The sequence below is a fragment of the Loxodonta africana genome, chromosome 16 (assembly GCF_030014295.1).
Source record: "Loxodonta africana isolate mLoxAfr1 chromosome 16, mLoxAfr1.hap2, whole genome shotgun sequence".
Lineage (NCBI taxonomy): Eukaryota > Metazoa > Chordata > Mammalia > Proboscidea > Elephantidae > Loxodonta > Loxodonta africana.
Genome location: NC_087357.1, coordinates 68,223,415 through 68,354,689, shown reverse-complemented (window position 1 = coordinate 68,354,689; position 131,275 = coordinate 68,223,415). Strand labels below are relative to the sequence as shown.

Genomic DNA, 131,275 nt, shown 5'->3' with positions numbered 1-131,275 from the left:
TGGGTCTCCTGTGTGGAAGGTGAGAATTCTACCAAGAATCCCATTTTTTTTTTTTTTTAAGAATTTTAGTTTTGATCTACATTTTTCTCCCATTCTGTCTGGGACCATCTATTGTGTCCCTGGTCAGAACAGTTGGCAGTGGTAGCTGGGCACTATCTAGTTCCTCCGGTCTCAGGATAGATGAGGCTGTGGTTCGTGTGGGCTATTAGTCCTGTAGAGTAGTTTCTTATTTGAGTCTTTCTTCCCCAAGTTGTCTTTTTTGCAATAGAACAGTCTTTCTCAAGGTGGGAGCTATATTCTTGGTGGTAATGGAGCACTGATGTGAGAGCATTATTCCCTTAAATTTTTTTTTTTAAGTAATAAATGCGTACTATACGTTTTTTATGGGACAGAACTGCTCTATATGGTTTCCTAAGCTAGAATCTTTATGGGAGCAGATCACCAGGTCTTTTCTCCCACAGAGATGCTTGTGGGTTCAAATTGCAGACCTTTTGGTTAGTGGTCAAGCTGCTTAATCATTGTGCCACATGTATATATACGCTGTTGTTGGTTGCCATTGAGCAGATTCCGACCAATGGTGACCTCTTGTGATACAGAGTAGACCTGCTCCATAGGGTTTTCTTGGCTGTAATCTTTTTTCTTTTTTTCAAAAAATTTTTTTTATTATTTTGAATAGAGGACACTGGTGTGTCTTTACTGTCTCCCAATACTTGCTAGACTGCTTTTGTAACAAAGAGAGCTGGCCTCAAATACAGTCTTTAGCAGATTTGCTAGAATTTAATAATTGTTTCATTCTCATTATAGTTATTTTAAGGTTACTTTTTATTTATGGCAAATGATACTCCTTTCCATTTGTGGTAATGATATAAAGTTTCCTTTTAAAAATAAATGTTTTCCAGTGAAAACATGAGTCAATTTAAAGGAAAAAAGGAGTAAATAGTAGTATGATGTGCTGGTAAACAAGCTCTCCAAACAAAACGGTACTGGTTTGTAGTGTTTGTTGATCTCCATGGTGTAAATTTTCCCACCGTGGCCTATTTCAAGCAACCAAGGTGATGTCGCTAAGTGGAGAGTTGGGAAAAGACATGCAGGTTCAGCTTGTGGAGCCATTACAATCACTGCAACTCACCGCTGGGTGGGGCTCGGAGTCAGCAAAAATCAGGAAGGTAGTATGGCAATGGCTAAAACTTGAGAAACACTTTATTACTGTTGTTTGGTGCCATCCAGCTGGTTCTGACTCATAGAAACTCTACGTACAACAGAATGAAAACACTGCCTGCTCCTGTGCCATCCTCACAAACGTTATTATGCTCGAACTCATTGTTGCAGCCACTGTGGCAATCCATCTTGTTGAGGGTCTTCCTCTTTTTCACCAGCCCTCTACTTTACCAAGCATGACGTCCTTCTCCAGGGACTGATCCCTCCTGATATGTGAGATGTGGTCTCGCCATCCCTGCTTGTAAAGAGCATTCTGGTTGTACTTCTTCCAAGACAAATTTGTTCGTTCTTTTGGCAGTCCATGGTATGTTCAATATTCTTAGCCAACACCACACTTCAAAGATGTCAATTCTTCCTTTGTCTTCCTTACTCATTGTCCAGCTTTTGTGTGCATATGAGGTGATTGAAAACACCATGGCTTGGGTCAGGCGCACCTTAGTCTTCAAGGTGACATCTCTGCTTTTTAACACTTTAAAGAGGTCTTTTGCAGCAGATTTGCCCAATGCCATGTGTCATTTGATTTCTCCCCTTTTTTTAATTTTCCTTGTGCTTTAAGTGAAAGTTCACAAATCAAGTCGGTCTCTCATACAAAAATTTATATACACTTTGCTGTATACTCCTAGTTGCTCTCCCCCAATGAGACAGCACACTCCTTCTCTCCACTCTCTATTTTCATGTCCATCTGGCCAGCTCCTGACCCCGTCAGCTCTCTCATCTCCTCTCCAGACAGGAGCTGTCCACATAGTCTCATGTGTCTACTTGATCCAAGAAGCTCATCCCTCACCAGTATCATTTTCCACCCCATAGTCCAGTCTAATCCCTGTCTGAAGAGTTGGCTTTGAAAATGGTTCCTGTCTTGTGCTAACAGAAGGTCTGGGGACCATGACCTCCGGGGTCTTTCTAGTCTGTTTTTACAAGAATTTGAGGTCTGCATCCCACTGCTCTCCTGCTCCCTCAGGGGTTCTCTGTTGTGTTCCCTGTTAGGGCAGCCATAGGTTGTGACCAGGCATCATCTAGTTCTTCTGGTCTCAGGCTGATGTAGTCTCTGGTTTATGTGGACTTTTCTGTCTCTTGGGCTCATAATTACCTTTCGACTTTGGTGTTCTTCATTCTCCTTTGCTCCAGATGGGGTGAGACCAATTGATGCATCTTAGATGGCCGCTTGCTAGAGTTTAAGACCCCAGACACCACTCTCCAAAGTGGGTTGCAGAATGTTTTCTTAATAGATTTTATTACACAAATTGACCTAGATGTCCCCTGAAACCATGGCCCCCATACCCGCGGCCCTGTTACGCTGGCCTTTGAAGCGTTCAGTTTATTCAGGAAACTTCTTTGCTTTTGGTTTAGTCCAGTTGTGGTGACCTCTCCTATATTGTGTGTTGTCTTTCCCTTCACCTAAAATAGTTCTTATCTACTATCTAGTCAGTGAACACCCCTCTCCCTATCTCCCTCCTCACTCTCATAACCATGAAAGAATATTTTCTTCTCTGTTTATACTATTTCTCCAGTTCTTACAATAGTGGTCTCATACAATATTTGTCCTTTTGCAACTGACTAATTTCACTCAGCATAACGCCTTCCAGATTCCTCCATGTTATGAAATGTTTCAGGGATTCATCACTGTTCCTTATCGATGTGTAGTATTCCCTTGTGTGAATATACCATAATTTATTTATCCATTTATCCAATGATGGGCACTTTGGTTGCTTCCATCTTTTTGCTATTGTAAGCAGTACTGCAGTGAACATGGGTGTGCATATATCTGTTCGTGTAAAAGCTCTTATTTCTCTAGGATATATTCCAAGGAGTGGGATTGCTGGATCGTATAGTAGTTCTATTTCTAGCTTTTTAAGGAAGCGCCAAAAAGATTTCCAAAGCGGTTATACCATTTTACATACACCAGCAGTGTATAAGTGTTCCCGTCTCTCCACAATGTCTCCAACGTTTATTATTTTGTGTTTTTTCTTATTGTAGTTTTGATTTGCATTTCTCTAATGGCTAACGATCGTGAGCATTTCCTTGTGTATCTGTTAGCTACCTGAATGTCTTCTTTAGTGAATTGCCTGTTCAGATCCTTTACTCATTTTTTAATTGGGTTATTTGTCTCTTTGTAGTTGCGTTTTTGCAGTATCATGTAGATTTTAGAGATTAGATGCTGATTGCAAATGTCATAGCTAAAAACTTTTTCCCAGTCTGTAGGTAATCTTTTTACTCTTTTGGTGAAGTCTTTGGATGAGCATAGGTGTTTGATTTTTAGGAGCTCCCAATTATCTAGTTTCTCTTCTGGTGTTTGTGCATTGTTAGCAATGTTTTATACACCGTTTATGCCATGTATTAGCGCTCCTAGCGTTGTCCCTATTTTTCTTCCATGATCTTTATCGTTTTAGATTTGATATTTAGGTCTTTGATCCATTTTTGAGTTAGTTTTTGTGCATGCTGCGAGGTATGGGTCTTGTTTCATTTTTTTGCAGTTGGATATCCAGTTATGCCAGCATCATTTGTTAAAGGGACTGTCTTTTCCCCATTTAACTGACTTTGGGCCTTTGTCAAATGTCAGCTGCTCATATGTGGATTGATTTATGTCTGGATTCTCAGTTCTGTTCCATTGGTCCATGTATCTGTTGTTGTACCAGTACCAGGCTGTTTTGACTACTGTGGTGGTAAAATAGTTTCTAAAATCGGGTAGAGTGAGGCCTCCCACTTTGTTCTTCTGTTCAGTAATGCTGTACTTATCTGGGGCCTCTTTCCCTTCCATATGAAGTTGGTGATTTGTTTCTCCATCTCATTAAAAAATGTTGTTGGAATTTGGATCCGAATTGCATTGTACCTGTAGATCGCTTTTGGTAGAACAGAAAGTCTTCCTATCCATGAGCAAGGTATGTTTTTCCACTTAACATAGGTCTCTTTTGGTTTCTTGGAGTAGTATCTTGTAGTTTTCTTTGTATAGGTCTTTTACATCTCTGGTAAGATTTATTGCTAAGCATTTTATCTTCTTGGGGGCTCCTGTAAATGGTATTGATTTGGTGATTTCCTCTTCAATGTTCTTTTTATTGGTGTAGAGGAATCCAACTGATTTTTGTATGTTTATCCTGTATCTTGATACTCTGCTGAACTCTTCTATTAGTTTCAGTAGTTTTCTTGAGGATCCTTAAGGGTTTTCTGTGTATACGATCATGTCATCTGCAAATGGAGATACTTTTACTTATTCCTTACCAATCTGGATGCCCTTTATTTCTTTATTGAGCCTAATTGCTCTGGCTAGGACCTCCAACACAATGTTGAATAAGAGTGGTGATAAAGGGCATCCTTGTGTGGTCCCCGATCTCAAGGTTGATGCTTTCAGACTCTATCCATTTAGGATGATGTTGGCTGTTGGCTTTGTATAATTGCCCTTTAGTATGTTGAGGAATTTTCCTTCTATTCCTATTTTGCTGAGAGTTTTTATCATGAGTGGGTGTTGAACTTTGTCAAATGCCTTTTCTGTATCAATTGATAGGATCATGTGGTTCTGTCTTTTGTTTTATTTATGTGATGGATCGCACTAATTGTTTTTCTAATGTTGAACCATCCCTGCATACCTGGTATGAATCCCACTTGGTCATGGAGAATTTTTTTTTTGATATGTTGTTGAATTCTATTGGCTAGAGTTTTGTTGAGGATCATTGCATCTAGGTTCATGAGGGATATAGGTCTATAATTTTCTTTTTTTTTGTGGTGTCTTTACCTGGTTTTGGTATCAGGGATACGCTGGCTTCATAGAATGAGTCTGGGAGTATTCCATCCTTTTCTATGCTCTGAAATACTTTTAGTAGCAGTGGTGTGAACTCTTCTCTGAATGTTTGGTAGAACTGCAGTGAAGCCATCCAGGCCAGGTTTTTTTTTTTGTTGGGAGTTTTTGATTACCTTTTCAATGTCTTCTTTTGTTATGGGTTTATTTAGTTGTTCTACCTCTGTTTGTTTTAGTTGAGGTAGGTAGTATGTTTCTAGAAATTCATCCATTTCTTCTAGGATTTAAAATTTGTTAGAGTACAATTTTTCATAGTAATCTGATATGATTCTTTTAATTTCACTTGTGTCTGTTGTGATACTGCCCATCTCATTTCTTATCTGGGTTATTTGCTTCCTCTCCTGTTTTTCTTTTGTCAGTTTGGCTAATGGTTTATCAATTTTGTTAATTTTTTCAAAGAACCAGCTTTTGGTCTTGTTAACTCTTTCAATTGTTATTCTGTTCTCTATTTCATTTAATCCTGCTCTTATTTTTATTATTTGCTTTCTTTTGGTGCCTAAGTGTTTCTTTTCTTGCTCTCTTTCTATTTGTTCAAGTTGTAGGGATAATTCTTTGATTTTGGCCCTTTCTTTTTTTTTATATGTGTGCATTTATTGATATAAATTGACCCCGAGCACTGCTTTCGCTGTGTCCCAAAGGTTCTGATGGGAAGTGTTTTCATTCTTATTGGATTCTATGAATTTCCTTGTTCCATCCTTAATGTCTTCTATAACCCAGCCATTTCCAAGCAGGGTATTGTTCAGTTTCCAAGTGTTTGATTTCTTTTCCATACTTTTTCTATTGTTGATTTCTACTTTTATGGCCTTACGGTCAGAGAAGATGCTTTGCAATATTTTGATGTTTTGGATTCTGCTAAGTCTTGCTTTATGACCTAATATGTGGTCTATTCTAGAGAATGTTCCATGTGCATTAGAAAAGAAAATATACTTGGCTGCTGTTGGGTGGAGTGTTCTGTATACGTCTATGAGGTCAAGTTGGTTGATTGTGGTGTTTAGATCTTCTGTGTTTTTTACTGAGCTTCTTTCTGGATGTCCTGTCCTTCACCGGGAGTGGTATGTTGAAGTCTCCTACTATAATTGTGACGCTGTCTATCTCACTTTTCAATGCTGGTAGAGTTTGTTTTATATATCTTGCAGCCCTGTCATTGGGTGCATAAATATTTAATATGCTTATATCCTTCTGGTATATTGTTCCTTTAATCATTATATAGTGTCCTTCCTTATCCTTTGTGGTGGATGTAACTTTAAAGTCTATTTTGTCAGAGATTAATATTGCCACTCCTGCTCTTTTTTGATTGTTGTTTGCTTGATATTTTTTTTTTCCCTATCCTTTGAGTTTTCGTTTGTTTGTGTCTCTAAGTCTAAGGTATGTCTCTTGTAGGCAGCATATAGATGGAATGTGTTCTTGTATCCATTCTGCCACTTTCTGTCTCTTTATTGGTGCATTTAGTCCATTTACATTCAGCATAATTATGGATAGGTATGAGTTTTTTTTTTTATGAGTTTAGTGCTGTCACTTTGATGCCTTTTTTTGTGTGTCGTTGACAGTTTCTTTTTCCCACTTAATTTTTTGTGCGGAGTAGTTTATATATTGTCTTTTCCTCTTATTCGTTTTTTAATTGATTTTGTTTTTGCTGAGTCTCTATTTTTTTCTTGTATTTTATTTTAACAAGTAGGATTGTTAGTCTCTTTTGTGCTTACCTTAATATTTACCCCTATTTTTCTAAATTTGAACCTAACTTTTATTTCTTTATATTGCCTTGTCTTCCTCACCATATGGAAGATCTATGACTACATTTCTTAGTTCCTCTTTATTGTTTTAATGCTGCCTTCTTTTACATATTGACATTGCTGTCTCCGTTTTGAGTATTTTTAATACCTTGATTTATTTTTGTGACTTCCCTATCTGAGTTGACATCTGGTTGCTCTGTCCTGTGTTCTAGTCTTGGGTTGATATCTGATATTATTGATTTTCTAACCAAAGAGTTTGCTTTACCATTTCTTGTAGTTTTGGTTTGGTTTTTATGAATTCTGTAAAGTTTTGTTTATCTGGAAATGTCCTAATTTCGCCTTCATATTTAAGAGACAGTTTTGCTGGATATATGATTCTTGGCTTGCAATTTTCTTCCCTCAGTGCTTTATATAAGTCATCCCATTGCCTTCTTGAATGCATGGCTTCTGCTGAGTAGTCCGAGCTTATTCTTATTGACTCTTCTTCGTAGGTGGCTTTTCGGTTATCCCTACCCGCTCCTAAAATTCTCTCTTTATCTTTGGTTTTGGCAAGCTTGGTTATAACATGTCTTGGTGACTTTCTTTCAAGATCTATGTTATGTGGAGTTCAATGAGTATCTTGGATAGGTATCTTCTCATCTTTCACGACATCAGGGAAGTTTTCCGCCAGCAAATCTTCAACAATTCTCTCTGTATTTTCTGTTATCCCTCCCTGTTCTGGTACTCCAAACACTCATACATTATTTCTCTTGACAGAGTGCCACATGATTGTTAGGGTTTCTTCATTTAAAAAAAATTATTTTATCAGATTTTTCTTCAAATGTATTCATGCCAAGTTCTTCAGTTTCACTAATCCTGCCTTCCACATCCATGATTCTGCTCCTCTGACTTTCTATTGTGTTGTCTAATTCTGTAATTTTATTGTTAATCTTCTGAATTTCTGATTGCTGTCTCTTTATGGATTCTTGCAGCTTATTAAATTTTTCATTATGTTCTTGAATAACCTATTCAATTTCTTCAACTGCTTTATCTGTGTGTTCCTTGCCTTGTTCTGCGTATTGCCTGATCTCCTTCCTGATCTTGTTCCTGATGTCTTGAATAGTTCTGTATATTAATCTTTTGTATTCTGCATCTGGTAATTCCAGGAAGGCACCTTCATCCAGAAGATCCCTGGATTCTTTGTTTTGAGAGCTTGTTGAAGTGATCATGATCTGTTTCTTTATGTGATTGACATTGACTGTTCTCTCTGAGCCCTTTATAAGTTATTGTATTTGTTAATTTTATGTTTGCTTACTGTATCCTAACTTCTTGCTTTGTTTTGTTATGCCCAAATAAGTTGCTTGAGTGAGCTAACTTGATTATTTTCACCTTTGAAGCTCTAATGTCCTGTCACCAGATGGCTAGAGATGTTATCATGTATATGAGCCTAGGAGTCTGTTCACTTTTCTTATATGGATTCAGCTCAGGTGTCCAGGTATTTAGTCATCTAGTGTGTGGTACAGGCACTGTCCTACAGTCTTAGAGGGGCAGGGGTGATTGATGTAGGTACAGGTATCTGGTTGCAGCAGAGGGTCATGCTCTGAACAAGGCAGGGGGTTGACAACTGTTCCCCAAGTGTCTGTGAGGAAAGTGCATCCCTGTTCCCTACAGCACACAGGTGGGTGGGTTCTGCAGATGGACCACAGGCACTGAATGCTTTTGGTTGTAAAGACTGGGAGGTACCAATTATCCTTGGATAACTGTTGCGGGTGGCTGGGTGACCTGAGTGGAACCACCAGTCCTTAGGCCCCTGATGTCGGTAGGTGAGGACTCTGCTTAATAGACAATGCGGTGTCAAACATCAAACACCCACCTCTCCACTGCACAGCTGAAACAGTTGCAGTCTGCTGACAAGGGCCTATGTTCCTAAAATAGGCCCACACAGGTCCATGCCAGGGGGGAGAGGTATTCAAAATCCACTGACCGTTTATGCCTAGACAGGAGCCTCTTCTGTCCTGAGCTCCGCAGGTTAGTGGAGCTGGCAGATTATCTTTTCCCCTAATTGTGAATTTATTCCTTCTCCAAGGCTAGGAGAATGGCTCAGGATGCTAAGCAGAACCTATCTCAGGCCCAGAGAAATCGACAGCCACTGAACCCAGCTTAGGGCCTGGGGGCACGGTAAAATATACGTTAACAGCTTTTGCCAAAAGCACTGTTCTTCTCTGGTTTTGGTGGTGTGTGTAGGCTGTGCAGGTGACTGTTTCTCCCTGAGGAAACTGCGGTCGAACATTACCACCGGCCCACTGCAGTCACTCCCAGGAATGGTGCCTGAGGGTTCCCAGCAATTCAGGTCTGGCAACTGGTTGCTGCTTCTGAATCGTCTCTCCCTCCCCCTGCTGCTCGGTCTATTTTCTAACTTTGCCTTTGATGTTCAGGGTTCCTAGTTTGTCATAAATATAGTCGTTTCACTTGTTTTTTCAGGTCTTTGTCATAAGAGGTATCATCAGAAGCATCTGACTACTCGGCCATCTTGGCCCTGCCTCCTCATTTGATTTCTTGATTGCTGCTTCCATGGGTGTTGATTGTGGATCCAAGTAAAATGAAATCCTTGACAAATGGAATCTTCTTTCCATTTATCATGATGTTGCTTATTGGTTCAGTTGTGAGGATTTTTGTGTTCTTTATGTTGAGGTGTAATCCATACTGAAGGCTGTGGTCTTTGATCTTCATCAGTAAGTGCTTCGAGTCCTCTTCACTTTCAAGTAAGGTTGTGTCATCTGCATAATGCAGGTTGTCAATGATTCTTCCTCCAATCCTGATGCCCTATTCTTCTTCACATAGTCCAGCTTCTTGGATTATGTGTTCAGCATGTAGATTGAATAAGTATGGTGAAAGGATACAACGCTGATGCACACTTTCCCTGACTTTGAACCACACAGTGTCCCCTGGTTCTGTTGAATGACTGCCTCTTAATCTATGTACAGGTTCTTCAAAATGTTATCCATAATTTGTTATGATCCACATGGCCTAATGCAATGTTGATAAAACACAGGTAAACATCTTTCTGGTATTCTCTGCTTTCAGCCAGGATCTGTCTGACATCAGCAATGATATTCCTCATTCCATGTCCTCTTCTGAATCCAGCTTGAATTTCTGGAAGTTACCAGTTGATATACTGCTGCAGCTGCTTTTGAATGGTCTTCAGCAAAATTTTACTTGCATGTGATGTTAACAATATTGTTTGATAATTTTCACATTCAGTGGGATCAACATTCTTGGGAATTGGCATAAATACGGATCTTTTCCAGTTTGCCAGGTAGTTGTCTTCCCAATTTCTCAGCATAGCCAAGTGAGTACTTCCAATGTCACATTGGTTTGTTGAAACATCTGAAGTGGTAGTCCATCAATTCCTGGAGCCTTGTTTTTTGCCAATGCCCTCAGTGCAGCTTGAACTTTTTCCTTCAGTACCATCGGTTCCTGATCATATGCTACCTCTTAAAATGACTGAATGTCAATTAGTTCTTTTTGGTATGGTGACTCTGTGTATTCCTTCCATCTTTTAATGCTTCCTACTTCTTAAAAATATTTTCCCTGTAGAACCCTCCAATATTGCAACTCGAGGCTTCGATTTTTTTCTCCAGTTCTTTCAGCTTGAGAAATGCTGAGCTTGTTCTTCCGTTTTCTTTTTCTACCTCCAGGTCTTTGCACATGCCATTATGATACTTTACTTTGTCTTCTCGAGCTGCCCTTTGAAATCTTCTATTCAGCTCTTTTACTTCATCATTTTTTCCTTTCGCTTTAGCTGCTCGATGTTCAAGAGCAAGTTTCAGAGTTTCTTCTGACATCCATTTTGGCCTTTTCTTTCCTTCCTGTCTTTTTAATTACCTCTTGGTTTCTTCATGTATGATGTCTTTGATGTCATCCCACAACTCATCTGGCCTTCAGACATTAGCATTCAACGTGTCAAATCTGTTCTTGAGATGGTCTCTAAATTCAGGTAGTATATTCTCAAGGTTGTACTTTGCCTGTCGTGGAGTTGTTCTAATTTTCTTCAGTTTCAACTTGAACTTGCACATGAGCAATTGATGGTCTGTTCCATGGTCGGCCTCTGGCCTTGTTCTGACTGATGATATTGAGCTTTTCCATCGTCTCTTTCCACAGATGTATTTGATGTGAATCCTGTGTATTCCTTCTGGTGAGGTCCACATGCATAGATGCCATTTATGTTAGTGAAAAAAGGTATTTGCAATGAAGTAGTCATTGGTGTTGCAAAATTCTATCATGTGATGTCCAATATCATTTCTATCACTAAGGCCATATCTTCCAATTACCAATCCTTCTTCTTTGTCTCCAATTTTCACATGCCAATTACTAGCAATTATCAATGCATCTGGATTGCATGTTTGATCAATTTCAGACTGCAGAAGGTGGTAAAAATCTTCAGTTTCTTCATCTTTGGCCCTAGTGGCTAATGGGTAAATTTGAATAATAGTCGTATTAACTGGTCTTCTATGTAGGCAAATTAATATTATCCTATCACTGACTGTGTTGTACTTCAGGAGAGATCTTGAAATGTTCTTTTTGATGAAGAGTGCAATGCCATTCCTCTTCAATTTGTCATTCTTGACATATTTGACCATATGACTGTCTGATTCAAAATGTCCAGTACCAGTCCGTTTCAGCTCACTAATGCTATTTTATTTTTTTAATGCGTAGGATATTGATGTTTACGCATTCCATTTCATTTTTGATGATTCCCAATTTTCCTATGTTCATACTTTGTACATAACACACTCTGATTATTAATGGATATTTGTAGCTATTTCTTCTCATTTTGAATCATGCCACTTCAGGAAATGAAGGTCCGGAAAGCTTGACTCCATCCATGTCATCAAGGTCGACTCTAGATTGAGGAGGCTGCTCTTCCCCAGTTGTATTTTGAGCGCCTTCCAACCTGAGGGGCCCCTCTTCCAGCACTATATCAGACAATGTTCCATTGCTATTCATAAGATTTTCACTGGCTAATTCTTTTCAGAAATAGACCATCTGACTCTTTTTCCTAGTATGTCTTAGTCTGGAAGCTCAGCTGAAACCTGTCCTCCATGGCACTTAACCCTGCTGGCACTTGAATACTGGTGGCATAGCTTCCAGCATCACAGCAAAACACAACCCCCACAGTAGGACAAAGTGACAGACATGTGGGGGGTTATTATATTCACATTTTAAAATCATAGACTTTAATTTTTAGAGCAGCTTTATGTTTATAGAAAAATTGTGCAGAAAATACAGAGTTCTCATATGCCGCTTCTACCCTTTGCACAGTGGTTTTCCTATTAACTTCTTGCATTCCTATGGTATATTTGTTAAAACTGATGACCGCATATTGATGCATTATTAACTAAAGCCCATTATTTACATTAGAGTTCACTCTTTGTGTTGTACAGTCCTATGGGTTTTGAGAAATGCATAATGTCATGTGTCTACCATTACAGTATCATACAGAATAGCTTTATTACCCCTTCAAATGCTCCACGCTCCACCTATTCACCCTTTCTTTCCTCTCAAACCCCTGGCAACTGCTCATCTTTTTATTATTATTTTTTATTGTGCTTTAAGTGAAAGTCTACATTTTAAGTTAGTTTCTCATACAAAAATGTATACACATTATTTTGTGATCCTAGTTGCTGTCTCTATAATGTGACAGCGCACTCCTGCTTCCTACCCCAGATTTCCTGTGTCCATTCACCCAGCTCCTGTCCCTTTTTGCCTTTTCATCTCGCCTCTGGACAGGAGCTGCCCAGCTAGTCGCATGCAGCTATTTGAGCTAAGAAGCGCTCCCTTCGCAAGTATCATTTTATGTCTTATAGTCCGGCCTAATCTTTGTGTGAACAGTTGGCTTTGGGAATAGCAACCACTCATCTTTTTATTGTCTCTATAGTTTTGTCTTTTTCTGAATGTCATGTAGTTAGAATCATACTGTATGGAATCAGAGTATGTAGCTTTTCCAGACTGGCTTCTTTCACTTAGTAATATGAATTTAACACTCCTCCATGTCTTTTTTGTAATTTGATTGCTCATGTCTTTTTTTTAATCACTGAATAATACTCCATTGTATGGATGTATGACAGTTTATCTGCTCACGTATTGAAGGGCATCTTGGTTGCTCATTCACTTTTTGTTTGAATCTTATTTCCCACATTAGAGTGCAAGTGCCTTGAGAGTACTTACTGCTTCTTGCTTATCTTTGTAAATCCTGCAGTACCTGGCAGGGGTTTCATGGTGGACACACTTCACCAGGCAGAACCTTCTGGAAGAGGAACTGGGTGAACTGCTTTTCTGCCTTAGGATGGTAGTGACTTGGAGTGACCTGAGTTCCTGGCTATTGGTGACTCAGCTCCAGGCAGGTGTGGCCCCAGGAAGGAGTAGGATGATGCATGGGTGCCTGGCTCACGCATGTCGCATGTTGGGTGTAACTTCAATTTTGTTTCCATTCGAATGTACTTTTCACTCAAGAGGTGTGAGATGAGGACAAATACGAGTAGAGTGGGAAAGGAGAGGTTTAAGGCCTTGAGACAGCTTCTGGAAATTCTTTGATGGGAAGTGGTCCCCATTAGGGCTTTCAGTCATAGGAGTTGGACTGCTGGCTGTCTAGAGAACAGTGTTGCTTCCACAAACGCCCTAAGCATTTGTTCTGTTCAGTGAGGGGCAGGCCCTCCAGAAACAGTCAGATAATATTTGTCATTGCACAAGAGGTTTCCCATTTGACAGTTAGCCCACAAGGCTTTCAAGCCATCAACAGGGACTATCTCTAAGCCCTGACAGATACCCAAGTCTCTTTATGTTCAAAGGTTAAGGTGGAGTGGTTTCCAACTCACATGGCCAGGCTTGGGCCCAGTCTCTAAGGGGCTCAGGCCTCCGAAGATGCTCTGGGTCTCTTCAGAGGAGTCTGTTTGAGACCAGCCGAGCTTCTCCACCGAGGAGTTTCAGTGGGGCTTCTCTCTGCACTGCCCCACCTTCCTGATCCCCTTATTTTTTTTTTATTGAAACTGCAGGTGCTGATGGATGGTTATAGAGTCCAGTGGTGGGGGATAAAATGTCTCCAACTGAATCCATTGAATGAAGTCTGTAAACATTATGACTGAAAGTCTTAGCACTGTTGATAAATATTTACTGAGTACCACTATGTGCTAGGTATCATGGGAATATTTATTGAGGGCTGTGGTAGATTACAAAGCTAGTGCCAGTTCTCACCCTTCTCTGTTCCTTGCAATGTGATTTTGCTGCTCCTTTCTTAGGCAATGGAGTCTATTTCCCCACCTATTGAATGTGTGCTGGCCTGGGACTTGGTTTGGTCAACACAATTGCAGAAGTGACATAATGCATTTTAAGCCTAGGCTTTGAGAGATCTTGCGTGATTCCACTCTTGCTCTTGGAATACTGCAGCTTCATGTGAACAAATCTGGACTAGCTTGCTGGAGGCCCAGTTGCCCCCCATTGCCTCAATTGACAGCTAGTCACCCCCCAGAAGGAGAGGCTCCTGGCTGCCTGACAACTGACTGCCAATGCAATGGAGTCCAGCTGAGACCAGAAGAGCTGCCCAGCTAAGCCCAGCCTAAATTGCTTAACCATAAAATCATGAGCTAAATAAATGGTTGTTGTTTTAAGCCACTAGGTTTTGGGGTGGCTTGTTATGCAGCAAAAGCTAACTGATACAAGTACTTACCATGTGCCAGGCTCAGGTAAGTGAAACCAGGTAGAGAAGACTTAAACAGGGATGGTATAATACTGGGTATAAAGCAAACACAGTGGGAATGGAGGAGGTGGCATTTGAGCTGGGGAGGGGTCTTGTCCATGCGGGGTCTAGAATGAAATTTCAGGGAGGGGACTGAGTGAGGTAAGTCAGGAATGTTGGGAAATCAGGGCGGTGTCAGTATTTACTGAGTCCTTACTATGTGCACAGAAGCATTGTGGGGTCTATCTCAGGGCTGCGTATCACCTAGTTGTGGAGAGAAGACGTCCACGTGTGGAAGTTGGCCATAAATGTAAGGCTGGTTTTAAGTCAGAAGTGGCAGCATCTGCTTTATTCAGAGTAAAAAGCATCTCAGCCTAGGCAAAACAGGACTCCATCCATTTATTATTCATATTTGGTACCTGGTATATACGTGGCAGGTAAGGGTGGTGATGAGGGATTAGGTTGGGGTGAGGTCCCCAGAGTCTTCCTGAGAAGGTACAAGGGGTCAGAAAACATGGCTGCTCAGGTGTCCACTTAACTGGTAACACCTTTAGGGCAGGGGTTGTGTCATAGATTGAATTGTGTCCTGCAAAGATATGTGATCGATTTAGCTAGGCCATGATTCTCAGTATTGTGTGATTATCTACCATTGCCTTTTTTTTTTTAAATAATTTTATTGTGCTTTAAGTTTACAATTCAGTCTCTTCACACAAAAACTTATGTACACCTTGCCACATACTCCCAATTACTCTCCCCCATTGAGACAGCCCGCTCATTCCCTCCACTCTCTTTTCGTGTCCATTTTGCTAGCTTCTAACCCCTCTACCTTCTCATCTCCCCTCCAGGCAGGAGATGCCAACATAGTCTCAAGTGTCCACCTGATCCAAGAAGCTCACTCCTCACTAGCGTCCCTCTCTAACCCACTGTCCACTCCAATCCATGTCCGAAGAATTGGCTTTGGGAATGGTTCCTGTCCTGGGCCAACAGAAGGTCTGGGGGCCACGACCACCAGGGTCCCTCTAGCCTCAGTCAGACCATTACATCTGATCTTTTTATGAGAATTTGGGGTCTGTATCCCATTGCTCTCCTGCTCCCTCAGGGGTTCTCTGTGTTCCCTGTCAGGGCAGTCATCAGTTGTAGCCAGGCACCATCTAGTTCTTCTGGTCTTGGGATGATGTAGTCTCTGGTTCATGTAGCCCTTTCTGTCTCTTGGGCTCGTGATTACCTTGTGTCCTTGGTGTTCATTCTCCTTTGAGCCAGGTGGGTTGAGACTCATTGATGCATCTTAGATGGCTGCTTGCTAGCATTTAAGACCCCAGACGCCACTCTTCAAAGTGGGATGCAGAATGTTTTCTTAATGGATTTTATTATGCCAATTGACTTAGATATCCCCTGAAACCATACCATTGTCTTCTGATGTGATTTTCCTGTGTGTTGTAAATCCTATCTCTATGACATTAATGAGATGGGATGATTAGTGGCTGTTGTGTTAATGAGGCAGGACTCAATCTACAAGACTAGATTGTCTTAAGCCAATTTCTTTTGAGCATAAGAGAGAAGTAAGCAGAGAGACAGGGGTACCTCATACGGCTAAGAAAGCAGTGCCAGGAGTGGGTCCTTTGGACCGGAGGTTCCTGCTCAGAGAAGCTCCTAGACCAAGGGAAGACTGATGACGAGGCCCTTCCTCTAGAGTCGACAGAGAGAGAAAGCCTTTCCCTGGAGCTAATGACCTGAATTTGGACTTCTAACCTACCAGACTGTGAGAGAATAATCTTCTCTTTGTTAAATCCATCCATTTGTAGTATTTCTGTTACAGCAGCACTAGATAACTAAGACAGGCTGTGTCTGATTCATCTTGGTATGCCCCAAGATGTAGGGCTTTGGGCATAAGGCACTCAGTTTTGAAGGAATAACTTTGGAGACAATTCTCACTCCTATTCACCTGTCAAGGCCTACGGGAATGTGTGCTCCTCACCTGACTGCCCCAAACCCCAGAGGTGGCATTAAATGTTCTTTCGTTAGGATTCCCACTGCATTTAACACCGACTTCTGTTTATTGGTGCATTTGACACATGCTCCAACATCATGGTCAGTGGTCGAGGTGGAGGCCGCATTCTCCTTTGTCTTCCCCATGTTGTTGTTAGGTGCTGTCTAGTCAGCTCTGACTCATGGTAACCCCACATACAACAGAATAGAATGTTGCCCAGTCCTGTGCCACCTTCATAATCCTTGGTATATTCAAGCCCATTGTTGCAGCCAGTGTGTATTTTGAGTAACTTTCAACCTAGGGGGCTCATCTTCCAGCACTATATCGGAAAATATTCTGTTGTGATCCACAGGATTTTCATTGGATGATTTTTGGAAGTAAATCACCAGGTTTTTCTTCCTAGTCTGTCTTAGTTTAGCGGCTCTGCTGAAAACCTGTCCCCCAGGGGTCACCCTGATGATATTTGAAATATCAGAGGCATAGCTTCCAGCATTACAGCCATACATAAGCCACCACAGTATCACAAACTGACAGATGATGGTGGTCTTCCGTATCCAAACCCAAACCCTTTGGGAGTCAATTCCGTCTTATTGTGACCCTATCGACAGAGTACGGTTTCCAAGTCTGTAATATTTATGGAAGCAGACTGCCCCATGGGATGGTTGGTGGGCTCAAACCACTGACCTTTTGGTTAGCTGCCACGCTCTTTAACCACTGTGTCCCTTGCCTCCAGTGGTCTTCCCCATGTTGTTATGTGCCATACAGTCAGTTCTGACTCACAGTGACTTTATAGAACCGAGTAGAACTGTCCCATAGGGGTTCCAAGGAGCAGCTGGTGGATTCGAACTGCCGACCTTTTGTTTCGCCCAGAGTGCCCAGTAAAGGGTAGATGGTGAGCCTTCCATAAGCAAGGCCTGCTGAGCAGCTAGCTACCTTTCCCTGAGTCAGTCTATCATGGCCAAGTGCTGTGTTAAGCATTTCACAGATGAATCCTCACAAGGACCCTGTGAAGTAGTTATTTAGATATTTTAATTCCTATTTTACAGCTGAGAACATTAGGCTTCAGTGAGGTGAAGTACCTTAGTGGAGCCAGAATTATTTTCTCTAAAAACATGAATGGACTCCTGAAGGCATCCACGTGAGTTTCCTATCCCTCATCTTCAAGTTTTTCAAAGTACTCCTGATCCGGCTAATTCAACTCCATTTCCTCAAGGAAAACAAACCTGGAGCCTCAGTCCTACGGGTCCTAGAATCTGCTGCTTGTTCCGGGCTGCACTCCCCGGCTTCCCCAAGGGCTTTCTCTCCAGAAGCCGCACACAAAGCGGACCGCGCTTCCGCACGAGAGCGCGCCGACCGCCTTTCCGCGCGCGCCGCTGCAGGGCGAGGGGGTGAGGACTTGCCCGCGCTGATTGGTTGCGCGCGGCCAGGGGCCTCCACTTGCTCCCGCCCCGGCGCCTATCCTAGCGCGGCGATTGGTCAAGCTGTCGTGCGCGCGGCGCGCAGAGACCGCATCCCCGCGCGCCCCTCCCCGCCGGCAGGAGCTCCCGAGTGTTGCATGGGGCGCCGGCGGCTGCCGAGGAGGGGTGACTGCGCCGTGCAGGGCGCTAGGAGGCATTGTCGCCGTAAGTGGAGCAGAAAGCGGCCGGAACTGGGCCACACGCTTCGTGCCCCGCAAAGGAAACGTAGTCTGAGGCTAAGCGTCTGAGGGCTGGGGGAAGAGGGAGAGCAGTGTCCCTGTTTTTTGCAACGCACCTTCCCCCTCCCCCAGGTCGTCCCTTGGAAAAACAGCGGTGCATCAGCTGCGGCTTCTGCAGTGCCCGGGGCCGGGCAGCGCACGGGCTCTCGCCTGACTGTGGCTGGACCCTAGATGGCTCAGGGGAGTGGGTGCAGCGGTACCAGGGAAGAGGAAGCCGGGGAAGCGCTCCCGGTCGGGCCTCCATTCCCTGCGGAGGCGCCCTTGCTGGGAGAGGCTGCTGTGTGTTTCGTTCTCAAAGCAGCATTTTCGGGGTTTGCTTCCGCTCTGGGGAGCTGCAGAAGCCTGCCTGTGAGCCTGCCTCTCGGCCTCCGACGCCTTTTCCTGCGCCCCTGGCAGCGCGGGGGTGCCAGGCCCTCTGGGCTCACCGCCTTCTGTCCCCTGCCTGCTTTCTGATCCCCGGTCCCCGCCTGCTAGGCGAGCGGAGGGCCGACGACGAGGAGCCATTGGCTGCGGGCTCCAGGGGGTGGGGTAGGCGGGTGAGGCGGCACCCTAGAGCGTGGGGCATTGGGACCCCGGCCTGGCCACCGCACAGAGCCCTGGGGATCATGCGCAGTGCTCCCCGGAACCCCATGGCGCAGAAGCAAGGTGCCAGTCAGCCCCGCTCACAACCTCAGGGGGCTTTTTTCCTTGAGGCGGGAAAGTGGGTCAACTCTCCTCTGGCCTCGAGTGGGCTTTTGGGGCTACGTGGGTCGGATCCGTTCCTCCACCCCTCACCTCCTCACAACTCCCCCGCTTGGGGTGGTTCGGAGGACCAGCTAGAGGCAGCGGTAGGGGGAGCTTGCACACATGGCTCCGAAAGCTAGGGTTGCCGGTCTGCGTGGCTGCCAGGCTCTAAAGTTCCCGAATGACCACACCAGTAACTAAATATAGGAGCAGCTGGTGCGGACGGGGTGTCGCAGCAGCTCCTTTGCACAGACAAGGTAGAGTTCTTGCTGGTAAGGGTCAGATGGTGGCGGGGGGCGGTCATCAGGCTTTTAGCAAAAATCATTCCTCCTCCCAGGCTTGTATCCAGGTGAAATCAGGTTATGGGGATGGGAGGGCAGCATTGCCAGCTCCTATAAAACAGGGCGGTTTTTTTTTTCTGGCATTCAGTTTACTATATCCTAACTTCCTGTCTGAACCTAATTCACCTATGGGTAATGCCTTAGTGTGGGAGGCACTTAATGGTTTGCAAAGTTCTTTCTCAAAAGTTACGTGTCATTTACTTCTCACAACAACCCAAAGAGGAAGGTGGTCTTTCCATTTTACAAATGGAGCTGCTCCCAGCATTGTAATTTATCAAAAACACCGGTTGGATTAGGCTGCTTTTCTCAAAAACTTTCCGTAGCTCCCTGCAGAGAAACAGAGGACAGAGTTGTAAGAGGTCATCCACCTCCATAATCTGGGAACAGGTTGGCTGCTTGTCCACCTCTCTCCTGTATCTCTTTGGGCACCTGCTACTCAGACCCCTTCTGTGTTCCTTCTGCCCCCGCAATGCCGTGCACTTTCATGGCTGAGCGTTAGGTCACATGCTCCTTGCACCTGGCATTGGGCCCTCGTGGCATCCGGCTCACTCTGCCTCTTGTCAGTGAGTCTCTCTTACCCAGCGGTAAGCTCATTCCGGTCAGTACCCTTTACTCCTCCCAGCGTGGTCCCTAGAGAAGATGCCCAGGAGATGTTTGTTGGATTTAAACACTTCGTGGGAGCACTATCTGTACGCTGCTGAGGAACGGGGAGTTGGGGATGTGTGGAGGGGGACGTGTTGCAGGGGAAGCAGTAATGTGAATATGAGCAGAGCTTAGGCCCTGTGTCAAAGGGTCCTCAGGATTTGGAGTGCTTTCCTTGGAATTTTCTAAGTGCTTGGACTGGCTGGAGCCAACAGTACTATCAGGTTGGGGTGCCCCAGTGCTGGGCCAGATCTGAATGGGCTGGCAGTTCCTGTTTCTCCCCTTTGGGACCTCTCAACTCTCTGCTACCACCACATCTGCATATGAGGTTGACCAGATGCCCTGACAGGCCCAGCACTTGGGCCTATAGTATTGTCCCAGGGCCCCACAGCTGGGTTTTGGTTCCAGAAGGGCTGCCTTGTGAACTGATTGCTCCCACTGGTTGATGTGATATTTCTTTCCGGGGATTGCATGAGATTGGGCCAGCAGATGGTATTGACACACTGATTTTGGGTGATTGAAATTGTTTATATAGACCAGGGCCACTCAGACTAAGGGATGGCCCTGTTTAGCAAGCTTTGCATCAATCAGAGGTGGGTCCATAGCTCTGTCTCTTATATGTGACTCAGCCAATTTTCTGTCTTTCTTAGAAACAAAGAGAACAGAAGAACAGCTTCGTTTCTTTTTTCCTTTCCCCTGTTCTCTCTTGGCTCTGTTACATGCTAAATAAATTCTTAACTATTTTTGCCACACAGGCCCGGCCCCAGGGGTGAAAGGAGCAGTCAGTGAAGTTGAACAACCTTGTAGGGGCCCTTTTGGCATCCCAGAAACCGCTCCAGTCTCCTGTCTTCCCAAGTTTGCACTTCCCTCGGTTCTGGGGCCCCTTATCCCACCTTGGAGTCCCTGGGTGGTGCAAAGCTTAATGCATTTGACTGTTAACCAAAAGGTTGGAGATTTGAGTCCACCCAGAGGTGCCTTGAAAGAAAGACCTGGCTATCTGCTCCCAAAAAATCGGCCATTGAAAACTCTAGAGCACAGTTCTACTCTGACGCACGTGGGCTGCAACAAGTTGGAATTGACTGGACAACAACTGGTTTGGGGTCCCCCCCCATCATGGGACTTATACTACATGTGGCCCAGCCTCCCTCCCGTCTCACAGCCCTGCCTGTGCCAAAGGATGACAGGCTTTGTCATCTGACCTGGGAGAGGAACTGTCAGTTGGACTTTATAAAGGTATTCTCCATTGAAGGAAGTAGTTTGAGGTGAAGTGAGGGTGGGTTCCCAGCCAGTTGGTAAAGGCTGCAATTTTGGGCAGGAGAAACCTCTTCGGGGTTCTAGGGCACATCTGTGCTGTACCCAGGGCACCCTCTGGTATGCCAGGGGCCTGCCTCTTAGTGACTTTCTGACACCCAGACTTTACTGATTGCTCCTGTTCCTGGTCCTGTGTCCAATCTGTGACCCACACCGTTTTGAGCAGGGTGAGGTTTTGAATTTGGCCCTTGTGGCGCAGTGGTTAAGCATTCAGTTGCTAAGCAAAAGGTCAGCAGTTTGAATCTACCAGCTGCTCCTTAGAAACCCGATGGAGCAGTTCTACTCTGTCTTATAAGGTTGCTGTGAGTCAGAATCCACTGGATGGCAATGGGTTTGGTTTTGTTTTTTCTCCATGGTCCACCTGGTGGCAGCTAGTAGAATTGCAGGCATGGTGCCTGATTGAAAGTACCCTCATCATCCTAGAAAATGCCATGAGGATTAGCATGGACCCTGAGCAGCATCAAGATTTATCTTCCCTTCCCCCTCTGCTGTGAGGCTGTGTTGTCTCAGTGGTATTCTTCAGAAAGCCGTTCCTCATCAGAATATCACAATTAGCTCACAATTAGAGCTATTTCCTGTATTTCCTTCCTCTTCATTCTTCTGCCCTAATGAGGCTCACAAATGTTTATGATTGTTGGTGATGAATACTGGAGATGGAGAAAGGATGGAGTATGGTACTATAGGAAGAGTCTTAGCCTGGGTCCTTTGTTTCCATCTAGCTGATTCATCTTGCCCCTTGGGTTCTCAGTTTTTCAGTCCACTAACTGAGCAACGTCGCTCTGATTCTGGCTGAGGGAGATGATCTCAAAGGTAACATGGTAAAGTTGTTGGGTCCAGTTTGCCACAGTCCTCACCACTCCTACACTGCCTGTCTTACCCAGGTTGCCCATCTCGCGTCTTTAGGCATTTGAATTTATGATCCTCCTCATTTAGAGAGTGTCTCAGATTTGTTGTGAGAGGCAGTTGACCTGTATTTGGATAAATGGTGGCTATTTATCGTCATCATCGGGGCATACTAATTGAGCATCCGCTTTGTGCTGGGTATGTGGAACCGCTCCCTGCCCCAAGTTGCCCACAGGCCAAAGGAAGAAACATGTATGTACATTTTTTCTAAAAAGCTCATAAACCACCCAAGTGGTTTGTGCTAAGACATTAAGTACTGTTGGAGCTTAGAGGGAGGAGAGAGCAGTGAGGGCTGGGGCAATCGGGGAAGCCTTCCTGAAGGTGGAGAGCTGCTAGAAATTCTACTCATTCCTCACAGATGAGTTGCGTTGAGTTGTTTGTCCAGAGTCACACAGCTGTTGAAGTGATTTAGATGCTGGTGTTGTGTCCACATGTGCACTGTTTTACCTTCTCCATTAGCATTTATTGAGTACCTCAGGGACCTGGGCTCTGGGTTAGACAGGCATGTCCCTTTTTGTTCAGTCCTCATATGAAACCACGAAGATGGGTATGACACCATCTCCTATTCAGTTTAACAAACTGGGGCTCCGAGTGGTTAAGAAACTCCCCCAGGACTTCTCAGTTAGTAAATGGCAGAGCTGGGGATTAGGCCTGTCTCCAAAAAACAGTCTTTTCCCACTGCGTTGTGTGTCTTAAACCATCACCGTCAGCTTCCTTGGTGAAACACACAAACGCTGAACACACCACTAATTCTCCCCTAGCAGGTGGGTGGGCCTGGCCCTGCTTGTCCAGTTGAATACATGGGGCCTTCTTGGTGCTTGTTAGCAGCTCTGAGCACCGCCCTCACCCTTTGACTAGCCAGTGAGACTGTGGGAGCTCTGGGCCATCCATAATGCTGGAGGTGGGGTGGGGGTGGGGAAGGCAAAGAAGGGCACTGACTGGGGAGCTGTCCTTGGTCATTTTCTCTCTGTGGGTGACTTTTGTAAAAAAAATGAACACTGGATATGGAGCTGGGCTCACCTGATGTTGTTAGTTGCCATCGAGTCATTTGTAACTCATGGTGACCCCATGTGTGCAGAGAAGAACCGCGCCATAGGGTTTTCAAGGCTGTGAACTTTCAGAAGCAGATCACCAGGCCTGTCTTTCGAGGTGCTGCTGAGTAGGTTTGAACCATCAACCTTCTGATTACTAGTTGAGCACTTAACCATTTGCTCCACCCAGGGACTCCAGGCTGACCTGGTTTTTGCTACTTATTCACTTTGACCTTGACCAGGACACTTAGCCTCTCTCTATGCCTCAGTTTCCTTCTCTGTTATAAATATGGAGTTGGGGATCTTTCTAGGGTCTCTTAGGGCTCTAATACCTTATAAATCCGTTTGTCCTCAGCCTTCTTTGAGCCTCTTCTCCTCTAGTGATCCGTTTTCCCTTCTTCATTTCCGTAACTCCCTCCCCCTCCAGTCCACCTCTCCTCTCCCTTGGAGTCTTGCAGTTATACTCAGTTGATAATCAGGCCTGGAGGATGACACTGTAACCCCCCTTCCATAGTTACAGGTGAGAAGGGAATTCTTAGAGCCTGACAGACAGTGAGCTCCAACCGGGCAGGGCTACAGTCTGGTCACTTTTGTGTTCCCACTTCCTGATACACAGAAGAGCTGGATAGATGATTGGGGGGAGCTGGAGGAGTTGTCCTAGAGGGCCCTGAACAGGGTGCCTGCTCAGTGGTGTGGGTGGGGGACAAGTGTCTTTCTCTGGCAGTTAGCTGTGCTCTACCTCCTGCTACTGCTCCACCCTTTGAGTGAGTCACAGGCCAGCACACACCTGAGCCCTCACTGGCTACCTGTCCAGGCCAGGCCCCAACTGGTGAGGTCACACATGTCCATCCTTCCAGGAATCCTGTAGGGCCCGATTGTCCCCACCTCTGACAGGCAGACCGCCCGCTCCCAAGGCCACCCTGGATGTGGCCTGGGCTCTGGGCCCCACAGGAGGAGGTGAGCAGCTTGGGCCCCTCCTGGCAGCCTGGATCCCCCAAAAGGAGGACATGTAGGGATGGACACATGGGTGGGTCCTCTCTGGCTGGCGAGAGATTCATGGCCCTGCGTCTTCCCCAGGCACAGGCCCCCTTGTGAGCAGCAGCCCAGCCAGGGAGCTGGCGGCAGGACACCCTCGTCTGCATGCTGAGGAAGATGGGGGAGGCCGCGGCCAGAGTTGCGCGGAAGGTCAATGAGACGGTGGAGAGCAGCTCCGACACCTTGGGTGAGTGAGGCCAGGGCTGTGCCAACTGTGGGCGCCCTGGTAGCGGTTTGTGCAATCAGTTTAGAAATGAAATAGGAAGAGAAAATGAAAAGAATTGTCAGCATGCACCCCTCCGTCATCACAAGGAAAGAGTTTTGTGGAATTTGTGTTGCAATTATGTTTAGTTTAAGGAGCCCTGGTGGCACAAAACGGCTGAGCACTCAGCTGCTAACTGAAAGGTTGGCGGTTTGAACCCACCTAGCTGCTCTGCAGGAGAAAGACCTGGCAGTCTGCTTCCATAAAGCTTAGAGCCAAGAAAACCCTATGGGAGTTACTATGAATCGGTATGACTCAGTGGCACCTAACAGCAACAGTATTTAGCTTGTATATACCGAGTTCCAACGTAAGATATACTTCTTATTATGGGTCATGGTCAAAAAGGTTAGAAAAATGTTGAGTGAGGCAGTTCTGCCTGCCTGGGGCCTGTCTGCTTGCCCTTGGACTGAACTGTTGATGACTCTGTGGGTGGGTGGGTGTACACCCTTGAGCCAGGTGACAATAAGGAGATGGCGCTTGCTGAGTGCCACTGTGCTGCGTCCCTCTTGAACGTTATCTTATTTTATCTTTACCACCTTCCTGGGATGAATGATATCTACCAGGTACGATTAGCCTGGGTCTTCAGATAAGGACGACATGGCAAAGGGGGCTTCTCTGAGATCACTGAGCCAGGAAGCCCCTTTGCACTCCACAGATTGGCTTGAACTGTGGCTTAGGTATTTTTTGCTTTGAATTGTTCGTAGCATTTTAGCTGGTGCAGTGAACCCAAAATGCCAGACATTTCAACAAGGATCTTCCTTAACTGGATTCAGCAGATACTCATTGACTACTGCCATGTATAAGGGCATATAGAGCAGTTACCCCGTGTGTGTGTGTGTGTGTGTGTGTGTGCGCGCGCCACTGGAACGTGTGTGCCTCGACACAACCACAGACATGCTGTGGGGACCCAGAGGAGGGAGCACAGTCCTGCCTTGGGGATGACTGTGCAGATGGAATGGGTGGGATTTGAGTTCAGCCTTTGGCACAGGGAGAGGAATTTGACAGACAGGTAAGTGTGTTGGCGGGGGGGTGGGGGGGAGCGGTTGTCTACCTGCCTGTCTCATGAAGGAGCATTTCTGTGGAGGTCATTGCTTAAGCACAGACCCAGAGACTGGAAAACAGAGTGTTTCTGTGAGTAGTCACTTGTTAGTTTTGTCTGGAATGTGGGCTCCTGAGGTAGGGGGTGGTGGCCCAAGAAGTGGAGGGACACTCACCCTTCATGAAGAGCTTGGTCATCACCTCTCTCAGAATGTTTTCAGTCTCACCCCACCCTTCCTTTGCTGTCTTCCTCCTGGTAGCTCTCATTCAGGGCCTGGCATGGTGCCAGGCACTTTGTAAGCTCTCGGAGGTATTTGCTGGAAGGTGGGAGAGGCATGTCCTCTATCAGCAAACTAACTTGAAAGTTGTTTATTTTGGAGGAAAGTCTCTGGAGAGAGCATTAAGTTTGTGAGCTGGTGGCTGTAGCTCCTCAGTAAAGGAATTCTGGGGTCCTACACCCATCACTTTTGTGGTTGTCCTCACTCTAGCATTCAAGGCTCTCTACCACTAACTTGGGTTACGTGGACCTGACTTTCAGTCCCCACTCTGCTACCTGCTAGCCTGGTACCTTAGCAGGTTTCTTACCCTCTCTGAGCCTTGATTTCTTAATCTATAAAATGGGGATGGTGATTGAGCTGTCTTGTCAGGGAGGTTGGGGGTAATTGTAATGCTGTAATGTGCTTGGCCTCTAGTGAGCTCAGTGAATGGCAGCTATTATTTTTAATTTTTCTCATCCCCAAGGGCTGGGGGTGGAGCCTAAGTCCAACTTCCCTAGCCCCCATACCTCCTCCTGGTGTCAGCCAGCCAGCTCTCGGCTGAGTCTGCTTCACATTGCCTTCAAATGGGGTGGAGGGGCTACTGGTTCAGTGCAAATCAGCAAATCTCTGGAGTGAATCCCCTAAACCAGTTGCCATTGAGTTGATTCCAACTCATAGTGACCCCATGTGTGTCAGAATAGAACTGCGCCTCCATAGGGTTTTCATTGGCTGTAATCTTACGGATGTAGATCGCCAGCCCTTTCTTCCATGGCACTTCTGGGTGGATTTGAACCACCAACCTTTCAGTTAAGTAGCTGAGCACAAACTGTTTGTACCACCCAGGAAATCAGTGAATCCCCTGCCCCTACCTTAAAACAGTTGGGGGAGATGGACATATCTGCACCTCGATCTCACCCAGATGTGTGAAGTGCTGTAGGGGCTGGAGGCAGCGGAGAAGGGAGAGGTGAACTCTGACCATGGGTGAGGTGCTGTGCAGAGCAGATTCCAGGAGGCAACATTGGGGGGACGGCTAGCAGAGGCCACCACAGAGATGTGACTGCAGCATGGGGTGGTGATGAGAGATGGTGTCCAGCTGGTGGAGAGCCTTGAGGGCTGAGCTGAGGAATCTGGACTTCAAAGTCCGTGGCCCAGGCATTGCAAACCCTGATGCTTCTGCAGGCCTGGGAGGTGTTCCTGTGACCTGAAGCATGGACACCCTGCCACGGGGTGGAGGTAGCACATGCTCCCCTGCACTCCCCAGGGGATGTGCCTACCTCGGAACCCACCTTGGTGCCTGGGATTGGGACTCCAGCTGTCTGACACAGAGCCGGGCCTGTCTCCCCACCGTGCCACCCTGGGGTGTAGGCGTGGGTGGTTGGTGATTATGAGGTCATCAGCATGGCATCAGATCAGTCACAGAGCTGGGTAAACCCGTTTGCCATGGGTGGTCTTGGCCAAAGCTGTGACTTTCATGTGGAGGTGACTGGTTCTTTAAAGTTAAGTTAAAACTATAGGGGGGACGTTTTAACCTCTTAGCAAACTCTATATACAGCAAGATATCAATTAGGTCCCTGAGTGGTGCAAGTGGTTTGCGATCATCTGCTAGCCTAAGGGTTGGTTGGTGGTTGGAACCAATTATATTAAATATGTGTGTATACCTGTAGAAAAAGTTGGAAGGAAATAAAACGAGATGCAAATGAGAGTTAGAAGTCAGCTTGTTCTAAGAGAAATGAGCTGCATATCCTCTGTGGTGGCCTCTACCGCCCGTTCCCCCACTGCTGCCTCCTGGAATCTGCTCTCCACAGCACGTCGCCCACGAAGCTGCCGACTCCCTTGGTCAGAATTCACCTCTCCCTGCTCCGCTACCTTCGGCCCCCGCAGCACTTCACACATCTGGGTGAGACTGGCTAAAGAGCAAGCAAAGTCTCCGACCAGGCCACCGTGAGCGCCTGCAATCCTAGTCCTTGGGAAAGTGGAGCCAATCAGTCTCAGTGCGAGAGGCCTGGGCTCTAAATGGTCAGCATGCATTGGGCACCTGCTGTGTGCAGAGTGGGGAGGGGACTCCCAGGCATGTGTGTAGTAGAGTACTGCACCAGAGACCAGCCTCCCCACCCATGAGACAGTCAGAGAGCAGTGACTGACACATGGGATCCATGCTAAGCTGTGTTGTGAAGATCACAGGTTGTTATAATTCAGAGGTGGGAGATGGTGCTGGCTATGGAAGTAGTCCAGGAAGTATTCCTGGAGGAGGTGGGAATTGAACTGGGTCTTGAAACATAGGTGAAGTAACTCAATATGGTTCTCATTTAAATAGCAAACAATCTGAAGCTTTGTTGTTGTTAGGTGCCTTTGAGTCCGTTCCGACTCCTAGCGACCCTATGCACAACAGAACGAAACACTGCCCAGTCCTGCGCCATCCTTACAATTGCTGTTACGCTTGAGCTCATTGTTGCTGCCACTGTGTCAATCCACCTCGTTGAGGGTATTCCTCTTTTCTGCTGACCCTGTACTCTGCCAAGCATGATGTCCTTCTCCAGGGACTGATCCCTCCTGACAACATGTCTAAAGTATGTAAGACGCAGTCACGTCATCCTTGCTTCTAAGAAGCATTCTGGTTGTACTTCTTCTAAGACAGATTTGTTCGTTCTTTTGGCAGTCTTTGCTATATTCAATATTCTTCGCCAACACCACAATTCAAAGGCGTCAGTTCTTCTTCGCTCTTCCTTATTCATTGTCCAGCTTTCACATGCGTATGATGCAATTGAAAATACCATGGCTTGGGTCAGGCGCACCTTAGTCCTCAAGGTGACATCTTTGCTCTTCAACACTTTGAAGAGGTCCTTTGCAGCACATTTACACAATGCAGTACGTCTCTTGATTTCTTGACTGCTGCCTCCATGAATGTTGATTGTGGATCCAAGTAAAATGAAATTCTTGACAACTTCAATCTTTTCTCCGTTTATGATGATGTTGCTCGTTGGTCCAGTTGTGAGGATTTTTTTTTTTCTTTATGTTGAGGTGCAATCCATACTGCAGGCTGTGGTCTTTGATCTTCATTAGTAGGTGCTTCAAGTCCTTTTCACTTTCAGCAAGCAAGGTTGTGTCATCTGCATAATGCAGGTTGTTAAAGAGTCTTCCTTCAATCCTTATGCCCCCTTCTTCTTCATATAGTCCAGCTTCTCGGATTATTTGCCTAGCATACAGATTGAATAGGTATGGTGAAAGGATACAACCCTGACACACACCTTTCCTGACTTTAATCCAATCAGTATCCCCTTGTTCTGTCTGAACAACTGCCTCTTGATCTATGTAAAGATTCCTCATGAGCACAATTAAGTGTTCTGGAATTCCCATTCTTCGCAGTGTTATCCATAGTTTGTTATGATCCACACAGTCGAATGCCTTTACATAGTCAATAAAACACAGGTAAACATCCTTCTGGTATTCTCTGCTTTCAGCCGGGATCCACCTGACATCACCAGTGATATCCCTGGTTCCATGTCCTCTTCTGAAACCGGCCTGAATTTCTGGCAGTTCCCTGTCGATATACTGCTGCAGCCATTTTTGAATGATCTTAGCAAAATTTTGCTTGTGTGTGATATTAATGATATTGTTCTATAATTTCCACATTCAGTTGGATCACCTGTCTTGGGAATAGGCATAAATAATGGATCTCTTCCAGTCAGCTGGCCAGGAAGCTGTCTTCCATATTTCTTGGCATAGACGAGTGAGCACCTCCAGCTCTGCATCAGTTTGTTGAAACATCTGAACTGATATTCCATCAATTCCTGGAGCCTTGTTTTTTGCCAATGCCTCCAGTGCAGCTTGGACTTCTTCCTTCAGTACCATCGGTTCCTGATCATACGCTACCTCTTGCAATGGTTGAACATTGACTAATTCTTTTTGGTGTAATGACCCTGTGTATTCTTTCCATCTGCTTTTGATGCTTCCCGTGTCACCTAATATTTCCCCTGTAGAATCCTTCACTATTGCAACTCAAGGCTTGAATTTTTTCTTCTGTTCTTTCAGCTCGAGAAACGCTGAGCATGTTCTTTTGGTGTTCCGTCTCCAGCTCTTTGCACATGTCATTCTAATACTTTGTCTTCTCGAGCAGCCCTTTGAAATCTTCTGTTCAGTTCTTTTACTCCATCAATTCTTCCTTTGCTTTAGCTGCTTGACATTCGAGAGCAAGTTTCAGAGTCTCCTCTGACGTCCATCTTGGTCTTTTCTTTCCTGTCTTTTCAGTGACCTCTTGCTTTCTTCATATATGACGTCCTTGATGTCATTCCACAACTCGTCTGGACTCCGGTCACTAGTGTTCAATGGGTCAAATCTATTCTTCAGATGGTCTCTAAATTCAGGAGGGATATACTCAAGGTCATATTTTGGCTGTCGTGGGCTTGCTCTGATTTTCTTCAGTTTCAGCTTGAACTTGGATATGAACAATTGATGGTCTGTTCCACAGTCGGCCCCTGGCCTTGTTCTGACTGATGATATTGAGCTTTTCCATCGTCTCTTTCCACAGATGTAGTCAATTTGATTTCTGTGTGTTCCATCTGGCGAGGTTCATGTGTATAAAAAAAAAAAAACCCACTGCAGTCAAGTGGATTCCGACTCATAGCGACCCCATAGAACGGGTAGAACTGCCCCATAGAGTTTCCAAGGAGTGCCTGGCGGATTTGAACTGCTGACCTCTTGGTTAGCAGCCGTAGCACTTAACCACTAAGCCATCTGGGTTTCTGTCCATGTGTATAGTCGCCGTTTATGTTGGTGAAAGAAGGTATTTGCAGTGAAGAAGTCGTTGGTCTTGCAAAAAATCTTATCATTCAATCTCCGGCATTGTTTCTGTCACCAAGGCCATATTTTCCAACTACTGATCCTTCTTCTTTGTTTCCAAACTTGTGCATTCCAATCACCAGTAATTATCAATGCATCTTGATTGCATGTTCCGTCAATTTCAGACTGCAGCAGCTGATAAAAATCTTGTATTTCTTCATCTTTGGCCCTAGTGGTTGGTGCGTAAGTTTGAATAATAGTCGTACTAACTGGTCTTCCTTGTAGGCGTATGGATATTATCCTATCACTGACAACGTACTTCAGGATGGGTCTTGAAATGTTCTTTTTGACAATGAATGCAACACCATTCCTCTTCAAGTTGTCATAGTAGACTATATGATTGTCTGATTCAAAATGGCCAATACCAGTCCATTTCAGCTCACTAATGCCTAGGATAGGTGAAGTAACTCAATATGGTTCTCATTTAAATAGCAAACAATCTGAAGCACCACCAGAAATTTGCCTGAATGGTGTTTCAGCTATACAATGCAGATTTATGTAGTCGTTAACAGTGGTGCATAAAATCCCATTGCATGCCTGAATGAAGACTAGCAGATTCCCGTGTATGATGTGATTTGGAGAAACAAACAAACAAACAAAAAACCAAGGATCCCAAACTATATATACAGTAAGATAACATTTAGGTCCCAGGGTGGGACAAGTGGTTTGCAATCAGCATTTGGGATTTTACATTTTCTAAATGTAAAAAAAAATAAAATAAAATAACATAAATTTTTTTTTTTTTAATGTGGTAAACATGTTATAATTAGAGAAATCTGTAAGAATAGATTTTAGATTCCGCTATAGAAGGCGGAAATAAAGCGCATTTCCTAACAGTCTAGAGTTTCAGGAGCAGCTCATCCTCTAAGCCCCGCCCCTGGGAGTGGTCGGGGCTCCCCTGGCTTCTCTCCTACTGCTGGGTCCCCGCCCTGTCTGTCCCAGTGTGCGCAGGCCCCGTGGCTTGGCTGCTGCGGAGCTACAGGTGTCTGCAGAGTGGGCAGTCCCCTGCAGAGACGGGCTGGGAAGAGCTCAGTTACTGGCTCCCTCTCACCTTACCCAGGGAGTTAGCTTTGCACAGGTGTTGCTCACATGTGTCCAGGTGTTCCTGAGCGTACCGGAGGCGGAGCTGGGCTTTCTCCTGCTGTAACCTGAGCTTTGGATCGTAGCCCTTCTTGCCGCTCCAGGCCTCTTCATACCTGGAGAAGCAGGTACCTCTCCACCTGGCCCTGGTCTGCCCCTCAGCTTTCCTCCCAGCCCCCACCTTCCTCAGGATCATTTCTGGACTCCTCCAACATGCTTCCAAAGAGTCGAGAACACTCTGCACCCGGTATGATACTTAGCCTGCCTGAAGCAGGCTGTCCTCCCTGACCACTTGCTGACTCTCTTTGCAAAGCCTCTTGCCCGTCTGGGCTTCCCTGGGGCCTTGTACCCTGGGGGGGCCTCTGTCTGACCTCAGTTTTCCCTCCTGGCCGCAGAGGCTGCCCTGGACCCCGCTCCTCTCCACAAGGAGAGGCTTCCAGGTCTGCTGTGACTTTAGAAATGGTCATTACTGCAGAGGAGTGGGGTCGAGAAAGGCCTGAGAGAGCAGGGAATGGAGGGCACAGCTGGTTGGGTTGGAGACGTTGGCAAAGATCGGAAGAAGGGAGGACCAACATGGGCCAGGAAGGCAGGGGCCCAGGATTTATCTGGAGCCTGCTGGGGGTCAGGCCGCTGTGCTGGGCATGTCACATTTGATACCTCTTTCAGCTCTGTCTGAAGTCTTGTGTACCTCCTGACCCAAGAGTCTTGTCTGTTCATTTCTAGGAAATTCCAAGCTATTAGCTCTTGGCATATTGCCCTCCCCCATCCCACAAGCCTCCCTTGCCTAGAATTCCTCTTGGGACTTCCCCTTCTGTGCTTCTGTAGCTCTTTTTTTTTTTTAATTGTGCTTTTAGGTGAAGACTTACAGAGCAAATTAGCTTCTACACAAATTGTTCCGTGACATAGATTGCACTTCCTGAAATGTGTCTGTGTTCTTCCCATTAACACCTTCAGCTCCCCATTTCTGTTCCTCCGGTTTTCCTGCCCCTTCCTGCCTTCTCATCTGCTTTGGGCAGATGTCCTTTTAATCTCATATAGATGATTGTTCCAAGGAACACTTTCCTCACAGGTGTTATTGTTTATTTTATAGGTCTGTTTATGATTTGGCTAAAAGGTGGTATCTGGGAATGGCTTTAGTTCCAAGCTAGAAAGGCGTCTCAGGGCTCCAGTCTCAGTGGTTCCTCTGGTCTCCCTCGAACTAGTAAATCTGGTCATTTTTATGAATTTCAATTTTGTTCTATATTTTTTTCCTCTGTAACTCTTTCATATTTTCCTTTTCTTTTTTTCCCTGTGCTACTGAAACCCAAACCCGTTGCCATCAAGCCAATTCCGACTCATAATGACCCTGTAGGACAGAGTAGAACTGCCCCATAGGGTTTCAGAGGCTGTCATCTTTATGGAAGCAGATTGCCACATCTTTCTCCCGTGGAGCAGCTGGTGGGTTCAAACTGTCGACCTTTCAGTTCGCATCTGAGCACTTTACGCATTGTGCCACCAGGGCCCCTGTCTGTGCTACAGTCTGAGAAATTTCCTTAGGTCTGCCTTCCATTTCGCTGTTCGTGTCTTTATTTGGGCTTAAGCCACTGTATAGTTCATCTGTTGGGTTTTTAATTTTTAAGACAGTATTTTTTATTTTTAAAAGTTCTACCGATTTGGAAACCCTGGTGGTGTAGTGGTTAAGTGCTACGGCTGCTAACCAAAGGGTCGGCAGTTCAAATCCGCCAGGCGCTCCTTGGAAACTCTATGGGTCGCTGTGAGTCGGAATCGACTCGATGGCACTGGGTTTGGTTTGGTTTGGTTCTACCAATTTAAAAAAAAATTGATTTAGAAGAGTAATGGGGTGTTCCTTTCTCGTGTTTTCAGCTCTTCTGTTTCCTTAATCATTTGACTAGCTCTGTCAGCTCTACTGCTGCGTCTGTAACAGGCGATCCTTAGGGGCCCAGGTCTGCTGTTCCTGCTGACTCTTCCTCACAGCCAACTGCTCAGGGCGCGTGTTGTAGTTTTGGACCCCGCACTGCTATCTGGTGGAGCCTTACCTGCATCATGCAGGATTGAGGGGTGTGTCCTCCGGGGCGGGGGTTGTTTGCTTCTGTCAGATGCCTGTGTGTGACCAGCCTGGAAGCACGGCTTCTATTGATTTCTCAGTCCCTGGGGGGGTTTCTGGATCTTAAGGGAACTGAATGTTAAAACCCTAAACCCCATTGAAGAAAGGCCTGCCTTTGATTTCAGAATCTCAGGGGAGACCTTTTTTTTTTTAAATCCATTACCTAGGCCAAGAAAAAAAAAAAAAAAAAAACTTTCTGATTATTAAACATTCTTGGGACTTCCCCTTCTGTGCTTTTTTTACTAGTTTACCCTTTCACTTGCTTTCGGGTCTTGGCTTCGGTTTTCCGCTTAATCAGACCCAAGGCAGTCTTTCCAGTCCCCTTTAAAACTGAGCACCTGGTTACCAAGACTGTCCTACTGGCCCAGGGCAGTGACGCATCAACACCTGCCCACCAATCAGTCTTCTAAATTCCTGTTTTTGGCTCCTGGGGTTCACTGTTATTAAGTGCTCAGAAACCCTGGTGGCCCAGTGGTTAAATGCTACAGCCGCTACCCAAGAGGTCGGCAGTTCGAATCCGCCATGCACTCCTTGGAAACTCTATGGGCAGTTCTACTCTGTCCTGTAGGGTCGCTATGAGTTGGAATTGACTCGACGGCAGTGGGTTTGGTTTTTTTTTTTTTTTTTTTTTTACAGGTATTGACTAATTTAACCCTCACAGCAGCCCTGACAGAGGTGACGTTAATATCCCCATTTTGCAGATGAAGAAACTGAGACACACAACATTATTTTTATCTGTTTCTAAGTGTTTTGTAGCAGGATTTAGAGAAGCTTGTTTCCTCTGGGAAACCCTGGTGGCATACATAGTGGTTAAGAGCTACAGCTCTTAAAGGTCGGGAGTTTGAACCCACCAGGCGCTCTTTGGAAACCCTATCGGGAAGCTCTACTCTGCCCTATAGGGTTGCTATGAGTACAAATCGACTTCATGGCAATCGGTTTGGTTTGACTTTGGGGTGTTTCCTCTGCCATGTTGCCAACCACAGCCACCACTTGTCTGTCGGTAGAGGCTTGTGTGTTGCCGTGTTGCTGAATGGGTTTCAGTGGAGTTTCCAGACTAAGGTGGACTAGGAGGAAGGGCCTGGTGGTCCAGTTCCAAAAAATCAGCCCGTGAAAACCCTGTGGATCACAATGGTCTGATCCTGTTGTGCGTGGCCTTGCCGTGATCTGGGGGCCAACTGGCCGGCAGCTGGTAACAATAATGATATCTGCCTGGCCGTTGTTAGGACATCTCAGGTGGTAAGGAGAAGTGGAGGCAGCCCCGTGGAGTGCTTCCATGGGGCGAATGACCTTCCGTCAGCTCCCTCTCTCCTGCAGCGTTTCCTAAAGTGTAAGTCTTATGTCACCTGCGTCAGGATCTGCTGAGTGCTGGTTAAAAATGCATATTCATGGGCCCTACTTCAGAACTTTGAAAGAGGATCTCTGTGCTGGTGGCCTGGGGATCTGCATTTTAATTGGTTTTCCGGATGATTCTTCTATGCCTGGAACTTTTTATTGGTTTGTTTGTTTAATTGAGAGATAATTTACATAAATAAATTAATCTTCTAGGTGTAGAGTTCTGTGATTTTGACAAATGCATACAGTCATGTAACCACTTCCACAACAAGATTCAGAGCACTTCCATCATCTCCAAAAATACCCTTGTGTCCCTTAGTAGCTCAAATCCTCCCCATTCCCAGCACCTGGGATCCACTGATCTAGCCGCCTTTTCTAGAATATCAGTGAAATGGAATCATATGGTCTGTAACCTCTTGAGCCTGACTTTCACATTAGCGTAATGTAATTGCGATTCATCCATGTTTTGTGTAAATCAGTAGTTTGTTCCTTTGTATTGCTGATTTTTAAATAATATTATTGTATTCCATTGTAGTGATGTTCCGCGATTTGTTTACCCATTCACCTGTTAAGGGACATTTGAATTGTTTCTACTTTTTGCATATTATAAATAAAACCTGTAAACATTCACTTGCAGGTTTTTGTGTGAATGTAAGTTTTCATTTCTCTTGGGTAACTACATGGGAATAGAATTGCTGGCTTGTATAGTTAAGTGTGTGTTTAACCTGCAGAATCTGCCAAACTGTTTTCCAGAGTGGTTGAGAGTTCCAGTTCTGCCACATACCTGCCAACACTTGGCATGGTTTTTCATTTTATACATTCTAATCCCGTCTGGGCTTACTGGTATCTCATTATGGTTTTAATTTAATTTAATTTAATATTTCCCTGATGAACTGATATTCTACATCTTTTTATGTATTTATTTGCCACCTATATATCTTCTTTGGTAAAAATGTCTATTCAGATCTTTTGCCCATTTTAAAGATTTTTGTTTTTTTTATTATTATTAAGCTTTGAGGGTTCTTTACATATTCTGGATGCAAGTCCTTTATCAGATAAGTGTTTTGCTCGTATTTTTCCCAGCCTGTGCCTTGTCTTTTCATTCTGTTAAGTGTCTTTTTTTAAATTGTGCTTTAGATGAAGGTTTACAGAACAAATTAGTTTCTCTTTAAACAATTAATACACATATTGTTTTGTGACATTCGTTGCCAACCCCACAATATGTCAACCCTCTGCTCTTCTCGACCTTGGGTTCCCTATTACCAGCTTTCCCGTCCCCTCCTGTCTTTTCGTCCTTGCACCTGGGCTGGCGTGCCCGTTTAGTCTCGCTTTGTTTTATGGGCCTGTCTAATCTTTGGCTGAAGGGTGAGCCTCAGGAGTGACTTCAGTACTGGGTTAAAAGTGTGTCTGGGGACCATACTCTTGGGGTTTCTCCAGTCTCTGTCAGACCAGGTAAGTCTGGTCTTTTTTTGTGTGTTAGAATTTTGTTCTACATTTTTCTCCAGCTGTGTCTGGGACCTCTGTTGTGATCCCTGTCAGAGCAGTCGGTGGTAGCCGGGCACCATCTAGTTGTGCTGGACTCAGTCTGGTGGAGGCTTTGATAATTTTAAGTGTCTTTTGAGGAGCAGGAATTTTTATCATTTTTTTTCTTTTATAGATGGTGTTTTTGGTATTGTATCTAAGAAATCTTTGCCTAACCCAAGGTCACAAAGATTTCCTCCTATCAGAATCGTCTGGGCACTGGTTAAAAATGTAAATTCATGGGCCCTACTCCAGAGCTTGGAAAGTAAAATCTCTGTGGCGGGCCTGGTGATCCGCACTGTAACATGACCCCTGTTTGATCCTTGAATTGTGAGAATCACTGTTTACAATTTGGAACTTCCTTCTGGTGGCTTCTGAAGTGTGTGTCTGTGTGTAGGTGTGTGTGTGAGAGAGAGAAGGAGTATGTGTTTCCCTAGGGTGCTGAGCAGCCTGGGAGTGGGAGACCATTCCAGGCTAGCAAGAGGCGGCCTGTGTGCCCTCTGCTCCTTCCTCCTTCCCTTCAAGCGCTTGTCTCCTTCTCTCCTTACCAGTAGATGGCGACCTGTCACCGGCCCACCAGGTGAAAGGAAGCAGAATCCCCAGACTTGTCAAGGCTGTTGCTACGTGTGAGCTCCCCAGAGCCTGGCAGGGGACTCACTCCCTGCCCAGCTCATTTCCTGCACTTACGTTCCTGTTCCTGTCTGACCCCCCCATGGACCTGATTTTGTGGCCCCTGTCTTGAGCAAAAAGGATTTGCCTGGTACTCAGGAAACAGTCAGTGTATACTCGCCAAATCAGAACTGTTGTCTTGCTTCAGAAACTGCCCAGGCTCCTTTTTCAGCAAACGCGTATTGAACGCCTATTGTGTGTGCCCCACCTGGAGGAACCAAGTGCCCCAGGAGTGCCCAGTCAGTGGGGGAGACAAATGCACGCACGCACACACACACACTCTTTCTCTCATATAAAGACACACACACACACTCATGCTTTCTCACATACACACACACTCACACTCTTGCACACACATTCTCACACATACCACACTCACACATGCACACATACACACTGAGGGAGAGGAGCAGCAGCTGCCAGGGGCCTTGGTGGAAGCAGCTTTTCTGACTTGATGGGGAGTGGTCTTGGCCTTAGGAGAGGCTTGTCTGCCTGCAGTTAGTGGCCTGAGCCGAGGAGGCTGGCACTTAGTGGGGAGCGTGTTTTGCTGTGATGTTTCCTGGCCTGAGGAGCCCTGAGGGTCAGCCAAGCACAGCCTGGTGTGGAGGATGGAATGAGGCTTTCATGGGCAGCCCTCAGACGAGCCCGCAGATGATCCAGGGCTGCCTGTCTGTACACTGTTAGGGTTTCTGCCACGCTCAGCTCCTGCCATCCATAGCTCCTGCCGTCCTCAGCCCCTGCCATCCTCAGCTCTTATCATCCTCAGCCCCTGCCATCCTCAGCCCCTGCCATCCTCAGTCCCTGCCATCCTCAGCCCCTACCATCCTCAGCCCTTGTCGTCCTCAGCCCTTGTCGTCCTCAGCCCCTGCCGTCCTCAGCCCCTGCCATCCTCAGCTCCTCTCATCCTCAGCCCCTGCCATCCTCAGCCCCTGCCATCCCCAGCCCCTGCCATCCTCAGCCCCTGCCATCCTCAGCCCCTGCCATCCCCAGCCCCTGCCATCCTCAGCCCCTGCCATCCTCAGCTCCTCTCATCCTCAGCCCCTGCCATCCTCAGCTCCTCTCATCCTCAGCCCCTGCTGTCCTCAGCCCCTGCCATCCTCAGTCCCTGCCATCCTCAGTCCCTGCCATCCTCAGCTCCTCTCGTCCTCAGCTCCTGCCATCCTCAGCCCCTGCCATCCCCAGCCCCTGCCATCCTCAGCCCCTGCCGTCCTCAGTCCCTGCCATCCTCAGCCCCTGCCATCCTCAGCTCCTATCATCCTCAGCCCCTGCTGTCCTCAGCCCCTGCCATCCTCAGCTCCTATCATCAGCCCCTGCCATCCTCAGCCCCTGCCGTCCTCAGCTCCTATCATCCTCAGCTCCTGCCGTCCTCAGCCCCTGCCATCCTCAGCCCCTGCCATCCTCAGCCCCTGCCATCCTCAGCCCCTACCATCCTCAGCTCCTGCCTCTCACCTGGGGAAGCAGACTGGGAGTTTGCCAGCAGAGGCGCAGGATAGAAATACCTTTTGTTCAGCCCCTTTCTGCTGTCAGAGGGGACTGGTTTCCCTTGGGAGGAGGCACCCTTTCCCAATTCTGCTTCCTACATTGCATGATGTAAAGGGGTGACTAGAAGCCTTCTGCAAAATTCCATCTCCAGAGGTGGTCTTTCTGGATTGGAGGTCCTGGAAGGCTAAGCACTGGCCGTTCTTTATCTTCTCCCCTACACCCCTTAGCAGAGCGCTTTTCTGTCTCATGGGCTTGGAATTCGTTTGAAATGAAGGCTTTATATCACTAGACCAGAGTTTCTCAACCTTGGCAATATTGACATTTTGGGCTGTTTTTTTCCTTGTTTGGGGGGCTGCCCTGTGCTTATAGGATGTTTGATGGCATCCCTGGCCTCTACCTGCTAGTTGCCAGTAGCAACTCGCCCACCAGTCGTGACAATGAAATGTGTCTCCAGACCTTGGCAGACGCCCCCTGCGATGGGGGCCGAATCACTGGTTTGAGAGCCACCGCTCTAGGAGATCAGTCCCTAAGTGTCGAGTCCAGTGTGGTCAGGCCAGCTCTGCCAGGCCAGGGCTGGAGCCCTGCTGAGTGTGATCTGTGAGCTGAGGAGAAGATGCGAGCTGTGTTTTGTAGGAAAGACTCTGACTCAGAAATCCAGAAGCTGGGGTTCTGGGACTGTTTCTTGTTTGTAAAATGAGGGGTTCAACTTGGACCTTTAATTCTGTCTGTGTTAAACCCCGCAGTGGCTTCCTATTGCATAGAGAGTAAAACCCAAGCTCGTGCCACAAAACTGCAGATGCTGACTTCTGCCGCGCTTTGAGCCACTCACAGCTTTGCGGTTGCATCCCAGAGAGCCTGGCCTCCTTTCAGTGTCTTGAACCGCCAAGCCCTTTCAGCCTCAGGGCCTTGCGTATGCTGTTCGCCCTTGCCTGCATGCTCTTCCCTGTTTGTCATGTGGCTGGTGACTGGGTCCTTCTCATATCTTAAGTCTCAGCCTAACGTTTCTTCCTTCCTTCCTAAGAGGTTCTTGCTCAATCTTGTTCTGAAAAAAAAAAAGAAGTCTGTGAAAATTAATTTATGGACAGAAAAGTACATAAAACAATACACTCATAGTTCAGCTATTAGTTGTAAAATAAATGCTCACGTAACTATCATCCAGGTCAAAATATAGAATAGTACCGGAGTCCCTAGAAGCCTCCCCAACTCCCAGAAGTAACCACTATCCTAACTGTTGTGATAAGCTTTTCCCTGCTTTTCTTGACAGTTTCCCCACCCGTGCACTCACCGCTAAACAGCACAGCTTAATCTGCTATGTTTTTACAATTTATATGCATGGGTTCATAATATCTACATCTTTTACTTTATTTATTCCTCAGCAGTATGACTGTGAGAATCCTCCGTGTTGTTGCTTGTCGCTGGAATTTACTCATTTTCATTGCTGTATAATATTCCATTGCATGGATATACCACCACTTGTTGATCCATGTCCCTGTGCACAGATAGATGGGGCTGTTACAGGCACTGCTGCCATGAACATTGGTGTGTGTGTCCCTGGTGTACATGTGTGTGTGCTTCTCGAAGGATATTCATAGGGATGGAGGTACTGGGACCCAGTTCCCTGAGCCTCGGGATTTCTGGCCCTCAGGTTTTGGAGAGCGCGGGCTATGGGGGATCAGGAGGTGTGCGCCTGGCAGGGCGGGCCGCACAGAGAGGGTGGTGTAGGTGAGACGCTGGCAGAGTGCTGTGTGAGGGTGTTATTCAGAGATAAGTAACCAGCTTGGAAAGGAAAATCAGTAAAGCTTTCAGAGAGCTGGACGGCTTTTGTGGCGGCAAATTACCACTGGGTGAAAGCCTGTGGTGCAGAAATGCAGGGCCTGGGGCTGGGGAGCCCTTCTTGTTTCAGAGGCGAGTGATTAGTGCCAGCCCTCATCCTAGGGTGTCTGTGGAGCTCTGGCCACTTTGGAACTGGCCCCAAGAGCAGCTGTTGCAGGAGACCTGGACAGCGTGTGCCCAGAGTGCTCCTTAGGCCCTCGTCCCTTGCAGATGGGTGGGAACGAGCATACTGTTCAGGTAGGCGAGGCGGGGGCTGGTTGGGGGTTTCCGGCAAAGCTTTTAGACTGTGCCATGGTCTGGCATTGCCTCTCTGTCCAGGTCAGTGTGAGGTCAGTGGGGGTCTGTCTGGGTCCCACAACCTCACGAACAGGAGGGGCTGTGGAGGGAAAGAGAGCAGCTTACTATTGGAAGGCAGGTTTCAGATGGGAGAGAGAAAATTTGCTCCATGGCTCCAACCCTGGCATTTGGATAGGGAGGAATACTTTTAAAAATATATACATTTAATTTAAAAACAATAGGTAGTACACTTGCCTACCACACAAACCAAAAGGCATAGAATGATACACAGTGACTGGCAGGCATCCTCCATCCTGTCCTCTCACCTCCGGTCCCTTCCTCCCTGGAAACCTCTGATGTCTTTGTTAGACTGGGTTGCTCTAGAATTGCTAGGGATGAGTGAGGATGGTTCACTGGTGTCCTGAGGCTTTTCAAGTGTATAACAATGGTGACAGAGGACCCAGAGCATTACAGATATTGCTTGGATCTCTCTCTCTAGGGGTTTTCTGAGACCCTTTCTCTTAGTTATCTAGTGCTGCTATAATAGAAATACCACAAGTAGATGACTTTAGCAAACAGAAATTTATTCTCTCACAGTCTAGGAGGCTAGAAGTCTGAATTTAGGCTGCCAGCTCCACAGGAAGGCTTTCCTTTTCTGTCAGCTCTGGGGGCAGGTCCTTGTCATAAATCTTCCCTTGGGTGTAGGTGTTTCTCAGCACAGGGACCCTGGGTCCAAAGGATGTGCCCTTCTCCTGGCTCTTTTTCTTGGTGGCATGAGGCCTCTCTCTTCTATGCTTGATTCTCTCTTTTATATCTCAAAAGAAATTGACTCAAGATACAATCTAATCCTGTAGATTGTGTCCTGCCTCGTTAAGGTAACTACCCTAATCCTGTCTCATTAACATCATAAAGGTTAGGATTTACAACCCAAGGGAAAATCACATCAGATCACGCAATGGTGGACAACCACACAATACTGGGAATCATGGCCTAGCCACGGTGACACATATTTTGGGGGACACAATCAATCCATAACACCCCTTCTGGAGCTTTGGAAGCTCCAATGACAGTGAACCCCATCTGCCCCCATTTTGGCTCCTCTGTGGTACCTTGGACTTCTGGAAGGAGGGAAGATAAGAGTGGGGGTCTGTGGTGGGCAACCTTAAGCACAGCCAATCTGTTCCTGGGGTGCACTGCCATGGCGCCTGACACAGCAATGGTGCCCAGGGTACATTTGTTGGATGTATGGATGACTTCCTTTATACCCAGATATGAGAGCTGATCCAACCCTCAAGTGTCTCCAAGAAAGCCCAATAGGTATTACTTTCATGGTGAGGAAACTGAGAATGAGATTGCAAAATGACTTGTGGAGACGCCCCAGGCCCTGGAGACAGGCCGCTGGACAGTGAGCCCATCATGTGGGTTGTAAAACACTGGCAGAATGTAAAATGTACTAAATAAGGATGAGTTTTGCTTCTACTGTCTTGAGTTGTGTGCACACTGGGTGTTAGTTTAGCATCTGTGCTGAGGGGGTTGCAAGGAGGGGTGGCATTTCAGCTGACCCTTAGGGGATGAATCTGGTTTAGGGCTGTAAGCATGGGATGGGAGAGTGGAGATGGGGTGTCCACTCCTAGGTCTGTGTGAGCGAAGACACGGCAGCGTGCAGGTGGGAGGCTGCTCCCGGGGACTGCAAATGCTTACAGGCTGTGACGTGGAGGGGAACAGGGAGCCGGGGCAGAAGTGAGGCGGCAGTTGGCTTCTGATCTTGGAGGGCCTAGAGTGTCACCATAAGGAGTTCATACAGTAAATCCTGTCTTACACAAGGGTTAGGTTCTAAAGAGAGCCTGAAAAGTGAGTATCACGTAGAGTCAGAATCCTCCTTGAATACTGATGACAGCTCACATTTATTTAATCCCATGTGCCCAGCTCTATCTATTGTTTTACGTGTATTATCTCAGTCAGTCCTCGTAAAAGGCCTGTGATTTCATCATTGCTCAGCCTTTTGAAGTAGCTGCTATTATTATCCCCCATTTTACAGGTGAGGAAACTGAGGCACAGTGGGGCTGAACAACTTACCAAGGCCACACCTGGTAAGTGGGAGGGGAGGGCATTTGAACCCAGGCAGCCTGACTGCAGCACCCACTTCCTTACCCTCGTGTTAAACAATGAAAAAAAAAAATTTTTGAGTAAAAAACAAAAACAAACCCTGTTGCTGTTGATTTAATTCTACCTCATGGCAGCCCCATGAGTTACAGAGTAGAACCGCTCCATAGGGTTTTCCTGGCTATAATCTTTACAGCAGCAGGTCACCAGGCCTTACTTCTGCAAGACTGCCAGGTGGGTTTGAACCACCAACCTTCAGGTTAGTAGTCAAGTGCAAACCACTTGTGCCACCGAGGGACCCTTAGCATGGGGGTAGAATGTTTTTTTTGGTTTGAGAATCAGATGAAGTCACTGGCTTATAAATAGCAAGCCCATGTTGTAGGGAAAATGTGTAAATCTTTAAATACTTGGCATCCAGTGTGGCTGGCTGCCTGAATTTAATAAGAGAAGTGGGTGTGTGAGCCGCCTCTGCTGTCCTTGTTCTGGGAGGCTGTTGGGGAGTCCCTGGCAATGTCTGAGCCAGGACGTGATGTGATCCGGGCTGGGTTTAGGGAGAGCACTGCTGGGCATAGGATGGGTATGAGACCTGTGGTAGGGAAACCAGAATGAAGCACTTGGACACGTTGCATATGCCAGCGCCTGTGCTAGTGTGGCCTTGCTGCGACAGGTGCCAGTGGGAGAAGAAATGCAAGGCTGTGGATGGGGCTTGGGCGACTGATCAGTTGTAGGGGGCGTTGCAGAGGGTCAGTGACTGCAGGTTTGAAACCTGGTCATGCCCTGACAGAAGTGGGGAAGTCTGGGCCATTGGGGTGGGTAAAGGGATTCTGGTGAGTTGAGGTCCCAAGGGACACTCATGAGGAAGTCCATGGCAGGGGACTGGAAATAAGGGAGTAGCTGGTGAAATGGAGATTTCTGCAGAGGTGCCACTGCTCCTCAGAGGGCAAAGTCCTATGTGGCTTAGCTGTTTGCGCTACCCAGGGACTCCTGCCACAGATCTCAGTGGGACCTAATTCTGGGGTCACCGACAGCCAGTACATCCTTCCTCTCCATCTTTCACAGACCAGCCGGTGCCCCAAGGGGCAGGTGGTTAAATAGCCCACCCCAGGCTGCCTCCCGCCCTATGTATCACCGGCACTTGAAGCAGTGTTCTTGAAGGCAAAGAAAAATATTCTTTGAAACCACATGGATAATTACGCAGCTTCAAAAAGTGTGTTTTGGCAGAAGAATAAAAGTGTTCCATCTCAGAAGAGGTAACAGAATAGGTAATTTTGTGGCACAAGAGCTTGCGTCATCCAAGTAGGTAAGTGTTCAGCCTAAGGGAGGTGATTTAATGAGGCTGAGGAGTTTATTAAAATTGAAAACTTCCAGAAATGTAAGCATGGCTCTGGCTGACGAGGCAGCCAGGGAGGGAGGTGCGTGACGCGGAGCCTGGCTCAGCCAGTCATTCTAGAACCGAATCTCCAATAGACCCCAAGATGTAAATGTGGTGACACAGACTTCAGGGCATGATTTCTTTGTTTTTCTCTAGAGGTGAGGACGTTATGGCCTATTCTGAGAGACGGCTGCTGCAATAGTCATTATCAGCACATACGTAAGAATTGGAACGATACAGAGAAGATGAACATGGCGCCCGTACAAAGAGGACATGCAGTTCGTCGAATGTTTTATATTTTTTGTAACTGAACTGTACACATGAAAAATATTGACTTGGCAAATGCGTTGTCTATATTACAATAGTTAAAAAAAATTGCAAGTCTGAAAAAAAATCGTTTGAAGATGAGGTTGAATTTCTAAAAAAAATTTTATCGTGCTTTAAGTGAAAGTTTACAAATCAAGTCAGTCTCTCATACAAAAACTTATATACACCTTGCTATATACTCCTGGTTGCTTTCCGCCTAATGAGACAGCACACTCCTCGCCTCCACTCTCTCTTTTCGTGTCCATTCGGCCAGCTTCTGACCCCCTCTACCCTCTCATCTCCCCTCCAGACAGACTGTGCCCACATAGTCTCATGTGTCTACTTGATTCAGGAAGCTCACTCTTCACAAATATCATTTTCTATCCCATAGTCCAGTCCAATCCCTATCTGAAGAGTTGGCTTTGGGAATGGTTCCTGTCTTGTGCTAACAGAAGGTCTGGGAACCATGACCACTGGGGTCCTCCTATAGTTTCAGTCAGACCATTAAGTCTGGTCTTTTTACGACAATTTGAGGTCTCCATTCCCAATGCTGCCCTGTTCCATCAGGGGTTCCCTGTTGTGTTCTCTGTCAAGGCAGTCATCGGTTGTAGCCAGGCACCATCTAATTCTTCTGGTCTCAGACTGATGTAGTCTGTGGCTTATATGGCCCTTTGTGTCTCTTGGACTCATAATTACCTTGTGTTTTTGGTATTCTTCGTTCTCCTTTGTGCCAGGTGGGTTGAGACCCATTGATGCATGTTAGATGGCCCCGTGCTAGCGTTTAAGACCCCAGATGCCACTCTCCAAAGTGGGATGCAAAATGTTTTCTTAATAGATTTTATTATGCTAATTGACTTAGATGTTCCCAAACCCCTGCCCCTGCTACACTGGCCTTCGAAGTGTTCAGTTTATTCAGGAAATTTCTTTGCTTTTGGTTTAGTCCAGTTGTGCCGACCTCTCCTGTATTGTGTGTTGTCTTTTCCTTCACCTAAAATAGTTCTTTTTTTTTTTTTTTTTACTGTCTAATTAGTGAAAACCCCTTTCCCTCCCTCCCTCTCCACTCTCGTAACGATGAAAGAATATTTTCTTCTCTGTTTAAACTATTTTTCGTGTTCTTATAAGAGCGGTCTCATACAATATTGACCTTTTGCAGCTGACTAATTTCACTCAGCGTAATGCCTTCCAGATTCCTCCATGTTAGGAAATGTTTCACGGATTCATCATTGTTCTTTATCACTGCATAGAACTCCATTGTGTGCATGTACTACCTTTTGTTTATCCGTTTATCTGTAGACGGGCATCTAGGTGGTTTCCGTCCTTTTGCTATTGTGAACAATGCTGCAGTGAACAGGGGTGTGTGTATGTCTATTTGTGTGACAACTCTTATTCTCTATATTCCTGGGAGTGGGATTGCTGGATCATATGTATTTCTATTTCTAACTTTCTAAGGAAGTGCCATATCGTTTTCCAAAATGTATCATTTTGCATTCCCACCAGTAGTGCATAAGAGTTCCAGTCTCCCCACAGCCTCTCCAACCTTTGTTATTTTCTGTTTTTTTGATTCATGCCAGTAATGCCAGGGTGCGATGGTATCTCATTGTGGTTTTGATTTGCATTTCTCTGATGGCTAGTGATCGTGAGCATTTCTTCATGTGTCTGTTGGTCGCTTGCATGTCTTCTTTGGTGAGGTGTCTGTTCATTTCTTTTGCCCATTTTTTAATTGGATTATTTGTCTTTTTGTTGGAGAGGTGTTGGATTTTCTTGTAGATTTTAGAGATTAGACCTTTGTCTGATTTGTAATAGCCAAAATTGTTTTCCTAGTCTGTAGATTCTCCTTTTACTCTTCTGGTGAAGTCTTTTGATGAGCGTAAGCCGTTTTCTTTTCTTGACAGCAGTTCTCACTGTTTGATGCTCTCTCAGTTATTGGTCTCCCCACACTAGAGAGTAAGGTCGTTGAGGGTAGGGGCTTGGTCTTGCTCTCCGCCGTATCCTCGAACAGTGCTGGTGCATGGTGAGTACTCAGGGAACGTTTGTAGACTGAGGATTGCATCTGGTTTTCTCGGCAGCTCTGAGAGAGGTGGTATTTCTACCTCACTCACGGCAACACTGGGGTTACCGTAGGTCAGAATCGACTGGATGGCCACTGGTTCATAGAAGGGGAAACTGAGGCTCTGTGAGTTGCAGGGGTTTTCTGGATCCTCACAACCAGCAAGTCTGGTGCTGGGATTTGAACTGGGGTCTGTTGGCCAGCCCTTCCTCCTCTTTAATATGCCACACATCTTTCAAAAAAAAAGTTGCCGTCAAGTCAGTTTTGACTCATGACAACCCCATGTATTTCAGAGTAGAACTGCACTTCGTAGGGTTTTCATGGCTGTGACTTTTGAAAGCAGATCGCCAGGCCTTTCTTCCAAGGCATCTCTGGGTGGGTTTGAACCACATTTCAGTTAGTAGCCAGTGCTTAACTGTTTACACCACTCAGGGACTCCTACCACTGGTCTTGGTGGGACCTAATTCCTGCCCTCAAGGAAAAGTGAGACAAACACACTTAAGACAAAACAGGGTAGGCACCTGAGACAGGTAGCAAAAGTGCAATGGGGCTCAAGGGCGGGAGCAATTATGTTAATTGAGGAAGTGAGCAAGGGCATTTAAACAAGACCTTGTGATGTGGCACTGATGGGAAAAGTCCTTGAAGGTAAGGGAGGACGTCCTGCTCAGTGGAGCGGCCCCAGCAGAAGTATGGAGGTGGGAAAATGAGGGTGTTTGCAGAGAACAGTGGAGCGTGGAGGGCAGGAGTGTTGTTGGAGAGTTGTGGGAGGGGCGTCTAAGAGGGAGGTCACCCAGACCCCTCAGTGCCAATGCCAGGCTGCAGAGCGGGTTCAGTCTCAAATAGCATGGGGAATCCCTTGAGTGGGGGAAGACAAGTAGAAAGAAGCCTTCAGGTGGTCTGGATGGAGGGTGGGGGTGGGGCGGAGGCCAAGGCGAGGGATTGCCCGGTGAAGATGCTGATGAGATCACTGCAGTTGTCGTGGTGGACTCCAGGCTCCTAAAGCTGCCTTTTCTCAGCTTACAGTAAAACCTCATTAGAGTAACTGTGGTTTCGCCTTGTGGGGTGATTATTACCATGAACTCAAATCCTAGACAAATATTAGCTCATTCTTCACCTTCATTCCCTGGAAGAGCATTTGTACCCCCATTTGACAGAGGGGACTGGGCAAAGCTTCCTGGCGGCGAGGGTGTGGCTAGGTTCAGAGGGGTGATTGGCAGGAGTGCACACTCCTCCTGCCATGGAGCTGACCCCTCACTGCAGCCTGAGGCCAGCTCTGCAGGTGTGCACCAGCCAGGATGATGGTTCAGGACTGGTGCTAAGGCTTGAGGGGAAGTACAGTGGTTGGGGCACCATTCCTTGGGGAGGTGGGCTGGGCTGGCGGAGGATTCCAGTAGGCAGGGAAGAGAGGGAAGGGCGTTCCAGACTGTGGGGGCAGTGTGAGCTAAGTCCAGTTGGGGGGGGATGCTTGTTCCACACTGATGGTCGAGCTGGGGGATGGGAGGGTAGGGGAGACCGGATGGGTGGCTGGGCAGCCAGGCAGTGACCATTGGCTAGGCCCAAGGCTGAACACAAGAGCCTGGTTGGAGGCATTTGTTGCTGCTTCCTGGGTCCTATCAGCCATCCAGGAAGCCCAGTTACTGCTCTTGAGATGTTCCTAACTGGGACGGATTTCCTATTATTTCAACTCCTGAGACGTTGTTGGAGGTGGAGAAAAGGTGCTATAGAAATTCAGCCAGTCCATAAGTAACTGCAGCTCTGTCAGGCCAAGTGCCGCTTTGTTCAGTGAGTGCTGCCCTTCCCAGCTGTTGGCTGCAGCTCCTGCCTTCTGCCTTGTTCAGAAGCGGGCTTTGGGCTAGCTGAGTTTTCTGGCAGCTCATCATACCTGGAGAAGCCCTTTTGTGCCTGGAGAGTATATGAAGGCCCCTGTCCAGTGGTCAGTGGTCTCGGCTATGGCAAGGGCACTGCCAGGACTGTCTTGAGGCTTTTCTGCTCAGCAAGTCAGATCAGGGAGACTTATTCTGGAACATGTATTGCCCCTTGCTGGGGGCCAGGCATTGCCTGGGCGTTACGGGTGTCAGAGAGGATGAGAGGTCAAAGAACACCGTCTTGCCACAAGGAACAAACATTGTCCAAACTTCGGTTGTGTACATATGACATTCACAGGTTTTGCCATGTCAGAGGGCCAGCTGCACACTTTTTTTTTCCTAAATTTTATTTTGTTTTTGTTGAGAATATACACAACAAAATATACACGAATTCAACAGTTTCTACATGTACAATTTAGTGACACTGATTACCCTCTTTTGATTCTCACCCTCTTTTCTGAGTTTTTCCTCCCTCATTAGTATAAACTCACTGCCGCTTAAGGTTTTTATCTGATCTTTTGAGTTGCTGTTGTCAATTGATCCCATATAGATAGTTCTTAAAAGAGCATAATGCTCAAGGTAGGTCTTTTTTACTAGTTAAGTGAAACTATTGATTGGTTTTAAGATGACTTCAGGGGATATTTTTGGCTTAAGGTTTAAAGATTATCTCAGGGCAATAGTTGAAGGGTTTTATCCACCCTCCATGGCTCCAGAAAGTCTGAAGTCCATGTGTCTTAGGCTGGGTTCTCTACAGAAGCAAAACCAGTAGAGCACATAAATATATATGTAAAACACACATACACACAAAAACCCTGTTTCTGATTCGTAGTGACCCTATAGGACAGAGTAGAACTGCCCCCTAGGGTTTCCAAGGAGTGGCTGGTAGATTCAAACTGCTAGCCTTTTGATTAGCAGCTGAACTCTTAACCACGGTGGCACCAACGCTCCAAAAATACATATATAGAGAGATTTATACTAAGGAAATGGCTCATGTGGTTGTAGAGGCTGGACTGGGGGTCAGACTGGAGGCTTCTCATGATTCACGTAGCCTCAGGGGCTGGCAAACCCAGGATTGGCAAATCAGAGAGCAGAGCTGTGGCTCACAGCCTGAGAAGAAGACTGACGAATCCACAGATGGGCAGGCAATTAGAGAAATGCAAATCAAAACCACAATGAGATACCATCTCACCCTGGCACTACTGGCATGAATAAAAAAAAAAAACAGAAAATAACAAATGTTGGAAAGGCTGTGGGGAGATTGGAACTCTTATGCTCTTATGCACTACTGGTGAGAATGCAAAATGATACAACCATTTTGGAAAATGATATGGCACTTCCTTAGAAAGCTGGAAATAGAAATACATATGATCCAGCAATCCCACTCCTAGGAATATATCCTAGAGAAATAAGAGTTGTCACACAAATAGACATACACACCCATATTCACTGCAGCATTGTTCACAACAGCAAAAAGATGGAAACCACCTAGATGCCCATCTACAGATAACGGATAAACAAAAGGTGGTACAAACACACAGTGGAGTTCTGTGCAGTGATAAAGAGCTGATGAATCTGTGAAGCATCTCACAACATGGATGAATGTGGAGGACATTATGCTTAGTGAAATAAGTCAACCACAAAAGGACAAATATTGTATGAGACCACTACTATAAAAATTCATGAAAAGGTTTACACACAAAAAGAAACAATCTTTGATGGTTACAAGGGAGGGGAGGGGTAGGGATGGAAAAATATTAAATAGACAATAGATAAGTGGTAACTCTGGTGAAGGGTGAGACAGTACACAATACTGGGTAAGCCACCACAACCTGTATAGACACATCCATACTCCCTGAGGGACGGAATTACAGGGCTGAGGGCTGTGGGGTCCATGGTCTCAGGGAACATCTAGCTCAATTGGCTTTATATAGTTGATAAAGAAAGTGTTCTACATTCTACCATGGTGAGTAGCACCTGGGGTCTTAAAAGTCTGTGAGTGGCCATGTACTGGTCTCACCCCTTCAGGAGCAAGAGAGAATGAAGAAAACTAAAGATACAACAGAAAGATTAGTCCAAAGGACTAATGAATGGAGCACAACTACTACCGCCTCCACCAGACTGAGTCCAGTACAGCTAGAAGGTACCCGGCTACCACTACTGACTGCTCTGACAGGGATCACAATAGAGGGTCCTAGACAGAGCTGGAGAAAAATTCAGAAGAAAATTCTCACTCACAAAAGAAGACCAGACTTAGTGGCCTGACAGAGACTGAAGAAACCCCTAGAGTATGGCACTAGACACCCTTTTAGCTCGGTAATGAAGTCACTCCTGAGGTTCGCCCTTCAGCCAAAGAGTAGACAGGCCCATAAAACAAAACAAGACTAAAGGGGCACACCAGCCCAGGGGCAAGGACGAGAAGACAGGAGGGGACAGGAAAGCTGGTAACAGGGAAATCGAGGTCGAGGAGGGAGAGTGTTGACATGTTGTGGGGTTGTTAACCCATATCATAAAACAATATGTGTACTGTTTAATGAGAAGTTAGTTTTTTCTGTAAGCCTTCATCTAAAGATCAACTAAAAAAAAAAAAAAATCAGTATCACCCTGAGGTACTCTTTAAACTTGGAACCCAAACCACTCCCAGAGGTCACCTTTCGGCCAAATAACAGATTGGCCCGTAAAATAAATAATATCACCCATGAGTCCTGTGCTTCTCAAAATAATCGTCTACATGAAACCAAATGGTTAACATTTACTGTAGACCAAAGATGAGAAGGCAAGGGGGTACAAAGAATCCGGATATCCCGACTTGTTTTGTAGGGCAAGGTCTTCAAGAGGTGAGGCTCCACACCTTTCTTACTGTGTGACCTTGACCAAGTTCTTAACCTCTTTGGGCCTTAGTTTCCATAGCTGCTGAAGGATGCTAGTAATAACCCCCTCCCCCAGTGAAGGGTGAGGATTAAGTGAGATGAAGCTTAGTTAGTGTTGGCTCTTGGACTTGCCCAGGCCTCTCCAGGGTCTGGCTTGGACCAGCTGTCACTCGGAGCTGCTGGTGACCACACTGTCAACATCATGGTGACTGCTGTTTGTTTCTATTCTCTTTTGTACCTACGCATTGGCAATGAGTCACTGATTAAAATTATAGCTCACATCAGAGGCTATGTCATTTGATTTTATTCTCTGTGGGGGTTACTTTTGATTTTAATTAAATGTAATTTTGGGGGGGGGTGGTGTGCGTGTTGTTTTTTTAGGATGGTTGGCCTGCTTGCCAGGAAGGAGCAGGGAGTTTTTTTAAAGCCCCACGTCCTGTGATAACACACACAGTTGGGTCCTTGTAGTGGGGGTTGTTAGAATAAACGCACTGCCAGGAATTCTGTTCCTCCTTCAAGGAGTAACGAGCCACAGAGAACGGAAGCACAGCTCTACAACGAATCCTCAGGGAGAAGTGATATATTCGCGTCTCATAGCAGTATCTCCTGTTTCCTGAGCACAAGCCGTCCGCCAGACACTGGGTTCAGGGTGTGGCAGACATTTTATTTCATGCTCAGAATGACCCTGTTAGTTGGATCTTTTTGTCCTCAAATTTTTTTTTTGAGATTTACCTCATATTCACATACCATAAAATTTACCGTTTACATCTGTAAATTACAGTGTACAATTTAGAAGTTTTTAGTATATTCTCAATGTTGTACAACTATCACTACTGTCAAATCTGGAACATTTTCATCACCCCAAAAAGAAACCCATACTCACTAGCAGTCGCTTCCCCGTCCCTCCCTGCCCCCAGCCTCTGGCAAGCACTGATCTGCTTTCTGTCATTATGGATTTGCTTATTTGTGGACATTTCATATGAAGGGAATCGTACAGTATGTGGCCTTTTGTGACTGGCATTTTTCATTCAGCATGTTTTCGAGGTTCTTCCATGTTGTAGCATGTATCAGCACTTTGTTCCGTGTTATAGCTGAATAATATTCCGTTGTATGGATATAGCACAATTTGTTTATGCATTCGTCTGTAGATGGACATTTGGGTTGGCTCCGCTCTTTGACTATGTGAACATAATATAATAATTCACATGCAGGCTTTTCTATGAGCTCTTGTTCTCATTTTACTGAAGGGGATCCTGAAGCTGGAGTTAAGTAACTTGCCTGAGGTGCTACAGCAAGGAAGAGCCAGGTCCAAGAAAAGCCTTACCTTGGATCCCGAGAAAGTGGGTGCTCTCGGGCTCACACTGGAGCCACCTCTTCTTTTTTTAGGCTTCTGGATCTTCTTGTGGTTAGGACATGTAAGGACATGTTTGGGTGTGATGACCACTGGCTGAGGTGCCTAAGCTCATCTCTGTTTCCTGAAGCAGACACTTGTCAGCTGTTTTACTGGAGAGGCTGGGGACTCGGCAGTCAGGCCCTGGAGAAAGCACCTCTGACACTCAGGATTCCTGTGCATTTGTCAGGGTGAGGCCGGCACAGGCCATGGGCTGTCAGCTGTGCTCTAGAATCGCCCTCTGAGGTTTGCCCTGACAGGATTTTAGCTTCTTCACCAGTGTCCCCAGGTGTACTCCATTAAGACTGACCTACATTGACCCAACCTTCTTAGCATCTGAGTGAAAACTTCAGCATATTTGCAAGAAGTAGTAAGTGTTTATTGTAAAAATCTTACATAATACAAAAATGTATGGAGAGTGAAATAAACAGCCCCCAAGCTCATGGCCACATTCAAGTTAAATGGTCTCCTCAGTCCCTGAAGACACATGCATGTCTCCATCTTTCTCCAAACCAAAACCAAACCCACTATGGTAGAGTCAATTCTGACTCGTTGCGACCCTGTAGGACAGAATAGAACTGCCCCACAGGGTTTCCAATCTTTATGGAAGCAGACTGCCACCTCTTTCTCTCCTGGAACAGCTGGTGGGTTTGAACCATCAACCTCTTGGTTAGCAGCCTTGTGCTTAACCACTGTACCACCAGGGTTCCTCCCATCTTTCCCAGTGCTCCCCTTTTCCTGAAGTGCCTTTCTGCCCTCCTTTCCCTAACTCCCCTTTGAACTCAGTATAAGTGCTGTAGCGGTGGAACTTTCTGGACTTCTGCAGCGCTCAGGGAGCTCATCTTCCTGTGACCTTCTCTCTACAGTTGGCATAATGTGTGGAAAAGCCTGGGAAGCACTGTTGTGGAGATCAGAGTTAAACACCAAAAGTGTCAATCCCTCAGTCTCTGAGAAGGTGAAAGTAGTTGCCTCTAGGGAAGGGGATTTGTCAAGAGGGAGTAGGGCTAGGGGCTGCTCTTTGTCTTAAACCTCCTAGAGCAACTTAGCTCTGTAAACTATGTGCACAAATTACCTTGTTAAAATAAAACCTAATTGTGTGCAGTGCGTGCTGTTACTGGTCCTTTGATGCGGACACAGCCTTTGACGATCAGTTACTTTGCATGCTCTCTGCATCCGCACCTCCCGGCTTTGGAGATCAAGTGGCATTTCAGAGCCTGGCATCCCGAATCGCAGGAGGCCCGGCGGGGGATGTGGATGCTGATTACGGTTTTGCTTCTTACACCCAGGATGCCAGCCCCTAGCTCTAGAATTCACCTGGAAGCACCCAGAGTTCTGTCTTCTGGAAGAGAATGCTGGCTCTTCCCTTTTGGCCCGGGAGTAAGTTTTCATTTTCATGTTCTAGAAAGTTCTAATATCTTTTCTAGATCAGCTTCTTGAATGAGATTCCCATTCTGCCTAAGTCCTCTGTTCTGGTGCCTTCACACAATCCCGATCTTACTCTTTTAACTGCAAACTCCAATGCTCTCATTTACCCTCTGCCTCAGTTTCCACACAGGTAAAATGAGGATGAACATAATAGTTCCGATCTCATGGGGTTGTTGTGAGGATCAAAGTGGATAATGTGTGTAAAGTGCTTAGGAAATCTCTGGCACATAGCAAATGCCGTATAAGGGTAAGCTATGATTTTATTGCCTTTTTTTTTTTTTTTTTAACAGTACCCTTCTGACCACGGAGTCCCTGGGTGATGCAGATGGTTAAGTCCTCATCTACTAACCGAAAAGTTGGTGGATTGAATTCACTCAGAGGCACCTTGGAAGGAAGAAGTCCTGGTGATCTACTTCGGAAAGATCACAGCATTGAAAACGCTATGAAACACAGTTCTATTCTGAAACACGTGGGTCACCTCGCCGTGAGTTGGAATAACTTGATGGCAGTGGCGTATTTAACTGCATATGACCATGGTAGGCAGAGCTGGTGTAACATAACGTAGGCTAATGAGGTGGTGTAGAGAGACCATGGGCTTTGGAGTTTGTATTCATTTCCTAGGGCTGCTGTAATAAATTACCACAAACTTGGTGGCCTCAAACAAAAGAAATTTACTATCTCACAGTTCTGGAGGCCAGGAGTCCTTCTAGGCGCTGAGGGAGAACCTGTTCCACCGCTCTCTCCTAGCTTCTGGTGGCTGCTGATGTTCCTTGTCTTGCAGACACATCACTTCAACCTCTGCCTCTGTCTTCACATCACCTCCTGTGTATGTCTGTGCCTCAAACCTCCTCGCTTTTCTCTTATAAGGACACTAAGATGTTCTCTTTGCAAACCCTTATTTTAATTATATCTGCAAAGACCGTATTTCCAAATAAGGTCACATTCACACATACCATGGGTGGTGGTTGTTGTGAGGTGCCATCAAGTTGGTTCTGACTCATAGCAACCCTATGTACAAGAGAATGAAACACTGCCCGGTCCCATGCTGTACTCACAGTCGTTGTTATGCCTGAACTGCTTGTTGTAGCCACTGTGTCAGTCCATCTCATTGAGGGTCTTCCTCCTTTTCACTGACCCTGTACTTTACCAAGCATGATGTCTTTCTCCAGGGACTGATCCCTTCAGATAACATGTCCAAAGTATGTGAGATGAAGTCTCACTGTCCTTGCTTCTAATAAGCATTCTGGCTGCACTTCCTCCAAGACAGATTTGTTCGTTCTGGCAGTCCGTGGTATATTCAATATTCTTCCCCAACACCATAATTCAAAGGCATCAATTCTTCTTTGATCTTCCTTCTTCATCGTCTGCTTTAACTTGCATATGAAATGATCGAAAACACCATGGCTTGGGTTAGGTGCACCTTAGTCCTCAAAGTGACATCTTTGCTTTTTAACACTTTGAAGAGATCTTTTGCAGCAGATTTGCCCAATGCAATACATCATTTGATTTCTTCCCCCCACCTTTTTTTTTTCGTGCTTTAACTGAAAGTTTACAATTCAAGTCAGTTCCTCAGACGAAACCTTATACACACATTGTTATGTGACCCTAGTTGCTCTCCCTACAATGTGACAGCACACTTCTCTCTACCATGTATTTCCCGTGTCTCTTCAACCCCTCCTTTCCCTGCCTGCCTACTCATCTCACCTCCAGACGGGAGCTGCCCACATAGTCTCATGTGTCTACTTGAGCTAAGAAGCACACTCCTTACCAGTATCATATAGTCCAGTCTGATCCTTATCTGAAGAGTTGGCTTTGAGAATGGTTTTAGTTTTGGGCTAACAGAGAGTCCAGGGGCCATTACCCCCTGGGGTTCCTCCAGTCTTAGTTAGACCAGTAAGCTTGGTCTTTTTACTAGAATTTGAGGTCTGCATCCCACTTTTCCCCTGTTCATCAGGAATTCTCTGTTGTGTTCCCTGTCAGGGTAGTTATTGGTGATAGCTGGGCACCATCTAGTTCTTCTGGTCTCAGGCTGATGTAGTCTCAGGTTTATGTGGCCCTTTTTTTCTCTTGGGCTCATATTTTCCTTGTGTCTTTGGTGTTCTTCATGCTATTTTGCTCCAGGTGGGTTGAGACCAGGTGATGCATCTTAGATGGCCGCTTACTAGCTTTTAAGACCCGAGATACCACTCATCAAAGTGGGATGCAGAATGTTTTGTTATGCCACTTGACCTAGATGTCACCTGAAACCATGGTCCCCAGACCTCTACCCCTGCTACTCTGTCCCTTGAAGTGTTTGGTTGTATTCAGGAAACTTCTTACCTTTTGGATTAGTCCAGTTGTGCTGACTTCCCCTGTATTGTGTGTTGTCCTTCCCTTCACCTAAGATAATTCTTGTCTACTACCTAATTAGTGAATACCCCTTTCCCTCCCTCCCTCCCTACCCTCATAACCATCAAAGAATGTTTTCTTCTATGTTTGACTCTTTTCTTGAGTTCTTGTAATAGTGGTCTCATGCAATATTTGCCCTTTTGTGACTGAGTAATTTCATTCAGCATAATGCCTTCCAGATTCTTCCATGTTATGAGATATTTCATGGATTCATTGTTGTTCTTTGTCATTGCGTCGTATTCCATTTTGTGAATATATCATAATTTGTTTATCTATTCGTACTTTGCTGGGCACCTTGGTTGTTTCCATCTTTTTGCTGTTGTAAACAGTGCTGCAGTGAACATGGGTGTGCATATATCTATTCGTCTGAAGGCTCTTATTTCTCTAGGATATATTCCAAGGAGTGGGATTGCTGGATCGTTCTATTTCTAGCTTTCTTAAGGAAGTGCCAAATCGATTTCCAAAGTGGTTGTACCATTTTACATTCTCACTAGCAGTGTGTAAATGTTCCAGTCTCTCCACAAGCTCTCCAACATTTATTATTTTGTGTTTTTTGGATTAGTGCCAGCCTTGTTGGGGTGAGATAGTATCGCATTGTAGTTTTGATTTGCATTTCTCTAATGGTTAATGATTGTGAGCATTTCTTCATATCTGTTAGCTGGCTGAATGTCTTCTTTGGTGAAGTGCCTATTCATATCCTTTGCCCATTTTTTAATTGGGTTATTTGTCTTTTTGTTCTTGAAGTTTTGCAGTGTCTTGTAGATTTCAGAGATTAGACGCTGATCGGATTTGTAATAGTCAAAATTTTTTTCCCAGTCTGAAGATTGCCTTTTTACTCTTTGGTGAAGTCTTTGGATGAGCATAAGTGTTAGGTTTTTAGGAGATCCCAGTTATCTAGTTTTTCTTCTGGTGTTTGTGCATTGTTAGTAATGTTTTGTATACTGTTTATGCCATGTTTAGGGCTCTTGGCATTGTCCCTGTTTTTTCTTCCATGATCTTTATTGTTTTAGATTTTGTATTTAGGTCTTTGATCCATTTTGAGTTAGTTTTTGTGCATGGTGTGAGGTATGGGTCTTGTTTCATTTTTCTGCAGTTGGATCTCCAGTTATGCCAGCACCATTTGTTAGAGACTGTCATTTCCCCATCATTTGATTTCTTGACTGCTGCTTCCATGGGTGTTGATTGTGGATCCAAGTAAAATGAACTTGATGTGTCTTCTTGGAGCACACCATTCAACCTGCTACAGAGTTGGACTGGGTTCACATACCAGCTCTATACTCGCTAGTAATGCGATTGAGGCTTAAGTAACTTAAACTTCACCAAGCTTCAGATCCCTCATTGTGGTGCATGTTCTAAGGCACGGACAATTCAAGAATGTTTGGCTGCAGCTTACACTCTCCAAAGAGCCAGAGTCACAGGATGTCCAATCCAGTTACCAAAAACCAAACCAAACCCATTGCTGTTGAGTTGATTCTGACTCATAGTGAGTTTATAGGACAGAGCAGAACTGCCCTATAGGGTTTCCAAGGAGCACCTGGTATATTTGCACTGCTGACCTTTTGGTTAGCAGCGAAACTCTTAACCACTACACCACCAGGGTTTTACCAATCTAGTTATTTGGGAGCCCCAAAATCACACAGTCCAAAGCCTCATCTTACAGAGGAGGAAACTAGGCCCATGGAGAAGTTGTTTCCCTGAGATCCCATGGCTGATAGTGGCAGGGCTGGGATAAGAACTTGGACCTCCTGAGTCCCAGTCCAGGACTGCTTCCACACCAAAGGTCACGGGTGCCTCTTTCACATCCAGGAACTGGAACAAGGCAAGACAGAGGATGAAGAGACAGTGGCTCTGTCTTGAAATAGTCTGGTCTGAGGAGGAAGCAAGAGGTACACAGGGCAAAAAAAGCTGCATGAGTGAGTAAACGTAAACCTTAGCACAGGCACGGACCATCTAGTCCCCAGTAATGTGAGTTACTGTCATTATTGTCACCATGATCATCAGCAGCCAGGGCAAAGTCATCATGGCTGAAGGGAGGCCTTGTCCCGCTCTGCCGGGGATTCTCAAACACAGGTTGCTGGGCCCCACTCTCAGAGTCCCTGATTACGTAGGTCTGGGGTGAGGCCTGAGAAGTTGAATTTCCAACACATTCCTGGATGATGTTGATGCTATGGCCTGGGGACTCCGCTTTGAGAACCACTGCCTTGGCCTAGCCTTGCTCCTCAGTGTGGCTCTTGGACCGGCCTGGTAGGCACACAGAACCTCAGGCTACTCTCCAGGCAGGAGCATCAAAGCTGCACTTCAGCGGGGTCCTCAGGTGAGTTGTTTACACATTCAATGTTGAGAGGTGATGGCAGAATGCAAGTTCCCCACCCTGGCTGCACATTAGAACCGTTTGGGGAGCTTTTAAAACTCCTGATTCCCATGCCCCAGCCCACACTAATAAATCAGAATCTCGGGAGTGTCCCAGGTGATTCTTGTGTGTAGCCAAGATGGGGGGAACCACTGGCTAGAGCCCAGAGTGGCAGTGGAAGGGGGAGAGCGGCTACCGGCTCCAACTCTTGGCATTTTATGATGATGAGAACCAATGGTGTAAGAACCGCTGTGTCCTGCCCGAGGTCCCACAGCCAATATGTGATAAATCCAGGCTCCTGATACCCAGATAATTCTTTCACTAGCTATTTTAACTCTCCTCATTGCTGCTGATTCGATTCTGTGTCATAGAGACCCTATAGGACAGAGTAAAACTGCCTTATAGGGTTTCCAAGGCTATAAATCTTTACAGATTTCTTCCACAGAGTGGCCGATTGGTTTGAACCGATGAACTTCTGGTTAGCAGCTGAGCACTTTAATCACTGTGCCGCCAGGGCTCCTTTTAACTCTAAACCAAACCCAACCCAAACCCATTGCTGTCAAGTCGGTTCTGACTCATAGCCATCCTATAGGAAGGAGTAGATCTGCCCCATATGGTTTCCAAGGAGTGGCTGGCAGATTCTAGCTGCTGACCTTTTGTGCCACCAAGGCACCTTTTTGACTCTAAGCTCCATGGTAGCTGCAAGTACCAGTGCTCACAGAAATCCCTTAGAGGTCGTGGAAGATCTGCTCATTGGAAACTCACCATCCCTCATTTTGTTGCAGAGCAGCAGACTGCCCAGAGTGATGGTTATGTCTTTCTCTAGGGAGGCAGTGTGATATAATGGTTAGGGCATGCACTCAAGCTTAGCTCTGGCACTTGTTAACCATATGGATAATTATGCAGCTTCAAAAAGTGTGTGTGCCTCAGAGTCTTCCTCTGTAAAATGGGGACGATACTAATAGTACCAGTTATGGGATTGCTAGGAGTCCGGGGGAGCACAAACAGTTAAGCCCTGGGCTACTGACCGAAAGATTGGCGATTCAAACCCACACAGAAGCACTGTGAAAGAAAGGCCTGGTGACCTGCTTCTATAAGAATTACTGCCCAGAAGACCCTGTGGAGCAGTTCTATTCTGTAACACATGGGGTCACCATGAGTCAGAATTGATTCAATGGCAATGAGGTTTTTTTTTTTTATTTCAATAACTGGATGACCTTAGGTAAATTATGTGACCGTGAGTAAATCATTTAAGTTCACTGTGACTCAGTTTCCTCATCTGTCAAATGGAGTAAGTATAGTACTGACCTTGCAGGGTGGTTGTAAGGCCTAGAGGAGATAATAGGTCTGAAGTCCAGAGCACTGTTTCCAACACATAGCGATGTCAACGAATGGTGGCTGCGGTTATGTGTTAGAGACTGAAAGTCTGTGCAGGAGTTAAGTTCTGGCTGAGTAGGCCTACCTCTCTGAGGGGAGCATTCAGAACCATGGGAATTGAAGGTTCTGGGATGTTTTTACCTGGAGAAGTTTCTGATGTCCTTTGTCCTCATATATGTATTGTCATATAGAGGAAGAGGCAGATATACTATGTGTGATTGAAGAGGGCAGAAGGATCAGCGGGTGGGAGGGAGGCAGTTATCAACATAGTTCATGAAAGAACTCTCTAACAGTTAAAACCATTCTGTGGGGGATAAGTTTCCCATCACTGGAGATGTTCAAGGAGAACTCTGTGCTCTCTGGTAGAGACATTTTGAGAATTTCAGGTCTCAGATCAGAGGTTATATCACTCAGTGTTTCTGCAGTTTGCCTGTTGGTAAGAATCACCTGGGATACTTGTTAAAAACATAAATTCCCTGGTACCATCTTATACCTCGGAGTACCTGAATGGCACAAACAGTTAAGTGCTTGACTGCTAGCCAAAGGTTGGCCGTTTGAACCTACCCAGAGGGGCCTTGGAAGACAGGCCTAGCGATCTGCTTCCAAAAGGTGACATACAGCCTTGAAAACCCTGTGAAAGAGTTCTATTCTGCACACATGGGGTGGCCATGAGTTGGAATAGACTCGACGGCAACTATTTACAACAACAGCCTTAACAACCACTAAAGCAGAATCTTAGGAGGGAGGGGCTGAGGAGCAGCCTCTCCAGGTGATTCTTTCTGGGAGATTTGGGAAACATGGGGCTAAATGACCACCATTCTCCATTTAATTCTGAGATTCCACGAAAAAAAAAGACATTTGTGAAAAAAGAAAATATTTCATGAAAAAAAATATTCCAGAAGGACCAGGTCACATCGGCCTCAGATTTCCTTCGTAGCCTTGGCCAGGTCATGGGATCCTTGCTCTCGCCAGCCTAAATCCTGACTCTGTCCTCCTTGCCCTGTGATATGGCTGTGGGGCCTCGTGACCCTTTCTGCTTACCCCTTGTGGGGCCCTATCACCAGGCACACCTCTCAGCAGGGACTGAGCCGAGGTCAGAGTTGTTTCACAACAAAACATCTGATGTCCAGCTGAATGTTCTGCGTGCTTGGGTTTTGCTTGTTCTGGCTTGGTTCTGCCCATCAGCTACTTTTTATTAGGCACTCATTAGAATTAATGTGATAACCTTTAATAAAGAGCCCATGAGATTTGAATAAAAGGTCTCTTTATTAACCAAAATACTGCCCTAATTAGAGGTTTGGGGACATGCAGTTTGGCTTTCTTGCAATAATTGTAATTATGAGGGTAATTATGCCCTGTGTTTGTTGTAGCACCTTCCCCAGGGATCTCTGTTCTCTATTACAGCCCACGTATCAGCAGCTGGGGTTGCTGGGGAGAGGCACACTTGATTCCAGTTGCTGTCCAGATGTTGATGGAGGAGCCTGGTGTTGCCCCTTATAGTTAGAACCGCTACTGAACCCCCTAGGTCTCTTGGCCTGCATGCACCTCTAGGTAGCATGAGATGATTCCAGTACCCGGAGCCTTTCCTTCTGCAGACTCGTGGAGCCAGGGTGAGGCTCTTGGAAATTGTAGGAGAGGCAGGGATCAAAGGTGATGTCCCAGAGGAATGAAAATGCTCTGGGCCTTTGCTCATGCCATTGCTAATACCTGCGCTTTCTCACTCCCCTTTCTGAGGGTAGAAATCTCTCATTCATCAGCATCCAGCTTGAATCTAGGGTGACCAACTGTCCTAATTTGCCTGGGACTGAGAAGAAAAACGTGGCAATCCACTCTCATAAAGATCACAGCCAGTGAGGACTGGGGACCATGGTCTTGGGGGACATCTAGCTCAACTGGCATAACATAGTTTATAAAGAAAATGTTCTACATCCTACTTTGGTGGGTAGCGTCCAGGGTCTTAAAAGCTTGTGTGTGGCCACCTAAGATACTCCACTGGTCCCACCCAGTCTGGAGCAAGAGAGAATGAAGAAAACCAAAGACATAGGGGAAAGATTAGTCCAAAGAACTAATGGATCACAACTACCACAGCCTCCACAAAACTGAGTCCAGCACAACTAGATGGTGCCTGGCTACCACCACGGACTGCTCTGACAGGGCTTAGAATAGAGAGTCCCAGATAGAGTGGGAGAAAAATGTAGAACAAAATTCTAACTCACGAAAAAAGGCTGGACTTACTGGTGTGACAAAGACTGGAGAAACCCTGAGAGTATGGTCCCTGGACACTCTTTCAGCTCAGTACTGAAGTCACTCCTGAGGTTCACCCTTTAGCCAAAGATTAGACAGGCCCATAAAACAAAACCAGACTCAGCTCAGGGCAAGGACAAGAAGGCAGGAGGGGACAGGAAAGCTAGTAGTGGGGAACCCAAGGTTGAGAAGGGGAGAGTGTTGACACATTGTGGGGTTGGCAACCGATGTCACAAAAAATGTGTATTGTTTAATGAGAAACTAATTTGCTCTGTAAACCTTCATTTAAAGTACAATAAAGATAAATAGATATGAAATTAAAAAAAAATCAGCTTTATACACCTTCTGGTTAAAAAAAAAAAAGATTGCAGCCAAGAAAACCCTATGGAGCAGTTATTCCCTGTAACACATGAGGTTGCCTTGAGTTGGAATCCACTTGACAGCATTTAGGTTGATTTTTGAGGAGGGGTTCACGGGATTTACAGTGCTAAAATTGGGAAAGTCCTGAGCAAACCAGCTGTTATGGATTCAGTTGTGTACCTCAAAAGATATGCTAAAGTCCTAAGCCCTGCACTGGTGAATGTGACCTTATTTGGGGAAAAATGGGGTTTTCTTTGTAGATGTTAAGTTAATGAGGACATACCAGTGGAGAGCGGATCCTAGTCCTAATCTCTTGCAAGTGGTGTCTTATAAAAGAGAAGGATAGACAGGCAAAGAGTCACACACAGGGGAAGACACCACGTGAGAATCTGTCTGCAAGCAAAGGAACGCCAAGGTTGCCAGCAGCTACAAGAAACTAGGAAAGGGGCATGGAACTATTCCTCTCTCAAAACCTCCAGAAAGAATCAGCACAGCTGAGACCCTGATTTGGACTTACAGCCTCCAAAACTGAAAGACAATGAATTTCTGTTCTTCAGAGCCACCCACTTTGTGGTATTCTGTTATGGCCGTCCTAGGAATCTAAGAGCCTGGGACAGGACGGTCACCCAAATGGAGGCTTGCATCCGTCTTCAGCTACATCATTGTGCAAACTGACCTTGAACAGTTTACCTACCAACACTGGCTGGGCATTTCTGGACTGATATCCTTAGAGAAGACTGGCTGCTTTGAGGACCCTTGGAAAGAAATTGAAAGGCCGTACCTCTTCTATCTTCATCATGAACACATTCTCTCTCCACTTTGGGGTGTACGTGTATTCGTTGTGTGATTCTTCAATGATACCTGAATCTGGAAAGTTCCACTTCGTAGTGTCTACCCCAACCAATGCAGACAGTAATTGTCTTTTTTTCATGGGTCTGCCTTTCTCTGTTTATCTTCTTGAGGAAGAGCTGTCTCCCCTCAGTTTATCCTTGAACTTGTTGGGTTCTTTTTCCAATAAAAGTTATTTTTAAACACTTGTTAAATTTATTTTTCCATTTTAAAAGTAAACTATCACTACATATATTTGACAAATGGTTTTACATAAATATACATACTAGTACTTTATTTATTTTATAAAAAATAAACACACAACAGGATTATAAGTAGTAACTAATTGCTCAAATCTCTTGTAATAGCAGCTGTTAGCATTCTGGCTATTTTTCCTTCCATCTTTTTTCCCAGCCATGCATACTTTGTACCCAGTTGCAGTTACAGTGTGCATATAATTTTTATATTCTACTTAAAAAAATAAAACCTAAACATTATAACGAACTGTTAAACAAGAAAAACAACTAACAGACATGAGTTGACTAATACTATTCAAGGAGCTCCACAAACAATATGGAAACCCTGGTGGCGTAGTGGTTGAGTGTTACAGCTGCTAACCAAAAGGTCAGCAGTTTGAATCCACTAGGTGCTCCTTGGAAACTCTATGGGGCAGTTCTACTCTGTCGTATAGGGTTGCTATGAGTTAGAATTTACTTGAGGGCAGCAGGGTACCAGCAATATCCATAATTACACAAGGAAGACCAGTTAATACAACTACTATTCAAATTTATGCATCAACCACTAATGCTAAAGATGAAGAAATTGAAGATTTTAACCAGCTTCTACAGTCTGAAATTGACCAAACATGCAATCAAGATGAATTGATAATTACTGTGATTGAAATGTGAAGATTAGAAACAAAGAAGGATCGGTAGTTGGAAAATACGGCCTTGATGATAGAAACAATGCCAGAGATCACATGATAAAATTTTGTAAGATCCAGGGCTTATTCATTGTAAATATCTTTTTTTGAACAACATGAATGGTGACTATACACTTGGACCTCACTGGATAGAATACACAGGAATCAAATAGACCAAATCTGTGGAAAGAGATGATGGAGTAGCTCAATATCATCAGTCAGAACAGGGCCAGGGGCTGACTGGGGATGAATTGCTCATATGCAAGTTCAAGTTGAAGCTGAACAAAATTAAAACCTTGACTATAAGGTCATAGTTTGGCTTTTGTGTCCCACCTGAATTTAGAGACCATCTCAAAAACAGATTTGATGCATTGAATGCTAATGACCAAAGACCAGACGAGTTGTGGGATAACATCAAGGACATCATGCATGAAGAAAGCAAAAGGTTGTTAAAAAAACAGGGAAGAAAAAAGACAAAAATGGATGTCAGAAGAGACTCTGAAACTTGCTCTTGAATGTAGAGTAGCTAAGGCATATGGAAGAAATGATGAAATAACATAGCTGAATAGAAGACTTCAGACAGTGGCTCAAGAAGACAAAGTATAATGAAATGTGCAAAGACCTGGAGTTGGAAAACCAAAAGGGGAAGAACGTGCTTGGCATTTCTCAAGTTAAAAGAATTGAGGAAAAAATTCAAGCCTCAAGTTGCAGTATTAAAGGATTCTATGACTAAAATATTGAACGATACAGGAAGCATCAAAGAAGATAGAAGGAATACACTGAGTCGCTGACCAAAGAGAATTGGTTGACTTTCATCCATTTCAGGAGGTAGCATGTGGTAAAGGACTGATGGTATTGAAGGAAGAAGCCCAGGCTACACCAAAGGAATTGGTGAAAAACAAGGCTTCAGCAATCAACGGAATACCAGTTGAGATGTTTCAACAAACTGATGCAGCACTGGAAGTGCTCACTTGTCTATGCCAAGAAATTTGGAAGACAGCTATATGGTCAACCGACTGGAAGACATCCATATTTGTGCCCATTCCAAAGAAAAGTGATCCAACAGAATATGGAAATTATCGAACAATATCATATGCAAGTAAAATTTTGCTGAAGATCATTTAAAAGAGGTTGCAGCAGTGTATCGAAAGGGAACTGCCAGAAATTCAAGCCACATTCAGAGGAAGATGTGGAACGAGAGATATCATTGCTGATGTCAGATGGATCTTGGCTGAAAGCAGAGAAAAACAGAAAGATGTTTACCTGTGTTTTATTGACTATGCAAAGGCATTCAGCTGTGTGGACCATAACAAATTATGGATAACATTGGGAAGAATGGGGATTCCAGAATGCTTAATTATGCTCGTGTGGAACCTGTACATAGACCAAGAGGTAGTCATTTGAACAAAGTGAGGGTATACTGTGTGGTTTAAAATCAGGAAAGGTGTGCATCGGGGTTGTATCCTCCTGCCACAATTAGGCAATTTGTATGTTGAGCAAATAATCTGAGAAGTTGGACTTCACGAAGAGCTCAGCATCAGGATTGGAGGAAGATGCATTGACAACCTGCGATATGCATATGACACAACTGTGCTGAAAGCGAAGAAGATTTGAAGCACTTGCTGATGAAGATCAATGAGCACAGCCTTCAGTATGGACTACACCTCAACTTAAAGAAAACAAAAATCCTCACGACTAGACCAACAAGCAACATTGTAATAAACAGACAAGATTGAAATTGTCAAGGATTTCATTTTACTTGGATCCACAATAGATGCAGCAGTCAAGAAGTCAAACAATGTATTGCGTTGGACAAATCTGCTGCAAAAGACCTCTTTAAAGTGTTAAAAAGGAAAGACGTCACATTGAGGACTAAGATGCGCCTGACCGAAGCCGTGATATTTTCGATTGCTTCATTTGCATGCAAAAGCTGGACAATGAATAAGGAAGACTGAAGGAGAATTGATGCCTTTGAATTATGGTGTTGGTGAAGAACATTGAATATTCTGCCAGAAGAATGATCAAATCTGTCTTGGAAGAAGTACAGCCAGAATGACCCTTAGAAGTGAGGATGGTGAGATTTCGTCTCACGTACTTTGGACATGTTATCAAGAAGGACCAGTCTCCAGAGAAGGACATCATACTTTGTAAGGCAGAGGGTCAGCAAAAAAGAGGGATACCCTCAGTAAGATGGATTGACACAGTGGCTGCAACATTGAGCTCTAACAGGGAGACCCTCAGTGAGATGTATTGACACAGTGGCTGCAACATTGGGCTCTAACAGGGAGACCCTCAGTGAGATGGATTGACACAGTGGCTGCAACATTGAGTTCTAACAGGGAGACCCTCAGTGAGATGGATTGACACAGTGGCTGCAACATTGAGCTCTAACAGGGAGACCCTCAGTGAGATGGATTGACACAGTGGCTGCGACACTGGGCTCTAACAGGGAGACCCTCAGTGAGATGGATTGACACAGTGGCTGCAACATTGAGTTCTAACAGGGAGACCCTCAGTGAGATGGATTGACACAGTGGCTGCAACATTGAGTTCTAACAGGGAGACCCTCAGTGAGATGGATTGACACAGTGGCTGCAACATTGGGCTCTAACAGGGAGACCCTCAGTGAGATGGATTGACACAGTGGCTGCAACATTGGGCTCTAACAGGGAGACCCTCAGTGAGATGGATTGACACAGTGGCTGCAACATTGGGCTCTAACAGGGAGACCCTCAGTGAGATGGATTGACACGGTGGCTGCAACATTGAGTTCTAACAGGGAGACCCTCAGTGAGATGGATTGACACAGTGGCTGCAACATTGGGCTCTAACAGGGAGACCCTCAGTGAGATGGATTGACACAGTGGCTGCAACATTGAGCTCTAACAGGGAGACCCTCAGTGAGATGGATTGACACAGTGGCTGCAACATTGAGCTCTAACAGGGAGACCCTCAGTGAGATGGATTGACACAGTGGCTGCGACACTGGGCTCTAACAGGGAGACCCTCAGTGAGATGGATTGACACAGTGGCTGCGACACTGGGCTCTAACAGGGAGACCCTCAGTGAGATGGATTGACACAGTGGCTGCGACACTGGGCTCTAACAGGGAGACCCTCAGTGAGATGGATTGACACAGTGGCTGCGACACTGGGCTCTAACAGGGAGACCCTCAGTGAGATGGATTGACACAGTGGCTGCGACACTGGGCTCTAACAGGGAGACCCTCAGTGAGATGGATTGACACAGTGGCTGCGACACTGGGCTCTAACAGGGAGACCCTCAGTGAGATGGATTGACACAGTGGCTGCGACACTGGGCTCTAACAGGGAGACCCTCAGTGAGATGGATTGACACAGTGGCTGCGACACTGGGCTCTAACAGGGAGACCCTCAGTGAGATGGATTGACACAGTGGCTGCGACATTGGGCTCTAACAGGGAGACCCTCAGTGAGATGGATTGACACAGTGGCTGCGACATTGGGCTCTAACAGGGAGACCCTCAGTGAGATGGATTGACACAGTGGCTGCGACACTGGGCTCTAACAGGGAGACCCTCAGTGAGATGGATTGACACAGTGGCTGCGACACTGGGCTCTAACAGGGAGACCCTCAGTGAGATGGATTGACACAGTGGCTGCGACACTGGGCTCTAACAGGGAGACCCTCAGTGAGATGGATTGACACAGTGGCTGCGACACTGGGCTCTAACAGGGAGACCCTCAGTGAGATGGATTGACACAGTGGCTGCGACACTGGGCTCTAACAGGGAGACCCTCAGTGAGATGGATTGACACAGTGGCTGTGACACTGGGCTCTAACAGGGAGACCCTCAGTGAGATGGATTGACACAGTGGCTGCGACATTGGGCTCTAACAGGGAGACCCTCAGTGAGATGGATTGACACAGTGGCTGCAACATTGGGCTCTAACAGGGAGACCCTCAGTGAGATGGATTGACACAGTGGCTGCAACACTGGGCTCTTACAGAGCATGGCACGTAGGATGGCACAGCATTCCGTTGTGTTGAACATAGGGTCACTGTGAGTTGGAACTAACTCTACGGCAGCTAACAACAACAACAACCAATAAATAATTGGGAGAACAAACACCAGAACTCCAAATAGAAAAATAGCAAGAGACACAAACTGGGTTTTCCACAGGGGAGATGAAAATGGTTAATTAGCCGGGAAAGGTAATCAGTCTGGTTATTGAAAGAATTTCAAATTAAATCCATGCGTACCTTTTTCCCTGATTATATTAACTAAGTTTTTTTTTAACGATCCTATTACCTGTTGGGCAGGGTATTTATAAATTGGCATAAATATTCCAGAAAGCAGTTTGGCAGTACGTATCAGGAGGCATATATTTGTTCACTAATTACATTTTCTCTTTGTGGATATTCTATGTCCTTTGCCCATTTATTTGTCTCTTGGGTGGTCTTTTTCTTTTTCTTATCGATTTATATTAGCATATTTGATAATAAAGATGGTAACTCTTTCTGTATCCTATTTACAGGTCCTTTTTCACACTCTGTTGCTTGGCTTGTTTTTTTTGATTTTAAGCTTCCAGATGTTTTATATTTTTTATGCAGTCAGGTTTATTGATCTGTTTCTTTGTGATTTTTTTTTTTTAATGGCTTCTAGGTTTAGAAAGTCATCCTCAAGAGTTTGTCAAGGTTTCACTATATTTAATTCTGATTTTTTAATTTGATTAAAAATATTCAAATTGTAATTCTAGCTAGAATTTATTTTTATTCTTCGGTTAACTGAGAGTCTCTTGCTCTCTCCTTTTTGTTTTCCCAAAATTGTGAATTGGTTATACTAACATCAGTTGATTAAACCTTCCTTTCTCAATTTGGAGCCCTAGTGGCATAGTGATTAAGAGCTATGGCTACTAACCAAGAGGTCAGCAATTCAAATCCAGCAGCGGCTCCTTGAAAAACTTATGGGGCAGTTCTACTCTGTCCTTAGGGTCGCTATGAGTAGGAATGGGCTCAATGGCAATGGGTTTTTCTCCAGTTTATTTGTGAAGCCTTCTTGAGCACTTGTTAAATTGTCACATATTATTTCTGGACTATTTGATCTATTTTTCCTACTGCCACTCTTAATTATTTTAGCTTTCTAATATTGGTTATCACCCACCTTCTCTTTAGAGAACCTTGCTTGTTTACTCCCCCATTTGAACTTTAAAACAATTTCACCGAGCTAAAAATAACTTTTTGGATTTGGGTAGATATTAAATAATCTACAAGTTAATTTCTTAAGAAAGCCAACATTTCAATATTTTGAAATGAACTTTTTTCTATCTTTACGTACAAATCTACTTCAAAAAAATCTTTGTGAATTTTTCTACTTTATTGGTCAGATATGTTTTCCGTTAGTTATTTCTAGAAAAAAAAATATTTCTAGATATTTTATATAATTGTTGCTATTAACAACAGGATCATTAAAAACTGTGTTTTTTTTCTTTTAATTGTACTTTAGATGAAGGTTTGCAGAACAAACTAGTTTCTCATCAAACAGTGAGTACACACGTTGTTCTATGACATTGGTTAACAACCCCATGACATGTCAACACTCTCCCTTCTCAACCCTGAGTTCCCTATTACTAGCTTTCCTCTTCCCTCCTGCCTTCCAGTCCCTGCCCCGGGGCTGGTGCGTCCCTTTAGTCTTGTTTTGTTCCATGGGCCTGTTCAATTTTTGGCTGAAAGGTGAACCTCAGGAATGACCTCATTTCAGAGCTGAAAGCGTGTCCGTCGGCCATACATACTCTTGGGGTTTCTCCAGTCTCTGTCAGGCCAGCAAGTCTGGTCTTTCTTTCTGAGTTAGAATTTCATTCTACATTTTTCTCCAGCTCTGTCCAGGACCCTCTATGGTGATCCCTGTCAGAGCGGTCAGTGGTGGTAGCTGGGTACCATCTAGCTTTACTGGACTCAGTCTGGTGGCAGCCGTGGTAGATGTGGTCCATTTGTCCTTTGGACTAATCTTTCCCTGGAATCTTTAGTTTTCTTTGTTCTTCCTTGCTCCCCAAGGGGTAAGACCAGTGGAGTATCCTAGATGACCACTCACAGGCTTTTAAGACCCCAGACGCTACTCACCAAAGTAGAATGTAGAACAAAACTGTGTTTTATTATTGGCACATAGGAATATTATTGGAATTTGCATATTTCTTTTGTTTAGCCACCTTTCTGAGCTCTTTTTAAGTTAATGACTACTTTGGTTTCAGAGATTATTCAGTCGTTTCATATGTATATAATAATAATAATTTTTTTCTGTTTTCAATGTTCCTAGTTTCTATTTCATTGACCAGAACTACCAAAATTGTATTCAGGGATACTGGTGATTGAAAGCATCCCTATTTTCTCTTTGTTTTAAAGGGAAAGCTTTGGATGTTGCTTCTGGCACGTGTGCTGAGATCTGTTTGTCCCTGTCCAAAGGGGCTGGTCAAATTTACAAGCACCACAACAAAAACTCCTTTCTGGCCCTTGGTGCATCTGGCTCACTAGGGCCACAATGTTTGGAGGAGTTTGTTCTTTCTAGACTTCCCAGCTTGCCTCAAACTCTGAGCCCACAGAGCTGGTCCATTTCTAACTCAGCCGTTGATCTCTACAGAAGGACTGACTTAGGGGGATTCATTCCTTCTTAAACAGGACTCTGCATTCTCTCCTTCGACCCCACCTGTTGATGTAAGAGAAAGTGCCTGACATTTGACAGCAGCAGGGCTGGAGTCACCTAGCACAGCACTGGACCACAGGAGGCATTCATGATCTTTCTTGATAGGTTGCCCCTTGGAGGAGTCCTCTGGAGCCTCAATCATCTGGACTTTTGCCTCTGCCCCTCGTGTCCCCTTTCTTTCCTCAGACCTCCTCAGTGAGATCCCCACAGAGCCCTGGGGGCCTTCCCCGTCCACTGGGAAAGCAGACATATGAGGGATTAATACAATACAGGGTGAAAAGCTCTCATTCACGTTATATGAGATGCAGAGGCTGTAGCAGCTAACTGCTCAGGGCAGCCAGTGAAGGCTTCATGAAAGCAAGACTAGAAGCTCTGTGAGGCAGATGAAGGAGAAGGGCTTCGAGGCAGAGGGACAATATGCAAAGGCTTAGAGGCTTGAGAGAGTTCAGCCTCTTTGTGGAAAACCCCAGAGTTTGCTGAGAGAGAGATGGAGCAGTGCCATCTGAGGTGGGGAACTCTCCTGAAGCCCAGGAGTTAGAGGGTGATCACCAGCAGCAGAGTTGGTCCAGGAAGACTTCGGGAAGAAGTGGGATGGAAGCTGGCCTTGAAGCTTTGAGAAGATTTGGGTAGAGTAGGAAGAGGGGGAGTAAAGAGGAAGGAGAGGAAACAACACTACATACCTGCCAGGCACTTTGTTAGCCCTTATTTCATTGCGTTTCTTTTTCCCGACTGTACTGCTAGGTAGATAATGATACTGCCATTGTACAGATGAGGAAACTGAGGCTCAGGGAGCTAAAGTGACTTAGATCAGCTTCAGTGACTCAGATAGCAAGCTGGACAGCCTAATTTCTGAGCTTTCAGTGGCTCCCTGCTACTATTCACACACACACACACACACACAGACAAAAAGCTTTTATTTATATATGTGTATATATATATAAAGAAATATATAAATATGAATAATAGCTTTATTGAGTTATAATTCACATACCGTGCAATTCCCATTTAAAGTGTACAATTCAGTGGTTTTAGTTTATTCACAGAGTTGTACAACTGTCACCACAGTCTAATTTTAGAACATTTTTATTACCCCTAAAAGAAGCCCCATACCCCTTAGCGGCCACCTTCCAATTCTGCCACTCCCGCCCAGCCCTAGCCAACCACTAATCTACTTTCTATTTCTGTAGCTTTGCCTAGTCTGGATATTCTCTATAGATGGAATCAAAGAAAATGTGGTCCACTGTGACTGGCTTCTTTCATTTAGCATAATTTTTCAGGGTTTAACCATCTCGTAACATGTATTAGTACTTCATTCATTTTTTATGGCTGAAAGTACTCCATTGTATATGTAGTCTGCATTTTGTTTATCCGTTTATCAGTTGGTGGACATTTGGGTTGTTTCCACCTTTTGGTTATTATGATGCTGCTGCGCACATATGTATGTAAGTCTCTGTGTGGATGTATGTTTCCATTTCTCTTGGGTATATACCTAGGGGTGGAATTGCTGGGTTACATGGTAATTGAGGATGACCTGTATCCTCTCTGTCGGTCTGTGCTCGGCTGTTAACCTAAAAGTTGGCTATTTCAGTTCACCCAGAAGCGCCATGGAACAAAGACCTGGTGATCTGCTTCCATAAAGATTACAGCCAAGAAGACCTCATGGAGCAGTCCTATTGTGTAACACATGAGGTCGCCATGAGTCGGAGTTGACTCCATGGCAATGGGTCATGGTAATTCTATATTTAACTGTGTGAGGTAACTGCCAGCCTGTTCTCCAGAGTGGCTTCCCTGCTGCCACTTGTGCAAGGCTTGCCTTCAGAGAGTCAGGACTGGGAAGATCAAACCACAAAGTCTATGTAAGTTGCCTGATTTCAAAGCAGTAAACCCAAAAAACCAAGCCATTGCCATGGAGTCGATTCTGACTCATAGTGACCCTATAGGACAGGGTAGAACTGTCCCACAGGATTTCTAAGCAGTGGCTGGTCGATTGGAACTGCAGACCTTTTGGTTAGCAGCTGAGCTCTTAATCACTACACCACCAGGGTAGGCTATTGTAAAGTACTGTTAGGACTGCGGCGTCACTGCTGAGTCTGTGATGATCGCAGAGGCACTTGTGGATTTTGCGGGGCCTTGAGGGTGTGACTATGAATGCAGGCTGTCATTGTGCCAGCAGAGCTCTGCCTTCTGCCTTCTGCCTTCCAGCTAGTACCTGTGGTCATAGAGAATGTGCTATAAAGAATCCTAAGGTCCAGGGTGTGAGGGAGGGACAGGTGTCAGTTAATGCTGCTGGGAAGGGCTCCTGGAAGAGGGGAGCAGGTTCTTAAGCCTGGTATAGGGGAGACAGATAGGAGACAAAGAGGCTAGGAGGAAGATGGGGTTGGTGTCCATGTGGGTTTAGGGCAAGTTCTTGGACCTCTGCGGCCAATAACTCTGGCCTGTCTTTGTCCTTTGGCTGCAGACCTGGCCGAGTGCAAGCTGGTTTCCTTCCCCATCGGCATCTACAAGGTCTTGCGGAATGTCTCCGACCAGATCCACCTCATCACGCTGGCCAACAACGAGCTCAAGTCCCTCACCAGCAAGTTTATGACCACGTTCAGTCAGCTCCGAGGTAGGCCCTGGTCAGCGCAGGCCAGGAGGGCGTGGCCACCTGTTGTCATTCAGGCTCTGACTCTGTCTGGGAGTGTCAGTAATTGGTCAGCTGGACCCATGAAATCATTCCCAGGGTAGGTTTTGAGGATGACTTGTGTTTTCCCTGTCAGCACTACTCCTGCCTCTGACTGGCTTGTGAATCAGATTGACCCAGTGTCAAGGTATAGACCCTGGAATGACTGTTGTTCTAAAGAGACTAGCAGGTGTTTGAGGTCCTGAAGCCTAGGGGTCATTATTTCTCAGTAGACCTGATCGAGTCTGCTGAGACTTGTCTCCCCCAATTTAGCATTGTTCTCCCATGCTGCTTCCCCAGTTCAGCAGTGACAGATGCCAGGGATGTTGGAATTTCTCTGCAGGGCACATACAGAGCAAGTGGACCAGGGTGCTTGGAGGGGAGAGGGGCGGGAGGCCAGCAGGTGGGCATTGCAGATTGTTCTGAAATGGCTTCTCCGGATGGATGAACAGAATGTACTGACCCCTGCAGTGCCCTTCTTCCTTCTCCAGAGAACTGTCCCTTCATCCTGCTCGGAGGGTCCCTGCTGCTCAGTGGCCCACAGGGCAGAGCTGCGGCCTGGGCACTTGGTGTGTGCATGGGAACTGGTGGGGTGGGAAAATAGGGTGGGGCACAGGGGGCATAGGAGAGGCAATTCCTGCCCTCTGGAGTTCTCTATCTCACAGGGGCATGAAAAGGGTCTAAGATCTGTTTAGAGAAACAAATACAAACAATGTTGATGGAGCATGAGGGACGGGAGCCAGCCTCTCTCATACAGCTGATTTTAGGCTGAGCAGGCTTCCTAGAGGAGGCGTGGGCATTGAGCAGGGCCCAGAAGGAGAGGGAGGTGTGAATTAGCAAACATAGTCTGGTGGGGGAAGCAGCCTGTACAGTGGCTATCTAACAGGAGGGCACGAAGGAGGGACTGGTCTGTCCATTGTTTCTAAGTGAAGCTCACAGAGCTTGTTGCATTTGCACTAGAAAAGCTGGTGGAGGTGGTGGTGGTGGTGGCCCTGGTGCAAGGCTTGTTTTTTCCAGAGGCACCTATGGGTGCTCTTAACTCAGCCTGCTGTCCCCGTCCTTTCTTTCCTGCTGTCTGCTTCTTTACACAGGGGCACAGGTTCCTCACAGCCAGCAGGGCCTTTGGACCAGTGGTTCTCATTCCTGGCTGGCATTAGAATCACCTGAGGAGCTATTCGATGAACACTGCCTTGGCCCTACTCCCAAGACCAGTTGATTCAAAATGTCTGGGACCAGTTGATTCAAAATGTCTGGGCATGGGCCTGGATCTAGGCATCTGTTGGTCATTCTAAAGTGCTGGCAGCCAAGGTTGAGAACCATAGTTCAGGGATTGTAAATGCAAATGTCTAAGAGACATTGAGCGTGTTGGTAATAAGTGACTCAGATTGCATATATGACAGTAGGGAGTGGTGGGGACTGTAGCAAACTAAAGAGTACGTGCCTATCTAGAAGGAACAGCTACTATTCATCTCCAGCCAAGTGTGCCATGGAGAAAATGGGCCAGAATAGTCAAGTGCTCTGATTGTTTTAAATAGAAGCTAGACATCTGGATTTTTATGTGAGTTTTCTCAAATTTTGTATAACGTCAAGCCAATAAAACACATTTGCAAGCTAGATTTAGTTCACAGGCCACTGGTTGGGAGAATCTCCCATAAAATATTAGAGCTGTCTTTTGTCGTCTTGTTCCATGGATGGAAAAGGGAGGTCTGGGAGGGACTTGTTCAGGGTCTCAGAGCAGTAGATCCAGGATGAGAACCCAGGTCGCCTACCTCCTACACCAGGGCTGCCCTTCAAGGCCGTCTGCCTTAGCTCAAGGGCCCCCTAGTGTTGTGTCCAACCAATTGGAATTAGGCGTTTGCTTTCTAGAAGAGGAGGATAGGAAGGTGGAAAATGGATGGCGGAGTGTTGTCTGGGGCCCCCAGGGAGGGCGCAGTCAGGCAGGGGCTTCCTTTGGGTGAGAGAAGAGCTCCTGGGTGCTTTCCTTCATTAAAACTGCCCTTGAGCACTGCCATGCTCCAGGCTAGTGTCCAGAGGCAGGGGAAAAAGACGGGAAATAGACCAGGGTCTCTCTGTGAAGAAGCCCAGCGCTGGGGGATACACGGTTCGGCAACACTGAGTACTACAGTACCGGCGCAGACAAAATGTGGACTGCTGGGAAGAGGAGTGAGTTCTTCCTGAGAGCAGCAGTGTGGGAAGGGGCAGTGGTGGATATGGAAGCCAGAGTCTTCAAAGGACTTGACATTTGGGCAGTGCCTTGTGGGACGAGCGAGTAGGCCTTCTACAGGGGCAGGGTGGGGAGTGTGGGTCAGTGCTGCCTCAGTGGACTGTTGATTGGTCATGGGAACCTGTTTTATCATAACGCCCCTCTGGCCAGAAGTCTGTGGGGGGATGCTGTTTGAATTCCTTCTCACACTGCCAGCAGCTCCTGACTCCCCCTCAGTGTCTCGATGACAAAGGGAAGGCTGCAGTGTGCCCGCTATTTGAATTTCACAGAGGCAGCTGATTGAGGGAGGGAGTAATCAGGGACAGGGAAGGGCTTCTGTGGAGATGGCTGTGGGCCAGAGCCTTTGTTGTGGCTTCTCTTTCAAACAGAAACATCCTCTCCTTTTATGTTTGAAGAGGATACATGAACAGGCTTTGCTTTGCTGTGTTCAGCCTGCCAGTGTCCTCTTCTGGGTTCTTGGCAGAGGTGGGGTTGCCCCGGTGCTGGGGAGAGGGCATGCTGTTTCTTCCTTGCCTGTCAGATTGCCCCCCTTGGGTGCTCTGGGATTATTTCCACTAGGCTCATTTCCCCATCATGGTGGGCCATCTTCTAAGTGCTTCCATGCTCTTGATGTCCTTCATGGGCAGCTGAGAGCAAGAGCAGAGAAAGCCAGCGGCAGAAGTGGGATCTGTCCAGAGGGCAGGCGGCCTGTGGGATTCTTGGCGAGGAAGGTGGGCCTCAATGTCTGGCCGTGGCTCTTCTGCCCCCTCCTCCTGGGCCTCTGCCTCCCCACTTCCCCCCACTGTAAGTCATTCAGCTCTTTTCATTGCATGTGCCCCGGTCCTGCTGGGCTGGAAGGGTATGAGGCACACCACTCCTACCCACTCAGTGCAGCAAGTCCTCCTGAGCACGTGTTCTGGGCCCAACAGCAGGATGCACAGGTGAAGAATAACACAAGAGCCCAAATTCAAGGGGGTTCAGTGTGCCTGGCTTGGTGCCAAGTGCTTTACATGCACTATCTCATCCTCATAGCAGCACAACCAATGTTTCGGAATGATCAGAAAATCAGACCCTGACCTTGTCTTGAGGAGCTAGTCATCTAGCAGTGGAGGCAGGTGTATAAGGAAATAACCACCATATAATGTGGTTTCTCAAAGCCCTGTGGGAGCACCTGAGGAGGCAGAGGTAACTCAGCTTTGGGTGGGTGAGCAATCAGAAAACTCCCAGAGGCAACAACTTAAAGTGAGGATTTATGGGATGGGTAGGAGCTTACCAGGTGAAAAGGGTGAGTTCCTGAGGCACCCTCCTTAGTTACCCGGTGCTGCTGTAAGAAAAACATACCACAAGTGGGTGGCTTTAAAGAACAGAAATTTCTTTTCTCACAGTGCTGGAGGTGAAAAGTCCAGATCAGGTCCTCGGCCTCTCTCCTAGTTTCCGGTGTCTGCCGGCAATCCTAGGCACTCTCTGCTTGTAGCTGGGTCCTTATATGGCACCCTTCTTTCTCCTGTATGTCCTTGTGTCTATTCTGCTTTTTATAACTCAGAAATGATTAGGCTCAGGACCCAGCCTGCTCAGCATGTCCTCATTAATATAACAAAAGAAAACTCCTATTTCCAAATAGGGTCAAATTTGTAGGTATAGGGGTTGGGACTTCCTCATTGCTTTTGGGGGGATACGATTCTATCCATAACAGTATCTTTTGGGAAGACGAGAGGTGTGTCTGGGCAATGACTAGGGAAACGGTGCTAGATTGAATGTTACAGAGCAGAGGGACAGAGTTTGTCATCAGGGATTGGCCCAAGGGAGCCTTCTGCCCAAGTGGGAACATTTGGGAGGGGTCTGGGAGGATGGGATGGGATAGGTTGCGTGGAAGAGGCAGAGGAAGGCATTCCAGGCAGAAGAAGCAGTGTGAGTGAAGGTGTGAGGCCAGGAATGTGGGAGAGCAGGCGCAGGGGCCAGTGTGACCAGGCAGGAGATGGTCTTGTAGGCTGGATCTGTGTTGGGCAGGGCCTTGAATGCCAAGTCCCAGCATTTATGTTTCTCTGAATCCCAAGGGGGTGTGTGAGATCCTTCTGCCCTCCAAGGTCTGGGAGGAAGTAGCTGCTGGGGCTGCTGCGTGGCACAGTGATGGTGCCTGGACTGACTGAGTTTGGCTCAGTGCCAGGGTAACCAGTTGCCATGGAGTCCAACTCATGATGACCCCATGTGTGTCAGAGTACAATTGTGCTCTGTAGGGTTTTCAGTGGCTGGTTTTTTGGAAGTAGATGGCCAGGCCTTTCTTCTGAGTGGACTTGAACTGCCAGCCTTTCGTTTAGCAGTGAGAGTGTTGACCGTTTGCACCACACAGGGACTCCCGAGTTCAGCTTTGTTGTGGGCGTGGGAAGGCAGGAATCTGATCAGCTGAGCCAGGCACCTCTGTGGGCACTTGCTGGACGAAGGCCCTGAATCTGGAGAAAACCTGGTCTGACAGAGCCCTGCTGTCAGAGCTGTTCCCTCAGGGCTCTTAATTCGCACTGAGTTGGGGGAGCTCTCACCCCGGCCCACAAGCAGGGTGGAGAAGATATGTTCTCTTGGATCGCAGCTCATTTTGTATTGTGATTTTTCAGCAGCAATGGACTTCTTTTCCTCTTTCTAATGTTTACTCAAGTGTATGTTCTCTGAGCGCACCCTGACAGGGAGATGCCAGTCAGCCGTAAACTTGGACCTTGCGTGGCTTCCTCCTCAGTCTGGACCCTCACACTTGGTGCTGTCAGGAACATGCCCGGAGCCAAGTGCTTCCTGTGGAGGAGCCTGCCTGTGAATGGCTCCTGGCTCCTCACCAGATGGCGTTGTCCTCACCACAGGGGACTTTCCAGTCCTCTCAGCAGCTCCTTTGTTTGCTGCCAGAGAAAATGTGTCAATTTTCCTCATTACCTTGGCAGCCAGAGTCCCTGGATGGTTAACGCACTTGGCTGCTAACCAGAAGGTTGGAGGTTCGAGTCCATCCAGAAGCACTTTGGAAGAAAGTCTTGACAATCTGCTTCTGAAGTATTAGCTTTTGAAGACCCTATGGAGCACAGTTCTGCTGTGACACACCTGGGGTCATCATGAGTCAGAATTGACTCAACGGCAACTTTTTTCCTTTACCTCAGCAATCAGGACAGGTAGGAGGGAAAAACTAAGGCTTTATCTTTACCTCTGGCCAACTGCATGGGGCCAGGAGACTGTGTTTTCTGCTTTGAGGGCCTCCTCTTATGCGTCTGGTGTGTGGGGTGGATGTGGGCAGAAGCTTAGAGAAGCTGATGTGAAGAAGCTGTGTTCACATAGACAGGCAGAGGACACCTCTCTGTCCTTAGGTCAGACCATCAAAGCTGCCCTTCTCCATAGTCAGGAGTCATGAGAGGTATTTGGGAGCAGGAAGGGGCTGTGTACTGTGGGACAGTGTATGTCAGGGCTCCAGAGGGGAGAAGAGGAGGGGGTTGCTAAGCACCATAAACGATCCAAAGCCAGGGAATCGAGCAGCCCTAGGAAAGTTCGTCAGGAAGTAGCTGGGGGCTGGTGACCCAAAAGAAGAGAAGAATGGTGGGGTTGCAGCCTCATTCTTTCCCTACTCCCTGCTTCGCTTCAGCTCACTGGGCTTGCGTCTGTAGCTGGTGTCACTTTGTGGGTGGAGAGGGAATCCAGAAATGTGCTGAAAAAGTTGGGCTGACATTGAAGCTTTGCAGGGGTAAATTGGACATTGGCGTCTTGGCTTTAGTCTGGTATCAGGCAGATCTACTCTGTCCAGGGTGCACATCTTCTGGTTCCCTCAGTGTAGCTGAGGAATAGTGGGGTCTGGGAGGGTCCATCTTCCCCAGGTTATTTGCAAGGGGTACTCCCCAATTGCTGACGATCAAGAGTCCCACCTGGTATCTAGGTGGGGATAAGGTTGTGGCCTTCTGCATCTGTTTCTCCCATCAGTCCTCAAGAGCATCTGGCCCCTGGGGTTACCTGGCTTACCTCAATGGGGCAAAGGCAAGTGGTTTATGAGCCCTGTGCAAGTGTTTCGGTCAGTGGAGGCAGCCTGGAGGGGTATTCCTACCCACAAGCAGGAGAATGCCTATCTCTCCGTGGTGCTGCTTGACAACTCCTGGAAATCAGCCAACCCCAGTGGCCCCTCTGCCCACCCAGCCCAGGACTCATCTGTCAGGAGATTCGGGGGAGGAGGGCGCACCTGGAATACTGGGGACATGGTGATTCTGTGTAATTCTGATGCCTCTGTCCCCTAGGGGTCACACCAACACTTCTTGCCCCCGTGTGACGTGGCACTTGGCAGCTTTTCTTCATGTCCCTCTTTCAAGCTCTAAACACAGTCTCCCTTGCTCCTGGCTTGAGATATGAAGAAGTTTCCATCCCCCCTTGGCCTTTCTAGCCTCCCTCCACCTGCATGTCTCTAGTTGTTGTTCATGCTCCCGCTACACTTTAAAGCTCTATGGCGTCATTTGAAAAAATGTACCCTATTTATTCATTTTAATAATATTGTTGTTGTTGGGTGCTGTCGAGTTGATTCCGACTCATAGTGACCCTGTTTGACAGAGTAGAACTGTCCCAAAGGGTTTCCTAGGTTGAAATCTTTACAGGCACAGATTGCCAGATTTTTTTCTCCCATGGGGTCACTGGGGGGTTTGAACCACTGACTTTTTGGTTAACAGCTGGACCTTAACCATTGTACCACCAGGGCTCCTCTATTTTAATAATAGATATTACTATTTAATAGGTAATAGATACACACAATACAGTATTCTGAGGGTAGAAAAGGATAGTAGGGAAAAGTCCATCTCCCTCTCACTCCTGTCCCCAGACATCCAGTTCCCTTTCCCAGAGGCAATCACTGTTCCCAGTTGTAGAGATGTTCCATGTCTGGGTGAACATAAATGTATTTTATAATAGTAGGTAGTGTTCACAGTACACCTACTGTGGACAGGCACTGTTGTGAGCACTTTACAGAAGTATAAAATTATTTAAATCTTCACAATGATCCTGTGAGGTAGGTGCTGTTATTATCTTTTTTTTTTTTTAAGACGAGGAAACTGTCAGAGAGAACATAAGTGACTTGCCCAAGGTCACACAGCTAGAAAGAATGGGGTTGGGACTGTGGCTCCAGACGCAGACCTCGTTTTTCAGCTACTAATGGGAGTGGGGGAAACCCTGGTAGTGTAGTGGTTAAATCCTACCGCTGCTAACCAAAAGGTCAGCAGTTCAAACCCACCAGGTGTTCCTTGGAAACTCTATGGGGCGGTTCTACTCTGTCCTGTAGGGTTGCTATGAGTTGGAATCGACTCGATGGCAATGGTATTTTTTTTTTTTTTAATAGGAGTGGGAGCACATTCACCGCTTTGCATCTAGCTTTTTTTACTTAACAATCTCTCTCAGAAATCGGTCTGTGTTAGTGCTGTTAGAGCTGCCTTGTCCTTTTCCCAGGGGAGGAGTGCTTAGCACTCCATTTGGGGTCTCTCCCAGACCAGGTTAGAAGAGTTTCTCATGCTTCCACTCCGTCCACTCCAAGGAGGGGCTGTGACTTGTGGAAGCTTCACCCCCTACTACTCACTCCTCTGAGCCCTATGGGCAGCAGCCCTCTGTGTGAAGCTTCAGCAGCACTGAGTGTGGGCACTTGGAGAGACACCATTCCCCTCCCCGCCATCTGACTTTGCAGGGTCTTTGTAGGCAGTGACAGTGCTTGCTTATTGACGTGGGTTGGAGCTGAGCTGCTTGATTGATCCTGGTGCCAGATATTTATGGGGCTGGCACATTTTCTCGCTGACCAGCTATATAATTACCACAGGCTGGCTTCGTTCCTTCGTCCCTTAATGGAATTAGCAGGGCCTCCTCTCTCCACCAGTGTGAGTCTGAGGCCTCTGAGTCAAACTTGGCAGTTGTCCAAGATAAGGACAATATGGGAAGTAATAAGAGGAACTTGGGGAAGGAGAGGGCGATTCAACAGACATCGGAAATCATAGCAGGGATAATAAATAAGGAAATGTCATGGCCAGGGCCTCTCCTCGCGGGGCTGGGGAGCATCTTGAAAGCAGAGTCTTCTCCTAAGGCCCCTGGGCTGATCCTGAGAGTCTTGGTTGTTCAACTTGAACCCTGGCATAAGAGAGTGAGGAGAAGCCTAAGGCAGCCCCTTTGGGATTAGAGGGCCTCAGTCCTCTTTGTCCTTTCTGGAGGGTGGTAAGCCCCTGGGCAGCGGCCTGGCTGTTGTGACCTCAGGGGCGCAGAAGCAGAACCAGATACAGCTGTGGCTGCGTTCAGAGCTCAGCACACCAGCCCCTCAGGTGGCTGGGGCTGTTTCCCATACTTTTGTTCTTTTTCTGAAGTGGAAGCAGCAGAAAGAACCTTGAGTGCCTCAGTTGGGCCCACATGGGAGATAGAAAAAAAGAAAGCAAAGTTGCCAGCAGCCTTGCTATCCCTGATTGGTGTCTCTGGACATCAGTTTCCCCATCTGAGAAATGGTGAAAGCATCTACTCGGTAGAGTAGAGATAACACACACAAAGTACCCTGTATAGCGCTTGGCGCACAGAAGGTGCTTGGTGAAGGATGGCTCTGATGTGGTGGAGATGATACTGGGGCTTCAGTGTCTGACGAAGGAGTCAGGAAGACAGTCCAGTCCTGGAAATCTTTGTCTCTGCAGAAAGGATTTCTGTGAGAACAGAATCACAATGATCCCTAAGCCCAAGCCTTCCCAGATGGGGAACCAAGGCTCAGAGGGGAGAAACAGCTTGTCCAAACTACACCCAGCCAGATTCAAGATGGGGCCTCAGTGTAGTCTCCCTGGGCCCGCAGTCAGGCTCTTCCTCATAGAAGCAGGCAGTTTGGCCACCTAGTGGTTGGCAAATGCCGAGGGGGCATTTTGAATTTGTTTTTACTCTGCCTCAGCGTGTAGGGACTTGTAAATTGGGAAGCCTGGGCACAGCCGAGGGCCCCAGGATAGGAGTGGATGTTACTCAGACCCCACTGGGTCATGACTTCTGGGAAGAGCTGGCTTTCCCGCCTGATCACTCATTCATATCAGGGAGCATGCCCCATCCTGTCTAATTCCAGGTCTTTTCCTAGGCTGCTTCCCTTCCATAGAGGTCAGATTTGGCTGCCTGTGAGATTCATGCTGACTTCTTTGATGGGACTTGGCACACACTCTGAACCGTAGAAAGTCCCCAGAGTTGGGCAAGGCTGGGTCATTGACAGGGATGAGGATGTCGGTCTCACAGGCCCTGCTCTCTCCAGCCTTCTCTGGGAAGGGGGCCTGAAGCAGCTCCATGGTTAGGTTCCCATGGACCAGAATGACCCATGCAAAACCTACCAGGTCTACAGTGAACAACCTGACTCTCATAAATTTGACAACTTAGAAGAAATATACCAGTTCCTTGAAAACCACAAACTACCGAAACTCAACCAAGAAAAAAAATAGACCATCTGAGTAATCTTATTAACTATTAAAGAAACTGAATTCATAAATAAAAAGATCCCCATCCAAAAAAAAAAAAAAAATCTCCAGGCCCACTGGAAGAGTCTTCCAAATTTTAAATAAGAATCAATGCTAATTTCACCTAATCTCTTCCAGAAAATAGAAGAGGAGGGAATACTTCCCAACTCTTGCCATTACCTCCAATTTACAGATAATGAAAGAAAACACAGAGATTACATAATTTGCCCAAGGTCGCATAAACTCATGCTGTCCACCCTCACCGTATTAACTTTCCTCTCCCACCCACCTAAATCAGAATTCAAACCCAGGCCAGCTGTGCCCAGAGCCCGACCCCTTGCCACATCATTCTACTGTCCCAGGGATGCTGCACCTCTCTCCTCCCCAGGGAAAATGGGCCATTCCAGTAGCTGCTTGACCCAGCTTTGGATCCCCAGCCCCAGACAGCCCCATTCTTAGAGAAGATTACTCAGCAAACCCCTGCTCATTCAGTGGTGAATGGAAGAAGGGAGAAGACACAGGAGGACCTGGTTCTGTTAACTATAGAAACATTTATTAAATACTTAACTACGTGCTCAGTCCTGTACTTGGACACGAAACAGGACAATCTTTTAAAAGTAAAAAATACTCAGTAAATGGAAAGAACCATTTTTTTTTTTTTTAGAGAGGACTACTGACTTCGTCTCTTTTTTTTTTCCAGAGATGAATCGATCCAGTGTTAGCTATTATTATTACTTTTTGTTGTAAGTCCCATACCCAGTGGACTAAACTTCTGGTATCTGACAGAAGAGCTGTCTTCTGGAAACCCTCCCCCACTCCAGCCCAGCACGTCCACATGTTCTTAATGCAGCCTGAGCCCGATCACAGGAGTGCTGCTGACACTCCCTTTCCGGGAGCAGATCTGTGCCCCCTTGGAAGCTCAGTAATGGATAGCCTCCCCCTCTTCCCAGTTTCAATGCAGGAAGGGAAATTGCAGCCCCTTTGATTATCCTACTGCAACTAAGGAGCAGAACACCACTGGCCCGTGCCCACCTATCCATCCCTGGCTGCTCCCACTGCACCTTTTGCTTTTCAGAAAAGCTTCTGAAAAAGGCCTCTTTGTGCCATTCCAGGCTGAGCCAGCCTCTCCGCCTTGCAGCTGAGCCTTTCCTTAGAAGCTGCCACTAAGAAAGGCTGGACTTTAGAGACATCCTTCCCTGGGGAGCCTGAAGCTGGAGACAGAGTGCTGATTTTATATCCACAGCTCTCTTAATCTTTAGAGCAGTGAGCTCCAGAGAAGGACTCAGAAATCTGCTCTATTAAGTGAAAACAGCAGGTCTCAAAAGAGAAGCGGTTATTCTACTTTTGTTTTTTAAAAGAAAACTATATATACAATGAAAAGTATGGAAAATATACACCAAACAGTTGATTAACATTGCTTTTCTCTAAGGGTGGAAATACAGTGGAATTTTCGTTTGTCTGTGTTCCACTTTTCTGTGATGTTCCTGTTTTTATCGTGAGCACGCACCGCTTTCATAAGCAGAAGATGCATTTAAAGTCCAGCTGTGTCACGTGGAAACGTTTCCACACAGAAAGAAACGACCTTTGATGGTTATGAGTGAGGGGATGGGTGGGGAGGGAAAAACATTAACTGGATAGTAGATAAGTGATAACTTTGGTGAAGACTAAGACAGTACACAATACTGGGGATGTCAGCACAACTTGACCAGGGCAAAGTCATAGAAGTTTCACAGATACGTCCCAACGCCCTGAGAGACTGAGCTACTGGACTGAGGGCTGGGGACCATGGTCTTGGGGGACATCTAGCTCAATTGGTGTGACATAGTCCATAAGGAAAATATTTTACATCCAACTATGGTGAGTATAGCACCTGAGGTCTTAAAAGCCTGTGAGCAGCCATCTAAGATACGTCTACTGATCCCATCCCAGCTGGAACAAAGGAGAATGAAGAAGACCAAAGACACAAGGGAAGGATTAGTCCAAAGGACTAATAGACCACAACTACCACAACCTCCACCAGACTGAGCCCAGAACAACTAGATGGTGCCCGGTTACCACCACTGACTGCTCTGACAGGGATCACAATAGAGGATCCCAGACAGAGCAGGAGAAACATGTAGAACAAAATTCAAATTCACACACACAGAAAAAAAAGACCAGGCTTGCTGGTCTGACAAAGACTGGAGAAACCCCAAGAGTATGGTCTGTGGACACCCTTTTAACGCAGTACTGAAGTCTCTCCTGAGGTTTACCATTCAGCCAAAGATTGGACAGGACTATAGGGTCAACAATAACATATGTGAGGAATGTTCTTCATAGTTCAATTCATGTATAGGACACCTTTGGGCACACGAGCCCAAAAGCAAAATGAGAAGGTAGGAAGGGACAGGAAAACTGGATGAACAGAAGGAGGGAACCTGGGGTGGAGTAGGGGAGAGTGTTAACATATTGCGGGGTTGGTAATGAATGTCACAGAACAGCTTGTGTATTAACTGTTCAATGAGAAACTAATTTGCTCTGTAAACTTTTACCTAAAGCACAATTAAAAAAAATTAATGAAGTATAAAATTTAAAAATAAATAAAGTTCGGCTGTGTCAGTCAGAATAGGCTAGGTTTGTATCAATGACAAATAAAACCAGGTCTCAGTGGCTCAAAACAACATAAGGTTTATGCTTTCTCTTGGCACATGCTCACTATAGGTCATCATCATTTTTCCGGGACTCAGGCTGATGAAACAGCCACCTTCCTAAATGTTGTTGGGCACTGTGATAGAGGGAAAAGAGACAGTGGCAAAGCATGCCCTAGCTCTTAAAGCTTCTGCTTAGAAATGGCATGTAATTCTTCTACTCATTTCTTTGGCCAAAGCAAGTCACATGATAACATGTGACTTGTAAGTGGTCAGGGAAGTACAAGTCTAGGAGTGTGAGTAAAGTATTTGTGAACAGTGTTGATAACTACCACAGAATCCAAATGATATCCCAGCTGTAAATACAAGATTGAGTTTCATGGGTCCCTTTTTCCTCAGGCCCCTTAGTATAGCCCAAAGGTAGCTAAGAGAATGGAGGTCAGGAACACAGTTCCTCCAGGAAACTTCACCCTGTGGTCCTTGTGTTCAATTCTCTGAGGGTCTTGCTTGAGTCAGCAGTTCCAAGGAGTACTCTGGCTCCCAACTGGGGGCATGGGGTGTATCAGTATTGTCTGGGGGCACGGAGTGCATAAATATTGTCTGGGGAGTCTTTTCCACATACCTACACCAGGGTGTACCTCAGAATCTCACTTCTGGTTCAAAGTCACTGGTGTAGAGAAGTTGATGGCAGCCTTTCCTTCATGAGTCCTCCATAAATACTTCTCACTTCCATGCTTTGGAGAAAGTTTAGGTGGCCGAAAGTTGAGGTGACCGCCTGAGACTAGGGCCTTTGGTTCAGCTAACTGATGGAGCAGATGGTGGATCTAGTCAGCCTAGCTGGGTGGACACATGCCTGATGCCCCTCGTTCAGTATCAGTGGACTCAGGATGGGACTGAAAGCTGGGCCGTGACTTTTCTTCAGAAAACAGCTCCAGCACCAACAAGATCCAAAGGTTCTATGTGTAGAGTGGGAAAATATTAAAGCAGCAATAACCAAATGTCTCCTTTGGTGATAAAAATTTCAGCAACAATACCTAGTTTTAAGCAGTGTCCCTTTCTGAAGCTTCTTCAAGTAAACCACCTGCAAAAGTTATTGGTGGTAGCTGAGTGTCCCTGTGCGTATCCGGGGGTTAAGAGTCAGTAAGTGGAGTGGCTAAGAGCATGGACTCTGGAGCCTTTTCTAATATCCTTGTTTTGAATTGAATTGTGTCCCCTCAAAATATGTGTTGTAAATCCTAACCTCTATACCTGTGGTTATAATCCCAATTGGGAATGGGTTGTCTTTGTTATGCTAAGAAGGCAGGATTAGTGTAGAGTGTATTTTGAGTTAGTCTCTTTGGAGATATGAAAGAGATTAAACGAGTGAGCAGAGCAGAGATGCAGTAAGATAGATGCAAAGACACATAGAAATCTCCAAGGAACCAGGAAGCAGAAGCTGAAGAGACAAGGATCTTCCTCCAGAGCCGACAGTGAGAGAACGCCTTCCGCTAGAGCTCGAGCTCTAAATTCAAACTTCTAGCCTTCTAAACTGTGAGAAAATGAATTTCTGTTTGTTAAAGCCATCCACGTGTGGTATTTCTGTTATTGCAGCACTAGATAACTAACCGCCACTTATCTGTCAGTTTGTCATACTGTGGTGGCTTGCATGTTGCCGTGATACTGGATGCTATGCCATCAGTATTTCAGATAACAGCAGGGTCACCTGGGCTGGTTTCAGCGGTACTTCGGGACTAAGATAGACTAGGAAGAAGGACCTGGTGATCTACTTCTAAAAAAAAAAATGGCCGGTGAAAACCTTATGAATAGCAGCAGAACATTGTCTGATGTTGTACTGGAAGATGAGCCCCTCAGGTTGGAAGGCACTCAAAATACAATTAGGGAGGAGCTGCGTCCTCAAAGTAGAGTCGACCTGAATAACATGGATGGAGTGACACTTTCGGGACCTTCATTTGCTGATGTGGCATGACTCAAAATGAGAAGAAACAGCTGCAAACATCCATTAATGCTCCGAACGTGAAATATATAATAAGTATGAGTCTAGAAAAAATTGAAGTCATCAAAATAAAATGGAACGCATAAAGATTGATAGCCTAGGCATATTAGTGAGCTGAAATGTACTGGTATTGGCCATTTTAACCATAAAACCATATGGCCACCTATGCCAGGAATGACAAATTGAAGAGGAATGGCGTAGCATTCATTGTCAAAAAGAACATTTCAAGATTTATCTTGAAGTACAACGCTGTCAGTGATGGGATAATGTCCATATACCTACAAGGAACACCAGTTAATACAACTATTATTCAAATTTACTCATCAATCACTAAGGCCAAAATTGAAGAAATGGACGATTTTTATCAACTTATGCAGTCTGCAATTGATCAAACATGGAATCAAAATGCATTGATAATTACTAGTGATTGGAATGTGAAAGTTGGGAAAAACAAAGAAGGATAGGTGGTGGAAAATATGGCTTTGGTATTAGAAACAACGTCAGAGATCAGATGATAGAATTTTACAAGAGCAACACCGTCTTCAGGGCAAATACCTTTTTTTCCAGCAATATAAGTGGCAACTGTACACGTGGACCTGTCCAGATGGAATACACAAGAATCAAATTGACTACATCTGTGGAAAGAGACGATGGAGAAGCTCAATATCAGAACAAGGCCAGGGCCGACATCAATTGCGCATATGCAGGTTCGAATTGAAGCTGAAGAAAATTAAAACAAGTCCATGAGCACCAAACTACGACCTTCAGTATATCCCTCCCAAATTTAGAGACCATCTCAAGAATAGATTTGACACATTGCATACTAATGCCTGAACACCAGATGAGTAATGGGATGACATCAAGAACATCATACATGAAGAAAGCAAGAGGTCATTAAAAAGACAAGAGAGAAAGAAAAGGCCAAAATGGATGTCAGAAGAGACTCTGAAACTTATTCTTGAATGAAGAGTAGCTAAAGCAAATGAAAGAAATGATGAAGTAACAGAGCTGAACAGAAGGTTTCAAAGGGGAGCTCCAGAAGACAACGTGAAGTATTATAATAAAATGTGCAAAGACCTGGAGTTAGAAAAACAAAAGGGAAGAACACACTCAGCATTTCTCAAGCTGAAAGAGCTGAAGAAAAAACTTAAGCCTCGAGTTGCAATGTTGAAGGACTCTATAGACAATATATTGCATGACACAGAAGCATCACAAGAAGATAAAAGGAATGTACAGAGTCACCGTACCAAAAAGAGTTGATCAGTGTTAAACCATTTCAGGAGGTAACATATGATCAAGAACTGATGTTATTGAAGGAAGAAGCCCAAGCTGCACTGAAGGCATTGGCGAAAAACAAGGCTCCAGAAATTGACGAATACCAATTGAGATGTTTCAACAAACAGATGCAAAGCTGGAAGCACTCACTTGTCTATGCCAAGGAATTTGGAAGACAGCTACCTGGCCAACCCACTGGAAGAGATCCATATTTGTGCCCATTCCAAAAAAAGGTGATCCAATGGAATGCTGAAATTATTGAACAAGGTCATTAACATCACATGCAAGTAAAATTTGCTGAAGATAATTCAAAAACAGTTGAAGAAGTGTATTGACAGGGAACTGCCAGAAATTCAAGCCAAATTCAGAAGAGGAACAAGAGATACCATTGTTGACATCAGATGGATCTTGGCTGAAAGCAGAGAATACCAGAAAGATGTTTACCTGTGTTTTACTGACTATGCAAAGGCATTTGACTATGTGGATCATAACAAATTATGGATAACATTACGAAGAATGGGAATTCCAGAACACTTATTTGTGCTCACGTGGAACCTGTATGTAGATCAAGAAGCAATCGTTCAAACAGAACAAGGGAATACTGCATGGTTTAAAATTAGGAAAAGTGTGTGTCAGGGCTGCTTCCTTTCACCGTACTTATTCAACCTGTATGCTGAGCAAAAAATCCAAGAAGCTGGACTGTATGAAGAAGAAGGTAGCATCAGAATTGGAGGAAGGCTCATTAACAAACTGCGTTACCTGGATGACACAGCTTTACTTGCTGAAAGCGAAGAGTACTTGATGTACTTATTGATGAAGATCGAAGACTATAGCCTTCATCATACGGATTACATCTCAACATAAAACAAAAATCCTCACAACTGGACCAATAAGCAACATCATGATAAATGGAGAAAAGATTGAAGTTGTCAAGGATTTCATTTTACTTGGATCCACAATCAACACCATGGAAGCAGCAGTCAGGAAATCAAATGATGTGTTGCATTGGGCAAATCTGCTGCAAAAGATCTCTTAAAGATGTCACTTTGAGGACTAAGGTGCACCTGACCCAAGCCATGGTATTTTCAGTTGCCTCATGTGCATGTGAAAGCCGGACAATGAATTAGGAAGACCAAAGAAGAATTGATGCCTTTGAATTATGGTGTTGGTGAAGAATATTGAATATATCATGGACTGCCAGAAGAATGAACAAATCTGTCTTGGAAGAAGGACAGCCAGAATGCTCCTTAGAAGCGAGGATGGCGAGACTTCTTGTGTACTTTCGACATGTTATCTGGAGGACTAGTCCCTCAAGAAGGACACCACGTTTAGTAAAGTAGAGGGTAAGCAAAAAAGAGGAATACCCTCAAGGAGATGGATTGATAGAGTGGCTCGAAGAGCAACAGTTGTGAGGACGGTACAGGAGCAGGCAGTGTTTTGTTCTGTTATACATAGGGTCGCTATGAGTCGGAACCAATTCCAGGGCACCTAACAACAACAATAGATAACTAAAACAGTCCTGTAAGATAGAACTCATTCTACACCTCCTTTAGCGGGTCTTTATATGGATTGAGGAAGTTAAAACACGTTAAGCACTCAGTGTGTGGCTAGTGCTCAGAAGTTTAGCTATGCTCCTTATTATGTCACAGAGGTCACCTGTGGGATTAGTCATATTCAAGCTCCTCCCAAGAACACTGACCTGAGGAGTCTAGACTGATAGTTGGTCAGGAAAGTCTGTTCCACTTTTTGGATGGATTGCCTACTAAGCTAGTATCTATACTTTGATAGGCATAAGCGTTGCCCCTTTTCAAGAATGAGGTCCAACTGGAAAACCCATGGATTAAAGGAGCACCAGGGATTATAGCCCCCCGTTCAGAGTGGCCCTTTGAGCAAACATTTCTGGACACAGGAATGCCTTGTTTCCTTTGTGCTTTTTAATTTATGTTCTAGATGAGAGAGCAGTCTTAGTCTTCTGACACCTGGGGCATTAGGATTTAAGAAGTTGACACTGGTTTGCAAAGCTTGAAAGAGGAAGCCTCCCACCTCTGCCAGGTTGTGAGTGTCTTCAGCTTCAGGCCATCGCTTCGTCCGTTCGCCCTTGGCTGCTAAAGTCCTTTGCCCACTCCTTTGGAGGCACATGCGGTGTCTTTGGAGCCAGAGAGATCCAGTATTAGATTTCAGCTGCTCCACTTACTAGTTGCGTTATGTTAGAAAAATCACCTAGCCTCTCTGAGCCCCCAGTTTTTTCATCTCCAAAAGACAATAAAACTTACCTCAAAGTCGCTGTGAAAATTAAGTGAGATGAGATGTGTATGTAGCTTTTATGTGGCTTTGAGCCTGCCTCAGCCATGATGACCCCACGTACAATAGAATGATACGCTGTCTTGTCCTGTGCAGTCATCATGATCACCGTCATGCTTAAGTCCATTGTTGCCTTCCAACCCAGAGTGCTCATCTTCCAGCACCATATCGGACAATATTTTGCTGTGATTCATACGTAGGGTTTTCATTGGCTAATTTTCAGAAATAGATCACCAGGCTTCTCTTCCTACTCTGACTTAGTGTAGAAGCTCTACTGAAACCTGTCCACCACGGGTAACCCTGCCGGTATTTGAAACGCTTGTGGCATAGCTTCACCATCATAGTAACATACAAGCCACTGTAGTACCCAAACCAAAAGCTGTTAACACTGAGTTGGTTCGGACTCATAGCTACCCTTTAGGACAGAGGAGAACTGCCTCATAGAGTTTCCAAGGAGCACCTGGTGGATTCGAACTGCTGACCTTTTGGTTAGCAGCCATAGCTCTTAACCACTACACCACCAGGGTTTCCCCACTATAGTACAGCACTTGGCATATAGTAAGTGCTCAATAAACAGCTAATATCTTCTTTTCGATGGCACTGGGTTTTATCTTCTTTTCCTAAAATATAGGAGAAAGAACAAAAGAAATCACTTCATAGGCAAGGAAATTGAGACCAGTGAAGGGTGGCAGCTGCCCAGGTGGTCGGGAACTGGAGGAGAGAGCAAGGGTTTGATTAAAAGAAAACCCAAACCCGTTGCTGTTGAGCCTGTTCCAACTCAGTGACCCTATAGGGCAGAATAGAACTGCCCCATGGGGTTTCCAAGGGTGTAAATCTTTACGGAAGCAGACTGCCAAACCTCTCTCCCACAGGGCCGCTGGTGGGTTTGTACTGCTGACCTTTTGGTTAGCGGCTGAGGGCTTGGCCACTGTGCCACTAGGGCTCCTGGGGTTTGATTAAAAAAAACAAACCTATTGCCATCCGGTTGATTCTGATTCATAGCGACCTTATAGGACAAAGTAGAACTGCCCCATAGGGTTTCCAAGGAGCGCCTGGTGGATTTGAACTGCGAACCTTTTAGTTGGCAGCCAAGCTCTTAACACTGCACCACCAGGGCTTTGGGGTTTGATTAGAGGTTCTCTTTTCATTTACGGAATCTGTAACCCCCATTCACTAGCTCTAGATCCAGCTCAAGAAATGTGTATTGAGCGTTTTGGGTAGAGAAGTTCCCTATCCCTCCGCTTCTCCCCCAGCCCTAAGAAAAGCAGGTGTGATTTGCCCTGTCTGGCTGTGTTTATTCTTTTATTCAGCACACGTTTAGCTGGTGTCTATTATGCTAAAGCATGGGGATTGTCTTAGTCATTGTCTTAGTCACCCAGTGCTGCTATAACAGAAATACCACAGGTGGGTGGCTTTAACAAAGAGAAGTTTATTCTTTCACAGTCCAGTAGGCTAGAAGTCTGAATTCAGGGCGCCGGTTCCAGGGGAAGGCTTTCTTTCTCTGTCAGCTCTGGAGGAAGGTCCTTGTCATCAGTCTTCCCTTGGTCTGGGGGCTTCACAGCGCAGGAACCTCAGGTCCAAAGGACACGCTCTGCTCCCAGTGCTTTCTTGGTGGTGTGAGGTCCTCCTGTCCCTCTGCTTGCTTCTCTTTTCTATATCTCATAGAGAGTGGCTTAAGACACTACCTCACCTTGTAGACCTCATTGATGTAATTGCTGCTAATCCATCTTATTACATCGTAGTGATAGGATTTACAACATTTAGGGAAATCACATCAGAAGATAAAATGGTAGGCAATCATACAATCATACAAGGGAATCATGACCTAGCCAAGTTGACAGATATTTTTGGGGGACACAATTCAATCCATGACAGTCATCTAGCGCTGCTATAACAGAAATACCACAAGTGGATGGCTTTAATAACGAGAAATTTATTTCTTCATAGTAAAGTAGGCTAGAAGTCCAAATTCAGGGTGTCAGCTCCAGGGGAAGGCTTTCGCTCTCTGTAGACTTTCTCATCAATCTTCCCCCAGACTAAGAGCTTCTCTGGGCAGGGACGTTGGGTCCAAAGGACATGCTTTGCTCCCGGTGCTGCTTTCTTGGTGGTGTGAGGTCCTCCTGTCTCTCTGCTTGCTTCCTTGTATATCTCAAGAGATTGCCTCAAGACACAGTACAGTCTTAGAAATTGAATCCTATCTCACTAACACAACTGCCACCCATCCTCCCTCATTAACATCATAAAGGCAGGAAAATCACATAATACTGGGAATCATGGCCTAGCCAAATTGGTACACACATTTGCGGGGGGGACATAATTCAATCCATGACAGGGATGATGTTCATCATGGCAGCACATGCTGGGACAAGATTTGCAGAATATTTGAGTCATGGCTGGAGCAAGAATGAGACGCAGTGAAAAAGCCAGTGCATGGCAGGGAGGGAGGCCCAGAAGGACACGCCTAGCATCTATTAAAACAGTATTAGTTAGATGAAGGGAAACCCCGGCGACATAGTGGTTAAGTGCTATGGCTGCTAACCAAAAGGTTGGCAGTTGGAATCCACCAGGTGCTCCTTGGAAACCCTATGGGGCAGTTCTACTCTGTCCTGTAGGGTAGCTATGAGTCGGGATCAACTTGACGGCAACGGGTTTGTTTTTTTTGTTTTAGTCAGATGAAAAGCTCCCCAGCCGATCATGGGCATCTCTCCCCAACAGGGTGACTCATGCTCGCTTTCTGTCCCGAGATGTGCAGCCTTGGGCCTTCATAGTGGAGGTGTCTTCAGCTTCCCCCAGAGACTGTACTCCTTGGTTCCTCACCCCACCCCTGCATCTTGCTATCTGAATGCCCACCCCATCCTGTCCCTGCCCCACCTCTTTGAGGACTTGGGGCGGTCACAGGGAACATTGACCACCAGCCTGAATCTTTGAGGTATGTGTGACAAGCAGCCCCAGAAATGACCCTAATTATGCTTATCCTGACCAGGGTAAGAGACACTGAGGGCTTCGTGGACTTGTGTGACCTACATTTTCCAGAGCGCTGGGCAGAGCTCTCAGCTCTCACCTTCCTGGACTGGATGGGCCTATCTTTGCCTTCACCGAGCTGACTGAGGGCAGGACGCCCAGGTCCTGAGCAGCAGAGACGGTGAGGCGAGTGCAGCTGCTGCCCAATCAGGGATGCTGCTCTGGGTTCCCGGGTTGGTACAGGGGTGGGAGGCAGTGTGCTTAATGAGTGTTCTGAGCGTGCCCTCCACCTCCCATCAGCCCTGACCTTATAGAGCCAAGCTCCCAAAAGGCTCTCAGGAGGTGTCTCTAGAGCTAGAAGCTTCTCACGGCTCTGAGCCTCTTTGGGGCTCTAATTAGACTCAGGTCTGAATTGGCTTGATTAAAGGCCCTCTTTTATTTTTTTTAAAAACAATTATTATAGTAAAATATATATAACAAAAAGCTTTAAAAAAATTGTGGTGAAATATATTTAACAAAAAGTTTGCCATCTTCACCATTTTTAAGGGTACAATTAATTGCTTTCACTGTGTTGTGCTACCATCACCACTATCCATTTCTAAAAGATTTTCAACACCCCAAATAGAAACTCAGTACCCCTTGGGTAGTAAGTCCCATTTCCCTCCTCCCACCAGTCCATGGTAACCACTACAAACTTTTGTCTCTCTATATTTGCTAATTCTAGATATTTTATGTAAGTGGGACCATATCATAAAATCTTTGTCCTTTGTGACTTATTTCATTCAGCATGATGTTTTCCAGGTCCATCCAAGTTCTGGTAGCATGTATCAGAAGTTCATTTCTCTTAATGATTTGTTAATATACCGTTGTATGTACTTACCATATTCTATTTATCAGGTTATTTCCACCGTTTGGCTATTGTGAGTAATGCTGCAGTGAACATAAGAATCCTGGCTTTTGTCTTCTGGGTGTATACCTAGGAGTGGAATTGCTGGGTCAAATGGTAATTCCGTGTTTAACTTTTTGAAGAACTGCCAGATTGTTTTCTATGGCAAAAAGGCCCTCTTTTTTTTTTTTTAAATAATTTTTATTGTGCTTTAAGTGAAAGTTTACAAATCAAGTCAGTCTCTCCCACAAAAACCCATACACACCTTGCTACACACACCCAATTACTCTCCCCCTAATGAGACAGCCTGCTCTCTCCCTCTACGCTCTCTTTTCGTGTGCATTTTGCCAGCTTCTAACCCCCTCCACCCTCTCATCTCCCCTCCAGGCAGGAGATGCCAATATAGTCTCAAGTGTCCACCTGATCCAAGAAGCTCACTCCTCACCAGCATCCCTCTCCAACCCAATGTCCAATCCAATCCATGTCTGAAGAGTTGGCTTCGGGAATGGTTCCTGTCCTGGGCCAACAGATGGTCTGGGGGCCATGACCACTGGGGTCTTTCTAGTCTCAGTCAGACCATTAAGTCTGGTCTTTTTATGAGAATTTGGGGCCTGCATCGCACTGCTCACCTGTTCCCTCAGGGGTTCTCTGTTGTGTTCCCCGTCAGGGCAGTCATCGGTTGTAGCTGGGCACCATCTAGTTCTTCTGGTCTCCAGATAATGTAGCCTTTGGTTCATGTAGCCCTTTCTGTCTCTTGGGCTCCTAATCGCCTTGTGTCCTTGGTGTTCTTCATTTTCCTTTGATCCAGGTGGGTTGAGACCAATTGATGCATCTTAGATGGCCGCTTGCTAGCTTTTAAGACCCCAGACGCCAGTCTTCAAAGTGGGATGCAGAATGTTTAAAGGCTCTTTTTTTTTTTTTAAACAATTTTTATCGTGCTTTAAGTGAAAGTTTACAAATCAAGTCAGTCTGTCACATATAAGCTTATATACACCTTACTACATACTCCCATTTACTCTCCCCCTAATGAGTCCGCATGCTCCCTCCTTCCAGTCTCTCTTTTCGTGACCGTTTTGCCAGTTTCTAACCCTCTCTACCCTCGCATCTCCCCTCCAGACAGGAGATGCCAACACAGTCTCAAGTGTCCACCTGATACAAGTAGCTCACTCTTCATCAGCATCTCTCTCCAACCCATTGTCCAGTCCCTTCCATGTCTGATGAGTTGTCTTCGGGAATGGGTCCTGTCCTGGGCCAACAGAAGGTTTGGGGACCATGACTGCCAGGATTCTTCTAGTCTCAGTCAGACCATTAAGTCTGGTCTTTTTATGAGAATTTGGGGTCTGCATCCCACTGTTCTCCTGCTCCCTCAGGGGTTCTCTGTTGTGCTCCCTGTCAGGGCAGTCATTGGTTGTGGCCAGGCACCATCTAGTTCTTCTGGTCTCAGGATGATGTAAGTCTCTGGTTTATGTGACCCTTTCTGTCTCTTGGGCTCATAGTTATCATGTGACCTTGGTGTTCATCATTCTCCTTTGATCTAGGTGGGATGAGACCAATTGATGCATCTTAGATGGCCACTTGTTAGCATTTAAGATAAAGGCCCTCTTTTTAAAATAATTCTGAATATGTAAAAAATTGGGTATAACAACATCGAAAAAGAGGAGCTTCTCTTCCCCAACTTCTCTGGTTACCTTGGTTACCCTGCCAAGCTGTGGTCTGACCCTGTAGCATGAAGGGGCTGGCCTAGCAGTTTGTTTAAGACCCCTTTCCAGCCTGCCATGCTGTGCATTCAGGTTGCTGTGACCATATTGATTAGCTCTTGCTGCTGCTGCTGCTCTAAACACCTGCTTCCCAAAGGTTTTCTGAAGCAACAGAGCTTCCCTATGGCTTCAGGCAAAGAGCACTTTCTTCTCTTCTAAGGCTAAACTTGGGTGGTTAGTAATAAAAGTATAGTAGGTAACTTAGTACTAACCAGATTACTAGATTAACCCAGGTACCCTACATGGTTTACCATATTTCTCTATCTGTTCATCCATCCATCCCTCTCTCTCATGTAAACCAGTTGCCATCAAGTTGATTCCAACTCATAGCAACCCCATGTGTGTCCGAGTAGAACTGTGCTCCATAGGGTTTTCAAGACTATGACCTTTTGGAAGCAGATCTCCAGGCCTGTCTTCCAAGGCACTTCTGGGTGGACTCGAACCTCCAGCCTTTTGGTGAGCAGCTGAGCACGTTAACTGTTTGTACCACACTGGGACACATGTCTGTTTCACAACTCATGTAGTATTTACTATGTGCCTGGCACTTTTCAAAGCCTTTTTCATGTATTAACTCATTCAAACCCACAACAGCACTGTTGAGAGGTTCTGTTATTGTCTCCCCACCATCCGTCCGTCAGTTTATTGTACTGTGGTGGCTTACATGTGACTGTGATGCTGAGAGCTGTGCCACCACTATTTCAAATACCAGCAGGGTCACCCATGGAGGACGGGTTTCAACGGAGCTTCCAGACTAAGACTAGGAAGGAAAGCCTGGCAATCTACTTCTGAAAATTAGCCAATGAAAACCCTATGGATCACAAGAGAATATTGGAAGATGAGCCCCCTAGGCTGGTGGGCACTCAGAATACACAGCGGCTGCAACAATGTACTTGAGCATTCCAACAATCGTGAAGATGGAACAGGATAGGGCAACATTTTGTTTTATTGTACATGGGACTGCCATGAAGTTGGAGCAGATTTAACAGCAACTAAAAGCGATTATTTCCCTCATTTTACAGCTGAAGAAACTGAGGCAAAGATAAATAACAACTTGTCCAAGGTCCCACAGTTGGGAATCAGCTGAATCAGAATTTGAACCCTGGCCTATCTGGCTCCAGAGTCTGTGTGTAACCCCTGTACCACACTGCTTCTCACCACTAGCCATGGGAGAAGGGGTGCTGAGGTGTCTCCCCTGCATGGGGCTGTACCCTCACCTCTGCACATTGGCCGTGCCATGGGTGTGGGTATAACCCAGCAGGAGGAAGCAGGCAGTCCCTCTCTCTATCTTGGTCCCTCACAGGGCCCTGGGGCTGAGGGGGCACATTGCATCTATGGAGAGGATGAGTAAACCTGCTAGTGGAATACAGCAGGTTCCAGAAACGGAGAAGCGAGGGCTAGGGGCAGGCTGTTAGGAAGGCTGCACAGAGATGAGTGAAAACATGACGATATTCCTAAACAGAACCAAACCCATTGCCGTTGAGTCTATTCCAATTCATAGTGACCCTCTAGGACAAAGTAGAACTGCCCCATAGAGCTTCCAAGGAGCACCTGGTGGTTTCGATCTGCCAACCCTTTGGTTAGCAGCCGTAGCACTTAACCACTATGCCACCAGGGTTTCCATTCCTAAACAAGGAAATGAGAAACAAACCTGGGGACAGCAGTGACAGTTTGGAACACTGGAGACCACCCTGTCCATAACTCTGAGTGGTGCCAGCTGCTGAGTTTGGTGGACAGAGAGCTATGCCCTTAAAGATGCCCTCTCATCACTGGCTGCTGCCCCAGGATGCCCAGACTGGCTCTCTAAGTGGCTCATTACAGCCCCTTTTGCAGACAGGGTGTGAACTGGGGATGCAGAGCTCTGTGTGCAGCCAGACCACACAGAAAACGAGGGCTTAGAGAAATGTACTAGGATAGGAACTGAATAGCCAGGAAAATTGGGCCATGTTCTCATCAAGAGCAAACTTACATTCCAGGAAAGTGGCTTCTGAGAGACTCCAGGAGATGGCTCCACCCCACCTGGCCCTGGCTGAGCTGGCCCCCTGCCTGGGCTCTCTACACCCCTCCCCACTGGTGAATCCCCCCTCTACCCAGACCCTTCCTCTGGCAGCAGTGTCCAGCGAGAATTGATAACTTTGTATTGATTGCATTTACTTATACTTTCCACTTATAGAAAGCAATAACTACTTTTCCCTTTTCATATAACTAAAAAGTACAAATCAAATTAAGGACAAATACTATTATATGTGGAACAGAAATTTAGCAAAATTATTAGGGTGATACTCAAATTCATTCATTTATTTGTGCACTTATCAAATACTTATCAAGTGCTCTCTGTATCCTAGGTACTGTTGTGGGCACTTTTCTGTAATAGAGGCAAAGTCCCACCCTTATGTAGCTTATATTCTCATGAGGGAAGGCAGCCATTGTACAAACAAGTTAATATGTTAGGTAAAAATGGTTGCTATGAAGGCAAAAACTGTAGGGGAAGAGGACAGAAGGCTGTGGGAGGGAATTCTATTTTAGATAGCATGACATTTGAACAGAGACACAAATCAAGTGAGGTGGTAAGTCTTATGAGTAAATAAGATTCTAGAAAGAGAGAACTGCAAGAACAAAGGTTATGAGGCAGCAGTATGCTGGCAGGGCCTGAGCAAACACTGTTTGGGAAAGGCAAGTTTAGGAAACACTGGACTAAGAGTTCTTCAGTGTCCCTTCCAGCCCTGTGGCCTTATGACTAGGATCTGGATAGGGGCCCTCTCATGGTTTAAGGTGTGGCTATCTAAGAGCCTGGCTGCTGGAGGAGTCCTGAGTTTGTGTGAGCTGGGTGGTGGTTCTGCTGATAGAGCCGTGGGTTCAGGATGTCTCCTACCCGTACCTGTTGCTGTTGAGTCGATTCCAACTCATAGCAACCCTATAGGACAGAATAGAACTGCCCCATTGGGTTTCCAAGGCCATAATCTTTATGGAAGCAGACTGCCACATCTTCCTCCTGCAGAGTGGCTGGTGGGTTCAAACCACCAACCTTTCAGTTAGTAGCCAAGCACTTAACCACTGTACCACCAGGGTTCCTGGATGTCCCCTAAAGATGGGAAAATGGGAGGAAATCCAGGCCTCTGTAACCCAGGCATTAATGTTTGTCTTCTGGGGGAAGGCATCAAATATTTTTAAGGTGCCCTTCTGAGGGCGGGAAGCCTAGAGGTGTGTTGGTAAGTGTTACGGCTATTAACCAAAAGGTTGGGAATTCAAATCCACCAAGTGCTCCTTGGAAACTCTATGGAGGCAGTTCTACTCTGTCCCATATGGTCGCTATGAGTTGGAATTGACTCGACAGCAATGGTTTTTTTTTTCTTCTGGGGGCTGGATATAGGGGAACAAAGATAAATCAGAGCAGTTCCTGGCAGCCCAGAGCTCCAGCATGGCTAAGCAGGAGTGGGCTGGGGGAGACCAGGCAGGGCCTGAGGGCCGGAGGGCAGGAAGAACCCATCCTGGGGAGGCGGTGGGAGGCGAGACCACTGGTGAGCTAAGACCCCACGCCCCTGGCACGTGCTCCGTTTACAGAACACAGATTCAAAGATAACATTATTAAAACTTTCTAGACAGTGATGCAGAGTACATTTGACCCCAGGTGGGGGCCGTTCTGAGCACACAAGGCTTGCACAGCTGCACTGGTCACGTGTGTCCACGAAGCCGGCCCTGGGAGGAGAACAATACAGTATTCTTCAGGTCCCGTGGCATTTCTGGGCCTGTTTCCTTTGCGTCACACAGTGCGGGGAGGCTCACCTGGTTCACAGAACAAAAGGGGATTCGTGTATGATCACATGTGGACCAGGGCCTGCAAACCAGAGGAAACAGAGGCCCCTCTGGGGGGACTCCTTTATCTCTCATGGGATTCTGTGTCTCCCTCATTCTCCTGATGTGCTGGCTCCCTCTGCTCCCATAGCGCTTCCCTGGTGTATTGAGCTCCTACTGTGTGCGGGACATTGTGCTAAGCTCTTTGCATGCATTTAATCTTCACACAGCTCTGTCACATAATAATGATGATGATAATAAAAAAAAAATAGCATTTATGGGCGGGAGGGAAGGCAGAAAATTTTGTCATTTCTTAGGAGGTGTTGAGTTTCTGTTAAGGGTGGTAGAAACATTTGGAAACGTCTAGTGGTGATGGTTATACAATGTGATGAAAGCAATTAAAGTCACTAATTTGTACATACAAAAAATGTTGAAATGGCAAATGTTTTGTTATATATATATTTTTTAAAAATAATTTTTGTGCTTTAAGTGAAAGTTTACAAATCAAGTCAGTCTGTCACATATAAGCTTATATACACCTTACTACATACTCCCATTTACTCTCCCCCTAATGAGTCAGCCCGCTCCCTTCTTCCAGTCTCTCCTTTCATGACCGTTTTGCCAGTTTCTAACCCTCTCTGCCCTCCCAGCTCCCCTCCAGACAGGAGATGCCAATACAGTCTCAAGTGTCCACCTGATACAAGTAGCTCACTCTTCATCAGCATCTCTCTCCAGCCCATTGTCCAGTCCCTTCCATGTCTGATGAGTTGTCTTTGTAATGATTCCTGTCCTGGGCCAACAGGTTTGGGGACCATGACCGCCGGGATTCTTCTAGTCTCAGTCAGACCATTAAGTCTGGTCTTTATGAGAATTTGGGGTCTGCATCCCACTGTTCTCCTGCTCCCTCAGGGGTTCCCTGTTGTGCTCCCTGTCAGGGCAGTCATCGGTTGTGGCCAGGCACCATCTAGTTCTTCTGGTCTCAGGATGATGTAAGTCTCTGGTTCATGTGGCCCTTTCTGTCTCTTGGGTTGTTATATATATATTTTAACACAATTTTTTAAAAAAACACTTATGAATCCTTCTCTGGGTCAAACACTCTGCCAAGTGCTTTATACGTGTTTACAGATGAGCCCTCCAACAACCCTATGAGGCAAGTATTGTATTAGCCCCTTTGTACAGATGAGGAAACTAAGACCTAAGCAGGTTAAATAATGTTCTGAATGGATAGCTTGTAGGGGCATAGTCGGGGGTGGAGCCCAAGCTGTCTTTTGACCTCCATTATACCCTCATCGACTCATGGTTTCTGCCCTCATCCAGCCGCCTCGCACAGGTTCCCGTTGCCACCCCAACGTCTTTCCGTAGAACGTGGCATTTCAACTTTGGCGTCTGCTACCCTAACCCTCTTCTCTCAGCACTGCCTTGGCCAGATTCCCAGCAGAGGGCTTCCTACGGGTCCAGCCCACCTTCTCAGACCTGTGCAGGTTGCTGGTCAGCTTTTCGAGCAGCCACTCTTGGGCCAGGAACCCACCCAGGTCTGGTCAGCTGTGGCTGGGGTGGGAAACAGGGTCCATGACACAGAAAGAACAGGGCTCCCCTCATGGCTCCTTGAGCAGGGACCATGAAGAGCTGAGGTCTTGTCTGAGGGAGGGCCTTAGTCTAGGCCCAGGCTGCTGCTGGAAAATCTTCCACCACAAGGCCAGAAGCAGATGACCACAGATGGAGGGATGGGCTACGGGTCCCAGGCAATGATGGGAGAGTTACCCCTCCTTTTGGAATCAGCCATCGGGGAGACTTTCTTTGTGGCCTGGGGCTTCCTCACTGCCTTTGTGGCCCAGGTGAGAGTGAGAGCCCTGGCCATCAAGTGGTCTCTGGGTTGTTCCCCCCTCACCCTTCCTTTCTCTTCTCCCCTCTGTGTGGCAGAGCTCCGCCTGGAAGGGAACTTCCTGCACCGCCTCCCCAACGAGGTCAGTGCCCTGCAGCACCTCAAGACCATCGACCTGTCCCGGAACCAGTTCCAAGACTTCCCTGAGCAGCTCACCACCCTGCCAGCGCTGGAGATCATCAACCTGGAGGAGAACAAGATTGTGGGTGAGTAGCGGGTGAGGGTCCCAGTGCCAACCCAGCCCATCTGGCCCCAGGGGCTGCTGCTGCCTCCTGTCTCACAGGGCTGGGGCTCTGGAGTGAGCCTCTCCCAGGTGTGAGGGGAGGGCTGGACTTTCTGGTCTAAGATTCTGAGCAAAGGGCTCTGGGCCTGGTACATAAATACCACACAGCCCTGCTGCCTGCCGGTGCTGGGCTGGTCACCTGAAGGCCTTGGCTGTCCTCACCATGCAGCCCTGAACTAGCTGGATGACTTGGGCCAAAGCTCTCCCTCTCTGGGTCTCCATCTGGCAGTATAGGCTGTCTCTAAGACCCTTCAACACCGACCATCTGTAAACTAATTACTACTCAAGTCCTCTCTCTCTTCCTGCCTTCACAGGGAGCTCCTCACCATTATTAGGCAGGGGCCATGAGGCGACCACGTTCAGAACAGCTTGTCTGTGCTGCGCACTGCAAAGTGTTCCCCCTGTCAGCCCAGCCTCAGGGCACCCGCCATCACTCTGGGTCTGAATTGTGCAGGTCCCAATGGGCCGGGTGCTGCTTAGGTGGGAGCAGTCCTTCTTTTCTCTTGCAGCAGTCACGTACCTCTCCACCTCATCAGGCTCTCAGGCTCCTCTCCAGCTCACTGTCGAAGCTTCCCAGAGGACCGGCCCTTACCAGGGTCCCTCTGTGCTTCCTCCCGCTCCCTCCTGCAGCCTCCACATGCTCATCTCCAGCTCCACTGCACCCTCTCTCATGTCGCTTCTGTTGTCAGTGCTGCCTAATGTCGATGGTGATAATAACCCCCTTCAGTTATGCTTTTATTTTCGTAAGCTCTTCCACAGCTATTATGCCATTTGATTAAAATCAAGAGCTTTCTAGTGGCTGGGAGCTCTCTGGTGGGCATGGCCTGCCTCCTGAGGTAGGAGCAGCCCATCTCCCGGGGGTGCTGCAGAGGGACTCTCACCCTGTCTGGGTGGGAGAAGGGATCAGCAGAGCTCTGAGGGTCTCGGGTTGCCTGTTCCCATTCCTTCATAGACGAGTAAACCGAGGCCCAGAGAGGTTATGAGAGAGGATCAGGTCACACAGAGAGGCGTGGAAGTGCCAAGATGAGAATACAAGACTCCAAAGCTGGGTCCTGTGCCTGGGTGGGGCTCTCTGGCCTCTGGGAAGACCCTGAGGGTAGACTCTGGCTCAGTCTTGCCCTCCAAGACCAGACCCCCGCAAGTAGCTTGCCCTTGGGTTGGTGGCGTGGTCACTTGGGCCTCTGTGGGGCTTGAACAAGTGAACAAGCCATGTCCAAAGTGCTGTTTCTCTGCAAGACCACCTCCTTTCTGTGCTGCCTGGATCCCCCAGGCTTTTGCCATCAAGCCCTGCATTCCGGCCCAGGCCTTCGTTGCTGGGATCTTGCTGTCCTTCCTCTTATTCATCGAGGCTTTTCCCGATGCCTCTGCATCCTTCTGCCTCTTGTCCCAGTGGGGCAGTGGCCTAGCAGGGGCCACTCCCACCTGGTGCCGGCACCAGAGCTGGGTGTATGGCTGGCTGCCAGGTGGGTCAGGACAAGCACCAGCCAATGGCTCCACCGCTTCCTAGCTGTAGCCCTGGAAGACTTGCACACCCTTTCTGCACCTCAGCCTCTCATCTTAAGTGGAGGTTACCTCCCACCCTGCCCCTTGTTCTCTGCCCCCAGAGGTAGTCCGAGATGAGAAGGTGGCTGTTCGTAGGCAGGGGAGCAAGCTGGTGGCATCTGTACTGGCTGCAGCACAGGGTGACAGACCCACTACTGTATCCCCTCCCGAGGCTGACAGCATCCTTCAGCAGCAACAACCCCAAGGCCAAGGCCGGCTGTGTTGCTTATGCTTTCGTATGCGTGCCTCTGCTTTTCTGCAGTGACAGTAATAACCCTTCCATGTGGGAGCATCTTACAGTTTACTAAGGGTGCTCAGGTGTACTCTCACGCATGATCATCCCCATTTGACAGATGTAGAAACTGAGGACCCAAAAAGACTCTCGTAGCCTTCATGGCCTAGTGCCCGCCTCACACCTGGCCAGGTAGAAGCCAAGTGCAACCACTGTGCTTCCTGACAGTTCAGCCTGTGACAGAGCCCTTCTGCTGCCCAGCCTGGGCCAGACCTGGGGGATATCTGGGGGCTGCCTGTGTCTGGGAGACACTCCTAGTTTTCCCCCCAAGTGACGAGCTGTTCCCCAAGATGTTTGACTGACCCAGGCCCCTCCCCACTGCGGGAGACCTTGGTCAATTCATTCTCCAACTTGCTCACTGGAGAAAAGGTGCGTATGATGGCAGCTTCCTACCTTCTACCTCCTACCGCTCCCTGATCCAGTGGTGCCCACAAATAGCTAGGAGTGAGGGGAGGATCAGCCACAAGCCCTCTGCAGCGTCCCAGCCGCCCTAGTTACTTGAGTGGCTTCTCAACTCCCACACCAGGGGAAGGGCCCGGCTTGGCTTTCATAGCCTGATCGGAGGGAAGCGAGCGTGGAAGGGCAGGGAGAAGGGGGCTGTGATTAGAGCGAGGAAGGCGAGGACTGCAAAGCCTTCACTGTGGAAGTAGCTTGGCACTGTTTGCTGGTCTAGCGCATCTCCTGCAGGATCTCATTGGGATAATTGCAGTTGGAGCTTAGGATGCCTTCAGAGTGGCTTATTCTTCCCCTTCGGAGCCCTCAGGGAGTATTGGAAAATAAAAAACAGAATTTTTTTCTGAGAAATAAATATGAGGCATTCGAGTTCCCTTCGAGTCTTGGTTCAGTGAGCAGCAGCAGGTGATCCTGAAACCAGTCCCCAGGGGCGTCCGAATGAGCCCTTCCTGTCTGGACCGCTCCAGAGATAGAAGACTTGAAAGGCTTGCAGCACCCTGGGAGGCAGGGTGGACCCCAGCAGCCCCTTGTGTCTGAATAGTGCATATTCCTCCACCCTCTGGGCCATTCTGTCGGGAGAGGAGGCCGGAGGGCTCCAGTCTGTGAGAGGAGAAGGGACACGTTGGCTGCAGAGGGGCAGGGACATTTTAGTCTGCTTTCTTTTTTTTTTTTTATTGTGCTTTAAGTGAAAGTTTACAAATCAAGGCAGTCTCTGATACAAAAAGTTATACACACCTTGCTATGTAACCCTACATGCTCTCCCTCTAATGTGACAGCACATTCCTCCGCTCCACCCTGTATTCCCCGTGTCCGTTCAGCCAGCTCCTGTCCCCCTCTGCCTTCTCATCTCGCCTCCAGACAGGAGCTGCCCACATAGTCTCCTGTGTCTACTTGAACCAAGAAGCTCACTCCTCATCAGTATAATTTTATGTCTTATAGTCCAGTCCAATCCCTGTCTGAAGAGTTGGCTTTGGGAATGGTTCCAGCCTTGGGCTAAAGGAAGGTCCGGGGACCATGACCTGTGTGGTCCTTCTAGCCTCAGTCAGACCATTAAGTCTGGTCTTTTTACAAGAATTTGAGATCTGTATCCCACTCTTCTCATGCTCTATCAGGGATTTTGTCTGCTTTCTGATGTCATCCCCAGGAGACATGGTGGTGCCCATTCTTGGAGCTTACTGGTGGCTGCATGGCCTCAGGCCTCACATCTGTGTGGCATAGGCTGCCTCGTTGCCTCCAGATTGTGCAGACAGCACTCTGGCCCATGTGCATGACCCTTCTCTGTCCTCCAGGGTGGACTCCACGTCCTTGCATCTCAGGAGCTGCCCTGCCCTCCGCTACACCGGGCATCTAGCGTGGTGTCTGGTGTCGGTTGGGACTCAGTGGGGATTTTAAAGCCTCAGTGCCCCTCCCCCCAAAATTACTGACACACAAGAAGGCAGATTTTGTCACTTTACAGGCTGGGACCCATTAGAGGTTGTCAAGTCAAATTAGTGGGTTGAGACCTGCAATTTTTTAATTAAACGGAATAGAAAATGTCAGCATCACATGTCGTGTGGTAAATACTCTCCCGGGGAGCCTTTTGCTTCAGTTTTACTACGTACGTCCACAGGTGCATGTGCCAGGTCATGATGTAAAACGGATTTCTTATGTGGGTCCTGAGCACCCCTGAAAGCCACGCCCATGAATCGTCCACAGTGACCTGGGGAGTCTGTTAGTGACCAGCTGGGGCAGCTGTCCCGCAGCCCACACTCCCAGCCACACCGTGCATTCTTCCTCCTCTTATTCCCACCAGGGGCGGATTATCTAGTAGGCAAGGTAAGCAGGGTGCCCACCTTGCTTACCGTATCATCTCTTTCACCACGTCTTTGTGAAATTGTTTACTACAGATGAGTAAGTAAGCACAAGTAAGCCTGTGCTTATCTTGCTTACTGGGTCATCTGCCCCTGTCAGGGATTGTAAATTTGAAAAGAGGGTTTGATTCTGTAGGAAGGTGCTGTGGGGTTGGGAGAGAGACAGATGCCAGCCATACCTAGAAGCAGAATCTCTGATGTGGTGAAAAAATGTGAAATTGTTCACTGCAGGTGATGTGGTAAGAAAAGAAAGCACCACGCTTACCTTGCCTATTGGATAGTCTGCCTCTGATCGCCACCACTGTCTCTCTCTATCGTGATCACATCACCTGCGACTGGTTGGAAGGGGTGGTGTGAAGGTGGACGAAGAGGCTCCAGCTGAGCCTGGAGCCAGGTGGCTGATGGGTTTAGCATCACCTACTGTTAATCCCTACTCCGCTCACCTATCCCTTCCTGGCCTGTGTGCTCAGCCTGGAAGACCTGCCTTATCTCTTACCGCTTTCTCTGCCTATAACCCAATCCCCTGAGTCTGAAGGCTTGGGCCTGCTTCAGAAGAACAGGAGGCAGAGTAAGTCAAGGGGCTGCTTTCCTCTGCCCAGCTGGCCCCCTGGCAGACTGCCCAGTGATAAATGCCTCCCATCTTCCCGGGTCCCTGGGGACAGGCTTGCCAGTATACACTTTGTCCTGGGCCCTCCTAAGAGGGTGAAAAGGGTTTGTAGCTTAGAGGATTTGTTCAGACAGCAGTCATTTACAAGTTACTGGGATTTAGGGCAGTGCCTATATTTTCCAAAGCAGCAAGTGGTACATGGAAGCTTAGCAGTATGTATAAGCAAAACTGTTTGGGGAAATATAGCCTCTGGAGAGACAGGAGCTCCAGAGATGAATGGGATGTAGGTCCTGACCTCAGGTTGGTTCCAGACCGAAAGGGAAGTATGAGGACAAGCAAATATTAAACTACTGTATGAGACATGGTTGTAGCCGTAAGGGGAGCCAGAGTGCTGGGGAAAGGACTCATGGGCTGAGGGTGGCTGCCCGTCTGTCCTTGAGAGGATCCAAGGAGGGTTCCTTGGGCAGGGAGAGAGGTGTTTAAATCGGGCCGAGACAGACAAAGTGGGGACATGATGGTCTATGAAGACTAGTGGTCAGCTCTTGCCTGAGCAGCCGCCACGCCATGCTTAGTGTGGGTGCAGGAGCAGCATCAGGCCTTAACCACTTGCCCACAAGTGCTTGATGTCGCGTAGCAATTTAAGTCCTGGAACATGTGGGGGTGAAGAGAAAGCCAGTATTCAGTAAACTCCATTTTGCTAAGCAGGAGACTACTTTAGTTAAGCTAGAATTTAACTTTCCATAACCCTCAATTTGCTGTTTTTTTCCCCTGTGTACTCACTCGCTGTTTCAGAGAGCGCAGGAGGTCATAGGAGAACAAGTTCTTGCTAAGAATGTAATAAATAGAGCAGTAATACTTTCAGAAAGAAAGGTACTTGTATTAGGTAGGGATGCTTGGGCTGCATGTACTCAGTTCTGCCCTTGAACTGTTCTGCTTCTCACTACCTAGGCCAGTGTTCCTCCACGTGCAGTCTCAGGTCCAGCAGCATCGGCATTAGCTCAGCATCGGCATTAGCTAGGAGCTTGGTAGAAAAAAACCTGACCCCCTCCTCAATATCGAATCAGAAACTCTGGAGATGGGGCCCAGCACTCTGTTTTAATGAGGCCCTCCGCTGAGGTAATTCAGATGCACAGTGAAGTTTGAGAATCCCTGCTTTGGCTCTAAGGAGCTCTGGTGGCGCAGTGGTTAAGTGCTGGGGTGCTAACTAAAAGGTCAGTGGTTCAAACCTGCCAGCTGCTCTTTGGGAGAAAGATGTGGCAGTCTGCTTCTGTGACGATGACAACCTTGGAACCCTATGGGGCAGTTCTACTCTGTCCTATAGGGTTGCTATGAATGAGTTTGGTTTGGGTTTGTCTCGCTCTCCCTCCTCAGAGTATCAGCAGCGTGATCATTACCTGGGAGCTTGTTAGAAATGCAGAGCTCAGACCCCCTGCATCAGAACCTGCCCCTTTGCAAGGTCGCCAGGTGATTTGTACGCACATCAAGTCAAGCTCTGAAACGTGCTGGCCTGGGGACTTCCTCTGCTGTCCTCAGCTTCTTCCCAGGCACGAGGTCCACCTCGGGGCGCTGACTGTTAATGGTCCCCATCCTCCCAAGCACGCCTGCTCCTTAAAGCTCACAGAATTTCTCCCAGTGTCCTCTGCAGGTCCCACATCCAGATTCCCCGGAGGGCCTGTTACAAAGGCAGGCTCCTGGGTCCTGCCTTGGACTGACGGAATCACAGTCTCTGTGGCTGGGGCCGGGAATCCACATTTCTAGCAAGTGCCCTGGTGGGGGACAGATCATTCGAAAATCTCTGTGCACAGCTGTCTTTACCATTTTCTCCTCGCCCTCTCCCACGTCCATCCAGTCCCTGTGAGTCCTGCCCACTCCGCCTCCTGAATGTCTTTTTTTTTTTTTAATAATTTTTATTGTGCTTTAAGTGAAAGTTTACAAATCAAGTCAGTTTCTCACATATAAACTTATATACACCTTACTACGTACTCCCGTTTACTCTCCCCCTAATGAGTCAGCGCACTCCCTTCTTCCAGTCTCTCGTTTCATGACCGTGTTGCCCGTTTCTAACTCCCTCTACCCTCCCGTCTCCCCTCCAGACAGGAGATGCCAATACAGTCTCAAGTGTCCACCTGATACAAGTAGCTCACTCCTCATCAGCATCTCTCTCCAGCCCATTGTCCAGTCCAATCCATGTCTGCTGAGTCGGCTTGGGGAATGGTTCCTGTCCTGGGCCAACAGAAGGTTTGGGGACCATGACCGCCGGGATTCTTCTAGTCTCAGTCAGACCATTAAGTCTGGTCTTTTTATGAGAATTTGGGGTCTGCATCCCACTGTTCTGCTCCCTCAGGGATTCTCTGTTGCGCTTCCTGTCAGGGCAATCATCAGTTATAGCCGGGCACCATCTAGTTCTTCTGGTCTCAGGATGATGTAGTCTCTAGTTCATGTGGCCCTTTCTGTCTCTTGGGCTCGTAGTTATCATGTGACCTTGGTGTTCTTCATTCTCCTTTGATCCAGGCGGGGTGAGGCTCATTGATGCATCTTAGATGGCTGCTTGTTAGCGTTTAAGACCCCAGTAAATGTCTTTTTTTTAATGGGATAAAAATATACATAACAAAACATTTGCCAGCTCAACGATTTTTACATGTACAAGTCAGTGACATGGATTACATTCTGCGTTCTCACCCTCCTTTCCCGAGTTCTTCACCACCATTAACATAAACCCTGTGCCCCCTGAGCCAAATCTCCCCTTCTCCCCTTCCCACCCACTACCGAGAGCCACTAACAAGGACCTCTCCCAGGAACTTGCCCTGACATCTTCAGCTTCTTCCCAGCTTTCTATGTGTTTGCCTATTTCATATATGTGAGATCAATATTTGTCCTTTTGTGACCGATTTCACTCAGTGTGGTGTTTTCAAGGTTCATCCATGTCGTGGCATGTCCGAATCGTTTTTAGTAACTGGTTCCCCTGGTTCAGTCCTTCATTGTGGTTTATCTGGGCCAGGGCATCAGCTCACAAGCATAACGTTTGCCCAAGTGCAGGACCTGCCCCTGGGGATTAGGATGGGGATCGGGGATCAGGGACTGTGGGGATTTGGAGGGGGCTCACCCTGCCCACTAGCCCATTGCTGAACTAGGGGCCCTGGACCCCAGACCCTTCCAGAGAACTGCAGATTCCCTCTCATCCCTACCAGGAGAAGAGTTGCTTCAGGGTGTGGTGTCTCCGTGTCCTCCCTAGCCTGGGGCACAAATGCCCAGCAGGGCTCTAGGGGATGAGACAGAAGCACTGAGTGCCCAGTGCTGAGAGAGTGGGGCACGCGGGGGGTGATCCAGGCAGGGAAGACTTCCTGGAGGGGTGGGTGTGAGGATTGCTGGAGAAGCAGTGATGGAGCCCGACTGGGCTGGGGCAGAGTATAGACCCTGAGGCCTGATCCTTCCTGCTTGGGAAAGGGGCCCTCCTGCCCTTTCAGGCCTTTCACCCTCCTGGTCCTTTTGTTCCACAGCACCGCCCACTGCCCCTCTGGTGGGACAGGAGGAGAGTGTCACTACTGGTCCTTCAGCTGTTGTTGGTAGCTGTCGGGCCCCCCCTCATGGCAACCCCATGCACAATGGGAGCCATAGGATTTTCATTGGCTGATTTTTGAAAGTAGATTTCCAGGCTTTTCTTCCTAGTCTGTCTTAGTCTGAAAGCTTTGCTGACATGCTCAGTATCATAGCAACATGCAAGTCTCCACTGGTGGACAGCTGGTGGCTGTGCACGAGATGCATTGGCTGGGAATCGAACCCTGGTCTCCTGCATAGAAGGCAAGAATTCTACCACTGAACCACCACTGCCTTCCAGTCCTTTGACTGGAGCCCAGGAAATGGATTTTAGACAGAGGAAACCTTGAAAGAGTAGAGGTAGAAATATGCTCGTTTGATCTAAAAAGATCAAAGTGCACAGACTTTTCAAACCTCCTAACTATGGACACCTAGCACAGATCCCCTCTAACTATCTCATTTAATCAGCTCCCAGCTGCTCTTCTGGATAGGTGGTGTTAGCTCCACTTGACAGTTGAGAAGAGGCAGCTCAGAGAGGTTAAGTAGCCTGCACAGGACCTGGTGGAGGCAAGATTTGAATGCAGATCTTTGATGCACCAGAGCCCAAGTCCTCATGTGATGGAAGAGGGGGTGTGCTCCTTCCAGCAGCAACTATCTGCTAAATTGCAAGGGCTTTCCCACCCTGGCCTCCCTCAGCCTTGCAAGGGTCCTGCAGGTGCAGGGACAGCAACGCTCCCTGGGGGGGGGTTGCACTGCAAGGCCTTGTTAGCTGGCGTTTTACAAGGGGGTAGCTGGAGAAAGCAAACACATCTTCCTGTGGCTCCCTGCCTGCTGGGAAAGGCTGCCAGCCCTTAAGACAGGTCAGAGTGGAGTAGCCAGTCTCTTCGCCTCCTTGCCGTTTCCCTACGAGGCAGCCAGGCTCTGTTTGGAGGCGGGGGCCGCTGTTCTAATCTGAATAGTTAGTAATGAGGCTCTCTACGTCCTCCAGCACCAACCAGCTGCTCTGTCGGCAGTCTCTGCTCAGAGCTGTAAAGCCACCTGTGAAACCTGGCTGGGTGAATCTCTGGAGCTGTACCATTTCCCGCCTTGTACCCCTTGTGGTTTAGCCAAGCCCTGGTCCTGGTCAGTTGGAGATGCCAGGCCTGGCAGAAGACCCCCTCCCAGGGAGATCTTGCCCTAAGTAGAGACCATGCCAAGGCTTCAAGGGCTTTGAGAGGTTGGGGCTCGCTGCCCATAAGCAGACTGACCAGCCGTCACCCAGAATGGGGAGGTAGGAAGTGGGGACTCTTGGCCAAAACAAATGCTCTAGACACCAGGCCTTTCCCCCTGTCAGCCAGACACTGGCACCGTGGGAGGCTTCAGATCTGCCCAGCTTGCCAGTGAGGGCACCTTAATCTGCCAGCGCCCGCTGCCCTCAGAACTCCGCTGGGCCCAGGACGCAGCTTGAACCACTGGCAGGAAAGGCTTTGCGGCGTTTCCCTGGGCCTGCTGCCTGTCTCCTGTCTGGGTAGCACAGAAAGGGAGGCCTCTGGAGCGATGACGAAAGCCAAAGTCAAGGCGGACTGCTTTTCTGCCTGCCCCACAACTCTCCTGATGGTGCATGGCCCCTTCAGGTAAATCTGACTCAGACTCTACTCAACCCTGACCGCTTTCCACCTTCCTCTCTTGCCAGTCCTCCTGCCCCGACCTTGGTTTCCCAAGTCTATAGCAGAAAAGGCACAGGTCTGAAGCCCTACTCATATTGGCATGAGCATGTCACCTCCTCTCTGAACCTCAATTTTCTCATCTGCAGAATGGGGAGAACACTTCCACCCTTTGGGTCTAAAGTCAGGGCTCACCATAATCGCTTCCTACAGTCTGCCTGTCCTCCTGCTGTCCAGCCCACCTGAACCCCTGACCCACATGCTGCTGTGCAGACTGTCCCCTCACTCCCTGCCCTCCACTTGCTGGGCCACTTCTTGGATTTACCCAGGAGCCAGGGCAGAGGAGGTAGGCTAAAGGGTAGGCCAGAGGCTAACCGGTGGACCACAGGAGTCGGCTGGCCGGGGAAGGCCTGCCACAGTCGCCTTCTGAAAGGTTCAGAATGGCCAGCCCCAAGCAGACCGCAGCACCTCCCAGATCCCTTGGAGCCCACCTCCCCTTCCCCAGTGCCCACCACAAGAGACCCTGAAACTTGCTGCTTTATGTTTCCAGATCCCACTCTTGGGTCTCATTCTGGCTCTCAGGGGGATGACCAGATAATTTCTGTTGTGTGCCGTTGAGTCGATTCCAGCTCATAGCGACCCTACAGGGCAGTGTAGAACTGCCCCATAGACTTTCCTAGCCTGTAATCTTTACAGGAGCAGATTGCCAAGTCTTTTCTCCCAAGCAGCAGCTGGTGGGTTTGAACTGCCGACCTTTTGCTTAGCAGTGAAGTGTTTACCCATTGCACCACCAGGCCTTCTTAAGTAATTCCTGCTGAGGGAGTAATTGATAGTTCAGGAGTTACCTAACTGCCAGCTTAAGATGATGGAAAGAACACTGGACTGGGAGTCTGAAGATCGTTATTGAAGTCCCAACTTTACCACTTGCTATCTGGGTGTAGTCATTTAACTGAAAATTGTAACTCAGTTTTCTCATCTGAAATATGGGAAAAGTAACCACTATATCCCCATCCCCAAAGCCCTGTTCAGAGGATCAGATGAAATTATGTGTTATAAAGGGTAAGGTCCCTCATGAACTTCTAAGGGATCGTCACCCCTTCCCCAGTGTAAGTGTATTTTTAAAAGGGCTCCTCGTGGCACAGTGGTTAAGAGCTACTGCGGCTGACCAAAAGGTTGACAGTTTGAATCCACCAGCCTCTCCTTGGAAACCCTATGGGGCAGTTCTGCTCTGTCCTGTAGAGTTGCTGCAAGTCAGAGTTGACTCGACAGCAACAAGTTTTTTTTTTTTTTTTGCTTTTCTTTAAGTCCGGGTTGGGTAGATAATTATAACTATAATTGTAACTCTATGAGTGATCTCTCCTGGTTATAAAGCACTTTTCCCAGCTTGGCTCCACTAAATCGCCCAAACGCATGATACGGAAGGACAGGAAACAGAAACCACTCTGGGCATTTCAGAAGCATTGAAGGACTGTAGCAGTGGGCTGCATTCTGGGGAGAATAATAGAGTAAATAAGGCAATACATGTAAAGCACTTAAAACTCTGCCTGATGCAGAGTGAGCTCTCTGTGTGGTGGTGGTTGTACGCCCAGAGGCATGAAAAGTCAACTGCGGGTTGGTAAACTCTAGTCATGGGCCGTTAGCGTTGAGCAGAGCTCCAGTGGTCTTCTCATCCAATCCCCTCCTCAGAGGTGGCAAAGTTCCCTGTCACCCCAGCCCACCACTCTACTGCCCAGTTACTGGCTCTTATTCTTTCATGCTACACCAAGGTCACGTACTGCCCCTCACTGTGCCATCTTGCACCAGTCTCCTGGTTTTGCTGCCACCATTTTTTGCCATCTCATGCCATCTCCAGTGTTTTAGCTCTCTGATTCCTTGGTCTAGGAAGTTCTTAGTGCATGGACCCCAAGTCCAAAGGATGTGCTCTGCTCCTGTCTCTTCCTGGTGTTAGTGAAGTCCCCTCTCTCCTTTGGGATTGGTGTCTTTTAAGCCTAGCGGGATGGCCAAACTGACCGATCCCTTTGTTAGGGTTCTGTACACCTTATTTCCATGGCCCCATCCCCACAGGGGTTCCATGCCCTCACTGTGAGTGTTAGATAAGCGCACACACACACACACACACACACTGCCAGCTATGAGGATCTAATAGAGCACCTAATCCAAGGAACGGAGAGCAGCCTCAGGGAGGGGACTGGGCCAGGGCCTTGCGGTGGCTGGAGTGTAGGAGAGGAGGGCCTGGGGAGGAGCAAAGACAGGCAATCTGACCAGGAGGATAAACACCAGGGAAGGGCCAGGCAATATGAGTCACTTGTTTGGCTCCAGAGTGACCAGTAAGAAGACCATATTTCTGAAGACGCCGGTTACAGTCCACCTTTGATTGCTTGTCCGATCCAGGATAGGAGTCTGTGGAAGGAGGAAGTGGTAGGGGAGCCTCTCGGTGTCTGTGAGCCCAGCTCTGCTGGCCAGCCTGGGGCAAGGAGGAGGACGTAGAAGCAGTGGCTTTTGTCCACCTTTGTTTTTCTTTCCTCACAACTTGTGCTTTAAAAAAATGCATCTCTAGGTGTATTAGAAAAACGCCACCCCCTTGATGCTGAGTCAGCTTTAACTCGTGGTGACCCTGTGCGTATCAGAGCAGAACTGCTCCACAGGGTCTTCAGTGGCTGATTTTTCAGAAGTAGATTGCCAGGACTTTCTTCTGAGGTACCTCTGGGTGGACTTGAACTGTCAACCTTTTGGTTAGCAGCCAAGTATGTTAACTGTTTGCACCACCCAGGGACCTTCTACGTTCATTAATGGATTCTTAAAACACTCTGGGCTTTCCATCCTCTCAGTGGGGGTACCTGCTATACCCTTTGATGCTCCACGGTAACCCTCTTTGTGGTCCCTCTGCTATCCTCTGTGGTCCCACCACACAGACCATGAGATGGGAAGGACCATTTTAAGGATGAAAGACTGAGTTTCACAGAGGTTAAGGGGCTGGCCTGAGCTTCCATGACACTTAAATGGTAGAACCAAGATTCAGGCCTGGGTCTCTGGCCCTGCCCACTCTTCTGGTGGCCTCTCTCAGTGGTGGACTGAGAACACTCCCAGCTACAAAGCCTTCCCTGAGGGCTGTGGAACTCAGCTCTTAGGATGGTCAAGAGCAGTGCAAGGTGCTCCTTGCTCTCTGAGGGCAGGGGCTATTCCTGCCCCACCCACTCCGGGATGCTGAGTCAGCCCAAGGCCCTGCAGAGCTGGGGAGGCCCCCATCCCTGTTTCCACCTGGCTCCCACACACCTTCTGAGGGGACAGACCCAGGCATGAATGTGGTCTGAGTGCTGTGTGCATGACCGTGCCCTGATTCTCTGTCCTCGCCATAGTTTGCCTGTTTGTCTCCTGTGGCATTTTGAGTGGGAGGATAAGGCTAAGGCTGGCATTCTTCTTTTTTTTTTTTTTTTTAATTGTACTTTAAATAAAGTTTTACAGAACAAACTAGTTCCTCGTTAAACAATTAATACACATATTGTTTTGTGACGTTGGTTGCCAGCCCCATGACATGTCAACATTCTCCCCTTCTCGATCTTGGCTTCCCCATTGCCAGCTTTCCTGTCCCTTCCTGCCTTCTCGTTCTTACCCCTGGGCTGTTGCGCCCTTTTAGTCTCATTTTTTTTTTTTTATGGGATTGTCTAATCTTTTGCCGAAGGGTGAACCTCAGGAGTGACTTTATTACTGAGCTAAAAGAGTGTCCGGGGGCCAAACTCTCAGGGTTTCTCCAGTCTGTCAGGCCAGTAAGTCTGGTCTTTTTTTGTGACTTGGAGTTTTGTTCTATATTTTTCTCCAGCTCTGTCCAGGACCCTCTACTGTGATCCCTGTCAGAGTAGTCGGTGGTGGTAGCGGGGCACCATCTAGTTGTGCTGGACTCAGTCTGGTGGAGGCCGTGGTAGTTGTGGTCCATTAGTCCTTTGGACTAATCTTTCCCCTTTTATCTTTGGTTTTCTTCATTCTCCCTTCAGCTTGGCAATTTTTTTTTTTTTTTGTACTTTAGATGAAGGTTTACAGAACAAACTAGCTTCTCATTGAAAAGTTAGTACACATATTGTTTTATGACATTGGTTAACAACTCCACGATATGTCAACACTCTCCCTTCCCGACCTTGGTTCCCTATTAGAAGCTTTCTTGTCTCCTTCTGCCTTCTAGTCCTTGCCCCTGGGCTGGTGTGCCCCTTTAGTCTCGTTTAGCTTTATGGGCCTGTCTAATCTTTGGTTGAAGGGTGCAGCTCAGGAGTGACTTCATTACTGAGCTAAAAAGGTGTCCGGGGCCCTACTCTCGGGGTTTCTCTAGTCTCTGTCAGCACCCTGGCATTCTTGATCTCAATTGTTTTGGTATTCAGGCACCAAGGGCTGCCAAGAGGCTGAGGTAAGGGGGCTGACTCCCAGGGCCAGCCAGGGATTCTCAAGCATGAACGTGCCTGGGACCACCTGGCTGAGGCAGCCTCTTAGGTGCTGCCCCAAGGGCCAGGGCCCTGAATTTGGCTGGGGCATGGTGTCTGCACCTTGAAACAGCACCCCAGGTACATCGCTAGGCAGGTGTTCTGGAGACACTGGTCTGAAATTCACTGGCTGGATCTCCAGGGATGGAGGCAAAGAGGCTGAGGGATCCTAAAAACTCAGGCATTCTGGCCAGAGGATACAGTCTGGGCCAGCAGTGGGACAGACAACCGTGCACTTCAGCCTGGGCAGGTCAGGGTGCTGAGCTTTTTTTTTTTTTCCTCTCCATTTGTATGAATTTATTGAAAAATCCTATTTATTTGTAATGTCACCCTATTTCTGTTTTCTGTTTTTTTCAGTTGTGCAAATATACATAACAAAACAGGCATTGTTTTTAAGCTACCAAGTAAGCCAGAGAACTTGGGCTTTGGGCCACCAGGCTGGGGCGCCTAAGAGCCCAATTTTAGAAGGGACCAAAATGCTCCAGGGCCCAGCCCACCCGCTTTGGAGATCCACCTCCTCTGCTGGGTCACCTCAGTGCTGGAAGGCCCGTGTCCTCCAGCCCCTTCCGTGGGCGAGACCCCTGCATATTGGTGCACCACATACAGAGGAACGGCGTCCTGACGGTAGCAGCCATTTTTATCATCTTGCCTTCCAGCCGGTCCCACTGGCATGAAATACGTTTACCAGTCAATCATGCTGATAATCAGTGAGATGAGGTCAAGCTGAGCTCGGGGGAAGTAATTTTCTCTAAATATTGCGACTGGGTGACTGTCTGCCGGGAGAGGAGCATGGGTTCCACCCGCGTAGGCGGGAGATGGCCAGACAGGGGTCCTGGAAGCACCCAGCCACCCTCTCTGCAGCCTCTTGAGAGGTGAGACAAAGGCCCAGTGTGCTGTGACCCATCCTGCACTGGCCCATGTGGGTGTTTGGGCCTCATTGGGGGTCCTTCTTCCCTTACCAGGGGAAGCTGGGTCTTGGCTTTTAGAGCTTGCAGCAGGAGCCCACCACCACCACACACTTGGGGGTAGTGGCAAAATTAAAGGGGTATCGCTGTGTTCACAAAAGGACCCTAGAACTTCACAGTCATACACTCTACAGTAGGAGGCTGAAGGAGATGGAAGTAGGCCCAGAGTGCCTTCTAGATGTGTAGCTAATAACCATTTGCCTTCGAGTCAATTCTGACTCATGGTGACTGTCATGGACTGAACTGTATCCCCCCCCAAAATAGGTGTCAATTTGGTTAGGCCATGATTCCCAGTATTGTGTGGTTGTCCTCCATTTTGTGATTTTCCTGTGTGTTATAAATCATAATCTCTGCCTGTGGTTAAAGAGGATTAGGGTGGGATGTAGCACCCTTGCTCAGGTCACATCCCTGACCCAGCCTAAGGGAGTTTCCCTGGGGTGTGGCCTGCACCACCTTTTATCTTACAAGAGATAAAAGGAAGGGAAACAAACAGAGAGTTGAGAACCTCCTACCACCAAGAAAGCAGCACTGGGAGCAGAGCTCATCCTTTGGAGCCAGAGTTCCTGTGCGGAGAAGCTCCTAGTCCAGGGGAAGATTAATGAAAAGAACCTTCTTCCAGAGCTGACAGAGAAAGCCTTCCGCTGGAGGTGATGCCCTGAATTTGGACCTGTAGCCTACTGGACTGAGAGAATAAATTTCTCTTTGTTGAAGCCATCCACTTGTGGTATTTCTGTTATAGCAGCACTGGGTAACTAAGACAGCAACCCCATGTGTGTCAGAGTAAAACTGTGCTCCACAGGATTTTCAGTGTCTGATTTTTTGGAAGTAGATTGCCAGGGCTTTCTTTCAAGGCACCTCTCAGTAGACTCAAACCATCAGCCTTTTGGTTCACAGTCGAGTGTGTTAATCATTTGTACAGGCTCTCCTGAAGACACATAGCCTCTCTTTATCCATACTGGTGAAAAGTTGGAAACAACCTGAATGTCCGTAATGGAAAGAAGAGCCAAAGTGTAGTATATCCACACCATGGACTGTGATGCAGTGATGAAAATGTCATTGGTTTGTAACCTGAACAGATGTTTGTATAAGGTGTCGTCAAGAAAAGCATGTTATGGAATGATACCTAGGAGACCATTTTTTTTGGCGGGGGGGGAGTGTGTATAGACACACATAACACGTGTAGACACACACATTCCTTATGAAGTTTGGGGAAACCAAAACATTAACCGTGATTAATTCTAGATGGTGGGATATTTTATTTTTGCTTATCAATATTTTCTAAATTAGATTACTAGTGCTAAAGTGCCAGTGTCTTCTCCCTGCTTTGGTCCCTGGAGGCCTGGCCCTGACATGCAAATAGAGAGGGCCGGGCATGGGAAGAGCCTGACTCATGACTGTAAGTGTGGCTGCAGAGTTGATTACCCAAACAGCATTGGTGGTGAGTCCACTGTGTGCCTGGACCAGGGTGGCCTCAAGCCTGAAGGAGCTTATGGTCTAGTTCTGGAGGCAAGGCATTCACTCATTCATACAAGAAATATTTACTGCGCACCCCTGTGGGTGCTGTGCTAGGTACCGCATTTACAGGCTGAACAGCCAGACTCACAGGTCACAAAGCATGATACAAGTATGGCGTAAAGAAAGTGCTGTGGGATTTCAGAGGGGGCCAAGGAGAGCGACATAAAGGAGGTGGGCTTTGGGCTGCGATTTGAGTGAGGTCAGCAGGACATCAGTGGGTGGTGATGATGGAATGGCACATGGCACGTAGGATGAAGCTGTGATGGTTAAGATTGTGTGCCAACTTGGCTGGGCCATGATTCTCAGCGTTCGCCTCCATTGCTGGGAGCCTTTAGACAAGGCACTAAACCTCCCTGAGTCTTGATTTCCTTCTGCTTCACATGACACCCATGAAATGCCTTTACGTCTTAAAAGCCAAATGCAGGGAGGTTGGTTAATTCTAGATTACCTGGGGCAGAAGGGGCAGGTCTGCCCCACCGCCTGCTGCCTGCCATGCTGAAAGGGATGACCCTTGCAAAGCTGACACTTGGCAGGGAATGTGAAGGTTCCAAGTTATTACCCCTTTCCTGCCTGGCCATTTTTGGTAGGAAAATGGGAGACCGGCTCACATGGAGAGCACTGAGAATGGCCATGAGCAGCCCTGTCCTTCCCCACACCTAGAAAAGGCAGCCCCTACCCAGTAGGTGGAGGCCCCTGACTCTACTACGGCACCTAACAACAACAACAGCTAACCCAAAAGTTGGTGGTTGAAACTTACACCAGCCATGCTGTGGAAGAAAGGCCTGGCAATCTGCTTTCGTGAAGATTACCACCAAGAAAACCCGATGGAACAGTTCTACTTTGTAACACATGGAGTTGCCATGAGTTAGAATCGGCTCCACAGCAATTGACAACCCAGTAAGGGGAAGGGAGGATCTGGAGGCTGCAGGTTGGTGTGTAGGTGACTTTTGCATCCAAATGAGCTCCTGAGAAAGCGGAAGGGAGGTGGGTGGGCACCATATCAGTCCGTCCTGCTTTTCCTCCTCTCCCTGACATGCTGTCTGCTTAAACTTGCACTCTGGAAACAGCCGGGTCTCTGCCCTTTCCCCACTGAACCACGTCTGCCTTGGACTCTGCCCTTCCTCACCCCACCTTCCCTGCTCACTCCGGTCCTTCCCACCTGTCAGGCTGCTTCTTGCTTGCCCCACCGGTAGAGACCAGCCCCACCTGGCTACCTATAGCCAGTCTTCTTGCCTGGGGCCCAGCTCCCAGCCACTGCCTACCCTAGTAACTCCCTCCAAGCTGCCCAGAGTGTCCTTTGGTGGCCATCATGTGTGTGTGCCAGGTGTTTGCCTTGAGGTTCCAAAGATGAAGAAAAGACTGTCTCTGCCCTCAGCAGCTTTCCTGTGCTCCCAGGAGGTGCAAGGCCCCTGGCTGGGTGCTGGTCCAGTAAACAGAGCCCTGCCTTCAGGAGGCTCAGAGACCAGGTCACCCCAAGGGGCTACGGGAGGTTGTGAGGGGATCAGAGGACAGCTGCCTGTTAACAGGGCCCTGGGACTTCCGCACATCCCTTTTTTCTGGCCTAAGCCAATCTCCTCTGTCTCAGCCTCAGCCCTGCGCCTAGTGGCTGGGTGATCAGGCAAAGCTGTTTCCTCCCACCCTGGCTTCGTCAATTTCAAGGGCCTTCCAGCTCTAATGGTCTCACCGCTGGGGTCTGTCCAGCCTCTGGCCAACAGTCCATGAAAATGAGCACCTCACAGACCAGTTGGCCCTCTCAGCAGAAGCCAAATCCAAGCTTCTAGCCTTCTGCGAGCGGTTGAGCAGCTCAGGCAGCTCTAGCACTTGCAGAAGAAACCTGAGGCTCAATGCCTGTTTCCTTCCCATGTAATCTGATATTCAGGCCATCTCTGTGGCTAACTCAGGCCTCAGTCTCCTCATCTGTAAAGTGAGCAGAGGAGCACCTGCTCTACACTCATGGCTGTGGGGAAGACCAAATATGGAAATGCTTTATAAACTCCAGTGTGACACGTAGGTGTGAGCTAGTGGCCACCCCTTCCCTTTCTCACCCAGAGGGCAAAGGGGTACCTATATCCAGTACCAAGCCCAGAGGGGAGGAGTGTGTCTGCCTTCAGGGGATTCAGGTGGAGGCTCTTTCCAAAGTGGAGATTGCAGAGCCCAGCACACCTCTCCCTGTGCCCTTCCTGGTTATAGCACCCCAGGTACTGCCCCATCCCTCACCTCCAAGGAACGGAAATGGGATACTGCAGAAATTTTGCTGCAGGCCTGGAGCTCCCGTGCTGAAGGTCAGGGGCTTGGTGTGTGTCAAACTGGAGGTGAGATGCTGGCAGGCCCAGGCAGCTTCTTTTGAAAGCACTTGTGGCAGCAGGGTGCCTGGAGCTCCTGGTAGACTCAGCAGGAGTCCTAGAGAGCAGTCAGATATAGTATACACACATATCCTGTGACCCAGCAATCACCCCTGCTCCTGGGCCTGCATCCAAAGACGTGTTCATCCTGGCCCATAAGGGCAGGTGAGGCCCCAGGGTGCCCATTGCTGGCACAGGAGAGAGGTGGAGTGTGGGATGTGCACGGCCTACTATTCCAGGCAACAGTCAAAAGCCAGCGGATGCAATGCATGGATGCCTCGTGGATGGGTTGAAAAGCACGCTTAGCCACCTAGCACGAAAGCCCTAGGAACCAGGGCTTTTTGGAGAAGTGGTTGCTTCCAGGACTGGGACAGGGAAGGTTTGAGAAGAGCCTTACCAGAAACTAAGAAAGTTCATCAAAACCTGAAAGGCGCATATCAAAAGACACAGGAGCCAGATTGAAGGGGTTCCCACTGGCCAGATCTGGGACAATTTGGGCACCAAAGTAATTACCATGATGAGTTATAAACCTCTGGAAGCATGGGGGAAACCCTGGTGGCCTAGTGGTTAAGTGCTACGGCTGCTAACCAGAAGGTCAGCAGTTTGAATCTACCAGGTGCTCCTTGGAAACTATCGGGCGGTTCTACTGTGTCCTATAGGGTCGCTATGAGTCAGAATTGACTCGACGGCAACATGTTTGGTTTGGTTTAGAGGCCGTATTGATAATAAATTGATAAATGAGAGAGAAAGGAGAGCTTTGGCTTACAGCGGGATGTGGAGAACGTGCTGGAGTCAGAAAGCCCTTTTGCAGCCATCATGAAGGTCAGCCAAGATGCTAAACCTCGGGGCAGTGGGTGCTAAGTTCTGATGAGGCACAGGATACTGTGTGTCCCCACAGACTGCTTGTTAGTTGCAAAGGAGAAAAAAAACCTCAGTGATGACACAGTGAGGAGTTCAGGCAACACCTTCGCTGATGATCAAAATGAACGTTACTGATGGGTGACAAATGGCCGCCACGTGCCTCCTGGTGCGATCCTCTGAGGACACGTCACCTGTGCAGTTTTCTAGCCGAGGATGCACTTTCCCAATTTAATCATGAGAAACACCAGGCAGACGCAACACGAGGAATGCTGCATTCAAAACCACAGCCTGTGCTTCGAGTCAATTCCGACTCCTGGTGACAAAGAGAAGTAGTCTTCAAAACTGTCAGTGTCATAGAAGGCAAAGAAAGACTGTGCCTCCAAATTAAAGGCGTCACCGAGACATACATGGCCCTAGATTGGGTCTTGTACGAGGGAACGGGGGAGGGTGCTATAAAGGAGGTTATTACTGGAATATGGTCAATATATTGGATAAGAGCATTCTATCAATGTAGATGTGTGAAACTGATAACGGCACTGTGGTTACGTAAGAGAATGTCCCTGTTCTTAGGATATACACGCTGAAGTAAGGGCCATGGTGTATATGGTATATGTATCCAGGGGCAGAGTACCAGTAAGCGAGGTAAGCACAGGCTTACTTGTGCTTACTTACTGATCTGTAGTGCACAGTTTCACATGCGTTTCAGCACAGAGCAGGACAAGAGCTGCCTCTCTGCATCACTGCTGGTTGTGAAGACGGGGAAGGGTGAGGCCGTGGACTGAAGTGGACCGTCACATGGGATCTTATAGGATCTGGGCTGCTCAGAAAGTTTAGTTAGAGCAGAGGATGCAGCCAGTGGCTGCACCTGGACAGAGGTTGTCCGTCAGGTCAGCCCAGCCCTTCCCACCCATATGTCATAACAGTCACTCCTGTTATCTACTCCCTACTGGGTGTCCGGCCACTGTTCTGAGTGCTTTGTACTAACTCCTTTAATCCTCACTACAGCCCCATGGATTGGTACTATTATTACCCTCATTTTACATATGAGGAAACTGAGTCACAGAAAGTTTGGTTATCTTGCCCAAGGATAAACAGCTAGAAAATGGCAGAGCTGGGATTTGAATTCAGGTGGTCTGGAGTCACTCTCTTAACCACAAGGTCCCTCTCCTAAGTAGAGACTCCCCCATACTGGTGGTCCAAAGTGGGGAACAGAAAGACAGACCAAATTGTCCCACAGGCTGCCTGGGACCAGATGGGAGTGCCTGGCTCCCTGGGCTGAGAGGTCCTGCAGTCCCTGCTGTTCCAGACTGCCCACATGGTTGGGGCCTTGGAATCTGGGCCTGGAAGCCTCTGGATGCCGCTGAGTCTACCCTTTAGCCACTGTCCTCCCTGTTCTCTCTTGAGCATCCTGCCCTACTCTTTTGCCCCTACTTCTCTCCATCCGGGTCCCTGGGTGGCGCAAACTGTTTATGCTCGACTACTAATCAAAAGGTTGGCAGTTCACATCCACCCAGTGGCACCATGGAAGAAAGACCCGGTGATCTGCTTCCTTAAAGGTTATAGCCAAGAAAACCCTGTGGGCCTCAGTTCTGCTCTGGAACGCACGGGGTCGCCATGAGCCGCTACTGGTTTGACAGCAACAGATCTTGTTGTTTGTTTTCCCTCCAACCACATTCCCCTCCATTCAAATCCGGCCCATCCTCCAACAGCCTGTCAGCTGCCTCTTCCAGGCTCCGCCTGGCCACTCCCTCCACTGAACTCCTGCAGCCTTTCTGAGAACCTGGGTTCAAATCTCAGCTCCGCTAATTACACGCTTGTGACCTTAGGCAAGTTATTCAACTTTTCTGGGCCTCGGCTTCCTTTAATAATAATATCTAATATTCATTGAGTACTGTGTGGAGTATATATATCATCTCATTCATCCTAAACAGTCCTGCTAGGTATGTATATATATTATTATCACCCTAATATGAAGTTTAGTCATTTGCTTAAAGCCACACAGCTGTTAAGTGGTGGACCTGGGATTTGAACATCAGACTGAGTGCTCCTAAGGGTTAAACTCACTGCTGTTGAGTCGATTCCAACTCATAGTTACTCTATAGGACAGAGTAGAACTGTCCTATAGGGTTCGCAAGGCTGTAATCTTTATGGAAGCAGACTGCCACATCTTTCCCCCATGGAGAGCAGCTGGTGGGTTTGAACTGCCAACCTTTCAGTTAGCAGCTGAGTGCTTAACCACTGCACCACCAGGGATCCTCCTTCTGGGTGTGAGGAACTGTTGAGTGTCATCACATGTTTAATATGGCTGCTATCTTGTCCTGATCCTTATTTTTCCTTATAAAGGTGAAGTTCACATAACATGAAATTAACCACGTAAAAGTGTACAGTTCAGTGCATTTAGTACATTCCCAGTGTCGTACAGCCACTATCTCGTTCCAGAACATTTTCATCACCCTGAAGGGGACTCCACTGAACAGTCACTCCACATTCTCCCCTCTCCCAGCCCCTGGCACCGCTAACTACTTCCGGTCTCTATGGATTTGCCTATTCTGGACTTTTCGTATGAATGGAATCATATGATATGTGGCCTTTCGTGGCTGACTTCTTTCACTCAGCATCGCGTTACTGAGATTCAGTCACGTTGTAGCATGTAGCAGAACTTCCTTCCTCTTTATGGCCCCCAAATACTCCCTAGTGTGTATATACCATATTTTGTTTATTCGTCGTCCTCTGATGGTCATTCAGGTTGTTTCCACCTTTTGTCTGTTGTGAATAATGCCGCAATGCACACGTCTACACTTATCTTTCTGCATTTCTGCTTTCAGTTCTCTTGGGTAAATACCTAGGAGTGGAATTACTGTGCCATAGGGTAATTCTGTGTTTAACTTTTGGAGGAACCTGGTCCTTATTTTTGTGATGCTTTCCTCCATGTGTTTGTGATACCCTGGTGGGCACCCAGGAGCTGACCCCCACGTGCTGTGGGGGCTGGAGAGCTGCTCCCTGCCCCTGTGTCATTGTCTTCCTGGACCATTGTCCTGCGTCTTCCCTGCTGACTTGGTCCCAGCCCTCCTAACCTGTCCCCTCTCCCCAACAGATGTGCCCGTGGAGAAGCTGGCCACCATGCCAGCCTTGCGAAGCATCAACCTCCGCTTCAACCCGCTGAATGCTGAGGTGCGCGTGATCGCCCCACCACTCATCAAGTTCGACATGCTCATGTCTCCGGAGGGCGCACAGGCCGCCCCACCTTAGGCCACCCTCCTCATGCCCACCCAGCAAGGGACAGAGGCCACTTGGCCTAGCACCCTGAGTGGGGGGATCCCATGGGCCCATGGGAGGCCAAGCTTGGGGGACTGGGAGTGGGTGGGCCAGACAGTGCATGAAAGGAAGGGATGTGGCCAGCCCAGGGCCCAGGATAGATAGCTTAGAGCAGTAGGGGCCCTGGCACACCTGAGGGAGGAGGCGAGGGGGCCGGGGCTGGAGCTGGAGCACTCGCAGCTTCTGCGCAAGTCTGGGCAGACCCTCCGCCCTCTGTCAGCCTTGGTATTTGGGAAAAGGGGCTTTGGCGGGAGCCTTTGCCTCCTTCAGAGGCTTTTAGGAAATGCATGCCTCCAAATTGCCTCCAATCTTCAGGTACCTTATGAGCCCATGGAATGAGCACTGTTGAGCATTTTCTGGGCCTGCGGGTTTGAGGCCTTGTTTTTAGTGCTGAGAGCTGATCGCCACTCTGGGAGGGGTAGAAGACAACCTTCATCTATTTGTTGCTTCCTGAGAACAGATTCGGGGGAGGCGCACCCTTCACAGTGCCCCATCTTCAGCCCTGCTGGTCCCTGGGGTTGGCAGGAGCTGAAACCAGGAGTTATGGAAGAGCTGGGGTGAGAATCTGCCTGCAGGGCCTAGCAGGGCTGAGAACATTCATGTAGGAGCCTGAGGCCAGAGACTGGACAGCATGGCTGGTTGCCTCTGGGCTTCCTCTGCCCTGTGCTTCCTGGGATTAAAGAATGGGTGGGAGAGGAAGCTCTGGGGACTCTGTCCCTTCCTCGGGAAGGACCAGGTGTGGTTGGCATCTTCCTTTGAGCCACAGGAGAAGTGGCCCCCAGAGAAACAGAGGCATTCACCCTGTGGCTCTGGTCCTAGGTAATTCGATGGTCACACTGACCAGTCTCCCTCAGGCTGCTGCTCACCTGCCGTGTAAGTGGTCACCTGCTGGCTCAGCAGACCACTGGATTTGTAGCCCTCTGGCCCCCATGTCACTACCCAAAGCCCTGATGACCTAATCATTTCTAGGTCCTCAACCTGGGGTCTAGGATGTGCCAGGCACCTGTCCTGGTTCGCCCAGGATTGAGGGGTTTCCCAGAATGTGGCATTTTTAGCGCGAAAACCGGAATAGCTGGCCATCCTACCAGGAGAGGGCCTGGGCTCTTGCTTTCTGGCTCCACCTCTGGTTTGACCCTCCAGGTATTTAGGTATCTACCTCCCACCTTCTCCTCACCTGTGGAGCACGCTGACTTGGAGCTGCCCCAGAACTCACCTGGCCTAGACCTCTGTATGGGTATCTGGAGGCAGCCTGAGACCCCAGGATTTGGGGCACAGCCAGGCCATGCAAGTCCTGTGTCCTGGGGACTAGTGGCCACTCAGACACTCCTAGGATTAAGCTGTTCCCAGCCCAGACTAGCCCACAGGGCAGTAACCCAACCTCAAAATGCTCCCAGCCCATCGGTCTGACCCTGCCCAGGTCTCCTGACTCATGACAGGGGGCTGACCCATCACTGAGCGCTCTGTGTCCCAAGAGACACCTTGTCCACTCTGCTCGCTTCCCAAGGCCTGATTGGCCAAGCTCTGGGAACAGGGTTTTCAGGGCAAGGAGGTCAAGATGGGATCTCCAGGGCTGTGAGTTCAGCACTGCCCATTGGGATGAGCGGGGGCTGAAGCCCAGCTGGCCCCGCTCCTGTCCTAGAGCTAGCTTTCTCCTAGTCAGAGAAGGGCGGCTTCTTCTGGTACAAACAACGGCATTGTATAGCCGGAGCCTTGCAGCATCAGCCTCACCTGGGAGCTTGTTAGGACTGCGGAATCTCAGGTCGCACCCCAGGCCTCCTGAATCAGGGTCTGCACTTTAACAAGACCCCCAGGGGACTCCTGCAAGCCCTTTACAGTTTGAGAAGCAAGGTTCTAGGCATGGCCCTGGGGATGTCCTCAGATTCGAGGTGAAGTTCTCTGCTCTCCAACCTGCCACTTACAGGGCTTTGGGCCTGCTCATTCCCCGCCTAAACCAGCCCCGGCTGGGAGACCCTGGGCCTCTCAGGTCTTTCAGAGTCTGCCCCCCACTCCAGTGAAAGCAGTGGCCCACATGGGCAGGAGACGAGGGCTGAGTTTGCCTGACCAGGGCCTCATCACCTCTGGCCCCTGCCTTTCTGGTTAAGCCCTGCGTACCAAGCCACCTGCCCCCCAGGGCCTTATGTCAGGCCCTTTCAACGGGTTGCTTTCCGAAAGTTGTTTTCTAGTCTGCTCTTAGAGCTGGCTCCTCCCTTTCCGGGGAAGCTGGGGGAGTCAGAGAAGCCCTCTAAATCGGAGCTTCGGTGTGAGTGAGCACCCTTCGCTTTGAGCCTACAATAAACGATGCATTGGTTTCACCTGCCTGGTGGGTGTTTGATTCATTCTTAGTGCACAGACCTCCCTTGCCTGGGTGTCAAACCTGCCCACCTGCAAAGAAGGAGGGCTGCCCCTCCTGTTGAAAGCAGGAGGTAAAGACAGCTAGAGCAGGGAGATACTCAGAATATTCCCGGTGGGCGCAGACAAGCAGAACTGATGCACGCCCTAAAGCTGTGCTACTGCAAAAACAGCTAAGTATCAGCCCCGGGGGGAGACCCCGTACTCCTGGGGGAGGGGGAAGGGACCCGCTGTCCCCAGATTTCTCTCTCACCTGAGCCAGATTTTACACCCTCAGCAGTTCATTCCCCTGGGTCAGTGGTTCTCCAGGAGGGGCCTCCTGGCCAGCATCAGCATCACTGGGGAGCTGGTGAGAAATGCAGATTCTCGGACCCTACCCCAGATTCATTGAACCAGAAACTCTGAGAGTATTTTAACAAACCCTCCGGGTGATTCTGATGCACGATCAAGGTAGAGAACCACTGTGTGGATTCAGGGTTAAAATCAGTTATTGTTTTTGAAATCTTGTGCTTCAAAAGGCCAGCTTGAGTTTGCCTGGAGTTAGGCCAGACACTCCATTCTTTCCAGTTAACAAACACAGAGGGCTTGGTCGGTACCTAAGCCCTTTATGTAGAAACTAAACTCACTTAATCCCCTTAACAACTGAACTAGCTTTGTGATTTAGGCAAATGACAAATTTCCAGGCCCCTTTCCTGTCTGTAGAGTGAAGAGGTTGCGCTGGGAATTCCCCAAGAGCCTTTCTGGATCCCACGTAGCCACTATTTCTCAGATTCTAGGGTCCTGCTAACTGCCCCCTGGAGATTGGCCTGGACTCAGGCCACTGCTTCTTCCACCTCAAAGCTCAGAGAGAAGACGTCCTCTTGACTCAGTTTCTTTTTGTCAGATGCTGGCTCACTGAAAATATCACCGGATCAACCTATTGATCAGACAAAGCTGAGCTTACTCTTCCCGACCTAGGGGAGACCTCTACCTCCAGAGTCTAACCAGCATCTCAGAACGGGGTGGACAAGTCAGGAGAGTTCTCAGATTTCGGAGTCTGGTTTAGGTGGGGTTTCCAGTGCAGTGGAGGGGGCACAGACTAGGATTGGGCAAAGATCAGGGTATAGTTCAGGATCAGGGGACACAGCAAGGGGGGACTTTGAGGTGAGTCTTGGGGTATAAACTCTACTTTGATGCAATCTATTGAAGAGTTGGAGCCCTGGTGGTATAGTGGTTCAGTGCTTGACTGCTAATCAAAAAGCTGGCAGTTCAAATCCACCAGCTGCTCCTTGGAAACCCTATAGGGCAGTTCTACTCTGTCCTATAGGGTTTTTATGAGTTGGAATCAACAGCAACGGCTTTATTTTTTTGTTTTTTTTAATTTATTGAAAAGTTGAACAGGCCAACATTCCTTTAAATAATTTTTTAGGAAGCTCCTGGAATGAACAATAAGGTTATTTGCGACTTTCATCTTCCTGGCCAGGAGTTTCCTAGAACAGTAAGGTTATATTGAAGAAAACAATGGAGTAATTAAATCTTGTTACTGTAGACAGTAAGCCGCGTAGGGCTAAATGGTTTCAATTCTCTCTCCCAAAGAAGCCATGTTGGACCTCAAAGTCTTGCTTTGAAACTTCTCTTTTAAATAAATTTTGCCTGGTCCTTCTCTTTTCAGAAAACCAGCCCTGGAGAGCAGGGAGCAATTCCTGGAAGGGCAAAAGTTGGCAGAAGGCCCAGGCAGAGTCCTGGGAGGGAAGCCAAGGCCAGGAAGGGCGGGTCTGGGAGAAGAGTGTGATTTGAGGCTGCTGGGCAGGAAAACCTCTCGGGCCCATGAGAACAGACCATGTTCCAAATGTCTGTCTCAGGGCAGGCGGGTTGGGCCCATCCCTGAAAAAAAGGGACTTCAGCCCAGACGCTTTAAGTCCAAGCAAGGGCACTCATTGAGCTCCTAGTGTTTATCAGCACTGGGTAGGCACTTGTATGTTTTCTCATTTATTACTAGCTACTTTCCCCTTAGGAGCCCTGGCAGTGTAGTGGTTAAGAGCTTGGCTGCTGACCAAAAGGTTGGCAGTTCAAATCCACTAGCTGCTTCTTGGAAACCCTATGGGGCAGTTCTACTCCGTCCCGTAGGGTCTCTGAGTCGGAATCGACCCAATGGCACCTAAAAACAACAACTTCCCTC

The 131,275-nt window shown here is 47.2% G+C and overlaps 1 protein-coding gene and 2 non-coding genes across 6 annotated transcripts; 2 read left to right on the top strand and 1 right to left on the bottom strand.

Moving 5' to 3' along the window:
* Positions 1-17,960: 17,960 nt before the first annotated feature.
* Positions 17,961-129,235, top strand: LRRC20 (leucine rich repeat containing 20). Of its 4 annotated transcripts, none has more exons than XM_064269659.1 (6): positions 18,698-19,109; positions 24,158-24,302; positions 54,471-54,716; positions 73,784-73,933; positions 103,139-103,306; positions 126,548-129,232. In XM_064269659.1, exons 3-6 carry the CDS (start codon positions 54,500-54,502, stop codon positions 126,700-126,702), a joined length of 690 nt encoding a protein of 229 aa, XP_064125729.1. In that variant the 5' UTR covers positions 18,698-19,109; positions 24,158-24,302; positions 54,471-54,499; the 3' UTR covers positions 126,703-129,232. The 4 variants fall into 4 exon arrangements, with proteins under 4 accessions (XP_064125730.1, XP_064125731.1, XP_064125729.1 ...); XM_064269662.1 differs by having other exon boundaries at positions 18,701-19,109; positions 54,471-54,649; positions 126,548-129,233; XM_064269660.1 differs by lacking the exons at positions 18,698-19,109; positions 54,471-54,716 and adding an exon at positions 17,961-18,055 and having other exon boundaries at positions 126,548-129,231.
* LOC111750381 (U6 spliceosomal RNA) lies at positions 44,482-44,583 on the top strand. Its single transcript, XR_002785524.1, has one exon. It is a non-coding gene; the product is annotated as a U6 spliceosomal RNA (small nuclear RNA).
* Positions 111,885-111,955, bottom strand: TRNAR-UCU (transfer RNA arginine (anticodon UCU)). The gene has a single exon. It is a non-coding gene; the product is annotated as a tRNA-Arg (tRNA).
* Positions 129,236-131,275: the final 2,040 nt, after the last annotated feature.

What these genes read in the sequence shown, in the direction of transcription:
- LRRC20 (XM_064269659.1), top strand. Translation starts at nt 54,500, where the DNA reads ATGCAGATGGTTAAGTCCTCATCTACTAACCGAAAAGTTGGTGGATTG. An exon ending in CACGTTCAGTCAGCTCCGAG is followed by an intron (nt 73,934 to 103,138) that starts GTAGGCCCTGGT and finishes TCTGTGTGGCAG; the next exon opens with AGCTCCGCCTGGAAGGGAAC. An exon ending in GGAGGAGAACAAGATTGTGG is followed by an intron (nt 103,307 to 126,547) that starts GTGAGTAGCGGG and finishes TCTCCCCAACAG; the next exon opens with ATGTGCCCGTGGAGAAGCTG.